The 144,179-nt window shown below is 38.3% G+C and overlaps 4 protein-coding genes across 4 annotated transcripts in view; all 4 read left to right on the forward strand.

Annotated features, from left to right (window-relative positions):
• Window positions 1–2,482: 2,482 nt before the first annotated feature.
• Window positions 2,483–3,605, forward strand: LOC140230966 (zinc transporter ZIP1-like). The gene has a single exon (XM_072311109.1). It carries the CDS (start codon window positions 2,523–2,525, stop codon window positions 3,603–3,605), a length of 1,083 nt encoding a protein of 360 aa, XP_072167210.1. The 5' UTR covers window positions 2,483–2,522.
• Window positions 3,606–29,953: 26,348 nt separating this feature from the next.
• LOC140231169 (NBAS subunit of NRZ tethering complex-like) lies at window positions 29,954–87,815 on the forward strand. The gene is made up of 57 exons (XM_072311317.1): window positions 29,954–30,064; window positions 31,848–31,911; window positions 32,432–32,474; window positions 33,200–33,280; window positions 34,157–34,248; window positions 35,071–35,204; window positions 36,445–36,533; window positions 37,172–37,228; window positions 37,755–38,001; window positions 38,753–38,824; window positions 39,288–39,416; window positions 40,038–40,098; window positions 40,787–40,836; window positions 41,291–41,434; window positions 42,021–42,182; window positions 42,501–42,556; window positions 43,108–43,177; window positions 43,675–43,800; window positions 46,016–46,167; window positions 46,856–46,999; window positions 47,438–47,516; window positions 48,796–48,900; window positions 49,167–49,303; window positions 49,766–49,921; window positions 50,415–50,493; window positions 51,463–51,513; window positions 52,197–52,331; window positions 53,155–53,280; window positions 54,221–54,268; window positions 55,118–55,251; window positions 55,815–56,000; window positions 58,019–58,121; window positions 58,724–58,947; window positions 59,566–59,678; window positions 60,190–60,269; window positions 61,301–61,396; window positions 62,208–62,329; window positions 62,838–62,979; window positions 63,939–64,061; window positions 65,249–65,552; window positions 67,709–67,785; window positions 68,559–68,862; window positions 69,692–69,758; window positions 70,336–70,446; window positions 71,226–71,473; window positions 71,757–71,875; window positions 72,932–73,030; window positions 73,932–74,045; window positions 74,532–74,729; window positions 75,181–75,380; window positions 77,356–77,451; window positions 78,248–78,356; window positions 80,224–80,310; window positions 82,620–82,759; window positions 83,774–83,897; window positions 85,517–85,645; window positions 87,435–87,815. Exons 1-57 carry the CDS (start codon window positions 29,954–29,956, stop codon window positions 87,708–87,710), a joined length of 7,125 nt encoding a protein of 2,374 aa, XP_072167418.1. The 3' UTR covers window positions 87,711–87,815.
• A 46,596-nt stretch (window positions 87,816–134,411) lies between these two features.
• LOC140231170 (beta-3 adrenergic receptor-like) lies at window positions 134,412–135,491 on the forward strand. Its single transcript, XM_072311318.1, has one exon. It carries the CDS (start codon window positions 134,412–134,414, stop codon window positions 135,489–135,491), a length of 1,080 nt encoding a protein of 359 aa, XP_072167419.1.
• A 5,412-nt stretch (window positions 135,492–140,903) lies between these two features.
• The window catches only part of LOC140230709 (snurportin-1-like), an 8,755-nt gene continuing 5,479 nt past the window's right edge, over window positions 140,904–144,179 (forward strand). Inside the window, exons 1-3 of the mRNA XM_072310848.1 lie at window positions 140,904–141,218; window positions 142,384–142,534; window positions 143,435–143,539. Coding sequence (XP_072166949.1) covers window positions 141,058–141,218; window positions 142,384–142,534; window positions 143,435–143,539 — 417 coding nt within the window. The 5' untranslated portion in view covers window positions 140,904–141,057. The remainder of the gene's footprint in view (window positions 141,219–142,383; window positions 142,535–143,434; window positions 143,540–144,179) is intronic.

Raw genomic sequence — 144,179 nt, forward strand, 5'->3', positions numbered from 1 at the left:
ATGGTTACCAGCACACAGCCTATTTATCACTAAACACACAAACACGCTTTGTGCAAAATATTCTATCACATGAGATATACAGAGCGAAATAAATTCTTGAATGTGTTTTACACACTTTCCGTTCTTTTCTTCTTTTTTTTCTCTCATCTCTATCGATACCGCCATCTACGTCGATCTTTGGGAATGAGGGACTGTGGACATCTTATCCTGTATAAATGATTTCCTCCATGCGGATGGCATGATGCATCTATAGTGTGTGAAACGTATTTCACAGCTAAATATCATAACATACATCATGTTTTGAAAATACACAAATGTAACATGAACTCTTTCCAAATTTGGACAAAATGTAGAACAAATGCAGGAAAAACTAAAATTAATCTCAATGAAGGCGATGACAGTGATGTTGACGATACAATGGTGTATCATTTACTGATAATAATGATACTGTAGAAATAATTATGATCCAATACTGATGATGATGATGATGATGATGATGATGATGAGGAGGAGGAGGAGGAGGATGATGATGATGAGGATGATGAGGATGATGATGATGAAGATGATGAAGATGATGATGATCATCATCATCTTCAAGGAAGAGATTTATGAGACAATAGGTTCAGATAAAGATGATAAGATAACCTGCGATAAAAATGTTACCAACGATATGATTATATTATTCAATAGATATGAATATTGTTATGTTGTCAAAGCACAAACATTTGCCGCATTTATACTTGCATAAGACGGTACCGTCTTTCTATATGATATTTTATTAACTTTACAGTGTAATATCACATTAAACTGGATTGGTCAATTCATCATTTGACACGGCTTGGTTTCAATTAAAGTATTTGCTGGAAATTAGACGCAACATGACCCAAGCAGATTCTGCTAGGTGAGTGTCAACTTTACATGTATTGTATATTCTTTTGATTTGTATACGTTTTAGATATATTTTAGTTGTATAATTAATTTTCGTGTTACGCCTTGTAATTATATATAGCAAGTCTAAGAATGCCGTTTTTATACATTATACTATTACGTGTGCCGCGTTGTGAAGTTATCGATCAATATATTATACCACAAGACACTGACCTTATTAATGGCGACCCAAATCAACTATGAAATTCACCTTGCAGTTCGAGGTTTCAGCGAAATAATTTCTTTACAAAGTGTATATAACATCAAATATAACATGATTGACATCACTGACAAGAAAGGTTAAAACCCTTATAGCTCTGACTCTAAGGTTCTTCCTCTGATATCATTACAAAGTGTAAATTCGAAATTAAAAGACGAAGAATTGATTTCTCATTTTAAGGCAAGGGAGGGGGCCTACTCAGCTAGTGCCCATGGCGTAAAGAAAAAAAAATGAAACGTGAAAATTGAGATTGTTTTATTGTTTTTGTCGTGGCATTTTCCTTCGTTTTTTTTTTTTTTTTTTTTTTTTTTTTTTTTTTTTTCATTCTCCAGTTTGTTGCTTTTCGGCTGGTCCATAAAATCACGAAACGTTGGTTGGGTTGGTACCCTCATAGAACAACTCCCCCCCTCCCCCCCCCCCCCCCCCCCCCCAACCATTTGATCGGCGACACAGCTGGTTTCAGTCACATGACGGTGAATCACCTGATAGAGCTTCCAATGATCTGAGTGAACGCATAAGACCCAATGTACGATCACGCGCTTCATTCACTGGCTACCCCATACCGGCACAAGCGAGCAGGGCTTCTCGTGCATCGCTGCCCTATAAGCGGCTTGCAAATTGCGGCTCACATCTAGAAATTCTAGCTCCGCGAATTAAGTGGAGTATTAAAGACGGGAAGTTGCTGTTACGTGACTGTCGTAAGATTTGGATCTTGCTGTCATGTTGACTGTAATTCATAGAGTATTGGCGACAATACTGGTTTCAGCTACCGACGATGAGAGAGAAATTCTAGCCATTCAAAGTTGACATCATCACCATCACGAGAGAGTGAGAGAAGATAATTGTTGAGAATGGTTAGCGGTACATCGTCAGAAACTACCCCTGTAGTTGCCCGCGCAGAATATACGGCGTTCGTTGTGTCTTGAGAAAATCTTCATCAAGAGATTGAAGGTGTGTAAAGTGGATGCGTTTTTATCTTTGAACACTTTCTCGTCATCAACAGCAAAAACTTTGATCGACTGAGTCCTGACGGGGATCTGTATTGTCATATGAATGACTGTGCGCTGCGAGGATATGGAAGGAACTATATTGTTCTACATGAATTGAAAGAGCCATTTAAGAGGTCTAAATTTAATAAGTACATGTAGATTTACTCTAGTCTCTAGTCTAGTTCTGTAGTATTTCCTCTGTCACTGAGACTGATGACTGATGATGTCTATGCCCATGAACCAGACAGATCAATGTGCTAGAACCCTACAGTCGTCAACGTAATTCTGAAGAAAATTAGTGACTTTTCCACCACATGTGAGAGTGTGCAAACGTGCATAAATTACAGCACTTTTCTTTGGATTGATGCAACCGCAGCATTGACATCATGGATTTGTTAGGGTTGAAGGTGTTGCTTGTTGTTGTCCTCTTTTTGACTTGCTTGTTCTTTGGACTTCTTCCTGTGAGAATACTCAAATGTGTCACTGCCAGCAGATCACAAAGCTTTCACGAGAGAGCAAAACAATGCATGAGCCTTCTCAGCTGTTACGGTGGAGGAGTCTTTTTAGCAACATGCTTACTAGATTTGTTGCCAACGGTTAGGGACAAGTTGAGTCTGGCGTTTGATAGCATGATGATCAACACCGCATATCCCATCGCAGAATTTGTTATAGCATGTGGATTCTTTATAATTGTGATTGTGGAACAAACTGCTTTGGATTGTAAAGAGAAGAGTGATATGGCGATTAAATCTAAAGAGCTTAGAATTCATACAGCCAGGCCCAGGGAATATGACGAGCCAAACCGCCCCCTCATAGAAGACGGCGACAGTCACATACGATTTCATGATGCAGAAAATGGTGATTATGGAAGCATTGCTCGAGAGTGTGACCGGAGACTTGCTTCGAACCAACACTCAATGAGTGGGGATCATACCGCCAATGAACATGATAGTCATGATATGCATTCACACTCGTCGCTCCGTTCACTGCTCCTCCTCCTTGCGCTGTCCCTTCACTCCGTCTTTGAGGGACTTGCCATTGGGCTTCAGACAGACAGAGATCAACTCCTGGCCATCTTTAGTTCCGTGGTCATCCACAAGAACATCCTGGCCTTCAGCCTCGGGATGACCCTCATCCAGAGCAGGTTGTCCCGATGCTCCATCCTCATGTCCTGCCTCTGCTTCGCCATCATGGCTCCTCTCGGAGCGATGCTCGGAATCATCCTCATCGACAGCATCTCAAACTTCTCCCACAGTGTGGTGAATGGCATCCTGCAAGGCTTTGCCACAGGCACCTTCCTCTACATTACCTTCTTCGAGGTCCTTCCTCACGAGATGAACTCGAGCAAGGACCGCCTCCTCAAGGTCCTCTTCCTGTTGCTGGGATTCTCAACCATTGCTGCCGTTCTCTTCCTTGAGCCAACAGTCATCAGACCGACCTGCTATCAAGGTGCTCAGCCCGTGGGATGAAGTTTTTTGTACTTACCATCATACATTTTTTTTTTTCCAAGTACAGGGATTGTTACAACAAACACCGTAATGGTTGTGGAGCTCCATCACTTAGATTTGATAATTATATTCTCCATGCATGATGGCTTTGCAAGGTATGCAACTTGGTAGGAATGAATATCATGTCAAGAAATCACTCTTTGGATGTGATCGTGGATAGCCCCAGGCCCAGGTTGTGATGTGAAGAAGGTAGTGTGCCAGTTTGCTTCATGTTGAGGGCATGGCTATGTTTTGGTGCACACAATGGTTATAATTTAAAAGCATTGCAATGGGAAGAAAGGAATGTGATTTGGTTCACATGCAGTTGTGTACTGTGGACCCTAACCACCAATTTGACTTCAATGAGCATTGTACATAATCACTTACTCTATATGCCATATCACTTTGCGAGTCTAAATTTTTGCAAATCGGGACTTCCCAACAATTTCGCGAGTGGTTAAGTTCGCGATCGTGAAGTCCTGTACTGAACGGAGAAATGTATTGGCCTACACGTAGGTCACATTTATATCGGCATTAGCGTCAATATTTTCGCGTGTTCTTAATTTTGCGAATAGCTGCTGACTCGCGAAATTCGCGAATATAAAAACCTCACAAAATATTCGTCATATACAGTACATTGTAATTTGTATGTGACAAATATCTCAAACTGACAACACTTTATTACACATGGTGCTTCCAAGTATTAGCCAACGTGCAAATTGTATCCTATAGATTAATATCTGGCCTGTTGTGTCAAACTACATTACTCAACTTTACATACAATAAGGCAGGTACATGTAAAAGAATGAAGAAGAGTCTCGAGTGATTATTGTGCTTTTATAGACTGTTGTTTACAGAGCACACATGGCACTTTTAAAGAACACCAGCTCATTTATAATGTGCAATGTTGGTCATATCTATAGGCTTGGACGTGTGACAGAAAATATACCAGTATCTATCAGGGCTTATTTCTTATCATGGGCCATTTTCATGCGAGAATGCACATAGCTAGCGTTCAGTGTTTTAGAATGTAACATTGAAGTATTTTAGAGTGCAATGAGAGATATACAGTAAATCTATCATAAGTTGTAATTCAGTGAAAATATTTTTTCAGTAGTTTGCTATTAATGCACTGGGAACAAGAGTCATTAGGTACAATGTACTAGTAAGCTTTATACTGAAGAGAGCAGTATGTTTGTACTGTTTAAATTTTAACTGAACTGCAAATGTTGAAATGAATTTGTAAATCTCAGTGTAATCAGAGTTTTGTGTGCTGCATATCGGGTAAAATTTCATGTGGACATTATGTCTTAAATTGGTTTTTTTTGTTCTCTCTCTCTCTCTATTTATGTTCCAATTTCATGAAATCATGAAGTTGCCCAACTCAAACACTTACATGTCTAAGGTCAGTGTCAAAATATAATCTCATATTTATTTGCAAGATAATGATTATGGACTTTTCCTGTAATGACTGGCATTTGGTGCCAAAGATGATGTGTACCTACGTAATCATGTATTGCTTCAAATCTAACCATGCATTGAGATCATGGCGTGTAAGGAAACTGAAATGCATAGGTGCAGAATCTTGATTGAACTAAACAGCATGTATGTGGAATGTGAATCTATCATTTGCATTTTACCTTATCATTTTGATGTTTTGGTCCTGCCATTGACTGTGGATTCCTCCTACAAAACAATCATTAAGAAAGCACAGGGAAACTTAGTATGAAGTCAATTGTTGTTGTTGCTGTTGTTATTAGCATTGTTGTTCTTGTTATCATTATCATCATTGAATTATTATTGATTGAATTGATGCACTGAATAATGTTAATTCATTCTGGATATCATTCTTCTACCATGCATCAAACTGGAGCACCTTTACAGCTTGTGTACAATGTAGGTGGCACTAGATGTAATTCTTGTTGATTCTAAACTTTTTTACAAAATGCTGCCCTAATAATTGATATCACACATACAAAACTATGATCAATTGCATGTTCCGTACCTGCCAACTGTTCCCATTTTAATGGGAACATTCCTATTTCTTAGGAAAGAAGGAGCTTCATTCAATCTTGTGTTCGTAGTCTTATCAACACCTACTACATTCAGTATAATGGGAAATGGGTGAAAATTCTTTTTTTACCTCTGCCAAGGGAGGAGGTTATGTTTTCATTACTGTTGGTTTGTTTATTAGTTAGTTTGTTTGTTTGTCTGTGTGCAAAAAAAGTTGTGGACAGATTTGGATGAAACTTGCAGGAAAGGTTAAGAATGACACAAGGAAGAGATGATTGAATTTTGGTAGTGATCCGGAAATTTTTATGGATTTTATGAGGGATTTTCAATATTTTGGCAGAAGGGTCAATGAACTTGGGAGTTCAAGCTGTGCATTTTTTAAGTTTTCATACGCGCACTAAAGTGCGTGCTCTAGTTTCTGCTAGGGCGAGGCGCGCCGCGCAGCTGAGGGTTTATGACATAACAAATGCCTCTATATTGGGAAATCGGACGATTTTTCAGCACGAATATGTATGGGTGGAAATCACTGATCTCTATGGAAGAGCAAGATCATCATTGGAAAGTAGGTGCTTGGCAGAGGTCTGCACTATCAGAGTGCTTTTCTAGTTTTTTCTTGTATTATTTTCTCCCAGTTATCCCTGTTAACTAAATTTTAGGGTACATGTGTACAAAATCTGTAAGCAAACCAAAGTGGAATTACTTTCATGTTCCTTGAATATTTCTGTAGTGCAAGTCAATAGAGGAAATTGTTAAGGCACCTACTGCACCATAAAAATTGTGGAGGCAGGAAACAATAAAAAATTCTGTGATCATCTCCGGGAATATTTGACAAAGTTAAAGCACTCCAACATTGTTGGGAGCCCAAATAATGTACAATTTGTACATCATTGTTTGTGCAGTATGTGTTGGCTGTTGTGGGTTTCGAGACTTATTCATTCAAAGCACCTCACTTAAACTGCGCCAAGATGTCTCAAGTGTTGATTTGTTAATGATCATGTAGGATAGAATACATGTTTTGGGGTACAGGTGTATGGGGATATTGTTTTGAAATGTCTTGTGGAGATTTATGACTTGAATATGCTTGTCTGCATGTAGTATTTCACCAAGTTGTGGTTTTCTTTTCTCTTAAAACAAAGTGCATGGTTTATTTCCATGCCATGAGATATCACAGGTGTACATACCCTGTGACAAAGTATGTGATTTTTGGAAAAACATGTCAGTGCCTTTATAGGCTACTGAAGGCTTATTACTTCAGACAAACCTATGGCTATAAAATGCTGTAACTCCTGTAAGATCATTACGGATGAGGTGAAATAAATCAATCAAGCCAGTGCACAGGTACCTTGAATTACTTCAACAGAAAAGAGTGTTTTAGAGGGGGAGTAGCTGCTCAATATATGAGAGTCTCAGTGTTTTCTTACCCAGGGAAGAGGGTTATCTCTGTTTCGTCAAATATATGAATAGCAATAACTGGTTTTGCTTGAATACACCAGTTGTATAAAGCTCAGTGGTGGTTACCATGTAGTACCAAAAACTGGATTTCTAACCAAGACTCTATGTGCTTTCCACATGGTCTGTAATGCCCACTTTTATTACAATTTCTCGTATATTGACAATGTCAACCCAAGGAGTTGATGACAATTGTACACTGCCATTTTGAACTGTATCTTTTTGACATTATATAGAGCCATAGGATGCCAAGGTCAGATAACGGCTAGTATGAGATTTTCAAGGGCTCAAGGGAGCAAGGTGGAAGGTGGGGGGGGGGGGGGGGGGGGGGGGGGGGGGGGCGGGAGGGAAAGGGGTGTCCCCACAGTATGGAGCTTTAGCATCATTTAAGCTGTATATCGTGCCATCCTATGTAGTGCATACTGAATATTTTGACTTATTCTGATACAGAAAAAATTGTCCCAAAATGTGATGCAGTTATCTCTTTGCTGGTTGGATATCTATGTCTTTTGTTTCTGTTTTGTTTTGTTTTGTTTTGGTGGTTTATGTGAGGTGTTAGGAAAAAGCTTGTCATGTGTGTGAGCATGAGAAAGACACCTGAGGTATGATAGTTGATAGGTCTGTAGAGCATACATGTAGGAGGGATACCGGTGCTTTTCATACTGTGTGGCTTTTGACAAACAAGTCATTCTTTGAAATTAATTGATGTAATCCACATTCTTGTCTCATTTATTATGCCCTATGATCATTGTACAGTACATTGTACTTGGCCACTTTCAATTTTCTAGAAATATGTCTTGCCATGTACATAGGCATACATGCATGAAACTACATTGTACTTAAAGGGAAATTTTTGTACGTTCAGGCTGTCAATCGCGGAAATGTCAAATGGTGAGGAAAGTTACTGGTCTCTAACGGTCAATGTTGTTGATGAGATGTACATTCCAAAACGAATTGCTGTATACTTTTACTGTAGAACAAAGTGCAATGAACCTGAAAACATCTCACCTGTGCTAACATTGCTTCTTCAGCTATCTGGAAAAGTTTTCAAATGATGGTATAAGCCCTGGGTATAAGTGTGTATCTAGTTTATCAAGTATTGTATAAGTTGTTATTTTTGCATACAGATATATATATATATATATATATATATATATATATTTTTTTTTTTTTTGCAAATGAGGAGGTCCTGGACATTTTTGCAAAATGTTGTTTTTGTGACTTGAATTTGAGGTTATCATAAATGCACTAGTTATTACCCGAGTGCATGGCGACATTTTTGTGCGTTGTTAGATTCGCGGTCCAACAGTTAGTCGCGAAATTTGCAAAAAATTAACCCTTGCAAAAGTAACAGCTTATACAGTATCAGTTTATGATAGACCACGGTACTGTATGAAGAGATTGTATTTCAAGTGCCACTCTTGGATGTGTTTGAATCAGTATGCAACAAGAGGCTCTCAGTATTATATGTTTGTTTGTTTTGTTTGTTGTGATTTTTTTTTTTCCATACCTGTACTTAGCATTTGGTCCTGTTTGTTATCTCACCAACGTTCATTGTTCAATGTCTGGAGAGGTTTGGGTAATTAAAGTCTTGGCATTACAGTAGGGGCATTACAACACAGGGATAAAACATCTTGAGGGGTAACTTACATTCCAAGTGTGCAGTGAAATGAAATCGGGTGCTCCTATGCGGTACTCCATATTACACATGTATAGCTTTTGCATGAAGCATCAGTGGTACGTACCACATTTTGTTTGCAAAACCCTATTCCTGTTATAAACTGCTGAAAACAAAAACAAATAATAAGTAAAAAAAAAAAAAAAAAGAATCTCCTTTAACTCTGTTAACAAAGATTTACCAATGGAAGATTTTCTGGTTACTTATTATCCTCCAAAGGATGGAGGGGCATTTCTTTCATGCTCTGCTTCCAAAACAGGTTTTTTTCATTCAAACGATAGGGGAGAATTTCTGTGCGGAGTCACGACTACCTATCTGTGACTTCTAAATCCGACCATAGGAGCAACTCTCTGGTACCTCTAACAGGATGCCATGTGTAATTGTTACAATACATGTAATTTATTTGAATTATTCATTAGATTTCATGCAAAATTTGTGGTAATTTGTTTACATCCATATTGCGTTTTTTAATTTCTGTTTTTATTTAGTTATCATAGTTATTATCATTATTATTATCATTTCATTTTCATTTTTTCAGATGTTTCTTCTTGAGAGTAAATATTCTTTAACATCTGAAATAAAGCCACATGATTATATCCTGACATGCAGACATTAAATTGGGCAAAGCCAGTTTGCTGCATTCTTATAGCTTATGCATGTACATGTATCCTATTTACAGTGTTGTAAAAAGATACTTTGGTCCTCACGAGGTCGTGAGTCTATTTTTTAATACCTCTACAGTGGGTACTGGAAGTGTTTGCCAGAGGGCTTCAGTGTAATGAGGGGTTAAAATGGCCAGGGATATCATTAACATTTTTTTGTGTGTCCACACAAACTCATGTGTACATGAATGCATGCATGTACAGTATGTCCCCCAAAAATATTACAATCAGATTTTCGCATTGATAACACCCAATATGATTAAACTGTCTAAATGCTACTTCAGGGTCTTTAAATGTAACATCTTACTGTAGCTCTATTTTGCAGAAAACACCATTCAGTTTGGTTAAGCAGTCACAGAGAAATGTGGATGGTTGTAAAGCATGTCATGAGTCTGATTCTTCCAAGTTTAGCACTTGGATGCTCTCGTGTGTGAACACAATAGACAAAACTTGGAGGGAAGAGATTCCTGACATGCTCTACAAAATTCCTCATTTCTCTTTGACCACTGAAGCAAATCGAATGGGGTTTTCTGTAAGATATGGGCAGTGAGTTATAGTTTCGTACCCTGAGATTGTATTTGGATTGATTCACTATTTTTAAAGGGTGTGTACAGTTCTGGGTGAGGTGAGGATTTAGCTTTTAATGTTTTGCGAGATACATTGTATTCAGAAACCACTCTAGGAGATGTTAAAGGAGCATGCAATTCAAAGGGGTATCAAAAGTTTATTTGATGAAAATCGGTTTTGAAATGGCTGAGATATCCAAAAACAAGGTGAAACAAAGAGATCCTAATGAAAGGCGTGGCCTGTCGCTATTATTATCACTTTTATGGATTCTCAGCCATTTGAAAACCTATTTTCATCAAATAAATGCTGAATCCTTCTTAGAATTACATGCTCTTTCATATTTCATAAGAGGTTTCTCATTTTCTCACTTAATGTTAAAACATGAATCCCCACCTCAACCAGTACTGTACAGTCCCTTTAAAGTTATCATTGGGGAGGGTCCCGTTGTAATTTTTATGGGGGACATATGGTACATGTACATAGCCATTCATGCTGTGACCTCAAATCCAAATCCCTGGCTTTCTCTCCCTTGCAAACAAGTGTGTGATCTCCAATGTATGTCATGTATGTCACATGACATCAGTGCTACCATTTTAACATTCAGTGATAATTTTCTTAACTTTGTACAAGTGCATGTAAGTGCATATACACTGTATTTGACCATCACCATACTTTGTACATTGAAAATTGATGTCATTAACAAATGTTATTTCAACTGATCATAACTCAATCAGGAAATGATGAATAAATTAATATGACTGTAATGATTTAAGCATGTCACTTTGAATCAAATTTTCATTAATGTATGTACAGTATATATACATGTATATATATATGTATATATATATATATATATATGTATATATTTCTTCTTTTGTTTATTGAGGAGGCTCCAGAGTGGATTTGCAATCAAGCAGTATACCTGAATTAAAGAGAAAAATGCATATGTGTGATGTTGTGGACAAACACTAATATTTGAAGGAGATTAATGGATTTAGTGATATCAAGCTAAAAAAAAAATAGGATAGCAAGAAAGAAGGAAAGAAGAAAAAGAGGAAAGGACCACCCCAAAGACAGCAGGAGATATAAGAGATTAGGTTGCACAATTCCCGAGACACAAGTATACATATAAGGCCCGTTCACAAACAACGAAAATCGAAATTTCAATCGCGATCCAAATTTCGATTTTTTTTTTTTTTCGACCGTTCATACACAGGGAAAAATCGCACTTCGCAGCAAGGAAAGAACGATCAGTGGCCAAACTGCGCATGCGCGAATCTTGCATGACCGAAGACTGACCCCGCAGTCCCAATAGAGTTTCGCACGCGCTACGAACGATGGGACTAAAAATACCGATTTCCGAATCTCGATCGCGCTCACACACACGACGCTTGGCAAAATAATTGTGATTATTCTGAAAAATCGCTCTAATAGTGCGAGTTGGATCGCGATAAGGATCGCGGTGATTAGTGAGATTTTTCTGTCCACACTGGAAAAAATTTCGAAATTTTGATCGCGATAAGAAAATCGATTTTTAAATCGCACTTTTTCCCTTGTGTGTGAACGGGCCTATACTTGCCTTTAAGGAGTTTCAGGGTGCTAAATCTCACTTGCCTCTGATGTGCCTGGGGCAACGGAAACTCTGACAAGTGGGAAGCCAGTAAAATGTACAGGGCAGATTCCCATTCAGTGTTTGCTGCCATTGAAGCAAAGGCCCATGTGGGCATGGTGGAAGGCTTAATACATCCGTGTTGCTTTCCTCTTCCATTTTTTCTTTTTCTTTTTTTGGTTTTAAATATTGTGTTGTTTCAGTTTCATGAAAGAAATCTTGGTCTCCTGTGTACTGCACTGTGTTCTGACTTCAAAAAACCAAAAGAAGAAAAAAAATGCATGTATACAGACACAGATGTCACAGGTGACTTTCTCACTGTCTCTAGCTGTGTTAGTAAGATAACACTTCCTTCCTGAATAGTGCATTCGGCTATTGTCAAACCTATCTCTCTCGGAAGCCGGATGATATGGATGGTTGTCAAGCAGAATGCCATTTATCTATCTCAGTCATGCACACACACAAAGAAAAAAATAGAAAAAAAGGTAGGAAATGCTGTACAGCAAACTGTCATGTGATGATCGTTGCTATTGCTTCAATGAGAGAAACTGCGGTATATCAGTTTGGCAGATTGCTCTAAATAGGTCAGGTCTGGAATTGTACGGTGCAATTCGGGTCGCAAGGTATTCTAATATCAGCTTTTGATAATGGGAAATCAAGCACTTCTTGTATTCATCCACAAACTTGTGTGTAAGTGGAGGGTTAATTATGGTGTTGAATAGTGTAGACAGAATCATTTTTTAAAGTGGAAAATCAAGTGGGTTTCTTATTTCATATTCATACAAGTCATTGGAGAGATGCTTTTCAGAAGGGATTATAATGCGGTAAAATAGCCTTTGAAAGTAGGAAAGCAAGTGCATTATATATTCCGTATCCGGGCAATTACCCCCAGAGGGCAATTACCCCCTGGTTAAATACTTGTTAGTGGTAAGGTTAGAGTAAAGATTAGGGTTAGGTGTAGGGTTAGGAGTTTGGGTTAGGGTTAGGATTAGGTTCAGGATTGGGATTAGGATTAGGGCCAGAGGAAGGGTCCGGGGTAATTGCCCAGGGGGTAATTGCCCTAGACTCGCATTCAGCAAATGGTAAATTTGATTTGATGATGGAGATTTACTCTGGCAGGAGTATTTCATCTGTTAACTATAAAATACCACATGAAATGCAACTCTCCAACTTACAGATCAGCTTGTGAATGAATGTGAAATATGCTTGAATTCCTCCTATAAAATAACTTTAAGTACTGCACCTTGGGTCATTCACAAGCTGATCTGTAAGTTGGAGAGTTGCATTTCATGTGGTATCTTATAGTTAACAGATGAAATACTCCTGCCAGAGTAAATCTCTGTCATCAAATCAAATTTACCATTTGCTGAATGCCTCCAGGCTGAATGAAAAACTGCTCACACACAGGGGACCTGTTTGTTCATTTCCATCTGAGAAGATGGCTGGATAGCCCATATTCATCTACGTTTTTAGCTGGTCTTCCATGGGGTCCAGTTGGATGTGAGGTGCGGGACCACTTCACCGGGTTAAACACCCTGCTCTTTGCGATGAATGAATGAAGCGGGATCTTTTACGTGCATGAGTTGTTACTCTCTCACACACGGGACCTCCATTTTATGTCCTATCCGAGGGACAAGGGTTTTGTTTCCAAGGGTTTTGATATTGTTTGTTTGTTTGTTGTGTTGTTGTTTTGGGTTTGTTTGTTTGTTGTTTTTTGTTGTGTTGTTTTGGTTTTTTTTTTTTTTTTGGGGGGGGTTGGGTTTTGGATTTGTTTGTTTGTTGTTGTTTTTTGAGGGGCAGAGCTTCAGAGAAAATACTGTAAGGCAGGACAGTACAGTCCCCAAAATTAATCCAGAATCTTCTCATAATGCAACATTGAATGGGTCACCATCATGACAAGGATGCTACACCACTACTTGTGAAATACGAATTGGGCTAAACCGTTTGCTCTTGCTCAATTTCAATTCAATTCAATCAACCTTGCCCAAGTCGATTCTACAGTATTTGGACTGAAGAAATAGCTTCGACTTAAGAGAAAATTTGACTTATGAGGGATTAAAATCAATAGAATATAAAGAGAAGAGGACTTAAAAAGACCTTCGACTTTAGAGTGTATGTGACTTATGCGTGGTTGACTTAAAGCAAGGTTGACTGTACCTTCCTTTCTCTTTGGAGTCAATGGCAAATATTCAGAATTTATTGAAGATAATGTGAATGCTGTCATCAGCACAATGTACTGTAGACTTGAACATGTGACACACAAAGGTGTTTCCTATGGAGCCAAGTGGGCAATCAAAATATTGGATATTGTGGTGATGTCACTACCTGTGATGGACACCACCAAAGATAATGACATCACACATAACCACTTCCAGTCAATGTCAGAGTTACAGTGCTTTTTTTTTTTTGGGGGGGGGGTTGTGTTCTTGTTTTTTCATTTATTTTTTCTAACTCACATGAGCTGAATCAGCTCCTAGACTGGGTCCTGCACAAGATTTTTATTTTGAGGAAGGATACAATGTACATGATTTTACCTTTATAATTATACTGGTGAGGTAGACATAGTATGAGAGGGGTAGGGGTGTACCCACACCATGGCTTACTCCAAAGGCAGTGCATGTTCTCTTGGGTTACTACAAGCTAGGTTCAAACTATGTTGTGCTATGTTGTGACTTGAGTGTATCCATCCAAACGAAAACATCTATTGTGACAGAGTCCTGCACCGGGGATAACAAAAACAGAACACATGACATAACCTCCCCCCCCCCCCCACCCCCCTCCCATGAACTAACATAGTCTGAGTGGTGACACTTAATGTACAGTATATTTCATTATCCCTCGGACATTTACATGTAGGTCAGCGAAATACCTACTTGAAATATTTAGAAAAAAAATCAGGCTGCAATGTCATCTGCTCTCTGTTTTTTTTTTTTTGTTGTTTCATTTTGACAAAAAATTTGATATAGTTATATAATGAAAGAAAACTGCTCAAGGACTTCATTGTAATGGGAGTTCCGTGTACATCTAGCTGTTTAGGAATTCAATTTCAGCAACCACACATACTGTAAAAGTGGAAATTTTCGCGGTGTTGAAATTTTCGCGCATTTCGCGCAACCAGAAACTAGTGCGAAAATAAAAGCACAAGAATATTTTTGCTTGCCATATGTTCCTGTGTGTGATGTCTTGATTCCACGGAATTAAAACCATCCGAAACTCTTCTTAACTGGCCAAGCGCGAAAAATTGGTCGCGTGAAAATATCCACTTTTGCAGTATTTCATATGTGCAGCTCTTACAAAGCTGTACATTCCTGAACCAAGATTGCAAAATGCAGCATTATTTCATACAGGTAAAAATCAGTGTGGAGATAAATAGATCCATAACAATTGTAACTCTTTTTCATCTAGTCTGGAAATGTTATATTGGGGTAGTTTTCACAAGTTTATACAAGTTTTAAACTTACACTGACCTAGTAAATCCAAACCTCTCATTAATGTGGGAACAATCAAAGATGCTTTTATCTGCCAAATTTAAGGTCTATTGAAGAAGTAGAACATAGGTACAGACTGAGATTGTTTTGATACATGATAAATATATATTATGTATTTCACCAAATTTTAGAAAGTTTACAATATAGAGAGAGAGGGAGTTGGGAAGAAGCACCAATACATGCACAACAACACAGAACATCAGTGATTTCACTGTTATAAAACAAAATATGTGTAGTCAACTTAATACATATGTAATACTCTTCTTATTAGACTTCCTTTTAAAGTCAGGTATGTATAAAACACAGCAATATCAAATGACAAGCAACAGCATGGATGAAAAGAGGTGGTTACATGGGGTGTAGTATACAATGTATAAGTATTTTTGAGTGTGAATATTTGCAGTGAAGTGTATACAATTGCACTTGAATGGACATGCCAGAAAATAACAAGCACTTGAAAGTGTATTCTATTGTTCAAAGACAAATTCTAAAACTTATGCCATCATGCATTTTTACCCTACTCAAAGACCAAATAACCTTGAATTGTTCCTCCAGTGTACAAATGTATCTGTGGAGGATTTCTATTATAACAAAGATGTAAAGTGTTCCTATAATCATTGATATCTAAAAACCTAACTTTAAAAGTCAGTTGTGACAAAAATAATGATATTTGCAAGTCATTGGAGCAGAAAGGGAAGAAACAAGCCTTTAATCATATGTGGACTTGTCAAATACTGGACTAGTAAGAAATTATTGCATTTAAAGAATAGTACATATAGTATATCACAGAAGTATATAGGTGTATTCAAAATACTGCACTTTGTACAAGTGTAACTCTAATTGATGTACGAAATTATGAGCATACATGACTACACAATGTATTTTTAAAATACACAATGATCTTGACCCAAAGTAGCATTAACTTAGCATTCGAGAGTTTGCATGATAAGTATCACAATATCAGAGATGCATTTCAAGTGCAGGAAAACTTTCAATGTTGTGATCAGTTTCAAGGAAAATTTTTTTGAATCCGACCCCTTAAATAAGCGGAGACATCCGAGGCAGTGGTGAATTGTGGAATGCGCAAACGATGTCGCCTTGTTGTTGATAAACTGTCAATGATGCAAAGACACTCAAAATTTCAGAAGAAACCGAGATTGTTCAAAATCAGTTACTAGGTACAGGAGGATGGATGGCAAGACAGTTTATGAGACAGCATAAACCCAGTGAGCAAAAGGAACTTGAGTTCACTGATGCAGTTGAAACTGGTGACAAGTTTATGAGTTCTTTTGCACCAGCACAGGGATAGCAAAAGAAATGGCTCTGAACAGATTATTGTCGCAGGAGAGACAAAACCTTGTATCTACAGTACAAAATGTCAAATGTTCAAGAAAGAAAAAAAAGGCAGCCAAAGCACTGTATCCAATAGGATAGACATTCCTTTGACATGCCGTGGTGGCTTCATTTCGGGGGTAAGACAGCAAGGATTTGGACAGGACATTTTTTTTTTTTGTCTTTTATTGAGTATCTAGTGTTATTATGTAACATTTTGTATTTTGTATTTTCATGCCAATCTGTTTTTTTTTTTTCATGTATTCCTGTATAGGGAATCACAATCTTCAAGCCACTGGCTTTTTTTTTTTTTTTGGTTTTCGTCGACATCTGATTACTGTACAAATATTGGCTGTATTGCTTTTATGAACTGAATTAAATTGACATCCCTTAACTGATTATCTGACCATTAATAATCCAAAAAGGTCATTTTCACCAAAATTTCACAGACAAGGTCTTGTCACCCCTGCGATTTTATGTTAGGCACCTGTGTAACTGCCCATATAAGTGGAAGTGTGGGTTACCTATCACTTTTACTATGATACCATAAATACTGTAAATTGTTATTACATAGTCTTACATTACAAGCAAGTAGAATACAACTATACCATTACTTTGAACACTGAAACTACAAATTACTAAGTATTGCATGCAGTAGAAGTAAGTAGTCCACATAGGAACAATAATGTGCCTTCAAAATGTTCTTCACTACTATACAGAGTGTTATGGAAATGTGTCATATCTTAACTGCCAATGCATGATCCCTTTGGAATTGACTGGAGCTACATGTACTGTAGGCCTACATTACGGTATTACCAGCTCATGTTACATCTACAGATACCGTACCACCCATCAATATGCATGATGTGAATTCTTGGGTAATTGTCGCTGTTATTCTATATTCTATACGTGTATTATTCAGCATCTCTATACACTGTATCTGGATTGTCATTGCTGCAATTTCTACCTGACCATTTGTGGCAGAATCCACCTCATTTAAAATTTTGGACTGATACTGCTAAACCTTTTACTTTCATTGCAAATAATTCCTCAAGCTGAATAAACATATGCGGGGAAAATTACCTGTATGACTCCAACGTACATTTGATCAGTTTACGTGGGAGCTACTGCATGCATGTATATCATTAAAGCCCCCCCTCCCCCCCCCCCCAAAAAAAAAGAAGCCAAACAAACAAACAAACAAACAAACATAAAAAGGCGAAAAGCTTTACAGAGCTTGAACAATTTAAAACAAAACAGACCACAATACAGTTGTCAATGAACAATGGGTGAAGTAGTTGGCTTCATAATACTTATGCAGCTGTACATCTACACATTGTTCTGTACATGTAGCGTGTGATTAATTGTACGCTAGTACTGTTTACCTAAAATGCAGTAAATTTATGTAAAATTTGTCTCAATGCTAAAGAAATTGTTATGTAGGGCCTGCTGTGCATTCTACTGTGTACCCCTCTTTTCAGACTTCTTTACTGTACAGCAATGGCGACACTGCACTAACAACCCTGCAACATCATGTACAGTACGTCTATGTCTCCATATGTGGGCATCGGAGGGGGGGGGGGGGTGGGGTTGCTAATTGCTTGGTAAAATCACTCAGAAAAAGAAGGGATATCATTTACAAGTTGCCAACACACTTGTCCGTTTATACATGGCTGGGGCCATGTGGGGGGGGGGGGCAGTTTATGCATTTCTGATGCCAATTTCGGGTTACATCAGCTAACAAGACAAAAAAAAAAAAAAAAAGACCCTCAGCCTCAGTGCAGAATGCAAAATACATGAATCTCCCTGAATCAACTTATCCCTTTGATTAAAAAAGTAACATACATTGTAGATTAATGTACGGCATGGAGACAGATTGATGGCACAGTAATTGTCCAGTCATGATGATACTTGTGTTCTTTTAATCAGTCAATGTTCTCATGTGGTCTTTGCTTGACAAAGCAAGGACCTATGCTAGTCCGTTTTCTTGTCCCCTCCTGCGGCCGCTGCTGCTCCATTTGGCTTGCAGGGGCATCCATTTCTTGTTTTTGATTGTTCCACTTGCTCACCATCCTGGGATAAGAAGAACAAAATTAGAACAAAGTTTGTTTGTTTTTTTTTTTCCATACAGTGTAATTTACAACTGAATTCTTACATGCTCAAGAGACTTTGGATAGGCACAGTTTAAAGGGATGGTACAGTATTGGTGGAGATGAGTACTGGGCTTCTAACTTTTTGTGAGATACCAAGAAAACACTTTATGTTATAGTACAGAGCATACCATTTTAAGAGGACTTCAAAGCTTATTTGATGAAAATCAGGTTTGGGATGACTGAAACATCCAAAAACAAAGTAAAACAAAGCGATTGTAATAAAATGGATATACAGCCATTTCAAAACCAATTTTCATCAAATAAACGTTGAATTCCTCATAGAATTACATGCTCTTTCATATTTCATAAGAAGTTTCTCATTATTTCACCAAAAAATGTTAGAAACCTGAAATTTTAGGTCTCAACCAAACTGTACGATCCCTTTAAGTTGGGAGTGCATTGTAACAAGTCCACATTTCTATTAGCCACACAAACCAATTGCTCTTTGCGACAAACAAGATCACTCCTACACAGAAATTACCTTCTTTCTGATGAACTTTGACTTCAAAAACATAATTTAAACTTATGTCTAGATTCTAGGGAAAGCAGGTGTAGGTAGTCACTAGTAATCAAAAAAAAAAAAAGAAAAAAAGAAGTAAATTCAGTTACATGGAAAGGACTATATCATCATCCTTGACCTTGGACCTTGGAGTTGGACTTTATTCAACACCTTTTGGACACTCACTTCAGTTGTAAGTCAAATTCCAAAGTCTTTGAATTCTATAGAGCATCCATCCTTTGTCTTTGAGGCACTGACCTTTGGGTGACTGGCACTAGACAGTGATGTAGAAATACTGCAGACGTCTACATAATTTTAGCCCCTAAACTGCTAAGGGCCAGTTTTATGGCCCTAAGCTATATTTTGTCTTATTTTGTTTTATCTTTTGTTATTGTATTTAACTTAGTGAAAACCCATGTAATTTCACTCAAGCACATTTAATTTATATAAAACTATTAAGGCACAAAAACATAAGTTTTATCATAACTAAATAAACTAACTTCAAAGCTACAAATGTCAAAATGTGTCTATACACATCCCCAAGAAAGTATGGTAATACAGAAAAATCATTATATGGGACTAAATGGACATTGCACTTAGGATGTGAAAAGATAGAACATTGTACCCGAAATGCTTGTTTTGGCGTCCTTGTACTTATCCATGAAATTAGGTTAGAAATTTGGAAACTCATCAGTGAAATTTAATTCGATGTTTTTTTCTTATTTCAACAAAAATTACTGTATTCCTGAAAGTGAAATTTTGTGTTTGGCATAGAATATTATGATATATGAAACTTATCAAAAGGAAATTTGTTGGTGAAAATTTTTCTGTCCATCCTCTTCAAAATGAGGTAGATAACATTAGACACTAGAAATGTCGCTATGGCAACTGGTATGCCTCCGCCATATTAATGCATGATGGTTCTCTGAATAGGTCTATGGTACGTCTTGACAATGTGTGAATGTGATGACAGTTTCACATAATTGGCAAAAAATGACATGTTGGACGAGGAGAGTACTAGTAGAGGTTACTCGTACGACGTACATGTATGTGTGGACCACAATTCAGGGAAAATATAAAGAAAATTTCACACAAATTCACTTTTCCAGCATGATCGATGAAAGAGCATTTGATTAGGAATAGCTTAAAGCAGGGGGAATAATTGCTACCCTTAACATAAGTCAGTATCAAGTTGATGGAATGTGTAATTTTCATGAAAAATGACTTTTTGTGGAATTCCGTTTATATCTAATTCTATATACATGTATTTTATAATCCTATTGTTGCCCACACACGACGCCATATGTATAGTGCCTCTACGAGTAGTCTCCTCATCCAGCGGTTCCAGGACCAAAAACTTAAAAAATTAATAACTTTGCCATTGATTGTCCGATTTTCCTCAAAATTTCACTGATGATATTATGTTCTACTTGTGCAGCTACTGTACAAATAGATGATCTACTAAAGTTGCTGCTATTTCACTCAATCCACATTTCTCTTTGACTTTGGGTTGGGTTTAAAGGGACTGTACAGTACTGGTTGAGGTGGGGATTCATGTTTTGAACATTCTTAAGTGAGATAATGAGAAACCTCTTATGAAATATGAAAGAGCATGAAATTTTAAGAAGGATTTAACGTTTATTTGATGAAAATTGGTTTTCAAATGGCTGAGATATCCAAAAAAGTGATAATAATAAAAGGCAACAGGCCACAACTTTATTAGGCTCTCTTTGTTTCCCCTTGTTTTTGGATATCTCAGCCATTACAAAACCGATTTTCGTCAAATAAACTCTTGATACCCCTTACAATTGCATGCTCTTTGACATCTCACAGAGTGGTTTCTGAATATCTCGCAAAACGTTAAAAGCTAAATCCTCACCTCGACCAGAACTGTACACACCCTTTTAACTACACGCAGCCGCTGTTGCGAAGCGACGCTGTCTCTACTACAGCGGCTGCGTGTAGCTAGGTTGGGTTATCAGTTTGTTTTAGAGGTTTCTCATCTCAATTTCATCATCATCCAAACTTTAGGTCACTAACTGTACCATCCCTTTCTGTCAATACATTGTATCAGCAATCCAACAAGACATACATCCATGTTACCTTTTCAGCTGCATTTCTTGAGCTTTCATCTTCTGGATTCGGTCCGCAGATTTTTCGCTTGATATTAAACCATGACTTGACTCTCTCTGGTAGAAATGGGTAGATCCATGGTTGAATGAACCGACTAAACACCCACAAGACGACTGGAAGTAGGAAACATGGGCAGCAAACCATAGTGGAAAAGGCGCAAAGCTTTCGAACAATTCCAAAATATGATTCAAGTATTTGAGTGACGTTGCATTGGAAGATGGTTAAACCCAATTTAACTAGCACATGTCACATAGAAATCTACAGCTGTTCACTGGGAATTCCCTAATCAATCACACACGTATTCACACGGCCGCTGAATGTTCAGTATGTACGTGTTGGCAGTGTACGTGGTCAACGTCCGTAAACACTGACGTGTGAATACCAAGTCTTGTGAGCTCATGCGATTACATTTTGTATATTGTATTCGATGTAAATATACAAAATCATTAAACGATCATATCTTCTTCTTAAAAAATATAAAATACTCTTAAAGTAATATAAATACATTTATACATCCTAATAAAATATAATCAAGAGATTAAAGATAGACACATTGACCACTTTGAATGACCACATGCGCCAATTCAGTGACAGAATCTGCTTTCAGATAGGTCCCACATACACATTTCCACGTGGTATACACACTGCATTATCGCTTTTATCCACTGCCTGAATCGCCAAAAGCTCAATAGGACCTTTCGTGCACAGCACAGTAGCTGCGTGTATGTTTGTGTGACAGTTTGTGTGCATCAGATACACCTGGGCCCTGTTTTATGAAGAGTTAAAATCGATTATATAGTTGATTTCAACTGTAAGTCTATGGCGGCCTGTGTGGTAAGGAAATTTAAAATCAATTTTATCTTTTGATAAAACGGGGCCCTGATCATTCCGCCATTGAGATACAAACGTTTAGAAGGTTGTTAGAAATGATCATGGGAGTTATAGGCCTATTGGAAATTTAGAATAGTTTAGGCCCTACGTTTTGATAGATTCAGGGTCCTGTTGAGGGATCAATGGATACCGGTAATGAAATAAAAAGGATTAAAGAAGAGACGTTGGGATTAGGCCTATATACCCCTATGAAAATGAAAATGAGACAGTAGGCCTATATTATAAAATATTCGAAGGGTAACGTAAGGAAAGGAAAAATGAAACTGAAAAATTGGAAAATGATATTTTTTCGTTTAGAAATGGAAATGTTGGGAAGTGGAGTTGATTCAGAAGAAATAGCTACAAAGAAAGTTCGTTTAAACCAGTTACGAGATCTTTAGAGGGAATTTAGATAAGGTCACGGGTGGTTTGGTATGAGAAGGTGAAGGAAAAAAATTTTCTGAGCAAATATTGTCATCTATAAACGGAAAACATTGATTAAGGCCCTATTAAAGAATTGTACAATAGTGGTGATATAACACGGAATGAAAAGGAAATGCGTGATATTAGGCCTAAGTCATGAGAAATTGTATTGAAAAAGATAAGTGAAGTGTCGGGAGGTTATAGGTCTATACAGAGAACTGTTTCTTTGCCAATATCCCAAAGTTAAGGGATGAAAGTCGAATTTCTTGTGAGTGTAAAAAAACGTAGGATGAGTGTTTTAATGCCTTGAAGACAACACTGGTAATGATGGCTTTTCTGTCGATACGTTATATTATTCGACTTTTTGGCCATACTATTGGGGTGTGATAGTCGTGGCTATCAATGAGGCGTATGATACAGGGAATCTTTATCTCAGAGACAATTAAGAATATAGGTTCCTAGGCCTAATTACTCGGCTAGGAAAAGATGGTAAAATTCTTTACATATTAAGAAATTTACCATCTTTACATACTTAGTAAGAACTACCGGTATAATAGACCGATTACTTTATTGAATGTTGATTATAAATTACTTTCTAAGGTGTTAGCTAACAGAGTGAAAGATGTATTAGAAGGATGAATTAGAGGATCAGGTTGGGTACATTATATGAAAAATAGGAATATTGGAGAAGCTATAGGTTAATAGATGATAAGGTTTTACTGTTTGAATAATAACACACGGAGTTTTCTTTTTTAACACCCGGAAATGGGAGGGGAGAGAATGAGCTGAGGTCCTTTTTTTTTTTTTTTTTTTTGTCAGCTGAAGAAACCCGGAAGTGGACGGGAAGAGATGAGCTGAGGACCTTTTTTTTTTATTATTTTTTTGCTTGTTAGCTCATGAAACCCGGAATTTGGCCCCACACTTTTGAAAACACTGCGCCGGCCCTGTATTAATTATTGTGGCAAATTATTGTTCAAAAACTGAATTTAGAAGAACTGGGAAATATGAATTGGGAAGTTGTTTATACAGATATATCGGGAAATTCATTAAAAATCAAAGGATGGAATACAATTATATTAATGATTATATTTAGCGAGATCAGAAGGGGAGTTACCAAAATTTCATGATGTTATGAAGTATCTTGGGATGTGTAAAGGAGAAGAAAATAAGATATAGCGATTAAAAGAGAAACAGTTGGAATGCATTTTTTAAAGTGGGAATATAATATGCATGCCGAGAATGAGATGTAATTTTCTTTTTCTGTCTTGATTTTATCGTATCTGCGAGTTATTGTCACATCGTGACAATATTCTTATATTATTGCTTCTACCACTTCCACATCACTTCCACATTGTGATTAGGATGTATTTTATTGTATAAAAAAAATGGCAATTTACACGTCAGCCAGTTATTCAAGTGTGAATAAAACCTGAAACATGAGGGCTGAAGGCATAGGGGCGGGAGGGGGGGGGTGCATGTTGGCATATGTGTGTGTGTGTGTGTGTGGTGTGTGTGCGTGTGCGTGTGTATTCTCGCAAATGGCCTCAATTGTTTTCTTTAGAGAAACAATTGTTAATGGAATATGCCCATAAAATTGCTTTGAGCGACTTTACAGTGTATGTCCCCGTTTGGCGGGCATTATGCGTGAATATGTGTGTGTTAAAAAAGAAAAAACGGATTTCGTTTCTTTGGTTTAAAAAAAAAAAGAAATAATGTAACTTTGTTATTTTGCACAATGTTTGTGCATTTTGTCTTTATAATGAAAGATTGACATTATTTTGGACAATGTTTGTGGATACTGCAGTTTGTCTTTGTATAATGTTTTGCTTTGTTTGGATGGGAGAGGGTGGAAACTCCGCGCGTTAGTTCCAGAAGTTTACAATATCACTCTACAGATATAGACTCTACTACATGATGTACAAGTAGTAAATTCAGGGCACTAGCAAATATTTTTGGTGGAAGCAGGGAACCGAGTTCTGTATTTTCATGTATTATGCAGCTCTTATCTATACAAAGCTTGCATTCCTCAACCGAGATTGTAAAATACAATGTACAGCATGCATGATTTACTATGAGTAGTACATGGAAAAATCAATATGAAGTTGTAGATACAGGTGACAACGCCATATTAACTCTTCCCCATCCCGTCTGAAAATGTTGTGTTATGGTAGTTTTTACAAGTCTTAACTTGCATTAAACTACACTGTTATAGTAAAACCAAGGAGGTTTAAGAGTTGGAGTTCCAACTGGCTGTAATCACTCAAACAGTTGTCAGATTTCTATTGATGTACAAAAGAATTCCACAGGTGCATTAATTATACTTGTGCCTTTGATGATTGATGTTCGATGCCGCCGTCTTGCTAAGCAATCTGAATATATCATTTTGAACGTTAAAATAATGTTGGCCATATTTTGCTTATCTATTTAATAAATGAAATGAAATTTCACTTAATGATAAAGCATGTAAAACAGAAGCCGATCCCGTCAAGAAATTTGTGCAAAAGGGTAAATCAGAGCTGTATCATGTGAAAATATTTAAAACTGTACCATCCTCGAAAGCCGGTTTTATAACTTTTCCACTTCATTTCCGCAAATAAAACTAATATGGAATAATCTTCAAGTACAATTCTTTATTGATCGACATGTCAGATTAGTGCCCGGGTAAGCCCAGTCGAGTAATTTTCATCTTTATTTCAGTATTTTTTTTGCCCAATTTCTATTCGCGCGTCCTGGTGTCAGTACAACCTACCTTTTATACGACGGGATAGCGAAAAGTAATTACCATCACAAAGAAATATCTTCTTAGAAAGTGGCTGGTGATTATGCAATGAGACACGAGTCCATTGTCTTCCTATCTGCGTGGCAGATCCTGTTTGACACATGCTTCAAGTTGTATTTTTGAGTGGCTGCATCGAACATCTAACAAAGGAAATAAGACAGTTGTGACTCCATTCTCTTGAACCTCCTTGGTAAAACTAAACCTCTCCTCATCACAGTGGGAATAATCAAACATGCTTTTATCTGCCAAAATCAAAGTCTATTGAAGAAGAACAACAAAGTAACAGCTTGAGGTTGTTGTGATATGATAAATATATTATGTATTTCACCAAACTTACAAAATTCACACTGTAGAGGGACAGGGAGGTGAAAATGCACCAATATGACAACACAGAACAATGTCAATTTCACTGTGTATGCAGTCAATCCGATCAAACTCTGATCCTATTAGATTTCCTTAAAAACAAAATCAAATGAACAAGGGACAGCATGAATGAAAACAGGTGATACATGGGACCTAGTATACAAGTATTTTCAGTGTGAAACATTTGCAGTAAAGTGTATAAAATTGCACTTGCAATATACAGTGTACTCCCGTTATAATGAACACGGTTATGCTAATGAAATTTTGGTTACACAGAAATAACAATTCAGGCCGCAGTTTTATCAGCTCTATGTTTTTTATTGTTAATTTGTTTACTTACGTGTATAACAAAATTTCAATATAAAAAAGGAAAACTGCCGGTCCCATCCCAACGGGAGTCCACTGTATGTACATACATGATGGCTCACCAGAAACCAGAATTAAAGCTATTTCAAATGAGCACTTGAAAGTGTATTCTATTGAAGTACAATGTACATGCAAGATGAATCCTAAAACTATTGCCATCACACATTTTTATGTCTATTGATGACCTTCAGTAATTCCTTTTTGCCTTCAAGGTATGTATGAATCTACCTGCATTGCTGATTTTTGCATTAAGATAGCTGGATAAAAAATAAAAAAAGAAGAAAGAAAGAAAATCAATTACCCAGGAAGGCACTTGACCATGTGTTACAAGCATTAGACGGGACAGGTAAATAATACATCTGGTTTGTCGAACAGATTCTGTAGCTGTCCTGTTTAAGTGGATATGTGGGTTATCTATCACTATTCAGTAAATACTGAATTCATATCAGTCTTACTGTACAGTACAAGTCCAAGTTGAATGCACATATCCTGTACCTTTACCTTGAACATGGTATTTAGGAATAAGTAGTCTACATAAAACAATGCCCCTTCAAAGTGTTCTTCACTATTGTACAGCAAGTATTGGAAATGTGTCATATACAATTGTACATGTCTACTTGCCAATGCATTATCTCTTTGGAACTGAATGGAACCATTACCAGTTCTTGTTACATCTACACATACCATGCTTCTGTATGCACCATGTGCATTAAATAATGCATTTGTCGATATCATTCTAAAATGAATATCATTCATCACCTGTGTGTACAGATTGTCAATGCTTTACTTTCCACCCCCCCCCCCCCCATCATACTGTACGTGTGTATATGGCAGAACCCACATCTTTTACAGTATTGGACTGACACTGCTGCACTTTTACTTTTACAGCAAATAATTCCTCATGTTGAATTTACTTTAGGGGAAAATTACCCATGTGACTCCGTGTGAACATATTGCAGGTGGGAGTTACTGAGTGCATATACATGTACAGTCAAGCTCGGAAAAAACATAAAAATATGAAAAAGCTTTACAGAAATTGAACAATTTCAAACAAAAAGCACCACAACAATAGATGGGTGAAAGCTTGAGAGTAAACCCTACAACAATTAACTTTGTACGCATCTACACAATTGTATGTGTGTGAATAACTGTAGAGTATTAATGTGAATTTGTCTTAATGTTACGATATATTGTACTTACAAATTGTAATCTATAAATGCTGCGCATTGACTCAATCCAGTCCTGTTTGATGCAAAAGAAATGAAGTTATACTTGTATTCTACATCTCATTTTTGGGCTCATTGCTGCACATCCATGACATCATCAACAATCCTGGAGCAGTCTTAAACAGTTTCATATGGATGTCTTCAAAGTGTGTACATTTTGGGCATTGCTATAGTTTGTTTGGTAAAATCACTTAAGAAAACAAATGGAAAAAATGTCATGGGATTGTCTGCTTAAAAAGTTTTACCATATCACATATCCAATGAAAATCCAGCATAATGTAAAATAGTATGAATCTCCCTGAATCAACTTATCCCTCTGACAATTTAAAACAATATAGTCTAGATTAATATGTATACAGCAAGAAGACAGCACAGTAATTGTCCAACCACGATGATTCGCATGTGCTCTATAATCAGTCAAGTCTCATGTGATCTCTGTTTCACAAAGCAAGGACTGATGCTAGTCCGTTTTCTTGTCCCCTCCTGCGGCCGCTGCTGCTCCATTTGGCTTGAAGGGGCATCCATTTCTTGTTTTTGACTGTTCCACTTGCTCACCATCCTGGGATAAGGAAAACAGAAGTAGAACAAAGCGTTTTTTTAATTTTCATAAAATGTAATTTACAACTAGATTCCTGCATGTTCAAGAGATGGATAGAAACAGTTGGGAGTTAGAAACGTGGACATGTATTGACTCCCGGGAGTCAACATGTGAGCGTTTCTAAAGCCACATAAACCACTTGCTCTTTGACAGAAACAAAATCAATCCAACATGAAACTCATCTTCTATTTGATGAAATTTGACTTAAAAACATGTCTAACATTTAAAAATAGAGAAAACGGGTCCAGGCTGTCACCAGACTAACCCCCGAGGCACTTCATTGTACAGTTGTCCCTTCTAGTGAGTTCTACAGTAAATTACTACACATTCGGGCTGGTCGCAGTTTTTAATACCAATATCGCAGTAATCAAGCTTTACCAAGCCAAGAAATTCAGTATTGTGAGGAAAGGACAATTTTGTAGCAAAAAAAAAAAAAAAAGCTGCTGATGCCTGAAGCTGCTTATCCAATAGTATAGAGGCAAGCCAATGGAGTAAAATAAAGTCAAAAGGGGCCTGAGCTTTGGATCCTCGCAGAATCTTCATCAAAGGCAAAATGAAAGGACAATAGTGTCTCGCCCTACTAGTACTATTAGTATTAAATTTATCCCGAAGTAATTGGTATTGTAGACCCAGTCATTGGGTGTCCGGACAGGTTGTGGGACCGGACGCGTACTGTAAAGTGCGTCTGGTTTGACAATGACGCGCCTACATAAACAGTTGTAACTTGTATGTCAGTGAGGAGCTGCGCGTAAATGCGTATTCAAAGTAGAAAATGTAAGCAAGTCAGTACGCGAGAGTCTTAAGTGTCCGGACACCCAACCCCCCATCCTACTTATAACTTAGCTCTCAGTCTTAACATTTTAGAGTTTCTGAATTCTATAAAACAGCTAGACGGTCTACATGTGGCTAGTGCGTGTCTAACACTAGAAACAGTGTTAGAGGTCTTGGAACTAGACCCTTTGTGACTTCTTGAAGCTTTTGCCCTAACGTTATTCCTCAACATGTAATTTGTTATCATGGTTATAGAAATAGAAGACTGGCACTATTGGCAGTCAGCTGGTGCGTGTACAGACTACCTAGTAGGCCTACAGTGTAAATTTAGATGTCTAACAAAGTTACAACTTTGAAGTCTCCTCAACATCACAATGAATGTAAATTATATCACTCTCAGATTGAGGTCTAGTTCAGAAAATCCAAGACACACTAACGTTACCTTTTCGGTTGCATTAGGTTTACTTGAGCTTTCATCTTCTGGATTCGGTCCGTAGATTTTTCGCTTGAAATCTAACCACGACTTGACTCTCTCTGGTAGGAATGGGTAGATCCATGGCTGAATAAACCGATTAAACACCCACAAGACAAGTGGAATAACGATACACGGGACGCAAACCATTATAGTGGAAAAAGGCGAGGAGCTTTCTCACAATGAATTGTAAAATAGGTGTCAAGTAGACTAGTGAGTAGACAGAAGTGTATTTGACGTTGGAAGGTTTCTCCAATATATCTGTTCACTGCTGAGAATTACTAAACACACGAACGTGTTTACGGCGGTTGAAAGTTTGATGTGTAATACTGTACTCCGACGGACGTGTGATCACTGTGATTACATAATACTTGGTAGGCCTACATCATGACATGGAGTTCTACACTCAGCCGATATTTGTAGTCGCGATGTAATTCTATCTAGGGCCTATATAAAATTATTTAGCCTTGGTAAAATTGTATTTTCTTCATAAAAATATAAAGTATGCACAAAATAATATATAAAAATTTATTCACTCTAAAACGTTTACATCGAGAGACTACAGAAAGACGCATAGACCATCTTGAATGACCACATGAGCTGCGCCAGGTCAGTGACGTGTTGACAGAATCTGCATTTAATTCAGATTGGTCCCATACACTTATTTTCACGCTGTACATCTAGCTCCGCTCGCACCGCAACTACACGGTCCTCTCACCTCCCTGCTAGCTAGCTCTGTGGTCAATACACGGTTCTCGATCGCGTCCATCACCTGTCGCCAAAAGTCTCCGATGCCACAGCACGGGACATTTCGTGCACAGCAGCTGATGACGTAGCCAATCAAGGGACGACCCTGCCAAAGTGGCAAACAACGAGGAGATGGCATCTGGCAGTGGGGAAGATGCTTCAAAGTCGAAGAATGATGACGATGACACAATTCTTTACGATCTGTTCTTTCCTTACGAATGGTCACAGGAGTCGGAGCCTTTGGTAAGAGCCTAGATCTTAATTTATCCCTGACTGATCTGAGTCTCTGGGTCGTGTCATCCAAATACGACTCTTTCCAGTCAAAAACTAAATTTAAATCTCGCCTAGGTACCAGAAAATTGGCATTGCCTACACTATATGCTACAGTAAACTTTATTAATTTAAACTTTAACTTAACTCTAACGGTGTCATAAACATGAAAGGTTTAGCCTACAAAGTTTGATGAGAAGCACCAAGGTAGCTGGTTGGTACAATGCAATCAATGGTAGGTAGGGGCCTAGATCTAGATTCTAAATTTACCTACAAACCAGCTAGATCTAATGTGTTACAGGATCAGGAGCTACCTTTGTTTTGGTGCTTCTTTAATCAAACTTTACAGGCTAAGTTTGAATCATAGGCAAAGCCTGCTCAGCAACTGATGAGGATAGAGTCTGTGCATTGCCAGAGGCAGGCAGATGCAACTTATTTTTGCAAGATGGTTAGGAATTTTTTTCAGTTCAGATTGAGGTGTTTGATGTTGTTGTTCAATTAACATCGTAGCTGACGCTGTAAGTTCACATTTTTAACGATGGTTTTTGTTGTGTAACACTAACACAGGCATTGCCACAGACCAGTTTGTTACACAATCACTTCATAATTGGTACCTTGCACTCGCAAGTTAGACCTTGTTCGTACAATGTTCACTACATGTACAATTATTTCATTCATAAATGTCTTAGTATGTCGCTAGGAGTAGGACATAGACCCTAGACCTATATGATTAAATTATGGAAGGATGTCAGCTCAGCTAGATCCTGCATTTAAATTTACTGTAATTTATCATTAGCGTTCAAATAGAACTTCTCATCAGTAGTTTGTTGTGTCTTCACCATGATTTCCTTCATGCCCCCCCCCCCCCGAGCCCCACTTATTTTGCCATACCACAACACTAGTTTACACTACCTTGCCCTTTACGTATGGATGCACGCTGTCCCCACTACTTGCCAAATGTGTGTGCGTGCATGCAATTGCAAGACCAACACCATGAAGGTAAAACAAAGCAAGAGTTCCATGTGTACACAGTTCAAGAGCATAAAAGTTGAAGACAGTTGTTGTCTATTGTAAAAGTCAAGGAACTGTGTTCTTTGTGTAAAATTAGATTTTGTCATATTTCCTTATATTTTTGCTTGAAATGATGTCAAAGTTCCATGTTGAAGCCTATCCATTAGTGATGGCATTAGTGATGGAAGGAGCAACAGCCTGCAGGCAGACTCACTAACATGCTGCCACTTACATCTCACCCCTCTGGCTGCGACCTCCCACGAAAGGACTGGTGTCGCCTCAACCGACTCCGCACTGGAGTCGGGCGCTTCCAAGCATGCCTGCACCAGTGGAAACTGTCAGAGACAGACAGATGCGACTGCGGGGAAATACAGACAGCAGATCACCTGGTAGAGGACTGCACCATCCATCGCCTGGCGGGAGGATGGACTGCCCTCCGTAGCCTCACCCCTGCTGCCAGGTCCTGGCTGAGGGACGCAGTCTTCACTGCATAAGACTCAAGACGACAGATCAGACAGACAGACCACAAGCAAGAAGAAGAAGTGATGGCACATGGATTTATCAAAACTTCAGAACCTTTGAACAAATTTTCTGAATTTCCTCAACTTTACTGATGTGTAGTTCTAATATTTCTGTACTCACTAAATCCACATGAATGATTGGGGTAAATCCCTATTTCATACTGATGTTTCTTATAAAATCAACCATTGTCATCTCTTTTGCATTCTTTTTTCTTGATTGTCAGACAAATGTTATCGCAGAGAAACCAAGGGGTTCTCTGATAGGCAAGGTGTCATCTGCTACTGCAAGTAAGTAATGACTTGTTTGTTTGTTCAGTGTGTTTTGATGGTGCGTGTTTTTTGTAATCAAATCATTTATTTAATATGTAATACCATGAAGTTTAGGTATCTACAGTGTTAAGTTTGTAAATTGATCTTGTTTGTTGATAGTTGATAGTATGGAGTAAAGTAAAATCTGAAGTGGATCGAAGAAGAAGAGAGGTGGAATTAACATACAATACCGTATATTTGCATATTTGCTTTTTAACATAAAGTTCTGCAGAGATTTGTCACTTCTCTCATCTCGGCTTTGGAAGTTGTTGCTCCCTCAGTTGCAGTGCATGCACTTTTTTTTCTGTGTGTTTTGTAATTTTACTTCTTACTGTCTTGGTAAAACAATATTTAATATCATGTCATTGTTACCAGTAATATTTAAACAGAGTGTGCCATAAAGTTTTAAATGCTGGAGTGTGTATCAATGTGTAAGAGTTGCATCAAATGAGTGAACTGTGTGACTTATTACTTCTTGTGTCTTCTTCCTTCAATGCAGGATCCCTATGGACATTTGTCCGCAGTACTGGTATTCCTGTAGGGTGAGTGTCAAAGTAGGGAAGAAGAAAAAAAAAAGCAAAGAAACAGCCATGAAAGAATAGGCAGAGAAATGGTGAAAAGGGGAGATGGCATGTGAAAAAACAGAGAGAGGGACACATCCAGTACAACGGGTTATTGCTTGTGACAAAAAAGATTAGTCAAAAGACTTCAAAGAATTTCTGATATTTGAATGTCATGTCTCTCTCATAAGATCACATTATATTTAAATCCAAAGCTGTCAAGCCTCACTAAGCCTGAAGGAGGCTCAAAGAAAGAAAGAAAGAAAGAAACACACACAAAAAACACAAACAAGCAAGCAAACACCTCCACCAAAAAAAAAAAAAGTCACAAACAAAAACATAGATACTGATATCTGGTCGTGTCTTAAAGAGAGAATATAAACATGTACCATGTGGTTTGTTTGTTTGTTTGTTATTTTGTTTTGTTTGTTTGTGTGGGGTTTTTTTCCTCCACTGGGATACGTGTAATGTGTCCCTTACACATTTATCTCTCGGATTACTCCTTGTAGCTTTATTGGTTTTCATGTGCGAATGTTAGCAGCTCCTGTAAATCACAAGCATATAATTGATTTATATATCCATATAATGTAACTCTAGATACAGTTGCAGATAAGCAGGAAGACTCACATTTAGTTTTACTCTATAGGAATGCAGCTAAGCCTATGGCTCCATTGCTGACCATAGTCTTCTCATTCTGTTCCCACCAGGTCGTCTTCAACATGCTCCCTACCAGCAGCTCTGATCAAACTGGTCAACTCCCAAATCAGCTGGCATATAGCCACTGCTAGGTGGGTGGATTATTTACACTCCTACATTGTATAGATGTGAATTTCTGAACAGGACTTGACAGGTGGACTAATATTTACACCAGCCTACCTTTTCAAAGAATGAGCTAACAGCTCACTAACTTTATGTGGTACATCAGTTCAAGTTAGTGCTCAGCTAGTCTGCCAGATGTATGAATTGAAAGAAAGAAAAAAAATAGAATGTACAAATCAGGGACTGTACAGTACTGGTTGAGGTAGGGATTCATGTTTTGAACATTTCTAAGTGAGATAATGAAAAGCCTCTAATGAAATATGAAAGAGCATGTAATTTTAAGAAGGATTCAACATTTATTTGATGAAAATTGGTTTTCAAAAGGCTGAGATATCCCAAAAAGTGCTAATAATAAAAGGCGACATGCCCCAACTTTATTAGTATCTCTTTGTTTCACTTTGTTTTTAGATATCTCAGCCATTTCAAAACCGATTTTCATCGAATAAACTTTTGATACCCCTTAGAACTGCATGCTCTTTGACATCTCATAGAGTGGTTTCTGAATATCTCACAAAACGTTAAAAGCCAAATCTTCACCTCGACCAGAACTGTACACACCCTTTAAGTGTTTATATCTTCTGTCTATTTTTGACACTGAATGGACAAGAAGAGAGAGATTCTTATTAGGGTATTCAGACATGGTACATATATACCAGCCAGTGATGGCAATATTATTTCATGATGTGATTGTGACAATATTGGAAATAATATGTGTAAAGCTAGAAAAATCTGGGCCAGCGCAGATTCCTTTTGTTTCTTTTGCAAATTGAACATTTAAAGTATTCTCATGTATAGATGACAAACAATAGCATAAAAAAGTATTGTCATGTTTTTCTTCTTTTCAGTGATGGCAATCTAGTGGCTGTCCTGCAAGACACGTGCATCGAGGTTCGGTCATCGAGAGATAACTTTCAGTCTTGTGTCTGCAAGTGCCAAGGTAAAAGAGAGAAAGTTTAAAAAATTTTGCCTAAAGTCTCTAACCTGGTTCCAATCAAGTAACTGATAGCCATTTCTGACATGTAAGCCTATAAGCCTCTCAGAAACATGTTCAAAATTATAAACTGTGTATATCAACATGATGTAAATGTAACATACACTTATACAGCCAAAAATAGTTTCAGTTCAATGTACAAGTACTCTTATGACTGACATGTTTTCATATTGACAACAAACAAACATGAATTTGGGATACACGGTGCCCTCTCTCTATGTTAACAGCATTTCAATTACTGTACGAGCTGAAATTTTCGCGGTGGTTTTATTTTCGCGAATTTCACGAATCACCTTTGATCCACGAAAATAGCAACACGCGAAAACAACAACGCGCAAATAGTACGTTCAGTTAGACCGTTGCAACCGCGAAATTAACAACACACGCAAATGTCCTCCAAGTAGCAATTCGCAAAAATATCTGTACGCGAAAATTTCAGCTCGTACAGTACACTGTTTTCCGCTTTGTTTAACTCTTCAATACCTGTTGTGGGCCTCTAAACAAAATGTGCTGGATGGATAGTTACAATTATGTACCACAAATACAGTAATCAGATGTTTCACATTCAGCATATTTGCTGCAAAATAATTGCTCATTGTCATCTTGACTTATCTTTGGCTTTGGAATGTTATGATGAATGTGTTTATCATTTCTAAGAGGTATTTTTGACTTGCCTTGCATTGATGAAACGAGTATCAACATTGTCAGTGAAAGTAAATGTTGAAGTTTGCCATTTGACTTGTTTCTTGGTTCTGTTGCTCTCCCTAGTTCCAAAGGACTCACACCCCCAGTGGAGAGGGCTGGCTTGGAGTCCCGACTGGGCCCTAATCGCCTGCTCGGACAGCAGGGGCAACATCAGGGCATTTGACCTGTATGGCACACTGCTCTTTACCATTGAAAGGGTAATACAATTATTGGGTCACCAGATATTGTATACAGGGGGAAAAAGTCCATGGTGTGTCATTTTAGCATTTAATGAAATAATGGTTCTTTATTCAAGGAATTATCTCTCAAAATGACTGCACATGTTTTTCTTATCCCTTTCTGTTTGTCTATGTTTGTCCCTCATTATGGGATTCAAAGTATTTTTTCTGTGCATTTTGATTTATATGTCTCACATACTGTAACCTGATTACTCTCTTGTTATAGTCTTAATATACATGAGTTTGATATTACTAGTACTATATTGTAACATGGAATTCACAAAACAAATAGATTACTGTAACAAACCACAGGGTTTTGATAGAACTATGCTAGGAAGATGTTTTAATCAATTGAGTCCGGAAACTACATTTCTGTGTTATGTTGCTGTATCATTTCATTGTCATTTTTACTTATTAATGTTAATGCATCATACAGCAGGGTCAACAAATTATATTTCATTGTTACAGCCTCTACTGTCCATCTATAACTGTTTGTTTTGGTTTGCAGGATAATAAAAAAATTGTGATTGCTAACTGTAGGACTGTTTATTACATTGGTGAAAAAATGTATAAAATGAGAGTTGTCATCTCTTCATGGATTCATCTATTTCCACATCATCTTTCTCCAATATGAGATATGCAGGAAAATTCAGATTGATAGATAAGATGTTAATGTGTTTTAAATTGGCAACACAATTTAAAAGATTATAGTTCCTGTTTCCCTCTCATATTCCCGTAAATTTCATCTGACTTTGTGTGCAGACTTGTTGGATTCATCTAGACCCATTTAATCTTTCTCCAATTCGAGATATGCAGGAAAATTCAGATTGATAGATAAGATGTTAATGTGTTTTAAATTGGCAACACAATTTAAAAGATTAGAGTTCCTGTTTCCCTCTCATATTCCCGTAAATTTCATCTGATTTTGTGTGCAGACTTGTTGGATTCATCTAGACCCACTTAATCTTTCTCCAATCGAGATATGCAGGAAAATTCAGAAGTGCCAATTTAATGATCACAAGATGAAAATTTGTGCAGCTAACTTCTCCTATGATTTGATGGCTTTAATGAGATGATCAGCAAAGTAAAAATTGGTTGCTTGGGAAATGTGATACTGTGTGTGCTCAGTCGCATCTTACTTTCGTGGCCATTTCTTTTGTCTGTCTTAGGATCAAATTGTTGCTACATTGTAATATTTTTATGTTTCTGTATCATTCAGGCTAAACAACTGCCTCCTGACAGTCCCGTGGATTTCAGCCAAGCCGTCGCAACTCTGCTCTTCACAGACTACAAACAGACCGCCCAATGGTAAAGAAACAGACAGACAGGCAAACAAACAGACAATACTTCTTTAGTGAGGAGAGATAGTGTATTTTATTCCATTACTTGTAACTTGAAGTAAAGGGACTCTGTGGTTTCACAGTATGCTATGTTGCTTCTCTTCTGATGCACTTAAATTTTCCTTTCTGTTTGCTGGCTCAGTTTTACACACATGCATTTGGTAAGCCCTGAAAGCTCATTGACTCATTATGCACACAACCGAATTAACCCATTCCTTATCAGATTTCTAAAGTAGACCTTGAACAGGGTCCAGATGTTTCTTACACTAGACAGGAAATGGGCTACAAACTCCCCCAAAATGCTATGGTAGTTCAGACAGACCACTCGGCCACAACAAGGCCGCAATCCTGCATGAAGGTCTCTATCTATGATATGACAGGGTGTGAGACTACCTAGCCTATTCAGTGAGAGTTTGTTTTAGGACACAGGCATGAATGAAGCATGCAGTGGATGAGTTTTGGGATGAATGAAGTAGATTAGGGTTTATAAACATTTTGTCATGAAAATTGCTTTGCATGGTGTCAGAACTACCCATAACACAAAATTGTTCATTTGTTATCTCTATCTTTGTACTTATCTATGTTTACACTGAATTTGATAAATAGGTCAGCTGAGCTGCTTGTGATTAACTACCATGGCAGTCTTGACTCCTATCTGGTCAGGTAAGACAGGTTTAACCTTCCTTCCAGACTGCTTATGTATGACAGTGCATACAGGTACCCTATTATATAATGTACACTATTGTAGTTAGAAGTGATTGGACTCCTCTTGTAATGAGAGCATTAGTTTGCACTCATTTTCATATTATTTTGTGTCATGGGAAAATAAATTGTGGTAATTAGATGTTTTTCAAATGTTTGTAACTTATGCTTTTTAGTGCTACTGAATGAGCTGATGCAGTCTATACAACCCACTCTGATGTATGTCCTTTTGATCATACTAAAGTCTACATTGGTGAAGGCACATACAATTGTAGATACAAGATGACCAGTAAGAGAAGGAAATAGCTGCTTATATTTCTCTTGAAAAGTATATGACACAATTGAAAGAGCAACAAAACTGATTTCTTTTGTAATTGTGATTCAAATTATGAGAGGGACTTTTTTTTTTTATAGTGGCTGTGCATTCAGTACTAGACCGACTGGTTGATTTTTGTGTCATGTATGAACAATGCATAATGTTCCCCAGCTCATCAGGGGAGTACCAGTACAACCACACTTTCCAGTTTGGCAGCCACTACCCCCAGGGCATCAGCTGCACGACGTACGATGCCGCTCACTCCCTCCTGTTTGTCGGGGGAGCTTCCCAGGATGACACGTCTGCATCCTGCGACAGTCCGACTGCGGCGACGCGGCTCGGACTGACAGCGTGGAGGGTGCTGTCGGTGCCGCCCTACTACAAGCTGGTGACGGACTACGATGCGGAGTATGGGAAGGTGAGCTCTGACCTGTGCTCTCTCTCTCGTGGTATATGTTGCTGTAGTGTCATTTACTCGGATGTGCAGCTGTATGTTTTAGTGTTTGTGTCTGTGTATGTATGTGGCTGTGTGTGTCATTGTGTATCTTTGTGCTTAAGTTTGAAGTGAAATGGGGACTGATATAAGAATATACTGACAGCTGTATTATTCTGGTGTCAAATAGACCTGTTGACCTCAGGTCTCACTACAAAGCATTCATTGTGATGTTTATCAGATAAAATAGCTGGATCCCAAGTATTTTAATGTATTCAATGGGAACAGATGAGGTAAAAAGTTTGTTACTAGGTCTAATGGGTAAAATATACATATAGAAATGTATGCTGTCCTATGCAGGTATAAAAATTCAGAAGCATGGTCACCATATGAAATTTTTGGTGTTAATAGCCATTTTCAAGGACGCAGAAAAAATAGTATACCTCATAAGGAAGACATCAACATTGCAAAAAATATTTGCTGTGAGTTCAGGATTCAGTATTTTGTGGTGTCATTCTTTTGTTGGTGAGGACCATAAGTACTTGATTTTTTAGAACATTGCTTTGTGATTGCTAATCATTGAGAGGACAATAAAAAGAAAAAGAAAAAGAAACGAAAACAACCCTGGAACTGCTTCTTGGTGTTTGAAATAACATTGTCTCAGTCTTTGTAGTGAGCTGTGTTTGGGTATTTCTAATGGTAATCACTTTGTGTGTTTCTTGTACTGCATTGAAAGGTTGGGACATCGAGAAAGCTCCTGCGCAGGATGACGACAGTGAATAACCTCTTCATGAGGTCACAGAATCAGGTAAGATGACGGAATATAGCTGCTACGAGTTTCATCAATGATAACATCTCACCAGTCTTTCCTCACCGTAGTAAGGGAATTTAATATTTGATCTTGGACTGTGGAATGATAGCATGTCTGCAATTAATACAGAACTTTCGTCTTTAAAACACTGTGGATGATGTGGCCAATTTCAGCTGTACTGAGTGTGGACAAATACTTTGTTGAAGTCCATAACAAGAATCTGTCATGTACTTTCGTTTTCCTGCATTTGCATTTGCTCTGATGTATCTGTCCATTTGTCTAATTTCAATGTACTAAAGTCAGTAAAGTGAGAGACATTTATGTTTCCTTGTTCCTGTGCAGGGTTTGTTTGCATATGTATGAGCAGGTCTAGAAAGAATGTGGGAGTGTGAAATAATTGTACACATTTTTAGCTGGGAGGATGGCACACCAGTCTTGATCTCATCTTCTTGTTTAACAGGATGGCATCTACAGGATGTGCCTATCACCCAAGGGAGGCCACTTAGTGACTGCACACCAGTCTGGTCTGCTGTGCCTGTGGGAGGTGCCCTCTCTGAGGAGAAAGCAGGCATGGCCATTGGAAGAACAGGTATAGTGGGGATCAACAATTTAATGACAGAAACTAATACCATGCAACCTCCCTCCCCCCCCCCCCCAGCAGTTCAGAGACCTGAACGTTTTTGTGTCAGTGATTGCATTGATATACTAGTACACGTAGTTCATTTCACTTCTGTTTTTTATGTCTCAGTGCTCCAAAATGTTGACTGAATAGGAACTGGTTTGCACAGCATTCCAAACCATAGTTTTGCAGAAAGGGTTTAATCAAAGCACGCAACTCCTTGACTAGACCTGTACTTTAAATCTTTGGCAGATATACAACTGCGCCCACTAGGTGGTATTTGCTTGATTTCAGTATCAAATGAAATATTTGCCAAAATGAACAGATATTTTGGATTATGGTAATGATGCCCATTATAGTTGATGTAAATGATGGGAAGAGAAAAAGAGTATTGTAATATGTGTTCCACAAAGAGAGTAAAATAAATTTTGTGAAATATTGTATCCAAGTTTACAAAACTTTTAAAGGGCAAAAAAGAAAATCTACCCATAAATTCTAATTTGATGTGAACAAGTAGATATTTGAAAGTTTGACTTGGGACATAAGCTTTAATATGTCTGTTGTGTTGTCTTTTTGTTTGTGATCGTATAGCCTGGATACAATGAGAGCAATCCTCAGATACTGGTTCCAATGAAGAAAAAAGCAAATGATGGTGAGTTTGTAGGGAATACGGAATATTCATCAAAATTTCATCACCTCTATAATGTTATTTGAGTTATTTCCATACCATGTATTTGTTGGAGCAAACCTTACTTTTGGCTTTTCTTAAATACCTGTAAAGCAGAAGTGATGAGAACTTCACACATTTTTCAGATTTTTTTTAAAGTGATGGCTTACCTTCTTGTTGCCTAGATAAAGTAGAGAATTCTAGGAATGTTTTGCTTTTTTTTTTCATCATATATAGACTAGAGCATTGCTACTCTGAACTCCTTTGTCATTATTACATTAGGGGCAGTGTGTAATACTTTTTTTGTGTGTGTGTGTGTTCATTTTCCATCTGAGAAGATGGCTGGATAGCCCATATTCAGCTACGTTAAGCTGGTCTTCCATGGGGTCCAGTTGGATGTGAGGTGGGACCACTTCACCGGGTTAAACACCCTGCTCTTTGCGATGAATGAATGAAGCGGGATCTTTTACTTGCATGAGTTGTTACTCTCTCATACACGGGACCTCCATTTTATGTCCTATCCGAGGGACAGAGTGTTTTGCCTCTTGCTTACACACAACATTGCTCAGTCCAGACTCGGGTTCGAACCCGGGCCGTGTGATCGTGAGGCAGACGTGCTACCGACTGAGCCAACTCACCGTGTGTGTGTGTTTTATCTTCTCATACCATGTAGGTTCATCTCATTCTAATCTCCTCATCGATATCAACTTCTGGTCCGAGGAGGTGAGTGACCTTTAAAGTGCAACATCAGTTTTGACATCTGAATGAAGAAAAACAAAATGGATGTGTTCAGGAAGGTGTCAGAAGATAGGTTGTGACTTAGCTGTTTTCTGTTTTCAAACCCAAAACACCCTAACTTGCGGTATATATGATGCGTCATCACAAGAACTGTATAATGGTGTAAAAGCATTTTTTTTTGGGGGGGGGTGGTAGATATGAATTTGTCAGATGCTAAACTTTAACTAAATTCTAACTTCCAAGGAAACCATTTTCTTTGGAAGCCATAATATGTCACTTTTTTATTCAGTGAATTGCGTAAGATCTGATTCAGCTGTGGAAGGGCATAAAGAAATTAAACTTTCGTGTATGTTCCTACCCTGTAATATGATCAATGGACAATATTTTCCATGTTTTGTTTTCCATTTGGTTGGGTGTGTCTGTCTGTTTGTCTGTGTAGGCGGTGATTCTTGCTCGCTGCTCAGGAGCTGTGGCAGTGTGCTCCGTGAAAAACTTGAACAATCTGCTGGGTACATCTTGCGAGTGGCTGGCCCCGGCACCGCGGCTCACCATGGCCTCGGAGAAAGGCTTCATGGCCCTTGATGTGAGTGGAAAAGAGAACAGAGAAACATCTAACACCTTAGAGCTGTTACCACTTCAAGCCTTATAATCTCATTGCCAAATACAAGTTCATTTCTCCTTCTAATTTCTGCACATATTGTATAATGCATGCCATGACTAAGTGAAGCATTGCAGCTCATATTCGATTTGACTCGGAAGGGGGGGGGGGGGTTCTAGCTCTAGATTATGTCATGTGCAATGCATTCATTATTGTTTCATTGTTTATGCTATATTAAAGTTATGTGAAATATTACTTTTGTTTCACAATTTGCACTTATGACCAATTTGATCTTATTCTGTAAGAGGCTTTAACAGGGAGAAGATGTTGCTGTTGGCATTCAAACCAATGCTCATTTGTCTGAAGCAAACCACCAGTGGTTAACAAAATGGTGAAACTGCCAGAAGGAAGAGGGTATGACCTTTACACACAATTGAAAGAAACAAAAATGGAATTGAAAAGATTGAAAAGACTGAAATTGAAAAGATTGGCGATGAGTTTTGTGTCACTGAAATGTGTTGTAGTGTCTGTTTTAGCAGCACATGTGACTTTCTTGAACTCCGCCATTTAGTGTGAGAGTCGCTCCCTGCCCATGAAGAGACCCAGGAGTCCCGACAGCGAGAGAGAGGGAGACACCAGCGGGCCGGTCGATAGGGAGGACGAGGAGGAAGACGATGATGATGATGACGAGGATGCGCCGTTCCTCACTAAGACTGCCAAGTACATGAAAGAGGTATTGATGTTGGGTTTATTTTCTTGAACAGATCAGTTTTTAGATACTGATAAATTTTTCTCACCGTGACAGTCTACCCAAGTCCTGAAAAGTGAATTATGTACAGTTATTAATGCATTGTATGATCTTACTTCCTGTTTTGCATGCTTATTTCTCTCTCTCTCTCTCTCTCTCTCTCTCTCTCTCTCTCTCTTGGAGCCTGAAGGAGTGTGCAAAACTTGCAATGAAATTACTAAGTTAAATGTTTGAATGTTTGTCTACACTTTGTCTACATGATGGAAATTTGTTTTCTCGGTTTTTGTATTTTTTTTTTTTAAGGTGATGTACTTTGTGACAGAGAGTGAGAGATTTCAACCACCAAGAAAAAAGCCCAGGTAAGGAAATCTCCCATTAGCTTTAAACTGAGAAGGAAGAAGAAGAAGAAATCAATACATGCTTGCAGCTTTATTTCATTTTGTAAACTGCCATGTTTCCAAGAATTTCCTCATAGAAATTTCTGCAGATTTTAAAGTTGAGGAGTACAGCTCCATATTTGTAATGTTATTGTCTGTTGACTTTTGCCATTTCATTTCTAGCAACTATTTCTATGATGTAGGATTTGTATAGGAGTGACTTCCACTCCAGCTTGAATTGATTGGTGGACTGAAATTTAGAACATATTTCTATTCATATGTTCTTTGTCGCAAATGTTCAGGCAATTTTCCATGCATATGGCTGTGATGATTGAAATGTATACATGAAAGCATGTTAAGAACATTTCTGCACAGTGAAATTTATCCATGCCAGAAGATCCTTGTTTGTGGAAAAACTTGTATTGGTCATTATTTTATTGATCATTATTTTATTACATTGCAGCACCCCAAAGACTGTTGTAGATGTAAGAGAAAGCATGTCACTGATCCTTGAATGCCTTGAATATTTTCAGGGTTACTCACAGAACATACTGCCTCCTGAGTATTCAAAAGACCACACCGGATGAACTCTTTCTCAGAAAGGTAAAATAAAAAGAGAGAAAATGTACTGTAGATTGTTAATATATGATAATATGACAATAACATCGTTTTGTTATTGCGTGATGTGCCAGTCAACAAAGAGATCAAATTTACACATGCTGTGTGCATCTTATGATTTTCAAATGTAAGCCTTCTCTGTTTACTCAGTAAGATCTTCAACCCTAATCTTTAACTTTAAATTTACTCCACACCTGTATGAGTAGGAATTGAAATCGTCATCTGTTACAATCAAGGGAACAGGCAAAGAGACCTCATTTCTTGCTTAGGAATTATTAGTATTTTTATGTGTGATTGTTTGTTTGGATAAGGTGGGAAAATTTATTACAAGGGTCTAATTAGTATGACTGCCATTTAGGGAATATAATCAACAAACATCATTATCAGGTTTTCAGTGTCAAAAAAATTGCATTCAGCTGATCATAGTTTTGTTTTGTTTTTTCCTCCCTGTTTCCTGTGTTATCTGACTCCCAACGTTACAGATCCAGATGGAGGAGTATGGTGAGGCACTAGCTCTTTCTCAGAGATTTGGTCTCGACTCTGACGTGGTATACCAGACACAGTGGCGCAAGACTAGAGTTTCCCTAGCCTCCATCCAAGACTATTTAGTAAGTAGTTTTCCCACTCTGTCACTTATTACCATGACAACACTGTCTTTTGAGGAAGAAAACTGTCTGTAAAATCGAGTAAAAGGGAGCTGTGAAAATTCTTTATTTCTTACAAGTCTAATTCCTGTCAAACTATCAATATTTCAAAGTTACAAATATTTGACTTTGGGTAACATCTTCCTTAATTAAATAATTCATTTTAACACGTTTCTTGTTCACATCCAGACAACTCTGCCCCCCCACGGAAGAAAGCAGTAACTGCATAACTGCTGAGCTGAGATAAATGCGATTTTGTGTTTTTTGCAGATTCTTTAAAAACACAGAAACATTCAAAAATAATTTTGTGGTATGATTATGCACCATACCTAGTTGTCTAACAATACCTAGGAAAAAAATATGTTTCCATTATTTTTTAAATGTTATTTAGGAAAATGCAGTTACTGCGGTGGCTCACCCTTGATTCTGGGTAGTTTCCCCACGGAAAAAAGCAGTAACTGCAGACGGCCAGGAGTCTGCTGTTTTCCCCATGGAAAAAAGCAGTAACTGCACATGTCACATGACCATAGGAGGAGAATTGTTACCACCACCAGGTTATAAAGTTCTTCTACTTTCTGGTTAGTCTAGATCTATAAGATCTAGGACCTAACGCTAGACCTAGACTAGGTCTTGTCAATTGAATGGCATTCTGTGTAAAAATAAGGTACATGTAGGCCTAGGACCTACCCTAATTGAACTTTGAAGTGCCCGGCCTTGCCCCTGAAACATGACCCTGGACTAGACAATAAAATATCAAGTCTCTTCGTCTTAGATCCTAGTCGAACTCTGACATTACACTTAAGCTAGACTACAGATCTATGCCCAATGTTAGTGCTAGACCTAACAACGTTAGATCTATTACGTTAGATTAGGCCTACTGACATTTTGTCTAACACTAAACAGTTAACAATAGATCTACTCTGTAACGTTAGATCTGGTACGCGGTAGACCTATAGGGCCTACATCTAACGTTAGTGTATTAATACTAGTGCTCATCTCCCTTCAATATATTTTCAGCTCACCTAGATTTTCTTGTTCTGGCCAAAGCCATGGCTACCATGACTTTTCCTCTGCAATTCATGATAGATTTACAGGCATGCCTGGACCGCAGAAACTGTGTGACAGCATGGTTAGCACTGGCAAGATCACTCAGACTGTACCAGACCTGCAATACTGTGCAAGTGATGACTGTGATGTGATGCAGTGTTTAGCTAGTTACTGTGCAGTATGCTGCAGAATTTACGCGCATGAAGCTAGCTGCACGCGTATTCTACACTCTGAGCGCGCTGAGTCTGCCAGGTTTGCTAGTCTCCAGAAAGAAGCTTTTTCTACAACTTGTCATATGATTCCCTGCGGGCAGAGTCAAGTTACTGGTGAAACACTCTTTTTTATATCTACTCCCCTAAATTATGGAAGAAACTGCTGTTTACATTGTTAAAAAAAAAATTGGTAGAAAAAATAAATGGTATTAGGGAAAAAAATATACAGGAAGGACTATACAGAGTCTGAATGATTAGACTAAATTGTTAGTTACTGCTTTCTTCCGTGGGCTTTGTTAGTTACTGCTTTCTTCCGTGGGGAAACTTGCAAAGTTGAATCAACTGGATGCAGTTACTGCTTTTTGCAAAAGTGAAAAATTGCATTTTTGGTCACTTTCATTTTTTTTTGTGCAAAACTGACCTGTTAACATTGGAGAGCATTGGGTAAACTATTCATTTTTGCAAAAAAGTAAACATCCATAAAAATGTCAGTTACTGCGTTTTTCCGTGGGGGGGCAGAACTACTCTGTCACCAATTAGTGTCAGATCTTTTCCGATAGCAATGTGAATAAACTTATGATTGAAAATTGCTTTCATGTTATTTTGTACGTGTCCATACCATGTTGCTTCATATTTAGAACTACTGCTTACATTATGTCTGAAAGTAACATCACAATTACTGCAAAGTTGTGATGCCTATGCAGAATTTTAGAAAATGTGTAGTATTATTGTGTGTCATGGTGACTTGTCTGTCAAAACTTTAGCTTCCAGGTCAAATGCAAAAGAATGTTTTTGTTCCAGTATTCTGCTTGTTTTTGACAACAGGATGAATTTTGAAAGTGACAACAGGATGAATTTTGAAAGTGACAACATGGCTATTTTCCAGCAATTAACATCCTCCGTTTCTTCTTTCCCGGTAGAGTAAGATCACCAAGCGTCCCTGGGTCCTCCACGAGTGCCTGGATCGCATCCCAGATGATATTGATGCTGCCCGAGAGCTCCTCCAGTATGGACTGCGAGGAACGGATCTCCAGGCTCTCATCGCTATCGGCAACGGGAAGGACGGAGGGAGGTAGGGATTCGATTCTGTGCACAGAATGCCTTGATATGAGATATGGTATGGTGTGGTGTGGTGTGGTGTGGTGTGGTGTGGTGTGGTGTGGTGTGGTGTGGTGTGGTGTGGTGTGGTGTGGTGTGGTGTGGTGTGGTGTGATGTGATGTGATGTGATGTGATGTGATGTGATGTGATGTGATGTGATGTGATAAGATACGATACGATACGATATATATGATATTATATATGATACAATACGATACGATACGAGACAATACGAGACTAGACGATACGAGACAATACAAGATGAGACAAAATGATATGATATGATAAGATATGATACAATACGATACGATATGATGGAACGATATGATGGAACTTTTGTGCAAGGGGGTGTTGATGATGTAACCACCTGTCAAAGATTGGATTAGTCTTTTCTGCAGGCCCTAACGCTGTTGTTAGCACAGAGAGTTATGAGAAAAATGAGCCAAAGATGAGAGGAATTTATGCCTATTAAAATCTATGAATGTGACTGTTTAGTGTGATTCTCCATTAGAGCTCGCATGAGAGACTCATTACACCATTTTGATATGCTTTTTCTCAATCCATTCTGTGGATATGTTCATAGCAGCTACACACCAAGACACATCATCCCCTTTCATTGACAGCCTCATAACTGTATTCTTTCCATTCTCCACATGGACAGATTCATACTGTGCTCGGATGATGACATCGAGAAGAGCCTTGAAGATTTCAATGAGATGGACGATGAGGAGGAGGAGGAGGAAAGATATGCCAGGCTGGTGAAGGAAAAGAGAGGGAAACTTCTCACCCTGGTAGACTTCTCAAAGTGAGTTGAGTCATGCTCTCACACTTGATCACATATTTTAGCCTGTTCATTTGCATTCACTCTTTCTTGCCCCTCAGAAAAGTTGTACAAAAACAAATGGTAAAGTTTTGTCACTCTAACAACTTGCTTTACATTTATAATTGGACAATGTCTTAATCTGTAAAAGTATTCTAGCCATTCCTGCTTCTTCGAACAAGCAAACATTGCAAGAAGTGCATTTGGGTCTTGTAACAAACTAAGAGGTAAGATCAAATGCTGTATGACTGTAACCCACTCTGTTCCAAAATGACCAATCATGAATCAATCTTGTAGGCGTTGTAGTTGATTTCTCTGCTCTCATCACTATCTATTACCACTCTGTATGGTATTTTTGAAAACATATAATCTTTTACTATGTGATTTAAAGTTGAGTATTTTTTATTGTTGTTACCTTTTCAGGCTGACACTTGAGCAGAGGGAGTTATGCCGTTGTCGTACCAAGCTTCTTGGCTACCTTGACAGACTCAAAACGTATGAGGTGAGGCTATTATGCAAGTCTAGTCTAAGACTTGTGTACAAGCAAGTTGCTTCCGGCATGTAATCCGTGAACTTATCATACAGACCGTCACAGCTAGAGATGAATTAAACACGTCTTGTTTTTGATAGTGGCATATATATCAAATATCAAGGACAAACAGTGAAAAATATGCTCATCGGCAGGGAATGAAATATCTTCACTACTATTCATTTTTATGCCTCCGCAACGAAGTGGCCGGAGGCATTATGTTTTTGGGTCGTCCGTCCGTCCGTCCCGTTTTGTTTTTGTCGATATCTCAAGAACCGTGTGGTGGTTTTACATCAAACTTGTTATGAGGGTATATCCTTGGGGGATAATACTTTGTGTGGATTTTAGGGTCAAAGGTAAAAGGTCACAGGTTATTTTGTGTTGAAATTTCATGTTTTTCTCCATATCTCGCAAATGGTTCAAGGTATCTTCATGGAACTTAGTATATATGCTTGTACCGATGGGCAGTGATTATCTAGAGAAGTTGGGGGTCATGGGTCAAAGGTCAGGGGGGTCAAAGGTCAAGGTCAACTTCTCAAAATATCACTACTTTCCTTATATTTATGCAATGAATGAAGGTTTTTTTTTTTTTACTTGATGTATACATGTATTACCCAATTTATATTCTGTGGGAGGTTTCTTGCCAAAAGGTCAAAGGTCAAAAGGTCAAAGGTCAAGTGAAAGTGCTGAATTGCACTTTTTCCTCCATATCTCAAAAGTAACTCAAGGTACAAGTTGTATCATCATGAAACTTACATATTTATGCATGTTCAACCTAACAGTGATTCTCTTTGGAACTGTGAGGTCAAAGGTCAAAGGCCAGGTTTAGATAATGCTATTTTCCCATTTGATACTGAAATTATACTTTTTCTCAATACCTTGAAAAATTACTCAATGCATAAACTTATAAAAGGGTCAAAAGTCAAGTAAAAATCATCAGTTCCCCAAATACCTGCACTCTGACATTTTAATCATTCATCCAATTGAATCTAGTTCTAGGAAAGTGAACATTCAGCACATTTGTGTCAAACCTGTCATTTTGATATTTTGCCAATTGTTTGAAACTGTCATCACACATTGTCAAGACATTGTACTATAGACCTATTAGGAGAACCATGCATTATGGCGGAGGCATATCAGTCGCCGTAGCGATATATCTAGTTTGTTTGTGTGTCTCTTCTGAATTGGCCATTATTAATGGTAGCTCGCAAATGCTTTCTGACACGTCTTTCGGCTTTTCATTTTATGGCAGGCGATCCTTGGAGGCGGGGAATCAGCGCTGAGGGCTTACAACGAGAAAAACTTTGAGAAGTTCCGGTCCCAGAACATCGTGGAAGCAGCTGTTGGCATGGCCAGGGTAGGATTTAAATGTAGTTACATTTACCTGCCCACTTTTAATCCTCCTACAAATTTCTGGTGACTGCTCGTCTATGAATGGAAGACATTTGATGTTAATCATTAATTCCCAGCCCATAGCTGATGTTTCAAATGATGTAACCTTTGAATGCACAAGTGATGTCGTATGGTACTTGTTTAGTATGCATGATATTTCTCACAGTATATGATTGGTTGGTGATGATAAGGCTACAAAGTCACTCATGAGCCTCAAATATCTTTATGCAGGATTCTGATTGGAAGGCCCTTGAGATCATGTTTACCTATCATGGCAAAGACCTGCTACCCCATTGGCTGATGATCTTGAACAACTTCCCCGAGACCACGCCCCCATTTGAGTACAGAAGTTTACTGCCTGAGGCAAGGTAAGTACCTTTCACACTGAAGCCAGTGCTTTGGTATTCTTATATTCATGCTCTCCATCGACAAACAGACCCTATTCCCCATTCACTCTCACTGTTAGTCTTATTTTTCTCTTTTGATCTCCTTGCATTCACTGACTGAGACTACAACTCTGTTAACGTCAGTTGATCCTTGCCATTGTCTGTTTTTTTCCACACCAATCATTGTGGTTAAATTGGCAATGAAGTGATGCTGCTTTGGACAGTTACCGGTATATTAATAAAATTTTAAAATATAAGAAGAAATGAGACGTGTGATCAGATTTTTTATAAAGTTAACTGGAAAGGCAGAATGAACAAAACTCAGGCAATCGTTCAAATGTATGATATGTAACAATGATAATATTGGCCAATGTGTTCTGTATGCTTTTTAACCTGATATGCCTTTGATGTGTGTGTGTTAATGTTTGTGCGTATGTTCGTCAGTTATGAATCTGAGCCAGAGGTGTACTCATGGGACCAGGACCAACATCGAGACCAGGACTGGTGTGAGGAGCCGGCATGCCAGAGGGTCATCAACCCAACTCGGATTGACTATGGGGCTTTCCTCTATGAAGAGAACCAGGAACTACTGAGATTCAGGTCAATAATAATGAAGACAATACTGTTGTTGTTACTGCTGCTGCTGCTGTGCGCTGCCCTCACATAATAATGTGTGCATGTTTGCGCGATCAGAGTTTCAAGTTTGCAGGAGAGTCCAGCCAGCCGGAGAATCTCCTGTTAGAGAGTGTTTGGGGTTGGAGTCTCTGACAATGTGAAATATATTTTGGAGAGTCGGAAAAGAAATGTATGGTAGTCTCCAAGTTGCCCTTTCATGTGCCAGGCAGTTGTTAGTAAATTCTTCAGTATTTATTGCTATGTTGGCCCTATGCTGTGGGAGTGAATCTTTTGTAGGCACCTATTAAATTCACACAAACCTATGTGTATTAAAGTTTTCCATTATATTGTTCATGTATGAGGTCTCCCTGATCTTTGTTTGGGAGGAAAGACAGCAAGATTTTTACACTCTTATGGTTGTTATATATTTTGTCATCTGTGATTCATAATTTCTGTTTGTGGAATTCATTTCATGTAGGTGTGAGACAATGAGCAAGAAGCTTCTGTCAGACTGGGTCACTTTCAGGACCAGAGCTATTGAGGATGAATCAAGACAGGTACCAATCAATTCTTTTCATTCACTCATATTTTGTTCATCTAAATAATAATATATACGAATACGGCTGTATGTTCATATTTCTAGAAATGCAGAGTTTCAGAATTGGTGCCCAGATACAGAAAGGGTCAGAATTTTCGTCTTGTAAAAAGGAAAGATCAGAGAAAATCATGTGAAGATATTCCACAAGTGAAAAGCAGTGATTATTAGTGCCATGATTAAGTAAATTGTTGCATGTGTGTGGTTCTATTTGCTCATTACAGTGCAAAATTTACTTGAGAAAGGCAAGAAATATGAAAAGTTAGAATCACTGAACTTTTGCACTAGATTGTCATGGATGTGATTTCTCTAAGATACATTATACATGCATGAAGACTGAAGAGAAAGTAGCACCTTGAGATATACTTGCTAGCCTGTGGGCTTCGTATTACTTTGTTTTTGTTTGGAGGAGTGTAAACTTATGAAAGTGATGTGCGATATTACCATGGGTACATCTGCGATCTCATGAATAGTAATTGTGAAATGACTTACATTTCAAGTAGTCTATTGAGAAATGAATTCAGTGTTATTAGGAGTGATACATGTGAGATATTACATTTATCTGTATAGACTGCAGTAACCACAGATCAGGTTGATAAAAAAATTCCTGAAATAATTTTCTCTTTCATAGAATAATTACTAGATCTAAGCAAAATGACAAATGTCACGGCTTCACTTCAAGCATGTGAGTGTGAAAGATGTACTAGTGTAAATTATTCACAATTTTATTTCCATAAATTTATTTTTGTATTTTTACCAGGCAAATGATGTCTATATAAATGCTGTTTGTCATCATCATCATCATCTTCATCTTTCTCATCAACAATATTACTATTTTCATTCTATGAAGGATATTAGTTTGACTGTACTGTTACAATTTATGTTTTGTGACAGGGTGATCATTTTTATATCGTTCAATTTTCTTGCACAGGTTGACAATGCGATCTCACTTGTGAAGCTGGCAATGGAGAGGAATGTTCCGGTATGTGTTTTTGTCATAGAGGATAACTTTTCATCGAAAAGTAACCTTTTTGAATTCTGGGTTATGATAAACACTTTATGTTTTGAATATTTTCTTTTATTTATATGGATTGAAGATAATGAACACTGAAAAGAAGTCTTTGATCTGAAACCCATCTCAAAGATACCCAAATGAAGAAAACATATAATATTTCAATTTGTGTTGCAGAATATGTGCACTACCTGTATTTGTATTTATCAAGATTTATGAAAGAATAAAGCATCATCAGTAAGAATAAGATATCACCTACTAGATACCTTCTCTGTCACCAAAAGGACAGTTCGCAACTTATCATGGAAATGTATGCTTCAACAAACTGTCTTGTCATAAAGTTCATCAATAATGTAAAGGTTTTTCAATACTTTCAAGGTAATCCTGATAATAAATATAACATGATGCCATGGACAGTTTAAAATGCAGCTCCCAGTAATCATGGTTCATCCCTCCATTGTTTCTCGACAGGACCTGGATAACCTGGACAAATTATCCAGTATTAAAGTTTACCAGTGATGCATACATGTTAAAGTTTCCAATACTGTCTACAGTGCGATCCGGATAATGAATATAATAGGATGCTATGGACATTTACCTGCACAGTACAGCTCCCGGTAAGCTTAATGCATTCCCCCATTGTTTCTCAACAGGACCTGGAGAATTTGCACCACGATCTCTTGACCCTGGAAGTTTTATCCTACGAGTGTCAGACTGACCCCAATCTGACTCTGGCATCGCTGAAGAAACTCTCCGACCTCCAGGTCATTCAACTGATGATGTCAAAGGTCAGTATGCCACAAGGTCATGACTCCATTCATCAGTCAGCTGAAAAGTGTTGTCCACTGCAAAAACAGCAAACATGAGAGATGTCAACCAGACACATGCCTCATTCTACAGTGTTCTTGCATTGACCTAATGGAAAAGACACATCTTTCTTTCTTTCTCTTTGTGTGGTATTTGTGATGACTGTGTAAACCGTGTCACACTCTTGCAATCGGAATGGCATATTTTTAAAGTGTCTGTTGGATGCTCTGTAGGATGATTTGCTAATGATGAAGGGGTCTTAATATGCACCATGGGCGGATTATCCTAAAATTGTAAATCATGTGTGATTCTGTATTGTTGGGTCACTTACTTTGCAGCAGAAAACAAGATTTTCAAATGCACAGGCCAGACAAACCACCCTCCTCCTTACTCCTGTTATGCATAGCTCTTCATAACTCGTGAGTGACCAACTGGTTAGAATATGGTAGCCCTCATTTGGTAGAACAATATGAGAGAATGATGGAGGGAGGGGGGACTCTTTCAAATAGACACATGGCAACTAAATATGATACCTCATTGGACAAAATTATCATGGTATTAAAGTTTGTAATCACAGTGGTGACATTTTTTCAGTGGAAGTTGGGGAAAGATGTAAAAAGCATTTACAGAAACTAAATAATACTCTCCCTGCCCCCAGCCATGTATAATTGTGTGTTACTGTAGCTTTATGTTAAGGTACCAGAGTGTAGTTATTTGGATATTGGATATTGGATATTGGGAAAAGGAAACAGAGAAGTTTTCTCGCAACCAAATATTGATTTCTTGCTCATCTGTCCATCTCAGTCGACAGCCGAGGTGTACGTGAAGGACATGAAACGTTGGGTGCTCCCATTTCTGGCACGGCGTGAGGAGCAGGTCCCCGGCAGCCGATCACGTCTCATAGAGGAGTTCATGCTGTCAATGGCAAAGGTGGGTGAGCTTCCCTTAACCCTTTGACAGCTATGTCAACTGGTATACACAGGGATTTGGTTCCTGGCTGATTAACTTTAAAATGGGGATCAGTCTGATATATCAGGATTTATGACTGGGGCATAATTGCGTTTGAAAAAGAAAAAAAATTATAGATTTCAAGATTTGTTCGCAAAGTATATGGTAAGTTGTGATATGGTGATCAATGATATCATCAACTCCAATATTTGCATATTCACATTGGCTGTTCAAAACTGTTTTGTGAAAATTTGCAAAACTTCACAATTTTACAACTTCCCTAATTGTTATCGATTTTGATCAAATTTTCCCTGTTTGTGCTTTTTAGATTTTCTTCTTCCATTTAAGACTAGCTTTTAATGAGTCTGGAATAGTGCTGTTATCTCTCATGGTACACAGTGACTTTCACTGTTGCCTCTCACATTGTTACATGCTGAGAGTTAAAACACATTACCTCACTTTTTTTTTCTTTTTTTTTTCTTAAAGTTTACATCTATGACTAGTCCATCAATGAAGTGATGTGTAGTCTTTGACTTGTTGATAATCAACCTTTCAAACAAATTATCAGCAGCTTCTGATCAAGTGCAATTCCAGGACTGGAATTATAAGTGAGGTAGATGTCCACCTTGATTTTCGTTGCAGTGTTGTGTTCCTGATGATGAATACATTAGCAATCAAGCACATTTGTAAGGGAAGGGAGAAATGTGTTTATTGTCATGTTACTTCCAAGAATCAGGCACTCTTTTGATTGATATATTTATCAGATTTTTTGTTGTTGCTGTTTATTTGCTTCCTCTGTTTTTATATTTTGATTATTTCTCTTTGGAACATCAGCTGATTAAATAGGGAACTGACAGCAGCATGTGAGTAGTAGAAATTCAAGTTTTGTGTTTTGGGTGTTTTTTTTTTTTTCTATTTGCAGGAGGATCTATCCAAGTGTCGCCTCATCTTTGACAGCTGTAAACATAATGTAGGTTGAGAATATTTTCAAAGTCAAAATTCATCATTGTATCTTGTCCATTTCCTCTTTGTTGTTGTTGTTGTTATTGTTATTTTTTTCTGAACATCAACTGCATAATCAAACCAGCTTTTAATAGCATGCACTATTTATTTACTTCCAGCTAGCTTCTGGTAAGATTTGACGTAAAGTTTGTGTAGAGGTGAAATCAATGAAATGATTTTGTACTACTGTTCTTTATACAGTCACTTGCATGTGATTACTCTTAGAAGTGTATGTTACAAAATTAAGCTGCACTAGCAGTAACTCGATTGAAGAAAGTGGTGTTCAGATTCACCTGATGGTGCAGATATTTTGAATACCTGGATGATTCAGATGATCAATTTTTTTGACATGGCGCTTTCAATGTGCTTCTTGTTGTCATAAACTGGCATGCTTTTGTGGTGTCATTGGAAGATATAACTGTCAACAAGCCCCATTTTCCCCTGTTGCATCTGAACTTTTCTAGTTTAATTTTCCATTCATTAATCATGATTAATTCTTCGATCTTTCCACATGTCATAATGACAAGGTGGTATTTCAAGTGATTGCAAGCTTAAAAATATACATTGTTGTTGCTCTTCAGTGCATCACAGAACCACCACCCTATTAAATAATGATAAGTTGTTTTTATGCTTTATTGCTCCACCATGAAAGTTCATTACAACATGTGTATTAATGAGTTTGCCACTGTGAGAAATTTATGTTGCTCCACAGTATAAAGATTTTAAGGTATCAGACTGCATTGTTGTGTCCTGCATAGTGATGATGTCTTTCTTTCTACTATCCCTGCCCCGCCATCCACCTCCTTCCCAAATCTAGACCCAGCAGCCCATCATTACCCCTACCAGCCAGGTCCTGTCCCTCTCCCTCCGGTGTGTCTATGCCTGTGAGAAGGAAGACCAGTTGGGCCTAGCCCAGGCCATTCTGCAGGCTCTTCCCAAACAGAGCTTTGGGTGAGTCTCCTTTCACTTGTCATCCATCAAAGATACAAGGATAGAAAGAAGGATAAAAGGGCTGGAAGGAAGAAAGAAAGAAAGTTAGACGCAGAAAAAAAGAGAAGAAAATAATGAAGTAAGAAAGACAAAACAGACATACAGGATGACAGACAGACGGAATCAAAACACTGAATTTGGGCATATTTTTTGGATGTTAGTAATCAGAGCAAGTAAGCTCGCCAAAACATTATTTCTGTCTGCATGTATTGCTGTCTTATTGAACAAAGATTGCAAACAAGCTTTATCCAAACCAAACTAAGTGAAGCACACCCATAAAATCAGTACACTATTGCCTGAGCAAATGTAAGTGTTTTTTTTCTTTGCGATACAAAATGCTGTGTAACAAAACTATATTCACTGAGATTACAAATACATCATATCAGTAGGAAATGCTTAATAATAGGTGTCATATCCTTAATCAACCCCAATGGCCTTATACCCACACCAAGTAATTATTGTTTTTAACGGTACATGACTCCAAAGTCTAGTCAGTCTCCCTTCTTATTTTTATGAACATTTAGTGTTGTGTCTGAGGATCTTTCAGCCTTGTACCATGATGTCGAACTGCTAGGGCACCACTTGCAGGCAGTGGAGATACTTGCCAGTCACGACGTTGCCATGGCGCCACATGCTGTCCGCGACATGCAGACAGACGCCGACGCGGCCGCAAAACTCATGGTACGACTCTCACGACAAGCAGCTAGGAGGTAAGGGAATGGCAAGATGAGGCAGGATGCTCTGTTACAGAATTATTTTTTTTTTTTGAATGCTGTAAATGCGGAAATATTTTCAGTACATTATTTTTTGCACATTTCATGATATTTTTGGCTGGTGCAATTTCTAGAACCCATAAAATATGTTCACAATTTTCTCTGCACATTTTGAACTTGCTGAATTATGTGCCTTGCCAGAAACGCCTCGCTGGTATGTGTGTGTGTATGCACGTGCCCTAGTAGTATGAGTAGTATTCATTTGAGTGTATGTGTGCAGCTGTACAATCTACATTGTAATGGATCAGGCAGCACATCTTGCTTTTTTGCAGGGAAATGTCAAATCAAATTCTGTCTTCTTTTTTTTTTTGTAAATTGGATGAAAACATATGGGCAAGAAATTATGCAGCGCGAATTCAAGAACCTGTGAATATATATATTTTTTTTTTAAGCAACTCAGTGCGAAAAATTAATCTGTGAAAATATCAGCATCTACAGTACCCTAATTTTGGTATCATGTGTGCGTGGCATCGATTGCTAAATGGTAACTTCACTTGTTCATAAGGTATCAATGGAATTGTGATATAAAGTTGGCTTTTTGTGACATGAGTATAGCAAGCAGTCATACCTAACAAATGTGTCTTCCTAGTGTGCAAGAGATTCCTGGTTTAAATCTCTCAATGCATGACGGGACAGCTGTTTGTTTGACTGTTGGATTGATCTTGGCCCTTAACCCTAAAGGGGCCGGGCTTTTTTGGCGATGCTCAGACCGGGGGGGGGGGGGGGAGGGGGGGGGGCGGATTCCGCCCCCCCCCCTGAGATCTCGGCCATCGGTGGTGCGATCGCGATGAAATTTTGCATGCGTGAGACCCGCGTCATAATCTACAAGATTGTGTTATAAGATTTTTTGAAACAATCAATTTCTAATTTTAATTAATTAATTATGCAAATTAAGCTCAAGGTGATATTTTAGCTTAATTAAAAGCATTGAGAGTTTAATTTTTGATCTGTAAATCTGTTTTAGCATTTTCAACAATTTGTACATCACAAAAACTTCCAAAACTCATTTCAATTCTTATGTATTTTATTGTTTTCAGAATTTCTTATGTATTTCTTTGTTTTTCAACTTTTATTTTTTCTTTGTTTTTTCATTGGAAATTGTCACTGACCACTTTTCTACCATAATTAGCACAAAATTAATCAATGAAAGTGATTAATTGTAAAAATAATCAGGTTTTTATGCCTTTCATGACAGAGCACTGTTTTCCATAGGAAATGTACACAAAATCACAAAATTGTGCCCGTTTTGGAGCGACATTCCATTACAAAAATGGGCGTGGCTTCGCAAAAGTATGCGCGGACGTTGCAAATTTGGTCTCAAAAGTTGCGCGAGACTTGAACGAAGAAAGTCAAGAAGCCTCGCGATGAGGCCTTCTCGCGTTACAGAATTATAGCGCGAAACGTCGAGGGGGGGGGCGGATTCCGCCCCCCCCCCCCCCCCCCCCCCCCGGCCCTTTTAGGGTTAACCCGTTGAGGACGGTTTGATTTTGCTACAACACGCATTTCCCATAGACACCTGCCCGAGTATACTCGGGACTTGTCCTCAACGGGTGAAAGGGCTCGTATAGTTTTGGTTGAGACCTAACTTCAGGTTTTTAACATTTTGGGGTGAGATAATGAGAAACCTTTTATGAAATATGAAAGAGCATGTAATTCCAAGAGGAATTCAACGTTTATTTGATGAAAATTGGTTATGAAATGGCTGAGATACCCAAAACAGAGCAATACTAATAAAATGTGGGACCCACATTTTATTACGATGGCTTTGTTTTACTTTGTTTTTGGATGTCTCAGCTATTCCAAAACCGATTTTAATAAAGTAAATTTTGAATTCCTCATAGAATGGCATGCTCTGTACCATTTCATAAGTTGTTTCTTGGTATCTCTCAAAAAGTTAAAAGCCAAATCCTCAGCTCCACCAGTACTGTACCATCCCTTTAAAATGCATCTTGCAGGAAACCTCCATTGAAGGAGTGGGAGTGGAACAAGCTGTACAAGGACATGCTGGAGTTGAGGAGGATCGTCTTCACGTGCCTCAGTGACAGTCAATGTCAGGAGGTAAGGCATTGCCTTTAGATGCTTTGTTTCTACAGCCATGTACATTCTTTCTCTTAGAGAACAAAATGTAAGACTTCCAATATTTTGGAGGAACCTTATGTGTTATGATAGGGCTCAACACTTGCCTCTTTCTCTGGCGACCCGTCAAGATTTAGGCCACAACAATGGGATTGTATCACTGTGATATTTTGCAAACTTGCACCCTGTAGGAGAGTTTAATCAAGATTGTTACTACTAGGTGTTGCCCCAATAGATACAATATTCAAATGCTTACTTGTGTGTGAGGCTGTGCCTGTCAGTTGAATCGTAGACATGGTCAAGGTATGGCCCGACTTTATTTCTTACAGTTGTACATGGCTTTGTCTTTGCAAATTTTAGTTACATAGTTTTACATTACCCCAGTAATCAGTGCTGTGTTGTCATATTCTCTAATTTGTAGCTTTTCAGCACAAACCTTATCCCATTTCTTTTTTTTTTTTTTATGCCTCCGCCCAAAGGGTGCCGGAGGCATTATTTCAGATAGTAATAACAATGTGTTGTTATGGTTTTCAAGGCAGCATGTGGCTTTTCATCTCTCTGTCCCATTCATTCTCTCTCTTCAGATTTTCACTGAGAGCCTCCTGGGTTCAAGCTCCATCAGCAACATCCGCCTGGCAGGAGAGAGACTGACGAGGTCAAGGTCAGAATCCTCCTCCTCATCATCCTCCTCCTCCAGAGCAGCAGCCCGCATCTCGTACGAGTCCTCCATCAAGCTCGTCCTCTCGGCCGCCAGGGAGTACTTTAACTCCTCTGCAGACCTCATGGACAGCACTATGGAGTTGGCCAGGTAAGGACACCTCCATCTTTTCCTTTTTCAAATGGATGCAAATTTCCTAGCTGTAAGCTCATCGCAATTTGAATGGAAAAAAAAAATGACTGAGATGTCACTGATATCTAGACTTGACTGTCATCAGTGATGCATTGTGTGAGAACTCTCGGAACAGTGATATATGATTGAGATCTTTGTTTGAATGAAATAATGATTGCATTGGTATCAAGATGTGGCCTTGCTCAATAAAGAAACTTCAGAGAAAGGGATGCACTGTGACTTGCAAAGCACTTGTTTCTTTTTCCTTTTTTTTTTTTTTTGGTAAAGATGGTAGATAGTCTGTAGGCATGTGTTATTTGTCTTATAAAATTATGCAAATTGCTGACATGGGCTACTCCACCAGGAAGTAGCCTGCCATAATCTCAAGTCCTATGCCAGCTGCTAAAAACTGAATCGGCAAGAAGAATTGCCTTTGACAAATTGTTTATCCGAAAGCTTCAGAGAGAACAACATAAGTGATAGAGAAAGGGAAGAGAAAGAGGGAAGATCAAAGAAAAAAAAAGAAGGTTTTAAGAAGCTGCTGTTTGATCTCAAGAGAAGATATTAGAACACATCCCATTCTCGTCCTGGTTCAAGATCGTGCCTCCAGCTCATCACAGACTGCCCGCCACAGATTCAGGAGGAGCTAGACCTCATCGCCTCTCTGGCCCTCCTGGACGACTTTTCAACCCCGATCCTGCCCCTACAAGGTATGTCTTAGTAGACAACACCACTTTAGGCCCTTTCAGTCTCGCCAAGGCTGGACTGCTGTATTCGCCTTATATTTTGCAAGGTTTATTATATTTTTGCAAATTTCATGGGTTGTGTTGTATGAGTGAAGATAACGATAGGCAAAAGTATTAACTTCTGATATCGACATGAATGAGATGGGCATGTGTATATATCTCTCTATTCATACTGCACTTCACATTTGTGAATGAAAATCCTCTCACGAAATTGTTGGGGAGTTCCAGTTGGCAAAAAGATTAGGCTCGCTAAGTATATGGCATATACAGTATTGTGTCCAGCAAAAACTCTAGAATTGAAACAAGAAGTGTATTCCTCTATGTTCAGTACGTCACATGAAGCTGATGTTCTTGAGACATTTCGCTCTGTTTTTTTAATGTGTATCTTTTAGTTTGTGGGGGTTTTTTTTGGCAAGTTGCAAATACCTTTTTGTGTCTATATGAGAGGTTTCTGTTGACTGTTTTCTCACAATAGTGCGGCTGTGTGAGGACAGACTCGAGCTGGTTGAGAAAGTCATCAATTCTTCAAAATCATCCTTCACCAATTCATCAATGGTAGGTCATCGGAGAATTAGACGTAGACATTGTGTTTTATGTGTCTCAGTTTGCACAATAGTATCTTTCTTTCGCCAGTGGTCGGATGACATGAATGTTCTCAGGTTTTTCATTTCTCAAGCATATATGTCTACAAGATTATGTAAACATTAATGTCTGACTGCCTATCACATAACCACTTACAAGTTTGAAATAGGAATACTCATTACCCTCAGATGATGAAATTAGTGTTGGAAATACTGATATTTTCCTGTTATGTGTGATTGCGATTTTTGTTCAGCTGTTGTAGGGGACTTTGATGCCTATATCAGAGTGATAAGTGTTCTTTTAAAATGCCATTTTTATTATAAGGACCATTTACTTCTCAGACACTTAGAAGGTTTGATGTCTAAAAAGAGAGGTAGTTCTTGCTGTTATAATTTGATCAGAGTTGCCCAGGAAGGAGCAAGCACGTACATGTACATATGAATGAGAAGACTTGTAGTAAAAAGGGATTTTCATGAGCAGCATGACAAGTGTCCAGATTCCAGTAGCCTCTGTACCCTTGGACATGATTTCACCGCACTTTGTTAATGTGTCACATTCATAAAACCCCAGTCTTAAACTTCTTCTCCTTTCCCCACTGTGCAATTATCGCAGTGGCATTGGAGACTACTAGAGTGTAGTACTTTTGAGAACTCTAAACAAGTCCACAAGTAAATGAGTTAAACAAGCAAGATGTCATTTTAAAGTTGGTAGTCTGCTCTCTCTTAAAAGGCACATCATAGATGACAAAATGAATTCTGTCAAACTCTGTGTTGGTTTTGTAGCAGTGGGCACAAGTGAAACAAATAATAAATTATAAAGGAAGTGTCGTGTCTAAACATGTGACTCCAGCACAGGAAAGAAGTGGACCTGTGGCAATGAAAAAGACTGTGTCATAGTATACAAGTGATAGACAGTGTTCTCCAGAGCATTGGTGAGAGGAAAATATTTGTATTTGCGACTTATGTTTGTCTTCTTTTTGTTTTACTGTGACTTGCCCTTTACAGTTGCTGCGACTGGGGAAACTTCTCAGAGTGTGTGGAGACAACGAGACGGAGAGGAAGGGCAAGATCCTAACCCTGGTGGCTGGAGCAGCACTGCAGGTATATTGAAACATACATGCATACATACAGACAGACAGACAGACAGACAGACAGACAGATGGATAGATTGAATGATAGAGTGACGTATAGACAGACTAACTGATAGATGGATAGATAGACATAGGGATAGGAAAACATATAGTTAGATAGACAGATAGATAGATAGATAGATAGATAGATAGATAGATGGAAAGACAGATCATGGAAATGAAAGAGAGATAGATCAGTGATTCACAGAAAGACCAATAGATCAGTGATTGACAGATTGACCAATGGGCCGTGATTGACAGATGGACTGATGGATAGACAGACAAACAGAGAGGCAGACAGATGGATGTACAGCTGGATAGATATAGTCTGCTTTACAAACAAGCGGAGATGAACAGACAGACTGTTGACAAACACACTATCGATAGCAGATAGATAGACAGAGCTGGTACAGAGGTTTATGTTCACTAAACCATTTGTGCTTTCATTGATTATCACTTGAAGAGGCACTTTACTTTCTTTGAATTACCGTAGTAACAAATCATTTGTGAAGGATATCTAATATGTCTATTATGCTTTACAACTCGAGCAAATATTTGATACTTTTACCTTCTTTATTTGCTCATTAGCCTTTGTGTAGCTCGCAGTGAATTATGACTATATTGTAATTTGTGGTTATAGAGATCTCAAAAGAAAAATTCAGACAGAATAGTTAGAGAATAATATGAAAATGATAATATGGTTGGTGAATGGAAAAGATCCTGCTACAAGCTTGTCAAAGTGTCATCATTGGCATTATTTCTTTAACATCCTCATCTGGCAGGCGCTGGATTACCCGACAGCTCTGGCCGTTAGCCGGGAACTGGTGGGGGACAGCTATGGGCCCGCTTGGCAAGTGTGCCGGGACCTTGGCCTCAGGGATGAGTTCATGGACCTCCAGGCCAGGTGCAGATTGATACACTGCTTTGTGAAATTCAGTAGAAGACATTCTATGAAGATGTTTGATTGCTATGAATCCCACAGGTGACATGTTATCTTTGTTCGGTTTTTAATATAGATACAGTACAAGTTTCCTATCTTCTGCATACCGCTTAAAAGTTTCTGTATAAAGACAAATTAAGAGGAGAACTTTAAGCAAAACCAAGACAGGAAGGGAAGTTATGAGGAGATTACAATTGAGTGGAAGAATGTGTTTCACTCATTCAAATGTATAAACAATTTGAAGTTGGCTTGAAATCCTGTATTTTGTGATTACACACACAAAATGGGTTCCAATATATGGGGCAAAACAGATTCATTGTGGAGGGAATCTTGCAAAGCATTTTGCATAAATGGTAGTACATGTACCTGTGGTGTGTAAGCAGAAATTGTTGGGGGGTTTTTGCCAGTAGAAATGTTCAGTTATTAGGAATGCTGTTTGTTGAAACCGTCAATGTTCTCTCCTGCACCTCAGGCGCGAGCTTCTGGCTTTTGCAGCCAGCTACTGTGACACAGAGGCCCTGGTCCCAATCCTCGAAGCAAGAAACCGACTCCTAGCACAGGTACTGACACTCTCTTTCTTTTTACTTCTCAACAGCAACCAAGAAACAAGCAAAGTGTATTGGTATAAACATATCTATTATTGACATTGAATATTTTGTAGGGAAGTCTGTATGTTCAAAATAGATGTGCACCTGCCAACTTTTCCCATTTAAAAGGAACATTCCTATAGGAAGGAGGAAGTCTCATTCAACCTTGTGTACCTTGTTTTGTCAGCACCTGCCAATATTAATATATGGGATTTGGGTGAAAATTCCTATTTTTGCAATATTTTCTCCCAGATATACCTTTATCCTGAATGTTAGGGTTGGCAGGTATGAAGATGTGAATCTCCTCATAACTTGTTGAGTATCAATTAACTGTGGTCATCTGTGTAGTGACAGAAGAGTCATAAATTTTCAGAAGGCATGTAATTGACCACTTCACAAAACATATTTGCTTCATTATCATATTTCAGTCTTCTGTGATATTTATGTACAGGGCTTGGCATTAGCAATGGTCTGGGGCCACTAGAAGCCGATGTCAAGCCACCAAATTTCTGACAGGGCTATCTTTTGGTGACCCGATCAGGGACTTAAGATTCAAAATGGATTATCATGCATTAGTTTATTTTGGGCCACTACATTCTTTTTTGGGCCACCAAAGTTTCAGATTAAAGATTGTATGGGCCCAAATGGGCCACCAGACAAAAAAGATAGTGTCGAGCCCTGTATATGTAGCGGATGATGTAATGTTACTGCACAAAAAACACATAGCTTGTTAGCCAGTAGATTCCTTTACAAAAGTGAATTTGTGTAGCCACAATAGAAGTAGACTCGGGAGCCTTCTCACTAGAGTAGAGAGCAGTCTCAAAAACTAGGAGAAGCAAAAGATGCGTTCAAGGGAAATAATTATAAACGGAGGACATTACGCAGCATTATACCAGCTGCAGACCAATCTGGGAAGAGTTGTGTGGAGAGTGCATGTGCAGCAACGTTCATGCATCTCATCTCATCTCATACTATTCCACCACTAGATCCTCTACAGCAAACTACCGGTGGAAGTCGAGGCAGATGACACCAAAGGTGAAGAGAGAGAGGAGGAAGAGGAGGAGAGCAACCTTGAGGAGGAAATGGAAGTGGAAGATGAAGGGATTGAGGTATTCTTATTTTTTTCTTGCAATTAAAGGATGATCCCTCAGTCATAACAATTGTTGTTCCTTATAAAGTGTTGACTTGTCAGGTAAAACTACAGATTTACACTATGTGACGATCAAATAGTTTCCCTGTTGGAAAAAGTCACAGAAATTATTTGTCTCAAAATTGAGAGAACGTAGGTTTGGAATCGGGGTGGTCTGTCATGATCAACTCTTTGAATATGACTTAAATGTTTGCATTTTTATTTCCCATGTGACTGTTTGAATATAATTTCCACTGGAACAGCAATGTTGTATTGCACAGGATTTCTTGGATAGTCCAGAAACTTCTACACCTTTCTACTCCCCTTTGTGTTAATTTGGGGCACTGCGGTGTAATATAGAGGATAAGACTCTTGATTGTTATGTTAAATGGATGCCCCGACTTTGAGTCTTGCCAAGTGCCTACATCCATGGACAAGATTTTTTTTTTTTCTCATGATGTCCCTTTCGACCCAGTTGTCAAAAATGGGTACCTGGTAATGCTGAGGTGGTAATGATACCAGGGTCCTCAGGAAGAGTAGTGTGTGTGTGTGCTAACACTGAAGAGACTAACCTGGGTAATTAACCCATTCCTTATGGGAACCTGATATCTGGAATATCAGGTTCCTGTGTCGTCATCAGATCAAGCCTAAATTCATGTCTATTTGTCTTATGCTGCCCACAAAAATGGCTTCGATCAAAAGATTACAGTTTCTTCTATCAATAGTAGTTCTTCTTTCTGTATGAAAACTGTGTGTATCGCAGTATTATTTGCTATTTTTTCCCCAGTGTAGTATGCGCTTATTTTGCTACAAAACTTGTATGAAGATGTACATAGCAATCAAATCAGTAGATTGTCACGCTCACTGACCCAATTCAGGTGCCTCTTTTGTGTAGAACAAAAGAGTTTGTGAGCCAATCAGCACACGCTCTATTTATACCTTGGGCCCGATCGATATTTCCGTTGTTTGATGGCACATTTAGTTGACCGTGGAAAGGGGATACATGCACCGCTTGTCTGCTTTTGCACAGGAGCATCACCAACCTGTGAGTTCTCTGTGGACCCGCAAAAAGAATCTCGTTTAGGGATATCAAAGGCTCTCCGAGAATTGTGGGAGGAACAGGTTAAGACCATATTATCATTATGTTGTTATGATTTTCATCTGTAGGAAGATGAAGTGAAAGAGAACACTGAAGGGAGGACGCAGAGTGTCAGGAGGAGAACCAGGCAGATTCTAGCCTCCACAGGGGCTGCCACGACGGCGGTCCTCGCCAGCACAGGGGCGGCGACATCCGCCGTTCTTGCCACGACGGGTGCGACCACCAAAGCGGTGCTGGCCTCCGTCAGCGATGCCCAGTGGTGGGCGGGCACCATCGGTTTCCTCCGCCCGCTGGGGAGGGGCGCGAGAGGGGAGGGGGAAGGAGAGGGCGCCACCGGGGACGTGGATAGAACAGGAATCGAGAGGCGCTCCTGCCCGGCTTTCTACGAATCTTGCTTCAAGGAACCAGAGCTGAGTAGGGTAAGGGCTTGAAAAAGAATTGCTGACTGAGTAAATGCAAATGCAACTTTGATATTGTTTTCACCTGCGTAAGGCTGGCCTTTGCTCACGCTGATGATGTTATGGGATAATCATACTTCCTATCATAATTTTAAGGAGCTTGTTGTGAGATATAATTGAGAGAAGTAGCATTCAAAGCAGTGCGTAACCACTCCTGTGAATCAGTGTATTATATGATGAAACAAAGCTGATGAGAAGAGACTAGGTTGGTGTGATTAAATAACAGAGACAGTGGCTGGGAGGATGGTCAAAAATGTAGTCTGTCCTGAGAACAGGTTTTAAATTTGCAACAACAGGTGCAAGGTCCTTTGGAGTAGGTCCATCTTGTAGTATTTACGTTGCTGTAGTTTTACAAGTCTGGAGCTTATGTAAGTGTGTACATTGACAGCTGCTGCTGTGTGTCTAGATGATATGAGGAAAAAATACTTGATCTATTATCTTTGACAGCTATGTTTTGCCTCAGTTTTTTTTCCTGCCCTTATGCAACAAGGAACGCCCTACAACTTCAAAATAAAACATGAGAAAGAAACAAACACAGTGAACTAATGTTCATTTTTTTTTGTAACTTTATAGATGCATGTCATTTTGCAGCAGTACAGGGACAGTGAAATGTGCTAACTTTTCTAACCCACCATGAGTCAATTTCCTATTGCGATTTCATGAGTTCTTTCAAAATGACAAGTTTCATGTGTTCCCTGAGAATTAATCCATTCATAAGCGCAGTTGTCTTTCTGTTACAGGGTGCACAGAATGAGTGCTTATAAATGTATTTCTATTGTGTAAGCACAGAATACTTTTTGACAGTACACCACTTTCCCATCTGTCTGCTTGTCCAGGATGATGCTGGCTATGTCCATTACCAGTGGTCAAGGAACGAGCACTCTCACCGCTGTCTCAACGAGACGCTCCTGAGAGCCATGCAGCTGAGGCAGCTGGCCAAAGATGACCAGTCCATGGCAGAGCATACCACTCAAGGTCAGTGATTTAAGGATGCGAGGTACTGTGGCAAGTACACTGCCCATCTTGTTTCTCTTGTCAACAGGCCAATTTCCTATACTTTATTTGAATGAGATCATCCAAAAATGTCCTTTTTGTAATACAGACCAGGGAATCTCCCTTCTCTTGTAGCTTGCCTTTCTCCATTTTCTGAGAACGTGGCCATCTGTTTTGCCAAAATTTGTAATTTTACAAAATTGTATGTGTTGAAGGCAATGACGGTATATTGTGTTTAATGACTTGTCAGATCAAACTGCCTTGTGGAATGTAATCTGTAGCACTTTAAATAGTTGTTAACCCTTTGTGTGCCAGGGACTTTGGACAGTGTGTACAAAGCTATGGGGTTTTCTGCCCCCAATCAGTAATCAAAACACACAAAGGGTTCAGATGCTCTGATTACAGCTAGGCAACAAGCAATGGGCAGTGAGCTGGTCAATTGCTCTCTCTGGAAGAGTAATTATCATGAGTCACAGTAATCACAAATTTGTCAAGGAAAGCACTCCCACACGTGTTAATCCAGAGAGAAAGTTTTCATCTCATGACTTTTCACTAACCCAGAAATCTTGATGAAACAATTTTGCTTCACTCTTAAGTTCTCTCATATTTGTAAGAAACTGTTGTAAGCATTGATGAAATGTTTTAGTAAGTCTATTGTAGGAGTTGTGTTGTAATTTACACAAATTATATGGTCCCATTTTTCATTCCCTGAACCTTATACAATATAAGCTTCAGGCTTATTGGCTATTTCTATTTCCAGAGGTTCTGGTGAGATCATATTAATAATTGCATGAATGCATAACAACTGCTGTGAAATAAAGGTTAGCAGGATAACTAATCAATAAAGATTGATAGAGGATTGTGGAGAGATTATTGTGTTTTCATGATAAAAAGAATGAATTTTATCAGACTCCTAGATTTGTCAAATATCCTCATACTCTCTTTTTCTAAGTATTATTATTTTTTTTTTGTTGTTTTGGGGGAGGGGAGTGGGTTGTACTATTTCTGCCATGAGTTATGTTTGCAGTTGTTAAAATGGTATTTTTGTTTTAATGTATTCTTCTTGTTCTGGTACAGTGCTCTTGCAACTCGCAATAAATGCTCTCAGCTCAGACCTGAGCCTCGGACTTGCCTACCTAATGGCTCTCCCAAATGTAAGTCTTTTTCTTGATTGTCCTGTTTAGTACTGTCTCCATTATTTTTGTCTTCAAGACTTCATTAACCCTCCCTCAAACATCAGAGCTTTAATTCTTTTCACTGGTGCTGATAATTGAGCTGACTTTTTATTCTTTGTAAACTTTTTCATATGCTGCACAATTTTGAGCTGATATATGGTATCATATTAACATGTTTATGAGCAAAGAGTTTGCACTAAGGAAGGTGTGATGTAAATGGGTGGATTTTTTGATGTTCTCATGTGGTGCATTGACTTCAACCATACTTTTGAAGTTGACCTTGTAGTATCTAGTGTATTAGCAGAGTGTCTGCCTCTTCCCCCGTTCTCATCACTTCCAAGAAAGACATCTACAGTTTGTATATTTGACCTTACAGGTTAAGTGAAATGCAGGAGCAAAACGTGTGCTAAAAATCTAAGAAATCCATGCTGAACTAGGTAACATAGGAGGGTAAAATTATCAACTCGTTTAATGACAAAGAAAGTAGTGTAGAAAGAAAAAATTCATTATACACCTGATGGTAATGTTCACATTCATCCATGATTGCACCATGTGTGTGTCATTAAAAAACCCCACCAAAAACATGACATTGATCATTATGCTTGTAAGCCTCTGCACCATAGAGCAATTATAACAAACAGTTGTAACTAAAAGAACCTAGAAGTTTCATTTACTACCTCGATAGGTGCCAGTGAGCAGTGGTTATATGACATCACAGTACACTCTTTATTTTCCTTCACATTCCCATATAGCCACTTGATGCTGACCAGTGTTTTGAGAGGATTCCTCGTTCGGCGCTGTCCCTTCAGCTGGCCGCTTACTTCTACGCCTCCCAGGTGGCGGTCAGACTCCAGCCCAGCAAGGTGCCAGACAGCAGCAGCCCCGTCTACGGCGCCTCCCCACCACGCCTCGTCCAGCAGGTACTGAAGCAGGCAGGGACCAAGAAAGCTGCAGGGTGGCCGGACCAGACGAGGGCGCTAGTGAGCCGCCTCCGGCACTACGACGACTTGCTGGCGGACCTCCTCCAAGCACAGAGCCTGCAAGCTCTCGGGCGAGGTGAGGGGGAGAAAGTAACCACCACCTGTACCACCTACAATAGGTTCTTGAAACCCTTCTAAAGCAATACTTCTTCTTTACCCATTGTGTGTGAGATTTTCAGATTCCTGTAGCCTTTGTACATCATCCACCAGGTCGTTGTAAGTAATCAATTAAATAGCTGTGGAAATATTATGCCAGAGGCTCTCCTCCTTATGCTGGAGCCACTACAAGTTTGTACTGAGCACTAACAACGCATACCTACATTTTCATTTGTTTGATCTCAGTACAGAATTTTTGCCACCATAGGCAATGTTCATCAATTCTTATGAAAGCATCTGTATATGTTAAATGTACACCAGCAGTGAAATGTTGTGTTCCATTCTTTCTGTTTTTGTTATTGTATAGATAGTAACCTGTATGTAACCCTATGTAACCAGTGGTACAGTTCTGTTTCTTTTAGGGGAGGGAAGGTGTTGTATTAGTCTCATATGTCTTGTTGATTGTACAACATTTAGTGCATTTGCATGATCAACCAAATCATTTCTTTTGGTTTCATTTTTACCATAAAACACTTTATCCTTTGACAAAATGTGGAACCTTCTTAGCAAAGGAGACTGTAGCATCACACACAATTAACTTGTAGATTCTCAGGATTTCTACAATGTTTGCCCCAACCAGAATATACTTTCTTGCTTTTACGGAAGTACTGTTGAAGAGATTAAGTGGTGTGATATCTACTTGTGCCCATATGCTTCTATAAACATCGCTTTTCATAACCATTCATTGCCATTCATTGAATGGTGTTACGTACTTGCAGCAAATGTCTGTCCGCTTTGATCCATTCCAGGTGTTGATGTGGTGAGATTTACCAAGGACAGCGAATACAAGCAGGAGACCATTCTTGGCCTAGCAATGTAAGTTCTAACTTTCTCTGGCTTTTTACAAAGTGAAAGTTCTGTTACTTGCCATTGATTGTATTTATTTCGTGCTTCTTTTTTCTTCTTTTTTTTGTAAGTTGTCATTCATGCATTCACTGCAACCACAGATGTGCTGTTAATGGGTGTAAATTTTGCACATATGGAAGCGATAATGTGTACTTGTAAAAATGAGCAAAGCAATGTTTTGTAAGTTCCAAAAAAAAAAAAAATTCCAGCTGATATGATGGTGGTGATAATGGTGAATGATGATGTTGGTAATTTTGGTGACTGTGATGATTATGATGATGATGGTGATGATGGTGATGATGATAGTAGTTGCAATGATGGTGATGGTGATGATTGTGGTGATTACGGTGATGTTGATAGTGATGATTGTGAGGATGGTGATGATATTGATGGTGGTCGTGATGATGATGACGGTGATGATGAAGATGATGACAACGATGATGATGATGATGATGATGATGACGATGATGACGATGATGACGATGATGATGATGATTTCAACTGTACCAGGATGGTTCAATGTTTGATTCTTTGTTGCCCCAACTAGGAGTCTGGAAGATGATGTGTACAACTTGTCAGTGTCCCTCGCCCAGCGATACCAGCTTCCCATGTGGGAGGTTCTGATGACCCACCTGGAGTTTCTCTTCTCTGACAGTGGGTAAGTCAGTTCAAGCTACCATTTTGTGTTACCATATTCTCATGTGCTTTCAAGTTACTTTGTGAGCATTTGCATGAACTGTGAAATACAAATATGGTATTGAGCTCTTTCAGATTTTGGGAACCACTGCCTGTAGATGTCATAGTCTAGTTAATTGCCTGTTGCATTTCATGGAAGGTTCATGGAACTTGTGCCCTTGAGAACTACACTGTCCTCGCACTGCTCTCATATGCTTTCATGTCCAAGTGTTTACCAGCGAGCATGCAATTGAATGTCACTTTGACAAGGTGAATAACAAGATGACTGGTTTAAATATTCCTCTGGGAGTGTAAAGCTGCAGGCACAGATGTGTTTCAATAAGCCTGGGTGATAATACATTGCAGTGTACTTCTTTGTGTACCATGAGGTGATAAAAAGGCATTGAGAGAACAGACTTGGAAAAAAACAAAAAAACAAACAAAAGATCAATAGATCAGCAAGAAGAAAAGTATAATTGTACCGTATTTGTTTTTCTTCCATAGAACTATTCATATTTCATGAATCAACTTGTTGAATGTTAAATAGAATTTGATATAATGTAGATGATAAACATGCAGTTGCATTGACATGGAAGTAACAATAGATATTGTTACATTTCTGTATTCTCCCATAAAGCTCATCATTTTTGTGAACCCATGCTTGGAGTGTCAAACCAACACAATGAAATGATCTTTGGATTTGAGAATAAAACTCTGCCCCCATGAGTAATCAAAATAACCAAAATATGAAATGCTGTGCAGGTTGTCTACTCCTGAGATTGAGCAGCGGAGCCAGAAGCTGGAACTACTCAACACCCTCCTGGAGAAACCGGCCGACTTCTGCCATCGGATGGAATCCTGCATCTACCCAACCATAGAGGGCGCTGATCACGCCCGGCTCATCTACTACTTCACTCTGCTGCAGAAGAGTGGGGAGGAGGTCAAGAGTCAACTGACCAGCCCTGATACACATGTCAAGCTTCTGAGGAAAATCAAGGCAGCTGCTGCAGGTTAGTCAAAGCGAAAAAGTCATGATTACCGTCTTTTAGGCATTTTGTGTGCAGATGCATCTAGACAGTGATGTTCAAGATGGGGTTCACTGTTCAATAGAAAAAGAGTATGTATTCATAGACAGTGCTAATATCATAATATGTCTTTCAATGACATCATGATTCATGTATGTGTTTGTTTGTATGCTTGATTGTGTATGATGATATCCTTGTGCACATGCTCCTGCTTAAAATATCTGATATGACCTCTTTCCCTACCATCACCATTCTCTGTTTGATGTAGGTCTGGACTACAAGCGTCTGATGGATGGTGTGTCAGATCCAATCAATGTCATCTCCCCAACACTTGTGTCATCAAATGTCCACGTTCTTGCCAAATTAGCTCCAAAGATCCCAACAAAGGTACATTTGTGTTTTTTTCAGATGATTGTTTGAAAGATTTTTGTCAGTAGAATGTTGATTCAGCACTGCGATGCAAAAGTAAGAGTAAAAAAAAATGGAACAAATGTTTTATATTATTTTCAGATATGACTGCCCATCTCTAATGTCAACAAAGTCAATGAAATAAACTTCACTGAATATCTTGTACATTGTAAATTGATTGCCCAAATAAAATTGTAATCAAGGTGAAATTCAAGTAGACACAAAATCAAATCTGCATGTGGCACAAAGTAGTGTAGCTACAGAGCAATCCATAAATGGTCTGCTAGATAAAATGGATAATGATAATGCTGCACATGTCTCGTCTAGCTCAAACACTACAGGAGTCCCTACCTGCTCCGATACCGCGTTTAGACGGGCAAGACAATAGGAGAAGAAGTAAAGTCAGTTGGATGTGTAAATTAAAGGTGCATGGTCCCGGTGTTTTAGTCAAATGTGTGCGCGGGCGCATGGCGCAAGTTTCCTATAGAGACCTACGCTATAGACTTCTCTTTGGCGCTTACGCTTTGGCCCACTTTCCCCGAGTCCGAAGAAGTCCGATTCACTGTAGTCAGTGGTCCGATCACAGTTCGGCTCATGATTTGGCTGAGGAGGATGACAGCTTAAGCAAACTTCTTTTGTGATGTCATAATAACAAGCACATATGCACGCACCCTGGCATTACTACAAACTGCGCGATGCGCAAAGAAGACAACAAAGGCAACGTTACTTAGCAACGCCTACGCACTTTACTCTTGATGACAGCTCAACTTCGGTAACCTTCGTATCAATGCTAACGGTGTTCGGCAGTATCATGAGCAGCGCCATCTATACTACCGGGACTATGCCCCTTTAAGCTATGCATTGTATGAGAGGCAAGGTTTAGATTAACTTGAGAAGTAAGTCGATGAATGATGTTACTTTGTATTGGAGTACGGTAAAGATGTCACAATGTTCCCTGTCATTTAGGTTGACCAGTTCACTGATGTCTTCTTTGTTTGTTTGTTTGTTTGTTTGTTTGTTTGTTTTTCCTCCTAGGATGGAGGCCATTTATCGCAGTCCCAAGTGTTTCTTGCCTTCACCGTCAAAATGTTCTGGGAAGGGGACCAGAACCTCAAGAAAGTCCCCCAGAATTCAGTAAGCTTCCAACCATCCTTAACAGCACTTTTTAGTATTCAAGACTCAAGGGCTTGGAATATTAGACTTGCTACATGATTATTTTAAGCCATTTTAAATCTCAACACTGCATAATTCCCTGTGGTCATGGTCAATGAAGAAACAAAAAATGAATTTCAGAAATCACATTCATACACTGTATCTGTCATGGATTGGGTTTTTGAAAATTGTCTGTCATGCTCCATTATAATGGGAAAACAAATTGTTTATTTGTTTGTTTGTTTGTTTGTTTTTGTTGGGGTTATAAAACTAGTTTCAAACCTTACTATGACATATGCACTGCTGTTTTGCTTCTTGGCTCATCCATGTGCAATTAGCACATAGCTTGAAGTACATTGTATTTTAACCTGTTTGTACAGAGCTGTAAAGAAAAAGAGTTCAAATGCAGTCAAAAAGGTTTTGATGCATTTCAAAAGTTCTTCAATCATTCTGTTGTTAGAACCCTTCAATGCGTGTCTCAGTATCTATCTTCTTCTTTTTGGCACAATGTGCCAAGTTGACACCGGTTGCCAACTATTGCTAGTACATCCTGCTCTTTGCAAGGAAGTGAAGTGGGATCTTTTATGTGCTCGAGTCGTGACTTGCTCCACATAGAGGTCCTCAATTTAATGCCCTATCCAAGGGACAGTGTTTTTGCCTATTACTAAAGGGAATGACATGATTACACATAACATTGCTCAGCTAAACTCTCAGGGACTTGAGTCCAAGCTGTCTTTGATTGCAAGGGAGATGAGTTACTGACTGAGCTGCCATGCTGCATGATCTGTGCCCTTAATACCTGTAGTCTGTAGTGCATGTACACTTGTACCATGTTCATGTTATTCCTGTTATCATTGTTACCTGTGTATCAATCACATTGCAGGCTGATTGGCAGCACCGATACGAGGCGTGCGGCGAGTTCTTCGGTCGCCTGACCCTCTCCGACTTTCTCGACCTCATCTCAAGGATTGTCTTCTCCCAAAAATCACTGGACAAGGTAAAATGCCAGGAGGTACTCTGTACTAAACATCTCTGTTCAACAGTGTCTGTAAAATGGCACATGGGACATGAATTTTATCACAATGAATGCAGTTAGAGTGCATGCTTCTGAATCCATAATTTTGAAGACTAAATGCATTCTTTAGCTTATGGAGAATTAATCTATGTGAATTTATGGTAAAATGTTTTCAAGAAGAGAGCAATAATAGTAAAGAGGAGTACTGATCTGTTGCCATAGCTACATTAAAAACTTGTTCCTAGATTGAGTCATTAATCCATTTGTTTATTTTTGTGCTTACATCTCAGAAGAAATTGAAGATGTTGTTAGCAAGCTTTCAGTGGTGCAATGATCACAGGGGTATTTCTCATATGAGAAAGAAGTATTTGTCCTTCTTCTATTATAGAAATACAAATAGTTATGTTCCAATAATGTATTTATCCTTCTTTGAATTCGACCGTAAAAATCATTCTCTCTGTGACATAGCTTCCTTTGGACTGTCGTCAAAACATCATTAGCCGAGCCCTGAAGTTCACCCGCCAGCAGGGCTCGGGCAAGCAGAAGTTTTCTGGCGAGAGCAGCGAAAATGACCTTGAGGCAGGCATCCAGCAGCTGCAGCAGTACCAGAAGCATCTACAGACACTGACCACAGAGGGCGCCCTGAAAATAAAGCAATTTGATGAGGTACAATATACGTTATTGTGTATCACTATTGCATACACTATTGTGGAAATGTCCCTACATGTGACTTAATGTGCCACTTTATTGTGTAATAATCTTCATGATTTTTTTTCTCACATCATGGGATGGGTTTATATTCTTACAGAATCACAGCATAACCTGTAGCGAAAAACATCAGTGAAATTTGTGTCAAGATTGCCTCATTCATTGTTCCAAAGCTTTATTGAGCTGATATAACTAGTATATTTTTGTGCCCTTTTCATGTTTTTCCCTCTTTGGGTTTAGTCATAAAATTACATGAAATTCTTGTCTTAGAGGGTTATAAGTTGATCATGCAAACATATCTATGTCCATCGAAAGGCAATTCATATTTTTCTCTCAGCAATGGATTCTTCAGTACAAGTACCTTTTCACTTTGAGATATCTTTTCTTCATTTGTCTGCATGACTGCCAGGAGAATGCTACCCAGTTTTTCGCCCAGTATGACTTGAGCCGCGGTGAGGCTGAAGCCGTCAAGTCTGTCTTTGTTGCACTTCTATGCCGCGGCGCCCCACTGCGTCTGCTGGAAGACTCCCTCGCGTGCTCCAAGGTGGGCAAGTGGTCGGTGCTGTCTGTGGTCCGCGAGGCACTGGGAAGGGTACAGACAGCTATCCAGTAAGTTCGATGGCGATACTGAATAGGGTTGATCAGTAATAAGGCGTGATGCCATTTGGGAAATCACATAATGCATGGATTGTGATTAATTTGTTTTAAAAAAAAATGCTTTACTGCATGTAGGTCTTTGTGTAAGTTATTCTACACAAGAATATGAGTAGAATGCAACTAATCGATGAAATATCTGCTATCTTTATATTTATCTATCTATCCATATATGTGTGTGTGTGCATATATTGTATGTGTATATACAGGGTATTATGTATGTGTGAATTATGTTTATTGTCCCCGCCGAACGAGTTCGAGCAGGGGACTATGAAACGGGCTCCGTACGTGTGTGTGTCCGTCCGTGTGTCCGTCCGTGTGTGCGTCCGTGTGTGATCAAAATCTTCAATTTGCTACTTCTCTGTCATTTATGAGCCAATTTTGATTCTGTTTGCTTTATATGATAGCACTACATGGGAGCTTTGAAACTTCTACACAGAATTTCAGTCGTGACTTTTGACCTTGACCTTTGACCTACATTGTACATTTTGCTACAAAATGCTACTCCTTCGCCATTTCTAACCCGATTTCGATTCCGTTTGCTTTATATGATGGCACTAGGTGAGGGCTTCAAAACTTCTACATAGAATTTTGACCTTTGACTTCTTTGACCTTTGACCTTGATTTTGACCTGTATTGTACATTTTGCTGCAAAATGCTACTCCTTCGCCATTTCTAACCCGATTTCGATTCCGTTTGCTTTATGTGACGGCACTAGGTGAGGGCTTCAACACTGCTACACAGAATTTTGACCTTTGACTTCTTTGACCTTTGACCTTGATTTTTTTTACCTATATTGTACATTTTGCTACAAAATGCTACTCCTTCGCCATTTCTAACCCGATTTCGATTCCGTTTGCTTTATGTGATGGCACTAGGTGAGGGCTTCAACACTTCTACACAGAATTTTGACCTTTGACCTTTGACCTTGATTTTTTGACCTATATTGTACATTTTGCTACAAAATGCTACTCCTTCGCCAATTCTAACCCGATTTCGATTCCGTTTGCTTTATGTGATGGCACTAGGTGAGGGCTTCAACACTTCTACACAGAATTTTGACCTTTGACTTCTTTGACCTTTGACCTTGATTTTTTGACCTGTATTGTACACTTTGCTACAAAATGCTACTGCTTCGCCATTTCTTACCTGATTTCAATTCTGTTTGATTTATGTGATGGCACTAGGTGAGGGCTTCAAAACTTCTACACAGAATTTTGACCTTTGACCTTTGACCTTAATTTTTGACCTACATTTTGTTGTACATTTTGCTACAAAATGCTACTCCTTCGCCATTTCTAACCCGATTTCGATTCCGTTTGCTTATGTGATGGCACTAGGTGAGCGCTTCAAAACTTCTACACAAAATTTTGACCTTTGACTTCTTTGACCTATATTGTACATTTTGCTACAAAATGCTACTTCCGGCGGGGACATATATTACGCACCGCGTAATTTCTACTTTTCCTTGTTTCCTCTACATGTATAGTTTGTATCAATAATAATAATGAAAATATAGGCATTTATAACGCGCAACATATCCACTCATAGGTGCTCAAGGTGCACACAATTAATGTTTATAACCAAATACACAATCCGGCCGTGTATTATATATTACTCTACACTTTCATCTGATAATATCACAAATAGTTCATGAACACTAAACAACCTTTCAAATTGATGAAATTCTTACGTCAAATTGTTTTTATTACAACTAATTGACAAATTGCCTTACATCTACCTACAAATATTTAGGTTGAAGTAGGGCAATTTGCCAATAAGTCGCAACTAAACAGCCTGTGTGGCATTATCAATCCTGTTTCTCAACTGACGATACAATGTTAACAGTAGGTCCAGTGGAAGTGCATTTGTAACAAAAAATTGTAATGTCCTTTTTTACTTCATTGTCTTCTTCTATGTCTGCATCCAGGACTGGGAGTACTGTAGAAGGGATTGACCTGGAAGGAGAACCATTGAGTTTCCTGAGGAGAATCGCATCAGCTGTGCAGAAGCATTCCACAGAGGGGTATGTATGCCATGGGGTGGGAATACCGACGGCAAATTATTTTCTAAACATACCTAGATGCATAGTCATACTCGCAAAACCGTAGACATCTGGACTTGGTGAATGGGTCTTTTTTTTTTTCTTTTGTGAGTACCTAACATGTTCATGTTGTAAAAGGAAAACAGAACAAACAAATTGATTGAGACTCGTCTGGAATTATTTCTTTCTGTCATGAAAGTGGTCCCAGATTGAATTCTTTCTGAGGATTTTCCAGCATGTACCATGCAAATTTTAACCTGCATCAGTATTTCTTCCTTTTTGACCAATATATTGTATGTATGTTTGTTTGTGTAATAAAGTAGGATATTGCATTACAATGTGACCAATCCCCTCCCCACCCCCCCCCCTAAAAAAAAGAATTACTCTAAAATTTGTGACATCCCAGTAAACTTCATTTTGACATACTCTGACAAAGCTACCCAAGTAAACAAAGGATCACGGTGTTATAATTATCTCTCCTTTTTTTTTCAGTTACAAAATGAGACAAACAAAATTAACAAAATGTTGAGATTTGTCAAAATTAATATAAGAGTTAAAAGTGGAGAAATATATTGGTCTGGGGTCCCAAAAGCTAAATTCAGAGCTGTTGCCTGGAAACATGAGAACCCTCAGTCTGAGATTTAGAAAAGAGAAAAGGAGTCGTCATTGTATATTATTATATATATTACTCTATTACTTCATTCTAGCTTTCACAGTTTATTTTTTGTTAATACATGCCTACATAAAAATGATTATACTCCTTATCATTTGCATGCAGTGGCATCCTAGTTACCGCAAATCACGTCCTGGACGAGTTGCGACCATTTTGCAGTGACACGTCAGTCGCAGTGCAACCGCGAATTGACGTCCTACAGCTCCTGGAAGAGGTATTAACGAATGTGACCCAGGGCGTTACTGATGAATAAAATTACAAGAAAATTCTCCCTTGAATGAAATTCATTTAAGAGAACATATTGTATGTGAAGAGAAATGCTACAAGCATGTAGATAAAGGAGTAAAAGAAAATAACTGTTGTAAATTGTGGATAAGATTTAGTGGAAATAATGAATAATGATTAGTGAAAGTAATGATTTAGTTATTATTGGATGTGATGGAAGCACTTCTAGATGACTGAAAAAAGATTATGCATTTCTGCCATTGCTATTTGCATTTTGACTTTCAGGGAGCATTTGGCTGTGAAGAAGTAAAGTGTGAAAAGAGAGAAATAAAACATTAAAACTGTTTGTATTATTCTCCTTTCTTTTTATATAATTGATTGATTTGTTTCTTAACTCTTTATGTGCCATGGTTGAAACCCCCTGTGTGCCACGTTATTCTGGGACACGAAGATAGACATGCTTTGAGAAAGACTTCTTTTTTGTTTCCAATTTGTATAACTTCTACACATTTCTGTTAAGCGGGACATAAAAGTGAGCAAAGTTCAAGAGGAATGCCAAACTTTGCTTCGATAAAAATTGTATGACAAATCTATTTTCAATTTCTCTTTTGAATGACCAGTTGCTACATTACTGTAAAGGCATAACTTTTGCACATAAAACCGTGACAGAAACTTAGAATTTACAAGCAAATCTAGTTGGGAACACTGCTTGATAGCCAAACACCACATAGAATGCAAGCCGTATGTGAGAGGAACAAAAGCGTGAGAAACGCTTTCATTGTACTACGGGATTAGCGATTTATCAATCGGTTTTTGGCGGCTTTGTGTGTTTGAGCAGAATATGCGAAGTTGGCACGCCGTCGACTGAGTCGGACATGCGAACGTGGCACATAAGGAGTTAAATTCTTTGATTTACCTGTTTATTTAAAGGTGAGACTGTTTATGTCAGTGCTACCACCTCGACCTTATAGCATCAATTCTTACCATATGCAAGTTACAGCTTTTGTACATGTAAATAAGATTAAATTCAAGTGAAGAGAACTGGAGATGAAATAACGTCATCTAAAATGAACTTTGAATAAGAAAATTACACATTTTGAAGTCTTGTATGTTTTCACCGAACAGTGATATTGGTCTCTTTGAGGTGATGTCGTAACCTCACTTATATACTGTTGGTTTTGTAGAAAAAGATCAAAGAAATCAGTCATATGTTTGGTCAGTAATATACCAACTACACCCAAAGTTATAAGTGCTAAGCTGTAGAACAGCAACAGTTCTCTTCATCTGATGTTGTACTATAGTCAGAGCCAATTCAAATATGGCTTGGAATCGCACTTTGAATGTTCTCAGTCAATTCAGTTCAATTTAGTTCAATTCAATCCATTTCAATTCGATCCAATTCAATTTACTTCAATTCAATCCAGTTGAAATCAATTCAATTTCTATTTATGAGAACCAATGATTTTGCAGTAACAGTTATGAACACTGTCAAATAACAATTTCATGTGGTAATTGAATTGTAATACATGCATGTTTACATGAAATGATAGTTAATGATGGTCATAGACTTGGAGAAGTACAGCTTTTGACTGGGGTCCATTGACATAATATCAATATACAAATTATAATGCAATTGCTCCCACACATTAAAGAAATGACTCACAACACAAACACCAGTGATTGCCATGCAGGCACTAGCTCTATTCTTTTTTGTAATTAAAGAAATTCTCTGCTAATTTGAAGCTCGATACCCCCTTTAATATGAGATTCCCACAAGTTAATAACAAACTGCAGTTGAATTGATGTTGCACATTAATGAGTCATCCATCCATTTCTTGCTGAATTGTCGCCGTCAGACCTTCCCTCTTGGGCAGGCTGACACACAGCTCCTACTGTTCTACAGGACTGAAGCCATTATCAGCTCCTGCTGGGCAGATGTTCAGGTGAGAAACATAATGTGTTATTTCCTTCAATTCATATTTCATTCATTTTCATGACTGAAGACAAAGGAGAGGAGTACATCAACATTTGGCAGGTGATGGGATGAATTTTGTGAAAATGCTTTTATTAATGTGATTCTTATCAATACAGATTACACAGTTGAGACAGATGAAAAGATAAAGATGAGAAAAAACAAGAACAAAAACAAAAACCAAACATACTAGGGAATCCTACACATTGCTTATGATACTGAACATAGCTAGAGGTGTAAAGTATTCAGAACAACAACATGACGAACTGACTTGAAATACATTATTTTTAGCCAGTATTGATGGGTTTTTTTCATGTGTGTGTGTGTGTGAGTGTTTTGTGTGTGTGTGTTGTGTGTACATGGGTGAGTGTGTCTTGAAGCCTGGCTATCCTAAACAATTTTGATCCTGTATTTTGCATAGTATGTTACATAGTCTAAACTATTAACATTATTTATTCTCTTGTTGGCTTGTTGGAGAGAGAATGATCCTCAAATGAGATCAGTGCACACTTGAACCTTTTTTTCCTCTCTCAGGTATTTTCAAACTCTTTTTATCTTCAGGACATACAGTACTTTTTATGCCTCCGCCACGAAGTGGTGCCAGAGGCATTATTAACAATAATTCTCATTCTAGAGCTACAATATGTGACCCGCGACAACGGTTTCAGGCAAAAGTCGCAAGAGGAAATTCCCTCCTAGGCGGGATACAAAGATTTTGACCATTATTTTTGTCGATTTGGGTTTTTTGCAGAAATTGAATCTTTGATATGTTTACTACATCTACACCAAATTTCGGAGCATAAGACAAAGTTTTTCCTATCGAAAATGGAATTTTAAACACCCTATATTGGATCGCACTCGTCAGCTTCGATGTTCTTTCGAACGCCGCGCCAATATGCCCAGTGTTGCTACGGAGCGGCGTCTCGCGTGCGATTGGCTAGTGCGTCGCATACATTTACATAGTTCGGCTTTCGGAGATACGTCTTGCAGCGTGTCGGAAATGTTTTGTCCACGCGTGCGTGCTCCATTGTTATTGCTGCAATAGACACCTGTACGTTCGCTCTAGTGTATGCTCTTCGTTTGGCTTTCTATCAGAGCGTTTATACCGCATTTTCGACAACGGAAATGAAACAAAAAGTGAACACAACACTAGACAGCACTGACTTCCAATGTGAAAACAAATACGATAAGGAACATTGTTTTAACGCATCAGAGTCGCAAATCGTGCAACATGTGATCTGAAACTCACTTGATTTTTATGCTTGTAGTACGACAACAGGTTGATTCAGAAAGACAAGAGAAGAGAGGAAAGGAGCGGTCATAACTGACCAATATTAAAATACACTGTAGGGCCTAATAAACATTAAAATGGAACCAAATTAAGTAGAGTCGTGTTTGTTTGTTTCTTTCTTCTTTATCGCACAATGCAACACATGCGAGACTCCAACAAAACAAAGGGTCCCAAATAATGAAATTTACAGGACAAATCAACCGCAATGATAATGTGATTTGTAAAGATGTGTATATCTGCGCCACCCGTTCCTGTGACGTAAACACACAGGTATAGCGTGTGGAGGCCATTGGGTAATACATGCACATTCACACATAACCAGCAAGCTTGCAATTATCGTATCCGCCATCTTGAAAGACGTTGTGTACGTACATGTACTGGTAAACCACAGAGAGTTCTGTGTGGTACATGGTAAACCAACCCGAGCGAAACGCATTGTGTATTCGGCTCCATACGCTGAGTTCCGAGGAAGGTGCCCGGGAAATTTGACTCTCTCAGTGAGCCAATCAGAAGCCGTTGTGGTTGCTAGAGGTGGAGCTTAATCTCGATTGGCACCATCGTACGGATGGGTGATTCTCAACTCGCATCGCCGGTCGGCATTGTCTTCGAGCAAGAGGTGAATCTTCAAAGCCCGTTTTCTCGCAATTTTGTCAGGCTAACAAATCAAAAAGTGCATTATATTTCGCTTTATTTGACCACTTACGGTGCCGGAGAATGCAAGTGTTTTATATCATTGTAAAGCTTAGGAAATGGGCAATGTGATTCAATTAAAAAATGCATTTTCAAAATTCCCGACTTTTGCCTGAAACCGTTGTCGCCGGTCACATATTGTAACTCAACATGATTCCAAGGCATGGGCAGTGATTCTTGTAAGACCTCATCAGAGTTGCACATTTTTAAAAACTGTCGCACCCTGAAGACATTATGGTGAATAGATTGCTATGCACATTTGATTCTTCACAAATGCTTGATCTCTTCTCCTTTCCCAGGTTACGCAAGACAGTGTAGTCTCTGAGGCCAGCCGTTTTGAGCTGTTTGAGACTCTGCTGAAGTTGAGTGAGAGCATGGCACAACTGTTGTCTCTCTCTGATCTGCTCAAGCAGTGGCCTTCATTTGAGACTACTCACAGGTGAGCCTGCAGGCAGATCCTTGTGTATTGTCTGCCGTAATGGCATTTTGTAATTTGCTTCTTTTTGTTTCCGTTGCCATAGAAACCGAAGCTCAGCCAAATGTTGCTGCTCGCCAGAAATTAGACTGCCTTGAACATACAATGTAATGAAAACCCAAACTGACATTAAGGCGATCATAATGGAGATTCATCAGTCTTGTATCTAGTTACATAGGCATGCTTTTTTGACACCTTGATCATATTGTGACATTTACCAAACAAAAGAAGCAACATGAGCAAACACAGAGGCACATACCTTCTTATATTATTCTACTGCATTGCATTGAAGCTGAAATTTAACCCGTTGAGGACGAGTCCCGAGTATACTCAGGCAAGTTTGTATGGGAAATGTGTGTTGTAGCAAAATCAGCCCATCCTCAATTGGTTAATGTACATTTACATATTGCAGAAAAGTGCTACAGATGTTACGTTTTGTGTATTATTTCTGTGAAGAATTTCTGTTTTTGCTTTCATGATCATTTGACTGTGGGCTAGTGCATGCTTTTCATATGTGTTTTTGTTAATTGTATAGGTGTTTTGATAATTCTATGATTATCATGAAAATATATCTTACATATGAGTGATAGAGCAGGGAAATCAGCTAAAAGAATTTTAACTAACATAGGACTATTCACACATAGGAAATATTGTACATTGCTCATACAAAATGGCACCAAAACTACTTTTATGAACATTAAGTATGATTTTTCTCTTTCATGATCACTGCAGGGGCATCGTAACATAGCCACTTTAAATGATAGTTTGGGATCATTAATACATATTGTAAGAAATATCAAGGTATTTAAGAAAAAAAAAGAAAAGACATATGATACTAATGTTTCTTCACATTGTCCCTGTAAAGCCTACTTCAGAACCTTAATTGATTCATTCTTATTCTGTGCAAGTTTGGGAGGCTAATTCTCTGTTCTGCTGTCTTTTTCTATCTTTCTACTTTAAATTCTCCCTGTAACATAGTACTCCTGTGGAGACTCCATGGATCATGCTTCTATCAAAGATGATAGCTCATGGAGAGTTCAAAGGTCAACTGGTCGTTGACCTCATCAGGGACATACAGGGTACCCATCCACTCTCTTCAGATGTAAGTCTCCTGCTATATCTTCCTCCCCTCTTGGGTGATATAAATATTTATTCGTTGTTTTTTTTCTTATTCACCAGAATCTTTCACTAATTTTAGAACAAATGTGTGAACAACTACCTATAGGTTCACAAAATCTTTAGAGGGGAAAATATGCCAAAGACAAGTTATTTTGGAATGGAAGTGATGATGTGAATGAAACTACAGGTTAGAGAAATGGACGCTGAAACCTAATAAATTGTGTGAAATTAAAGCCACTGCGTTTCCAAATGTCAATGTGCATGGTGATTTTCTGCTCACTTGCAGAGTACTCATATATTTGGTGTCAACAAAGAGATATGGCATACATTTTTATGTTTATGAATGTATTGGATATTGAAAAGAAAAATAGGCCTTTTGATTAAAACATATCAAAATGATGTAATATCCTTGATGCTCTAAGAACAATTCTTTCTTTCATTGTGTTTAAGGACATTTTATATTGCAAAGAAAAAAAAAGCCACAAAGTTTTCACAGACAAGATATATTTTCCAATGGCACTATTAAAGGGACTGTACAGTTCTGGTTGAGGTGGGGATTCATGTTTTGAACATTCCTAAGTGAGATAATGAAAAGCCTCTTATGAAATATGAAAGAGCATGTAATTTTAAGAAGGATTCAACATTTATTTGATGAAAATTGGTTTTCAAATGGCTGAGATATCCAAAAAAGTGCTAATAATAAAAGGCGACATGCCACAACTTTATTAGGATCTCTTTGTCTCACCTTGTTTTTGGATATCTCAGCCATTTCAAAACCGATTTTCATCGAATAAACTTTTTATACCCCTTAGAACTGCATGCTCTTTGACATCTCATAGTGGTTTCTGAATATCTCGCAAAACGTTAAAAGCTAAATCCTCACCTCGACCAGAACTGTACACACCCTTTAATAGCAGTCACATGTCAACAAAAACTATTTGTGATGCATCATCATGAAAGCCATATAATGTTGGGAGTTGGTTTTTGTGTGTTTGTGTTTGTGTTTGGTGTTTGCCAGATATGAATTCGTCAGATGCTAAGATTTAAATAAAAGGACAAGTTCACCTTTATATATACGTATGTGTGGATTGAGCGAATGCAGTAATATTAGTAGAACACATTGGTGGAAATTTGAAGAAAATCAGACAATGCATTCAAAAGTTATTAATTTTTGAAATTTGAATGCCACCATCACTGTATTAGAAAACTACTACAGTTTGTAATGTCACACGCGTAGAAAAATATAAAGAAAATACAAAGGAAAATCAACATATTTTCACTTTTCCTACTCAATGAAGGAGCACTTGACTTGCCTTTCAGAAGGCAGGGGGAATGATATTACCCTTGACAAATGTCAGTAAAAAGTTGAGGGAATGTGTACTTCCCCCCCCCCCCCCAAAAAAAAAAAAAAAAAAAAAAAAAAAAAAAATGAAATTTTAATGGAATTCTCTTTATATTTTCTTTGTATCAATGACATTTTGATGATATTGTCTTTATATTATCTTTGTATCAAATTGTGTTTCTGTTGAATCTGTGCTATGTAAATTTCGTGTAAATTCCTCTTACTTTTGCCCCCCCCCCCCACCCCCCACAAAATGGCAGTGCATAAGAGAGCTTCACTTGAGACTGGTCAAGACTGGTCACCATCTGGTGGCCATCAAGGCAGTCCTCATCACAGCCCAGTCCAGTCTCTATCCGGCCATCGTGGACTTTATGAAGGAACCCAAACACGTAATACTCGTATTACATCACATTTTGTGCCTTAGATATCCAGCTTTCTTGTCTTCCAAACACATACTGTAAGCAATTTAAAGGGATGGTACAGTTTCTGTTGAGATGGTGCTTCAGGTTTCTAACATTTTTTGATGATAATTTTTTTTTTTTTTTTAAAGATAATGAGAAATCTCTTATCAAATATGAAAGAGCATATAATTCTAAGGGAAATTCAATGTTTATTTGCTGAAAACTGGTTTTGAAATGGCTGAGATATTGAAAACAAAGCAATCCTGATAAAAGATGGTACCCACCTTTTATTATGATTGCTTTATTCTACTTTGTTTTTGGATATCTCAGCCATTTCAAACCCGTTTTTCGTAAACTAAACTTTGGATTCCTGTAAAAGAATTTCTAAGTATCTTACAAAAAGTTAAAAGCTGAATCCTCACCTTAGCCAATAATATACCATCCCTTTAAAGAAAAAAAATAATAAAAATAAATAAACAAAACAACCACAACAAAGTCTGTGAAAAAATACAAACAAGCGAACATTTCACTCGTAGGAGCTACCTACTTATGCTTGGCCATCCAAACCATGGACTCTGCGATCTTGATATCCCTGCTAGAGTCCATTAGCAGTGGGCACTTCATCTCTGTTGCGTAGACCTTGTGAAGGCGACCTGATGTCGTCAATTCAGTAGGTCCCTTGGTGATAAGCGTCTTTAATTGCCTTGCCATTAGTTGCTCGGTCTGGACGAAGGAGACTCATCTTCTCAAGTAGTTGAGGTGCCCTTGATTTAATTTTTAAAAGTGTGCGTGGTATTTTCGTGCCAAATTTTAGAAATAAGAATAGAAAATTGAAAGTCTTGTGATTATTGTAGATTGTTGATTATTGTAGATCACCCTTCTTCTGTCTTTAGTAAGTATTTCCAGTGAAGAGCAAAGGTGTTCTCAATTCTTAACTCTTTCAGTCTGTTATCAAGAGGCATTTTTATGAAACAACTTCAAAAACAAAAAACAAATGGTGGATGGATGACTTCAAAACTCGACTGCAGATGTTCCTGGTGTACAATTTTTCTTATATGTTCATTTCAAATACCTTGTCGCTTTGTTCTGATGCTTACTAAAAATTCATTAAATTAGGTGAAGTGACAGGTATGATACATATGTAGAAAAGTAGATTTATATTTTGATGTTAGTGATCCTTTCTGAGAAAGAAACCATTGTTTTCACTTGGAATTTAGAATTGATAGTGTGCAAAAACCTCTCTCTGCACCTCAACTCTTTTATCTATTCACTAAGCAGAGACCAACTTGTGAAGCATGTGTGTGTCAGCAACACAGTGTGAGTTGCAAGTGGCCTAAATCAAAGCTTTTACTCCAAGCCCAATTCACCAGACTCTTGTGGAGTTGACTCTATGTTTATGAATGTACAGGGAAAAGTCTTTTGATGACTGAGGATGGCATATTGCGTCAGAATCAAGCTATCATTTTTTGTATGTCGTGTCATGTTTGATATGTCTGCCTGGATTTCATGCATGTTGTAACTGTTATTGTTCTCCAAGCTGAAAGAAAAAGAGAAATAATGTGAATGCTTTTATACAGGTATATCCTCATGATATTATATATCAACTACATTGGCAGATCATGGAGTAAAGATTAAGTTTTCAAAAGTACCATTTTTTTTCTGAGTAAAAAAGAATCCAGATTGAAATTTGAGTATCATCAAATATGAGAAGTTGTCACAGGCATAAAAATCATATTTCTCTGTACTGTAATTTGTCGTGTTTTGTTTGCCCCCTCAGTTTGGCGAGGAGTCGTACGACGAGGAATTGCTCCAGCTGTTTGTCGGCCGTTCCTTCGCCAGCAAGGTTGTGGACACACCCTACTTTCCCCCTCTAGCAGACTTCCTGCTCACCTCCGGCCAGGATGTGGACACTGAGAAGGTTGCTAGGCAACTGATGGAATCCGGCCACGAGGCAGAGGCATCGTCTCTGTTGATACGGCAACGGATGACACATCCGATGCTCAGCACACTCGACACAGCGTTTGCTGCTGTGAGATCTTGGCTCAAGAAGTAGTATGGCCAAAACCAGTGTATAACCAATACACTTGTTTCATCTCATGTGCATCTTACATATATGATTCTGTCTTATCTTTTCTTTCTTTTTTTCATCAATGATTTTTCTGTACCCCCCCCCCCCCTTTTTTTACCTTACTCTGACGGTTCAGCTCTGGTCATGGAATGTAAGTGCATTGAATCACAAGGCTGTGAGGCAAGCTTGTTCACAGTGGCATAAAGATCTAAATATAGCTCAAAGCAGATGTCTTACACATTTCCCCTCCCTCCCCCTTTTATCTCATAATCAGGGGGGTATTGCCAGACCTTGAGTGCTTGAGTGCTCCTGGTTAATAGTGACTCGTAGCCAAATTTTGTCTTGAACAGTTACAAGATATATAACAGTTATTGTTCAAAGGGCTGTCTGCAGACCTATCACCTATCAGCAAATCATCCTGAATCAATAAATGATAATGTTTTCCCATACATTATTCCTTAGACTTTCTCCATTTGCACAAAACAAACAAATAAAACACACATAAATGAACAAACCCAGAAAGTATTCCTCTTGCAAGAGTCTATCATGACTGACTGTGCGTCATGCTGTGGAGCAAGGTCAACCGTCAATCTTCAGGCAAATCTTCACATGAGGATTTTCTCTTCTACATTTACTCACAGATGATATTATAATTTCCTCACACCAGTGTTGTAATCATTCAAAAATCATAACACTACCTACTCTTTGGAAGAAGAAAGTTAACGATGTATAATAGTTAATGAAATGTTTAAACCAAAATATGAATGTCGGCATTTCTTTGTTTTACGAAACCAAGGGAAACATTGTGAGGCAGTAGATAATTATGGCATTGCCACATTTAACCTTGTGTAAGGCATATGCTTCCCAATGGACAATCTTCTTCTTTTTTTTTTTAAGCCATGTCAATGTTGCTTATTTTGATTCAGAAACAAAGTTTAGACAGGCAAAACGTGGAATGCCTGCTTACTTTGTAAAGTTTTCTGTGGTTTTTTGTTTTTGTTTATTTGTACATGTATCTGTAAAAGTGGATATTTTTGTGTGACTAATTTTTCACGCTTGGCCGGGTAACAAGAGTTTTGCATTTTTTTAATTCCGCGGAATCAAATCACACACAGGAACATATGGCAAGGAAAAGTATTTGCGTGCTTCATTTTCGCCCTGGTTTCTGGTTGCGCGAAATGCACGAAAATTTCAACCAGTTAAAAATAAACCTAGTAGCCACACACAGAAAACTCTCTTCTGATTCTTTGAGAATTGATGAATATTTTCTGCCTATTTGTGTGACAGTCGATTAGTTATTCTAATAAAAATTAAGTACTTGCCAGACATAACAGTGTGACAAGTTTGATGCTTTGCTTGTGGAAATAGCACAAAGACTTTTCATGTGACTACTTATCAAGTTCCTCTTTAAAGAAAAGCAAGACTTAAAAGATTTACTGATAGTAAACAAAAAATGTAAGGTCTTTGTTTTAACAGAGCGCTTGTTTTGGTTGTTTGCTGGAAGTAATGAGAAATTCATGCCAGTAGTGCTTAGTAAGGTGTATACTTAGGTGACTTTTTTTTTTTTTTTTTTTTTTTGCTTATTAGTAGCTCTCTTATTTAAGTACCTCTTTTTCTGCAGCTCACCTCAAGTATAATTATTATTTATCACTGCATTTAGTGTTAATGATTTTTGCATTCCTCAAATCCATGTAAATTGTGTGGGTAGCTATGTGCCTGATCTGTTCAGGTGTTTGTAAAGACCTGACATTTTATGATTAGATGTTTGTTTTGTTTTTATCAAATAGTAAAAATGTAAGGAAATTCATACTAAGAAATAGGATAATATGCCTATCTGTTGGAAGCTAGAAAGATATTAATTTACTTTGTTTTTCTCGTAAGACAAACAGGTTGTGACTATTTAAATATGACATTGAACTCTTTTTGATGAACAAAAATCTGTGTTGAAGAGTGATGGACAGAAAAAAAAAAACTTTGAAATTACAGTCAGAGAAATTGTTTACAAAATTTTGATGACAAATTCATGTATCTATGTGTGTTTCTCCATAATTTATTCTGCTTTTTGACATACTTGCATATCAAAGGACTTCTATGATCGTAACTTGCTGTTAGTACCTGTACTCTGCTCAGTTGAAATTTGCAGTGTGTATACGGTCACCTAATCACAGGGCGGCAATTTGAATATAGTGTGTGATACAGTAACTGTAGTCAGTCTATGAAGCACTGAAAATATATCATCTCTACTGGATTTACCATGCAGCTTGAGATGAAATGCATTCATGGCAAGCTGTATGCACATGGTAATCAATGTGTAAGTGAATGGCTGATACTTTTCTTCAATCTTATTAATTTTTGTGATGTCCCTTTGTAGTGCACGCATCTATGTTACAGAATGTGTTGCTTCCTTGAACTTTTGAACTCTGCGACAAAATGAATAACATTGTTAAATCTCGCCGTATGTTTTCAAGCTGGATCAGAGGAAAAGAGGCATGTTTCTGTAGGTGGGTCCTTCTCCTCTTGTACGGGGGTTTGTAAAATGGGGTATGTTAAAAGTGTCGCCTAGTGCAAAGCTGCAACTCCATGTTCGTGTGTGTGCTGTATGCATAACAGCATCATGTTTGCATGGTGAGTGCGTATTTCATTTCCATGTGACACCGCACTCTGTCTCAGTGAATTCATCATTAATCATTAATTGTATCATTTGTTAACAACAGCAAAAAGAGCGATTCTGTGTGCAATACAACTGTACGTGTATTATACATCGTGTTGGCAATCAACATAGTTGTGCTAGCATGTCATCAGAGCATAGGGGATACGAGAGATACGGATGAAAAACAACAAAAGAATACAGCAAGCCTAAGAATCTGCTAATTCGTATACTATTACGCCGTAAAACTTTTGTGTCATCATCATGTGTACAGTAGTTATGTGACTGTTCAATTGGACTGTTGAATTCTTCGTATGATGTAAATAAATAACGTATAAATAAATAATACAATGCAATAAAAGTAAATATACACATGTTTCATGGTGAGTTTTATTTCATGCATGAGTGTGCTTGTGTGTGTGTGTGTGTGTGTGTGTGTGTGTGTGTGTGTGTGTGTGTGTGTGTGTGTGTGTGTGTGTGTGTGTGTGTGTGATGTATTCATATTGAATACATATTTTATTGAAAAGAACAAATCATGGACACATTTCTGGCAATGTCTGACATTGAAGCTTACCAAATGGTGCATTGTGACGATGGGCGGTGATGGTACTAACGATTCTGATTACTGTACTTTGGTTGATGATTATTGGGAGTGGTGATGGTAATGAGAGTGATGTGGAGTGTTGTGTGGATTATGATTTTGATGATGGTTGGGAGGAGGAAGTGGAGGAGGAGGAGGATAAAGATGAAGATGATTTGATGATTCTGTGAAATTGGGATGATAGCAGACCTCTTAACCATTTTGAATTTGGAGGGAAGAATCTGACTTTTGACCATTCCCAGCTATTGTTTCAATAGACATTTCCTGTTTTTCTTTATTAACTAAACACTCCTCTTGGAATTGCTCTTTCTTTCCTACATTGTGTACTTTTGAGCCAAATCATCTTTTTTTTTTTCCTTTTTTTTCAGCCAGAAAGGTTGGGAGGTCTGTGATAGCGACAGACACAGGCGAGTACCGTTATCATGGTTATAACGAAGTCCTCGGGACAGGCAGTTTTCTTTCGTTATACAGAAATTTTGCTACACTGTACACCCGAACAAAGATATCTAGATGATAATTTTTGGGCCCAGAATTTGACTTTGTTGTATCCGGCATTGCATTATAACGGGAATGCACATTACTGCGCAATAGTGATGGTGGTGGTAAAATTTCATGATTTTATGAAATTGTTTTATGATTCTATGAGTAGTTGAGGACGGGGATTTCAAGTGTTGATGGTGACGTGTAATGTTTCAAGAGGTTGTTATAGTGTTGATCCTGTTGGTGGTGGTGCTGTAGATGGTGGTGACAGTGATGATACATCTTACAGCAGACGTTGAGGAAAAAATCCGGGTAGTTTCCAAGACCGTCTCATAGATCAACGTACATTGTGTCTTATTGTACTCGTAGTTTAATATCACAAGTGTTGTAAAAAGTAAATCAAACAGTCTGGTAAATATTATTCACATTACATAGATACGTTCCTTACCTCGCCAAATTATTTACAGACTCCTTAAACACACAAATTAAGAGAAAATCGCCCTCAAGACACGAAATAGGGAGAGAGAGAGAGGGGGGTCGGGGACGAAGCAAAGTACGAAATTAGCAGGTCAACGATATTTTAAGCTTTTACGAACATTATGGCTACCGGAATAAAGAGCCATTTGCCAGATTCGTGAAAGCAATTTTCTCTAGGACCCATTATCGTCGACACTTGCCTGCTCTTTCCCTCCCGGTAATGATGATTGCCCAATCCAAAGTGAATTGCCAATGATAGCAGTTCATTCTACTGCCGTATGTCTGTGTTATCCCAATGTCTGCACAAATATACGCGGAGTTGTTTGAATCAGGCCGAGGCTCATTGTCAAGCCAGACGGGATTTGGGTCTGACAAAATATAGTTTTCTTTATTTTAGGATTTTGTCATTATCATTATTATTTTTCTTGCATTTTCATGTCGGTATTCTCAAGAACACCAACCCTGTTAATGATTCGCCATAATAGGAATATAATACAGATGAAATCTGCAGGTTGTTCTATCTTTCCAGCAAACTCATGCATTCATACCTACTCAAATCATAATCTTTATATAAATGACTGGTGACGCGGCATTTGCTCCTGCGACAATTGCTCCGTTTTTATTTTCTCCAAGGACTTATGGTTAGGGTTAGGGTTGTCATAGGGTTTTAGGTTTAGTTCGATGTGAGGATTAGAATTACGGTGAGAGTTATATTTGTGGTTAGAATGTATGTTTGGCTTCGCGTGCAGATATTTAATGGTATACCATAGGAGCAATGCCATGGAAGCAAATTACTGGGTAACTAAATATTTATATTTACATTTATATTTATATTTATATTTATATTTACATTTATATTTATATTTATATTCATATCTATATTTATGTTAAAAATATAGTGCTGCAAGATACATGTAGTACCTAAAGTTGTCCATTTTCTGTTACTTCTTGCCCAAGCCAGGCCAATGATTTGCATCATCACATTTCAAGTAGCAATATTTCGCTCATGGGCTGTTATCATGTTCATTGGGTATCTACGAAACGAAAGAAGTGAGGATGCGTTCTTGCTTAAACGCAAAGCCATAATGTCGTCTACGCTATCTGATAAGCGAGTCGCGTTCTGCTGTTCATCACAATGTATATCCCATTTGAAGCAATGTCATAAAAATAACATAACATAAAATAACATAACACTGATATCTACATCATGCCTTTTCTCTACCAGTTACAAAGCACCTCTGACCGAACTACCAAGGAGATGGGGGAGGGGAATGGGCAGAAGGAGAGAGAGGAAAACAAATCAGTTCGTCGTCTGCTCACAACTGATGAGTCTCTCTCTTTTTTTTTTCAAATTCATCATTGTTTACCTGTATAAAAGATAGACCAATAGACTCATTCGTACATTACAACGGATGGATATATATATATATATATATATATATATATATATATATATATATATATATACATATATATATATATCTATATCTATATCTATATATATATATATATATATATATATATATATATATATATATATATATATATATATATATATATATATATATATATATATGTATATATATATATAATATATATGTATATGTATATGTATATATATATATATAGATATAGATATAGATATATATATATATACATAGACCAGTGTGTCCCAGTTGCATTTAAAGAAAGAGATGTTTCGATGCAAAAGGGACATGGTATTACTTTCTATAAACCAAAGCAAGACAAGAAAATATAAGAAATTATATGCAGATTCGATCAATCCTCTTTGCCTCGATACGAAGATCATTCTACTCATTGTATTTATTATTCAGATTGAATTACAAAAGAAGTCTACAATTTTTCGGTTGGGATGGTTATAGGCCTACGCATGACATCAGACAAGTGTTCATGTTTGCTTTTTTTCAGGCTTCTCAATCATCGATATGGAGAGATTTAGAGACAGAGATGAACGGAGGAGAAGAGGGAGGAAGGTGGGGGGGGGGGGGAGAGCGAGAGCTAGGAGGGGAGATAAAGAGACAGACAGATAGAGAGTTAACGGAGGAGAAAGGGGAAGGAGACAGGAGAGCGAGACATTGAGAGAGAGAGATCAGAGGGGGGGTAGTCAACGCCGGGAGAGATGGAGATGGGGCGGGTATGATATTATGACGCCCGGCCTCAAACTGTTGATACGTAAGAAGATGCAGTTCGCATTAGGTAACTTTTTTTTTTATCTTCAAATTTCGAGCATCAATATAGAAGATTTCACTTTTACTATTGTCACTTACGGATGATTAATGCAGATTCACTTGTCAAAGTGGGGTAATCCGCGCGCACACAGGCATGCTTCAAAATTAAACTGTTTGATCTGAATGGCTTCATGTTATCTTGACAATTCATCTGTACAGACATGACAGAATATCTAAAAACAAAATGCAATGGATACATTTAGCTACCTACAGAAATGTCCCCTTGTTATCTTCATTATCATTAATAATCATTGAGATATTTTTGATACTTGATTCTTGTAGCACATGGACGCAAACTGAGTTAAATCACTTCTGGTGAAAAAAAAAAAAAAGATTGATGGCAATATATCCTATGAGATAAATCGATACCTGTTGCTGCATTGATGCTCAACGTTCCCGTTATAACGATAAGAAGTAGTCAATGCAAATCTGTTCTCCAGTCCGTTTGAAGATACTGTGTATTTCCATTACTGATGGATTCTCTGCTGGCAAATGTTTGCTAGGAATAAAAGCAGTTATTCAAAGCGTTCGTTTCGGGAAACATGTCACTCTTTCTCGTATCAAATAGACGTTTTTTTTTTTGTTTTTTTTTTTGTTTTTTTGAAAGGCGATGATGCCAAGAGCAGGTGTACGGTTTTGAAGGAGAAAAGACAGAAAAAAAAAAATAGGAAGGATGTCAGTCAAATGAAGACATCAGTTTGGACCGAAGAGAGAATATAATTCAGCGCCACGGTATGATTATAATGGATGATATTTGATTCAGAGCTCTCTCCTTTTTTTTTTTTTTTTTTTTCTATTTACACATGGTCTTCACCAGCGACAGCTCTGCAGCTTATTGCGGGGGTTGTCATGGAGTATAGGCCAAGTTTTTGAGTGCGCTACGGAAATTACAAAAGTCTCCGACAGTAATATTGCTCGGACAGACGCTTTCAAAACCAAACACAGCGTCTTTCACAATGAACAAAAAACGCTTATCAATTCCATGTAATTATACCCACTATCAACACTAACAATAAGGACATGATCGAGTCTACATAGATTACCGTCATGATATATCCAAGTAACAGAGATCTTCTGTCAAGATTCATATCTTTCCGAGAAACAAGCTATATTCAGACAAAGGACTACTTAAGTGGGTGCCATTATATAATCATTACGTAATCAAAGCCTGACCTCCCCCGTCATATCGCAATTTTATTGAAATAAGTGGAAAAATATCGGCGTGATCGTTCTGAGAAGAACAAAAATGGCAAGGCCATTTTTTTTTTCTTTTGGGGGGTCTTTTTTGATTCATGAACACGAATGACATAATGTCAAGCTCATGTTATCCAAGGTGCACACCATGTTGTTCATTCATTGTTTGTTTCCTTCTTCATCGTCTTCTTGTTAACTTCTAAATGAAAAAGCGCGTCTCCAAAACAAGTTAATGATGCAGTATACGCTGCACCCTGTCAGACCCCAACAATATTTTTCTCTTTATAATGAGAATGATAATAATAATAATAATAATAATAATAATAATAATAATAATAATAATAATAATAATAATAATAATAATAATGATAATAATAATAATAATAATAACAATAACAATAATAATAATAATAATAACAATAATAATAATAACAACAACAATAAGTACAGCATTTGTAATGCGCCATCAATCTTGTGGCCTATTCTGAGGCGCAGAGCGACATAATGTTATAAAGAGAATAACATACATTATAATCATAGTTGTACATGAGAAGGTTGAAGAAGAAGAAAGAGATAGAAATATATACCCGATGAGCAATTCAACGAATATTCAACCAAAACAAGATGCGAACATATATGACTTCAGAAGCTTTTTAAATGTTTCAATGCTTTCTGCTGTTAAAAGCCCATTTCTCATCTTCACTAATACTATACCATCCCTTTAAGTTATAAGTTTACAAATGTATTGTTCTTATTTTTCCTCTTTTTCTCTCAACGTATTGAAAGTCAGGGCTAAATACTTTATAATTCAGAAAATTGTGCTCTTAGACACGTTCCAGAAAAGCGCCATACAACCAAGGCAATTGCTATATCAATTATTCCATCTTCTTCTTCTCTTAATTATATCACAAAGGCCTGCCTGAAACAGAATCTCAAAGTTGTATATTTCTTTACCAATCAGGTGCTGGTGTTTCTTTTAATTCTTTGGCGGGAGCTCCGCCTTCAACTGACGCTCCCGTCTCATGCGAGAAATTTGCTTGTTACTGTAGTGTATCTTGTAGGATTAATGTCCATTATCAGATTATGTGTCTTTACAATATTTTTTTTCTCTTCTTTTCTGTCTGTTATCTCTTCATTTCCCTCTCCTTTCCCTTCTTGATAGTGTCCGGAGCAACCCTCAATATTTGAGTGCACATCTAGTTCTTAACCGATTTGAACTCAGAAAAGGACATTTGACCAATTATGCTATCATTTAAATAAGACAAAGCAATGGGGTCTTTTACCAAAATAGAACATTTCATTGCAATTATCATGGACCTGAGTAAGGCCTGCGATATTATTGATCACAATAATTTGTCATATGAAATGGTAAAATATGGTATTCGAGACCAGGCTATTACTGGTTTAAAGATTATCTACACAACAGAAAACACAACAGTAAGTATTTTACCAATCATTTGAATCCATTAATAAAACAAAACATCCTCTGTGGAGTCCCACATTGATCGATTTTAGGACCGCTTTTGTTTTTGATCTATCATTGTCTATAATGATCTTGTATATTCCTCGTCATTGCTCCATTCCATTTCATTTAAAGATGATACGAGCATTTACTTTTTCCATAAAGACCTATATATAAACATTGCTTATGATAATATGATTTAGAATTATCTAAAGTATCAACATGGTGTAAAGACAAAAACACTCTTTTAATATTGATAAAACAAATTATATTGTGTTTTGCAATAATCATACACCAATACCATATATTGCTATTTATTATTGTAGACGGACAAATACTGGAACATTACAACGGTCCTATCACATACTAAAAATCCACCCAACGAAATCAAGAAGTATCCGAATTTTCCGATAACTCAGAGAATTTTTTACTCAAAATACAATGTTAATTCTTTATAACTCATTAATATTAGGCCTATCTCACATGATTTAATATTGTTTGGGAAAGCTGTGGTTCTTCCTAACTTGCCCTTTTGCTCTAACAGAAACGTACAGTTGGAGTTATCACGGGTTCTCACTATTTAGCACACACTGGCCCTGAATCACCGTTCCATGATTAAAGACTCTCAAAATCCCTTAAATACGCATATGGTAATTTAACTGCAATATTTATGCATGAATATACCTATAATCACCTCCCTGCAAGGTGTGCAATGATGCATTTATCTCAAACCCAACATTAACCAATATCCCATCCATCATGCAGATGATTATCATTTGAAAAATACAAAACTCATTACAACACAACAATCCATAAGACATTTATGAACCAGAAGTATGGAACTCGTTGTCTGAGGATCTTAGGTACAGTGTTTCTCTTCGCAATCGTAAATAATTTTATAAAAAAAGGTTTTTTGTATCATTCAAATAATAATCTCAGTCGTTTATCTGTTGTATATTTCAGTAATATCTCCACTGCTGTTGCCAATGCACAAGCTCGAATGCTTATTATATAGAATTCCTACGTTACAATTCTTTTTGTCGTTGTCTACGATAATTAAAAGAAAGCCCCAATCCTTCAAGCACTGTTAATCTCTTTTCTCCCCTCTCTCTGTTTCAGGTACTAGCACCCCCTTCTCTGCCCTTTGTATTCGCCTCGTTATAGTCGTATTCATGTAAAATTATATGTTGAAGTGATTTTTTCCCCTGTTCCTCCTTCAGTTCCAACTGGAGCTTTGATGTTGCATAATATATTATCAAGTTACCCGAGGCCGCCGTCATCCCAGTTAGGCACACTGCTTATCGATGATGGTCTCCTGCACTTGTACCTCGAATTAGATAATTATGTGAAATTTCACACGTATGTCCTTTCGTTTTATGTACCTGTGTGTCTACATTATGTCACGAGTAAGATTAGAAATCTCTGATTTTATCATAATTCCTTGTGTATTTGTCTGTATTTCCGTATGTTTTTACAAGTGGTCAAACAAAATTCAACTGAAACTGAAAATGTATATACGTACTAAAAGCATCACTGTTATCTTCAATTTTATATGAAGGCATTAAATTAATGCAGGTACCAATTTCATCACTACTTGATTTTATTGATTGATTGATTGATTGATTTATTTATTTAAGCACAATACGTTCTTTTGCTTCACATTATCATTGCATGCATGCCATAATCACTTTATATTCAACCAATCAGTCGGTTGTGAGTGCATTAAGCGTGACATGTTATTTTTCATTACATTGATGTAATACTTGCATTTTATCTGCTGCTTTGTTCATATTGAATATACTTAAACATACACATACACGCACACCCACACACCGCACACCTATACAATATAATATATATATATATATATATATATATATATATATATATATATATATATATATATATATATATACATATATTATATTACATACATATATACATACATACATACATAATACATAAAAAATGAGGGAGAGAGATACACAACTCAATTGTACTTATATTGTGAGGTCAGGTGCATTCAATATAATTTGCTCAGTATACTCCATCCATTCAGTGGTACGTGTGATATGCACATAATTCATTATTTTCCAGCAGAGTGAATTAGAACGCGTCATTATTCATGCGGGCCAATTTCAATAATAACCAAACTGCGATTTCTCTGTCTTTTGATATCACAAAAATCCGCAGGAATCCCCCGTGGGCGGAAAACATGGCGGATTAATATTGACCATAAATATCGGTGGTTCACGCGAAGACGCATATTATATTGCATGCCTAAAAGGTTTCTAATTTGTAAACACCTTGAAGCTATCTGCCTGGCTCTAATACAGTATAGTAATGAAGGGGCTTTGCTACACCACGGGGGGTTGGGGCTGTCCTGGATCCCGGCCCATAATGCAACACGGATGACGTCAAGATTCTCGATTGCGCCCACGATGTGATACTCCTCGCATCTCGTAGACACGGAAGAAAAGGAAGATGCAATGATCGCGAAGAATACGCGATGAAGTTAGTGACGATTGCTATACTTATAACGTATAGGAGTAATAACTGCATGGTATTCATGGTCCTATAATTAGTGTCTCAACAATAAGTGCATCAACACCATGCTCAGTGAAGAAATGGACATCAAAGTAAGTGCATAATTTATGTATATAATGATGATTATGATGATGATTATGATGATGATAATGATAAGATGAACAAAAACACCTATATAGGGCTTTTTTTAACACATTAATGCGAAACAAAAAATACAACCTTGAACTGAAATACCGCCGATAATAATATTGTAATATAGACATTAAATTTTATGTACAAAAATAACATAAGAAATACTTATTTAAGCTTACACTTTAATTGTTTTGATTACACATATGTATAATATTTGTATATGATATATTTGTATATTCATTCATTCATTCATTTAAATAGCTAGCTACGTTTATACATGATTTTGCATTCAATTATATTCATTTATCTTATGTATTTGGTAAATCATGCATGAAATAAGCTTATTTCCATATACAAGCTGATCCTTTTAGCTGAAGTATGATTGAGGAAATAAAAATGAGATCGAACACACACACACAAGTATATATATATATATATATATATATATATATATATATATATGTGTGTGTGTGTGTGTGTAGGTCTGTTTCAAACATGATCACATGGTGAGTAAATTGTGCCAGAGAAAGAAAATGAAGGAACAATTATTCAAACAATGTTCCAAGGATATTGAAAGAACACTTTACTCCTCTGTAAGACATAATGATATCTCTTTTGTCTCATCTCGCCAATAAAAGAAGATTTTTTAAGCTCTTGTTTGTTTTCCTTAATTTTCTACTCTGATGACATCATTGTCACATAGATTTCACTTGTACAGATTAGTCACAGGAATTTATGACAAATTTGCCAAAAATAAGAAAAATCCTAGTTTTTGAATGAATCTCACCGAGTGTGTTACTAAACCTTTATTTCGCCGAATCCTACTTTTCAATGAGGTTTTCGAAATGTGTCCTTTAGGTCTTGTTACTAAATTGTCAAAGCTGACTCATTATTATCATTGGGTTACATCGTCGACGTCTGGTGAAATCACCAAATGACTAAAAACAGACCATACGAGATCAACATTAGCTGTAACCACAACCCAATTGAAACAAACGGACCACAACCCAATTGAAACAAACGGTTTCCGGTCAAAATGCATTCGTCCCTCCTACCCCCCCCCCCCCCCCCCTCCCTCACTCTGCCCAACCTTCAGATTAAAAAAAGAAAAAAGAATAACCCCTAAAAGGAGAACTACTGGCTCACTCGTTAACAAAAAATAATATATATATATATATTTTTTTATTCTGGACGGAGCTGCAGCTTTCCCTCCCCTTCTCTCTTTCTCTCTCTCTCTCTCTCTCTCTCTCTCTCTCTTCCTCTCCCTTTGATCATCTTTGCCTGAAAAAATAAAAACAAAGAAATCAAACTCAAACTACAGAAAAGTACCTGCCGTAACGGGGTGGTTTATTTGTTTGTTTTTATTCAGTTTTGTCACTCTCTTCCTCCTTTTCTCTACTGATATCTAGGAATGAGAAAAAAAAAAGACAACAGCAACAGCATTGAAGCCCCAAATATAGAGAAATGTTGGTTTTTCACTTCAACAATGATACAGTTCTTCAGAACTGCACTCGAATTCTTTCTCTTTCCTTCCTCTTGCTGAAAAGCGAACCCGAAATACAGATAACTACGGCCATAAAAGTATTGACTTAAATACCTGTTGTATACAGACCTGCACACACATTACGCACACATGGTACACACCATCTCTTTCCCCTCCCTCTCTCTCTCTCCAACTCTTTTCCTCTCTCCCCTCCCTTTGCCTAAACCTTCAGCATTTTTCTGTGTACGCACGGTGGTGGTATTTTCGCGGACGTTTTCGCTCACGCTCTAGTCGGATCCCAGCAGATTAATTGCTGGAGACGGCGTGGACTACAGCTGCATAGTTCCATGGATCCTACATGATTTGTTTTCATCCTGCCCAGCAAGGCCTGATTTCGGTAAGATTTAGTCAACAACTGTTCTTTTTGGCATCAATATCAGTTATTTGTTTCCACATCAATGTCAGTACTGATCAACTCGGCTGCCTCTATCGTAAGAATGATCATTGGCAATTATTAGAGCGAAGACTCCTTGACATGACGATATTGTATTGAAAGAGAGGAAAGTTAAATGCTGATCAAGTCTGTCTTTTTTGTTTTAAATATATCCAAAAGACTACATTATAAGATTGATTTGAACTGTGTTTTTGTCGAGAAATCACTGCCCTTCAGCCAAAAATTCCTATGCAAGATAAAAGACATCCTTTGGTTGTATAGTCGTTTTGTTTTCTCATATGTTCGTTTCCTCAGAAAAGCTTTTGATGGTAGCACAAGTGCAGATGGTACGAAATTTTGAATGAAAGTGCATTCATTTGGTATGATATTTAAATGGAAAAGGAACGTAAATCCGAATTTAATGATAGTTCACAGGGCAACATTGGTATATTGACTCCAATGGCAACCACGCAACACGCAATCAATGTTGCGATATATATCTATATATCTATATCTATCTATCTATATGATTATAATAAATTATATATATACAATGTACGTACATAGAGAGAGTGAGAGAAGGGGTCCCGACCGTGTTATAATAATCATGATTATAACACGGTTATAATCATATATAATATGTTTATAATGAGCATAATAATTATGCATGTGGGATTTATGGTTGTGTGGATGTAATGCAATACTCGCAAACATGAAATATTTACAGTGATGTTTTTATGTACCCTTATATGCGTGTATGTATTTTTTTTGTTTATCTATAAGTAGTGTAAGTCAACCATGTGCCGAACCAAATTGCAAATTTGTGATAAATAACGACTTATGACCTGAGAAGTTTGTTTATTGCCTTATTATATTCTCTATATAACATAAATAATATCATGTATATATGAATAACAGCAATTAGTTTCTGCTCGGAGTCCTAAGAAAGTATAGATTCACAACAGTAGTTCAATAAAGAAACTCCGTGAGAGACGTAGTTTTGACGAATTTTCGCCCATAGGGCTTTGTCAAGTCAATACATTTGACAGTTTATTTTGAAGCAGATATAAATTATTTATTTTGATTTATATCTGCTTCAAAATAAAATGTCAAATGTATTGACTTGACAAATCCCTATGGGCGAAAATTCGTCAAAACTACGTCTCTCACGGAGTTTCTATATTGAACTACTGTTGTGAATATATATATATATTATATATATATATATATATATATATATATATATATATATATATACATACATATCTTAAGCTTTATATTTCATGGTAAATTGTGACAGGTTATGTATGGAAGGAATTTGTCAGGAATTGCTCTCGACGAAATCGTTGATTCCGTGGATGAAATATCTGAAATGGTACTAGCTGGTAAACTTCAAGGAAATCTTAGAGTTTTAAGATTGATTTCCTTACTTAAGGGACCAATCACATCAGTCAGTGTATACATACTGATATAGATAGAGGGGTGCATTGTGTTATGATCAACTAAGACGGTAAGGAAAGAATGCCCAGTATCAAAATGTGTCGAAAGCAAAGCACTCTACATGTGTTTCCCCTAACTCTATAGTAAACAATGAATCAACGCTCAGGTTTCATTGGGCCTATTTCTCCACCACGTGTGTCCATAGAACTATCATCCTTCGTCTTCTTCTATTTATTTTCGTATTCTATAGTTTGATGAACAAATATCTTTTATGTAAACAATATAAACTCATTAAGGAAAAAACAAACAAACCTAATACAATAACACATCATATTCACACCACACACACATACACCAAAACGGAACAAAGATTATCATCTCGTTATCCTGTTGTGGCACATGGTATTTTCGTGGTATACTATTCTGTCACCACTCCATTTGCTGTTTATCGTGTTATTTGGCGGTGAATGCTATCCACCTTCATTATAAGCCCATAGTTCACAACGAAGACACACAAATGGAATATGAGTTGACAAATGACACAAGCTTTCTTTCTCTCTCTCTCTCTCACTCTCTCGTGTGTGCCCCCTCACCTGCGTGATCCCCTGAAAGATTGAACAGTCATATTTTTGCTCCTCTCCTTCCCCCGCTCCCAACCCCCCCCCCCCTCCCAAAGGGAAAAAAATCTTTTCAAAAGAACAATAAAAAGGTCGGGATTTGAGGTGAGTTCAGAGAGCAGTATAAAAGGAACGGACTTAAGGAAGACAAGAACATTCGAAGGACACTTAAGTAAGAGATGTCTTCTTTATACCATACCAGCTGCCGACATGGCTTATAGCTGATTTCAAAGAGGTTCATGTAGGGGACAAACTGACTTAAAGAGCATGTAAAAGGAAAATTCCATCCTCATATCATATTGCTTTGAAAGGAAGCAGAAAAATGAGAGAAGTATAGATGAGTGAAAATTTGGAAAGTGAAAGTCGGATACAAAACAAGTTGTTATTTGAAAAAAGTGTAGAGAATAAGACAAATTGGCAAATCTTCATGATGTAGATGTTGAGCAGCTCTCAATTTTTTCTTATACAAAATTTCACGAATTTACAATTTTCCCAAATATAGATGAACTTACAGCCAGACCTTCTCTGCTGCATGGGGAGAACACACCAAAGTGACAGAAAAAGTATTTTTCCCATCATTAACCAAGAACAAGATTGAAAAAAAAAATTGTTGACTTCAGAGCATTTGGGGCCCCTAGGGATTGCCGTAATGTTTGCATACATGTACTATATAATACATCTGTAGTATGGATGCATTTTTAAAATGTATGCATCGTTCTGGTGATATTATGTTCAAAGTATTTTTGAGTGTATTTCTTTTGACATTATAGCTGACTAAAAGAGCAGTCGTTAACGGAAAAAGTGCATGGTGTTCAAATTAATTGAAAAAAAAATAATTTGATGTGCGTGGGAGAAAAATATCACGGAGTATGAAAAGCTTCGTTCAATATTTCAACACAGTTGCAATTTGAATAGATGCGAATGCAAGCTGAGGCCCCATAACTTTGATTTCCTTCTCATTATCTACGTCCTTGATTAAAAGCATCCATTTGGAGTATCATCGCTCTGTGTGTGTGTGTGTGTGTGTGTGTGTGTGTGTGTGTGTGTGTGTGTGTGTGTGTGTGTGTGTGTGTGTGTGTGGATAGTTGTAAAGGTGGCCAATGTAAGGAAATGTAGTTAGGGAAAATTGTTTGGATGGTAGTTTTGTAAAATATACATTCACTTTTTTTATATCGATAATTTCATTGCGCAAATTTCATTTCATTATTTTTGTTTCAATGAAAATTTTCAGTCAATACATTGTTAACCTTTTATTTACAAGCGCGGAAGCGCTACATATACTAAAGTAAATTTTTCTTTGTTACTATGAACAGCAATACCAAATTGACTGCTGGGGTTATATTATATATGTGTGTGTGTATATATATATATATATATATATATATATATATATATATATATATATATATATATATATTGTTTGAATGGAAGTAAATAAATACTATCGGTGGAAAAAAAGTGATACACTGCGGACGCTCAATGCGGATCTTTAGAGCCTGTGCAATTTCCAAATTTTAGCAGTAAAGTATAGTACACATTAGGGTACTGAACGACAAATTTTTGAGGTGTCACACGCTACTTTACGAACACAATTTAGATTAAAGCGCCACACCAATGCGCTAAACGGACACCAGCCCGTAATGTACCGACTTTAACCTTCAATTATATGCTGTTTATCGAGAGAGGTCCGAATGTGGCACGTTAATTTGAGTTCTGTTATTTTTCACGTTGCTAAGTCGCTTTATCAATGATGGAAACGTCCATTAGGCCGGTGGTTGATGTGTTTGAGTTTGATTTCTTGTTAGTACGACACTCTCGGAGGAAATTGGCTCTACAGCGTGTGATGTTTTTGTCCTAGTTATCGACAGCGTGACCTCATATCCGAAGCAGTAATCGCACAAAGATACCGTTTAAAGAATACACTTAGCATGCTATTAGTGGTATATATCTATTCATCCATCGATCATGTCATTTACATGTCTTGCTAGCAACATCGACAACCGTTTGTAGCTCTCCTGGGTATAAGAACGCGTTGTTGTGCACGTAACTGACTTTGGTTTCTACATGAAACATCAGGTTCAGAAAAGATTATAATTAAGTTGATGCTATGTTTCTAACTTCTGTAATAATATACAAGATATGTGCCGTAACTTCGCACTCACACTAATGAATCCTGCCACGCACATACCTTGTTTTGCTTGCGTAAGAGGGCAGGCATTATTTGAGTAGGGTGATGGAAAGAGACCACACGTCTGATTTAAAGAGGTTCAGGCATATAGTTACGGCTGAGATGGGGATACTGTGACAGAGCAAGTGGATCAATCCTGTGTCATACATGCACCACAAATTGATGATATTGAATATCACCCATTTGAAAGGATGACATCTAATTTTACAGCATATAGTTAGTGCATCAATACTGCAGCCGCCATATTGGCTCTATGGTATAGAAGGTGATCATTCAGCAGAAAACTGTCTTCTCCTTTGCAAACCATAATATTAAGGGATACAAAGAAATTGTTGAGTTCGCAAACCATAATATAAAGAGATACAAAGAAGATGTTGAGTCTTTGGAAATTTGTGGAAAGTTTCGGCTGTTTCCCCAGTACAAACTGTTACAAATAAATATATAATAAATGTAGAGTCTGGGGAAACTTATGGAAAGTTTTGGGAAGGGTGCTAGTCCCGGGGAGGAGGGAGAAGCACCACACATACTCATACATGGGATCTTCCATCATGACCAGCCAGGTGGTAGTGGACAGTCGCTAAGACAAAGTAGAGTGTAGTCTAGTGGTCAGCCTGATGGTCACTTTGGAACAAGCATGATCATGGCCTACAGCCATGTAACCGACAACTGATTGGAGGATGGTTCGCATAAATTATTAAAGGACAAGTTCACCTTCATAAACATAAGGATTGAGAGAATGCAGCAATATTAGTATAACACATTAGTGAAAGTTTGAGGAAAATTGGACAATCGATGCAAAAGTTATGAATTTTTAAAATTTTTGTGTTGGAGCCGCTGGATGAGGAGACTACTAAGGCTCGTGATGTCATATGAGTACAACAGTATAAAGAAAATGTAAAGAAAATTCAACATATTTTCACTTTTTTCGCATAGTAAAAGAGTACTTGACTTGCCTCTTTCTAAAGGCAATGGGAATAATATTACCCATAACATATGTCAGTAACGAGTCAAGGGAATGTGTACTTTTTTCAAAAGATGAAATTTTGTGAAATTCTCTTTATATTTTCCTTATATTGTTGTACGCAGGTGAAATCATACACTGCAGTAGTCTTCTCATCCAGCGGTGACTGCACAAAAACTTCAAAAATTCATAACTTTTGAACGAATGGTCTGATTTTCCTCAAACTTTCAATGATGTGTTCTCCTAATATTGCTACATTTTCTCACTCCTTATGTTAATGAAGGTGAACTCGTCCTTTAAGGGGTGGAGCATGTAAATGCTATTATATTCATTGTGTTGTTGCTGGGTGGTGCTAGACAAAATTTTCCATAGCACCATGTGCTGCACCCTCAGAATCATTATAAATAGAATGATTTTGTTCTTTGAAGTTAGTTGATTCGAGCATTCATGTATTCATCGGTCACTCATTGAGTGGGAGATACCCACTCTCTTATACCGCACCGGAAGACTTGTGAACATCATCTACAAGACAATAAACGACCATCTTTGTACATATTGTACATCACTGTCTGCTTTGGAGTTCTTCAAAGTGTCATCGTGTGGTTGTTGAGCGTGAAAGGTACGCCAGTGTGCTGAGAATGCGGCATTGCTGAAACCCATCCAGTTACAGATACATATTTCCATTTTTTGTGTGTGAGATGATGAGAAACTTCTTATGAAATAAGCATTCAATTCTCAGAAGAATTCGAAGTCGATTTGATGAAAATTGGTTTTGAAATGGCTGAGATATCCAAAAACAAAGAGGGCCTACCAAAAGATAGGACCTATCTTTTATTAGGACCACTATGTTCTATTTAAATCTATGTTCACATTTTTTTTTTCGCGTGCCCCGAGTACCCCTCTGCAGGGAGGTGCTAGAGAAGGAGAGGCAACTAAAAGCTCTCCTTTGAAGTCATGCGCGGCACCGCCGAGAAGTTATGCGTTCAACTACAGGTGTTACCCATGTGCTTTGACAAAAGAGAGCATCAATAATCGGGACTAGCGCTCTCACATCTTGAAATATTTGCTCCTACTGCAATTCGCTCTCTCTTTCAATGTGATGGCAACAATGAATTTGTGTACCTTGAATTGGAGCAGCGAATCAAAATGCAGTGTAAAACTCACAATTTTAACAGCAAATAGTTTAAAAACACGCTGGAACACGCTTTAACGGAGTACTTTATTTGAAAGATCAAAATATCCCCTTATTAACAGATAGAAAATTAACATGCGGAAATGTGCGCATTATAGAAAAAATTAGGTTTTTAAGAGGGCCTAATTTTCATTTCCTTTCGATTTGCGAATTACGAAGAAACTAGAAATACATGTTAATAATATTGAATTCTTTCCTAAACTATTCTAAATCAATTCGAGTATTTCATTTAAAATTTTGCGGTGAAATAAAGTTTGTAATTCAACGAAAGGTGAAATGCGTTCTTGGTCTCCGAACTTCGTCTTGCAACTAGAGCGGTGCCGAGCATGACTTCAAAGCGTAATGGAATGCTAGACATCCCATTGTAACGCCTTGAACCCAAACATGTGTTTGCATGAATTACGAAGAGTTGCCACTCCATCTCTGTAACACCTCCCTGCCCTCTGCGTCGCTCGGCGTACGAAGACAGGCGTATATATTACAGGCACCACTTAGAGTTGCGTAAAATCGGCGTAGTCGCTACCCCGGGGTCGGTACGCAACACTAGTACTAAACGCAACTCTGCAAGCCCAGTGTGAAAGCCCCTCACACTGGGCTTGCATGAGTTGCGTAGTGTTGCGTACCGACTACGCCGAAATAAGTCCCGTACTCATGAAAAAAGAAATATCGCGAGAATGAGAAACAGACGTGTTTGGAGTTTGGGTAAACCACTGTATCCAGCCTCAAAAAAGTTTTTGTCGGACTTGCGTAGGGTAGAGTACCTAGGAGCTCTCACATCTGGCTTGGGCAAAGTTGCGTGGTTTTGCGTACAGACTACGCCGAGCTTACGCTACCCTATGCTGTGCTTACGCCGGCCTGCGTAACCATACTCTAAGCGACGCAAATCGGTACTATTAAAGAAATTAAACATGTTCATTTTTTCGCGTATAATGTTATTACATGTACGTAATTTCAACGAAGGTCACCAGACGCAAAATAGGCAGTTCTACGCAAGTCTACGCAACAATACGTTACTGGACGCCATGCCTGCGCAATAGTACACTTGCTTATCTATGCCAGTCCGACGAAAAATCCTTGGAGGGTCTATCCAAGGATAACACTTAAACACTTCTTTTTCATGAGTACGCAGCCAATTTCAGCGTAATCGGTATGTAGGTCCATGGTAGTACTCCGCAGGTCTGGTATGAAACCCTACAAAGTATTTTTATATTCTTTTATCTATCTATTTATTTATTTTTACTGAGGTAGGGTATTATACGATTACGTAGGCATTGGCGCACATGCATGCAGTGGGGTAATGTTGCCTACGATTATGCAGGGCCTACAGTAGCACAGTGTTGCGTGGACTTGTGTATTAACTAGATATATTTGCGTTCTGTCAGCTCCACGCCGAAAGAAATCTAAACATTTTTTTTTTTTTTTTTTTGTCCGGAGTCAATGTTTAAGGTTGCTGCGTCTCAGTAGTGACTGGAGATGTATTTTGCAGTGGTTAATTCTTTAAAATGTAACTAATGAAACGATTTGTATTGAGCAGTTGATGAAAAAGGGTCTGCTTCCTCTTCCAAATTGGAAACCTATGGCCTTCGGCTTTGCCCTCGACCTTATAGGCCCTGTAGGAAATGTCGGTATTCACCGGTTTATCGTCAGATGATGAGATGGTCGACTGTAGAATGGGATCCTTGCTCCCTTCTTAGACTCCTTGTATATTGTTGGCATACAGCTGAATTGAGTTTGGGGGTTAAATCATACACGTTATAACCTGTGTTGGACTATTCTGTGTCTTTACAGTAAAATGTCCGCAACGGCTTAGCGCACTCGCTTTAAAATGAACGCTCCGGTTGACTTCCGCTTGTCATTGCGAAGCTCTCCGCATCTCGGAGGCTTTCCGGAGAGTTTGAGCGGAAGAGGCGGAAGTGTTTCAGAAAGGCGGGAAATGGTGAATGCAGAGTTACTAAATTTGCCTTCCGCGCGTCTTGTCCGTGCCCTTATGGACGCAAGGTTTGATGGAGCCGTGAGCTGAATCCCACTCAGGCGTCAGATAAGTGTAAGATGGATTGTGTTAATAAAACATATTAATTTCATACGCTTGACGATAAGCAACGATCATTGCCGAATCGTGACTGTGGTCAATATCACGTCAATATCACTTAGGTCTTTTTTTTTCAAGAATACATTTAAAACTCCGAAATCGCCATTCTTTTTTTTTTTTTCAAATAATTATGTTCCCTTCGTGCTGATTTTTTTTTTGATTATTTTATACTACCTAGTGAGATCAACTATGAAAGCGATAGAGTAATATCGTAGTAAAAGCAGGTAGCGTTAGTGCATTTCTTGTTCTTGTCTTCTTCTTGCATACAATCAATCAAGCTCTTTATAATTTTATACTGACGTTAGTATGCAATAAAGGTCACGAGTACTTAATGAGCGCGGAAGTGCAAAACTTTTCATTTAGAAAATACACAGTGCTTTTTAATATGGAAAAACTGATACTCAGAATCTCTAATCGAATTTAGCGCGTGCTTAATGGTTGGCTATGAATTCTAAGACAAAGCAGTCTGGTTGAAGTTTATATTTCACGACGACACGCGTGTTTCGTGCTTTATCACTGGCCGTGTGGCTGGTTGAGTGTGGATGAGCGCGAGTATACTAATACTTAGAATGTGGAGAGTGTCATTCAACTCTAAGCAGTTTTCATTACAGAGTTGTTGTAGGATGATGATCCAGGCGAAGCCCCTGATAGCGATAACACACACACACACACACACGCACACACACACACACACATACACACACACACGCACACACACACTCACACACACACACACACACACACACACACACACACACACACACACACACACACACACACACACAAAATGTGTATCGAGATCACGGGTGAATGCCATAGAGATTTCTGCACGCATTGATAGTACGAACTGTAGGGAAGTAAAGAACAGAAACGGCTGGACATCAGACTAAAAAATCTCATCATTTCGTGCCCCGAGGGCAGTATGGTTACGAATCAGACAATCCTCGGGTTGCGGAGAGGTGCGCATTGAACTTTTTAAAGAGCCACGCGCTTCGGCCAGTGAAGGGAGGCACGATTGGTATCTTTATTGCTCCTTATAGCTTGTCTTGGTCAGCAGTAATCAGACAACCTTCTGACAGTGCAGACATGCGCATCGAACCTTTAAAATGAGCCACGCCCTTCGGCCATTGAAGGGAGGTACGATTGGCGTTTTTATTGCTCCCTGTGGCTTGTTTTCATCGTATATATAGCAACTGAGCTCCTCAAACTCTCCTCCATACACCCAAAATCATCCCCTGATTCTCCGTTGCCTTTAAAGGGTCCAAATGAGAATGATGCATCGATGTCCGAAACAGCATGTAACGGAAGTGAAGAAGCCGAAATACTAAAGGAGCACAATTAAAGTCTCTGTGTGATGATTATTTTCAAACGTCATTTCGTTGGCTTCATAACACAGACCGCATAAAAAAACACTGTACAGAAGGAAAGATTTTTGTTTGCTTTCCTTCATAAAGGCCTACTTTTATAGGATATAAACTTTTTTTAATAGGAGAGCACACACACACACATACACACACACACCTACACACGCACACACACACACACATTTGTGCGCCGCGAATTTGTGATGCTTTCTGTATGGGTAGGTTTACAGCTCTTCATACGGGCCCTGCCAGGTTTGTTAAACAGTCATTTTTCGCGAATTCTCTCGCACGTGTAAACATTTTGGAGTCATAGTGACGCTTGAAAAGCTGGGATATCGATTATAATATGTTCGTTTTGATACAGTGAACTTCCTTTTGTGAGATATTTATATAACGTTAATGACTATGTTCATCCTCATTAACCGGATAATTCATGAACCAACACATCTGATACCACAATGTATCTATAACAGCATGCAAGGTTGCCTTTCGAGCGGAAAGGAAACTGTCCTCGTTCACCCGTTGTTTTGTATTGATCACGATGGAAGCTTGATCTTTAACATTGAACAAGCCATTATTTTGACAACTCTAAGCAGGAAATGAGAGGGGATGTTGATGTTGGACTTTTTTTTACTGACTTGTTTATTCCATTGTCTTTCTTTTTTAAGGTATATCTACACTCTGCACCCGTTTAAAGAAATTTTGGCATTTATAGAAATGTTTTGAAAATTTGAAGGTAATGAGTGACGTCATAAATAATGCCTTTAGCATGTTCCTGCTTCATCTGACGCTGCTCAGACGCTGCTCATTAATAAGAGGTCACACCAAGATGCCGCGAGAAATTTTGAAATGAGGTACTATCAAAAATCTATAACACAACACACAAACACGCGATATATATGTATTAATGTGTGTGTGTGTGTGTGTGTGTGTGTGTGTGTGTGTGTGTGTGTGTGTGTGTGTGTGTGTGTGTGTGTGTGTGTGTGTGTGTGTGTGTGTGTGTTTGTTGTAGTTCAATCAAGGAGGTTCGAGAAATGGAGTCACAACAGTCTTATTCGCTTTGATCCCATGCTCGAAGCCGCCACTCAAAAATATTTGAAGTATGCGTCAAACTGGATCTGCCGCTCAGATGTCTTTGTGATGGTTATTACTTTTCGCTATCCCTACTTACAAACGAATTTATTATTATTATCATCATCATCATCATTATCGTGATTATGGTGACGGTCAAGCGGAAGGTGACACGACATGCTCCTGCGACAATTGCTCCGGTCTTATTTTCTCCAAGGACATAGGGTTAGAGTTAGGGTTGTGATACACAGGGTTTGATTTAGTTTGATGTGAGGATTAGGATTAGGATTAGGATTGTGGGTAGAATTCATGATTGGCTTGGCGAGCAGATATTTCATGGGAGCAATTGTCATGGAACCCTAGAGAGAATAGGTATATACTCCTCTGTGTCTTCCTTTGTGGAGTCGAACGTCCTGAGACTAACGTCATGACATCTTGTAAAGCGTCTTCAATACCACGAAAGGGATGAAAAGACCTTCAATAAACTATAATGATTCTGATTCGTATGTCATAAAATATGATGATGGTAATGATGATGGGGTAATATCTGACATTGAATATTATCATTGTTATTATTATTATTATTATTATTATTATTATTATTATTATTATCATTTTTTATCATCATTATCATTATTATGACTGTTTTTGTTGACATGATCATAAGGATCATTGCATTCAATCTGATGGTTTGCTTACGCGATCGAAGAGCAAAGGCGCAACAAAAACACAGAATAATGACAATCTGTTTCGTATGGTACTTTTGATTTATGCTTATCCATCACAGATCAGGAAGGCAGCGTGGCGAGTTCTTTTGAAACATGAATGGGCCTTGCCATCGCCACGTTCTTTAATTATCACTATGGGCAGCAGGAACTGAAATAGAATAGTATAATATGCGGAGAATATTTCTCCACCGATGCGTCCTTGATGAAAGTGTCATTGATCGATGCCGTGGATGATACACTTCAATTCTATGTCACCAGCTGTAACTCATTCAGGAGCCAGACCCGGTGTGGCTTCTGAAAAGCATTCGCCCCTCATGCGCCACCTCGTTCTGCCAGTAGTAATTCATTGCCAATGGCATATTGAATTCGTATATATTCAAATCCAAGGACACAGACGGGAGGACGAGACATGAATAGATAGCTATTAATAAATGTATATACTGAGTACTTATACACAGGGGGAAAATCAGGGGGAATGGGTCAAACCCGGTGTATCTGTCTGATATGGTACTTTTGATTTATGCTTATCCATCACAGATCAGGAAGGCAGCGTGGCGAGTTCTTTTGAAACATAAATGGGCCTTGCCATCGCCATGTTCTTTAATTATCACTATGGGCAGCAGGAACTGAAATAGAATAGTATAATATGCGGAGAATATATGTGGGTCTGACTCCTGAATGAGTTGTTTTATTAAGTGAGATCAAATTCTGGTACAAAAATGTGCAATAATATCATACAGTGTTGGTTATAGTGTCTATTTGCTGGTTAGATGTACGAGAGAGTGTGTGTATTAGTGGAATGAGAGTTAGGAGAGAGAGAGAGAGAGAGAGAGAGAGAGAGAGAGAGAGAGGGAGAGAGGGAGAGAGGGATGGAGAGGGAGATGGAAATAGATATGCAAATATCAGACTTTCTTAACCCTATAAAGCCCAAGCTATTTTGACCCCTTCCAGGCCCAAGGGGGGAACATTGTGCCCCCCTATATAACTTCTTTATTATATGATGTATGACCGTCATATTTGGCACATGGATAGAGCAACTCATACTCTACATGACCCAACATTTGAAATTTCTCAAGGTCATTCACTGAGGGCGCTATTTACCAAAATATAAAGAAATACATAGGAAATACGCTGAAATCATGTTTTTTCTTTGTATTTCTTTATCCTCAGCATATATGTTTTATTTCATATCAATCATTTTAATATTTACCACAAAGGAAAAGCAAGTCAACTTCACTATTTGTCATGGTTGAAATTTCTCAAGGTCAACATATGGGGGCGCTATTCACTACAATATAAAGAAATATATGAAACCTATGATGTATTGCTTGGAATAAATACATATATTGGTATCACATTTCATATTTCCAGAATATTGAAATTTTGAGTTTGCAGATTGATGATATGATAAACAAATGATATTACATGTAAAGCTTGTGTAAAGGTAACACAAAATAAAAGGGTAGTCTTCGGAAAATGGTGCATTTTCGATTATTTCTATTATATCCATTGTTTGATGCCTATGTCATATAAAAATAAAGGAAATAATAAGAAAACCATTTCAGAGTAATTCACAAACAATATTTACTTCACCATTTGGTCCTTTGGCAAATTACAGCCAAGAAAACTCCCATTTCATCAATTATTATATTGTTAACTGAAAATGGAACAGAAAATCATGCAAAATCTGACGAACATGGTTGTCAGTTTACGGTTGTAATCAGTCTACTTCAGTCAGTCTAATTATCGTATCAATTTGGAAATCTCGTATCAATTTGGAAATCTCCCGCCTAGTTCCCGCCGATCACAGTACTGAAGTATATGGTCAGCGGACATGAATAATCACAAACAGCGACGATGCGCAAATTCTGTTTCCATGGAATCGGGATTGACAGGATTATACCATGTCTCTCTTTCGTCGAGTGATGAAATTTCCATCATCTGCCATAATTGTATGGTACAGAATATAGATAGAGAAGATCACGACGCATAAGTAAAAAGGTCGATTCAAAGGCAAAGAAGAAGAAGGGATAGAGGGTGCGGAGAATACAGGTAAACATGTTCAGCTGCAATTTAATTTCGAGTATACTGCTTGACAGCTTATCGAGCGAAACTGATATCAGCTCACACAGCCAATTCTATACTATATATAGATATAACAATATCAGTTTATCCCCAGTTTCTCAGGAAAGAGACAGTTTTTCTCTGCATGTGGTCGATATCATTATCAAATACACAAAATTTACACAAAAAGATTACACAAAAAATTACAAAACTTACAAGCTATGCTTCTCTTGTGAATTCCTCTTTTCCATGTAGAGTTACAAAATAAAATTGCATTGCTTACTTGTTTATCTATCTAAAAACAAAGTTGATATTATTATTATAATAATTGTATCCATGTTTTGTCGAAACTTATGTTATTCAAAGTTCCTTGATATTATGTACTCATGTAAGCGTTGTTGCTTTGTATTACTTTATGTGGAAATAAAATCACTTGGATTGAATTGAATTGAGCTGAAATTACTGTTATCATTATCATTGTTATCAGCATTATTGACATTATCATTATCAATATCATGATACATGTTGACATTGGATGATTTTTCTGTAGCTTTTGATGGCGCTGTGATTTTTACTTTTCAGTTCTTATATTGTTGTTTTAAAAACCATCTCTTATATTATATTACGTCCAGTTGATAGTACCAGGAATCTGGGATTTTTTCAATGGCAATATTACGTCATTGGGAGTTCAGTTTAACAGAACTTGCCGTGTTGTATCTTTTTCTCGATCTCATTCTTTCTTCTTGTGATGAGCTAATTCAGGCTACCATTCGATGGCAGTTAACCCATGCTTTCATTAGCGCACAAACTCCACGTATAATTATCTATGAAATTTTCATGGGTAACCAGTGGTTTTGTTGTCAAATTCGCCGAAGACGTCCATCTGTTTGAAATATGTTAGAGAAAGCATTGTAAGATATAGGCCGTAGATTTCAAGTTAAACACCCAGCCAGTATCCTACCGAGATATTCAAAATGACGAGAAAGTTCTATTATCTAATTTTGATAATTCAGAATCAATTAAGTTTATTTCTTATTTTGTTTTTAAGAAAGCCCATCATAAACCTATATACAAGTTCAATTGCGACTCAATTACATCAACCTATCACATTCATTTTGTGATGACGTAGAAACGATATATAAGAGCACTGCATCATGTGCAAAAAGACGTATTCATATGGCGACCTAACAGCAGAGTCAAAAGAGGAAAATTAATCATCTTGAAAAGTGTATACAGTTCGGCTTCAAACACTCATCATTTTATGTAATTAAAATCCAAACGCCGCGTCACACTGTAAGAGCGTATCGAGTCAACGAATGCATAAATTCAACATTTGGAGATTATAGTTCGCATCCATTGCTAATACTTGGATAGTTCGTAACATGTTTGACGTTCTTGGCATTCATTAGCTACACGCTGGAGCAGATTTATGATGCTGAACATGTTACACAAAAAAATCGGCTCCAGTGTATCTCCGTGAATCCCTGTGAATAGCTAATGAATTCAAAGAACGTCAAATATGTTACGAACTATAGCAACGGATGCGAATATATATTCAATTTTCGAATTCATTGGGCTTTTGCTAGCTCGATACGTCTATCGTGTGACGCAGCCTAGGTGACAGTGTAACGTGTTTTTTTTGTTTTTTTTTCTAGTTAAACCTTGGAACAATGGTGATCGACAAAATATCATTTAACTATAAAAAATTACTGACAAATGTTTATGCAAGGGAATCAGCAGCGACAAGTTTTTCTAATATAACAGAAGTGCAATAACATTTATTGGTACATGGGGTGAAAAAGAATTAATGTATCACGTAGAAGTCAAGGAGACTAACAGGAATTCTATTCTTAGAATAGGAGGTACATGTATAACACTGAGTAGCGAATGTTTTGCGAACGCAGCAAATTAGGTTTGTCAGGATTCGTAAACAGTTGCAATTAAATTCGCCAACAGTTTTTCCTGTCGCAAAGAAACTTTGAACATGTTCAAAATTTCAATACGTCAAGACAAGACTGTTTGCGACAATGAAATTTGACTGCGCAATTGATAACAACTGTATACGAACTTGATTGCAACTATTTGACAAAATTCGCTAGGTTCGCAAAATTTCTCAAACCTTCGCCGCTCAGTGAGATACCTCCACCTAGGCAAAGGATGGTCATAAAGTGGCATTGATTGTCCGTCTTCCATCACAAATGCAAAATATATCGCGATGGTGTGCTTAGCAGCTGCGGCGTCATTGTCCTTTTATCGCTGGCTTCTCTCTGAATCTTACGGCTCCCGTTTCCTGTCGTGGAAACCATCGAAATAATATCATTTCCCCCTATGGTATCTGTTTCCTCTTTTTCACCATCTTCTTTCTTCTGTCCCCCCCCCCCCCAACTCTTTTCTCATTTTCCACACTCTTTGTAGTTGTGAGATCTTCATCTCACCTCTTCACCCCTTTTTTCCCCCTTCACTCTGAGGTATTTACATAATTATCATTTATATTCTTTGGAATCGGTATCATACCTCCATGTACAAATTTATGTCTGTGTATATATAATTATTATGCCTCTTATTGTACTGAATACAGACATGTATATGTTGTAATTCTTTGTAACATACCATAAGATGCATGTCAAATCTCTCATATTTCTTTGTATGCATTCTGTTGAAGAAAGTTTGAATTTGAATTTGATATGTCTTGAGGTTTTTTGTGTTTTTGTGTTTTTGTTTTTGTTCTGTTCTACTTAAAGAGGCGTTCTTCATCAGAACTATAAATATAATAATGTAAGATTTTATCTTTGATGATTTGGATTTGTTTATTTGTTGTAGCTTTTATAAATTTGGTCCTAACAAACAGTCCCACTTGATACTGTGTCCAGTATTTATAGGGTGCTGAATATAGAGACCATGATCTACGTTCCTATTCACATTGCACACATAGTATAATGAAGCGGCCGAAGTCTGGACATGTAAAGTCTTCTAAAATGTTCCATCCAACTTATAATGTATTTTCTAACCTGATAGGTGCAGTTCATCATGAAACTTTTCTGCAAGCCAAAAGTAATAAAACTTTGACCTCCTTTAGCAATGATAATCAGTGATAACTAATGAGTATTTGGGGGGAAATGATGGGGTAACTATACAACAACGGAAAATGAATGATGATCACATCGCATAGCTTGCGCAAGATGTTGTAACATATCGAACAGCTTAACACACAAAATTAGGCTCCACTGAGAGACGTCAATCCTACTAACAGCAAAATTCGTAAAGCCATCTATCGGTAACATCAAAGTTGTCCGTTGCCATGGTAAAGGCGTCCCTGGTGACACAGGCCCGTAATTGACCACCCTACGATGACGTTTACTGTAGTTGATAGTCTGAAAGCGTTTGTTTGATTGTAGACACTGCGGCCTACATATTGTTCCTTAACTGCATGATGAAATTTATCATACATAATCACAATTTATATAGTATTGCAGATAACATAATACTGTTTGTTTTGTTATTACCCTTACCTGTACACTGATTATTCAAAAATTCCTCAGACTTTTTGACATTAAGATGACAACTCAAATTCTTGATATGATTTATGATACCTTGCCACGTACAAAGATTATATTATTGCTGCCCCCCCCCCCCCCCCCCCCCGCCCCGGTCCAGTATCATGATCTGGACCCCGATCTATGAAGTGCATGGTACCAACGGCGTAAATCCGTACTGAGGAGTGGGGGGATGGTCACCATCACCACGATTACAAGCCCATAACCGGACCGGCGCAGCCCTGGGGGGGGGGGGGGGGGGGGGGGGGGGGAGAAGCTTGGTGCCCCCCCCCCCACACACACACACACACACACACACACGCACACACTTTACAGGGATCGGATGTCCCGCTCTTTTGCACGAAATATAAAGTGGGAGGAAAGTGGCAGCAAAAATATGAAGACTTTTTGTTCTTGTTGCTTTTTTTTTTTGCTTGTCAGATGACTTTCGGCGGAAAATCAGACCTTAAAAGTATGAAAACATTTTTTTTTTTAAATACCTGTGAGAGGGAGCGGAACGACCGAACGGGGGAGGGTATGGGGGGGGGGGGGGGTATCCCTCTCCCACACGTGGAAGATTTTGCATTTTCAGACCTGAAATTCAGCGATCTGGTGCACACTTTTGGTGAAAATTTTGTTTTCTTTTCTTAAAAAAACAATAAGAAAATGAAATATTCACAATATATTATTGAATGACTAATCGTGGGATTTCAGCTCTTGCTCCGCCTGTGCGACATCACTGTGAAGGCCTACTAAATAATGGGGCCTATCACCGGCGTAGACAGGATTTGTATAGGAGGAGCGGTTATGTGAGGGAGAGAAGCAAGCGGGGTGGGGGGGGGGGGAGAAGCTTGGTGCCCCCCCCCCCACACACACACGCACACACTTTACAGGGATTGGATGTCCGCTCTTTTGCACGAATATAAAGTGGGAGGAAAGTGGCAGCAAAAATATGAAGACTTTTTGTTCTTGTTGCTTTTTTTTTTTTGCTTGTCAGATGACTTTCGGCGGAAAATCAGACCTTAAAAGTATGAAAACATTTTTTTTTTTAAATACCTGTGAGAGGGAGCGGAACGACCGAACGGGGGAGGGTATGGGGGGGGGGTATCCCTCTCCCACACGTGGAAGATTTTGCATTTTCAGACCTGAAATTCAGCGATCTGGTGCACACTTTTGGTGAAAATTTTGTTTTCTTTTCTTAAAAAAAAAAAACAATAAGAAAATGAAATATTCACAATATATTATTGAATGACTAAATCGTGGGATTTCAGCTCTTGCTCCGCTGTGCGACATCACTGTGAAGGCCTACTAAATAATGGGGCCTATCACCGGCGTAGACAGGATTTGTATAGGAGGAGCGGTTATGTGAGGGAGCGAAGCAAGCGGGGGGGGGGGGGGGAGAGAGGGTATGGTAGGGGGATTTCCCCCTCCCACGGTGAAATCTTTTGCATTGAATATTTTGACATTTTACAGTCCCCAAACTGCCGTTTGTAACTATATTCTTCGCTTTGGAAATTAAGGGGGCGGATAAGCACCGGGCGAAAACTGCTGGCAATTACTGGCAGCAACATCAGGAGAATGGCATAGCGATAAATGCGAGCGAGCGAAGCGATCGAGCTTGAAAATTTGATATTTTACAGTCCCAAAACTGCCGATTGAAGCTATATTTTTCGCTTTGGAAACTAAGGGGGGGGGGGGGGGCGCACCGGGCGAAAACTGCTGGCAATTACTGGCAGCAACATCAGGAGAATGGAATAATGATTAAATGCCAGCAAGCGAAGAGAGCGAGTTTGAAAATTTTGATATTTTACAGTCCCAAAACTGCCGTTTGTAGATATTTTTTCGCTTTGGAATTAAGGGGGCGCATCTGGCGAAAACTGCTGGCAATTACTGGCAGCAACATCAGGAGAATGGAATAATGATTAAATGCGAGCGAGCGAAGCGAGTGAGCTTGAAAATTTTGACATTTTACAGTCCAAAAACTGCCGTTTGTAGCTATATTTTTCGCTTTGGAATTAAGGGGGGCGCACCGGGCGAAAACTGCTGGCAATTACTGGCAGCAACATCAGGAGAATGGAATAATGATTAAATGCGAGCGAGCGAGGAGAGCGAGCTTGAAAATTTTGACATTTTACAATCCCAAAACTGCCGTTTGTAGCTATATTTTCGCTTTGGAAATTAAGAGGGCGCATCGGGCGAAAACTGCTGGCAATTACTGGCAGCAACATCAGGAGAATGGAATAATGATTAAATGCGAGCGAGCGAGGAGAGCGAGCTTGAAAATTTTGACATTTTACAGTCCCAAAACTGCCGTTTGTAGCTATATTTTTCGCTTTGGATATTAAGGGGGCGCACCGGAAGAAAACTGCTGGCAATTACTGGCAGCAACATCAGGAGAATGGAATAATGATTAAATGCGAGCGAGCGAAGCGAGCAAGCTTGAAAATTTTGACATTTTACAGTCCCAAAACTGCCGTTTGTAGCTATATTTTCGCTTTGGATATTAAGGGGGCGCACCGGAAGAAAACTGCTGGCAATTACTGGCAGCAACATCAGGAGAATGGAATAATGATTAAATGCCAGCGAGCGAGGAGAGCGAGCTTGAAAATTTTGACATTTTACAATCCCAAAACTGCGTTTGTAGCTATATTTTCACTTTGGAAATTAAGGGGGCGCATCGGGCGAAAACTGCTGGCAATTACTGGCAGCAACATCAGGAGAATGGAATAATGATTAAATGCGAGCGAGCGAAGCGAGCGAGCTAGAAATTTTGACATTTTACAGTCCCCAAACTGCCGTTTGTAACTATATTTTCGCTTTGGAAATTAAGGGGGGCGCACGGGCTAAAACTGCTGGCAATTACTGGCAGCAACATCAGCAGAATGGAATAATGATTAAATGCGAGCGAGCGAAGAGAGGGAGCTTGAAAATTTTGACATTTTACAGATCCCAAACTGCCGTTTGTAGCTATATATTTTGCTTTGGAAATTAAGGGGGCGCATCGGGCGAAAACTGCTGGCAATTACTGGCAGCAACATCAGGAGAATGGAATAATGATTAAATGCGAGTGAGCGAAGCGAGCGAGCTTGAAAATTTTGACATTTTACAGTCCCAAAACTGCCGTTTGTAGCTATATTTTTCGCTTTGGATATTAAGGGGGGCGCACCGGAAGAAAACTGCTGGCAATTACTGGCAGCAACATCAGGAGAATGGAATAATGATTAAATGCGAGCGAGCGAGAAGAGCGAGCTTGAAAATTTTGACATTTTACAATCCCAAAACTGCCGTTTGTAGCTATATTTTCGCTTTGGAAATTAAGGGGGCGCATCGGGCGAAAACTGCTGGCAATTACTGGCAGCAACATCAGGAGAATGGAATAATGATTAAATGCGAGCGAGCGAAGCGAGCGAGCTAGAAAATTTTGACATTTTACAGTCCCCAAACTGCCGTTTGTAACTATATTTTCGCTTTGGAAATTAAGGGGGGCGCACGGGCTAAAACTGCTGGCAATTACTGGCAGCAACATCAGCAGAATGGAATAATGATTAAATGCGAGCGAGCGAAGAGAGGGAGCTTGAAAATTTTGACATTTACAGATCCCAAACTGCCGTTTGTAGCTATATATTTCGCTTTGGAAATTAAGGGGGCGCATCGGGCGAAAACTGCTGGCAATTACTGGCAGCAACATCAGGAGAATGGAATAATGATTAAATGCGAGTGAGCGAAGCGAGCGAGCTTGAAAATTTTGACATTTTACACTCCAAAAACTGCCGTTTGTAGCTATATTTTTCGCTTTTGAAAGAAAGATCTGCTGCACACTCTTTGATAAATTAGGGAAATATACGTCAATGTCAAAATTATACAAAGTTTATTGAAATGGATCCTGTATAGCGGAGCTTTTGCATGTTTATGATTGGAATACAACGATCTGGTGCAGAGTTCTGGCGATTTTTCGACAATTTTCCATTAAGAAAGTTCGAGATTTGTCCTCATCTCGGGAATTGCTTGGGGGATAAATTATTTGTCTGCCTAAACACTTCCGCAGGGGCGGGGCAAATGCCCCTTTGCGCCCCCCCCCCCCCCCCATAGATTCGACGCCCCTGATCTTCCCTGGGTATTGCCCATAGATGTATCCTGACTAAGTCATTAGTCACTGTCGTTTCTCAGGAATGATTCAGGAAATGGAGGGGGTTCAATTATGGCGATATAGTTTTTGTTAGTGTTTGTTTGTTTGTTTTCGTACATATTTTGCAGATGGTCCCCAGTTACTCGCGTCATAGCATGTTTAGGCCTACATGTAGGCCTATATTGACGTTGTCAACGTCTGAGCCATACCTTACAGTGTATGTCAATGTTACTTTCTTCGCGAGCGAGCGAAGCGAGCGAGCGCTTGAGAAAATGATGTATACATTTTCCTACAAGATAGAATACTGTTCAGCTCTGTTACCTGTCTGAAGGCCGGCGTACAAACGTCATGCAATATGCCAAAATTGATACAATCACATTTCTGCTTCCTCCATTTTTTCCCCTTAAAATTCAGGGGGGGGGGGATGATTGTACAGGCCATCCCCCCCCCCTCCTCCATTTCAGGGGGGGGGGGGGATATATCCCCCCCATCCCCCCCGGGATTTACGCCCATGCATGGTACAGTGAATATATAGGACCACAGCTCTTAAATCACGAGGTTCCTGATTTGAATCCCACTGCTTTGGTTGTGCCCCCTAGACAAGGCATTTTATCTTTTTATTGCCCAGTCTGTCGGTCCCGTAATTGCTTGCTTATACTAAGTATCCGTTGCTTCCTTAGTGGTCACGTTCAACGAATCAATTCAAATCAAATCAAGCAAACATGTATATAGTAGAACAGGGAGCTTCTACTAGCTTCTACTAACAACAGTGTTTCAACTGAAACAATAATTAAACGTCGTGAGATAACCAACTGTTTGGAATTAGCTATCACGAATGCACACCACAATATGTATGTATATATATATATATATATATATATATATATATATATATATGTACATACTCTACATAATTATGTGAGATTGTATGTGATATAAATATATGCCTACGTGATCATGAAGCAATATTACTCAGTAAATTAATGCTAGACTGTATATGTACGTCGAATGCATAATTAGCCCAAGTGCAGGTTAATGAAATGGAATTGAACGAGGGCTATTTACTTATTTAGTGTGTATGTTGGTTTAATAGTGCATGAAAAAGCTAGCATGCACGGCTTGTTATAGTATAAATAATTACAAACTGTATATAACATTAATTTGTTTACACAGGCTAGATAATTATCATGGCCTCTCGTACAAAAATCAAGTTTACGTCCGTGAACTGAATCAGTGGATGTCACATGGTGCTAATTCGACCAATCACAAACCTTGTTAGGCAGACATTATTCACAGTAACGTGCATATATTCACGCATAATGATGTACCATGTCAGAATAGATTTTAAAAAGATCGTTTAGCGTCTTGTGAGAATCATCTATGTTTCTCGTCATTGATGTCGTCCATAACTTCAATAGGAGAATTATGACAAGATACCATCTGACATAACACCCAGGAGAGTAGAGGGTGGAATTGACTTGAATTTGTTGTTTTGGTGGGAGGGGGGTTCTAACAAAACTCTCCGCCATTTACACGATCCTGATCACAAAAATACAGATGTCAGTCTTGATTACAACACCGCATGGTGTCAATCACCTGCATTTGGACTTCTCCAACTACTCTCAACACAAAGGTATATGGAATCAACGGTGTATGCACGCCATTGGCGTTGACTCGATGGCCTTTCATGCTGCTTTCATTCATTTATGATTATACATGTCAATCAACCGGTATTATATCAGCAGTATCAAATAGAATATCTCTCCAGGGCGTTACTGAATTTGTAAAAACAAAAATAGAAAGGTAAATGTACGGATAATGCAAGAGAACAGATACATGGAAAAATTTTGAAATAGATAAATGAAATGAACAAATTGAAGAAAATGATAGAATGGCGTTTACTTACAGGGGAAATAAAGAGATAATTATTCAACACAATCTCATTATTTCTAGTCCCTCTCTGCTTATTGAATCCCCCAGCAGCACTGGAAAGTGTGCTATTTTTAACCCAAAATAGAAATTTCTTACCCGACTGACGTACTTTCCACAATGAGGTTCTGGTAAAAGTCACGTGCGTGTGCAAAAAGAAAAAAAAATAAATAAATAAAAAAATCCCCTAGAATTTAATGGCCAGCAATATAAATTTGCACAGATGATCAAATCATCCATGTTGTTAGTGCTGGCTCCTGCCATTATGTTATGACGTATGGTGTTTACAGCACCCCCTGTGATCTTTACAGACATACAGCAGACCTGATGGAACAAGAAAAATGAATGAGGAATCGAGTGGGTTTAAATGAATAATACGATACCCCCCTCCCCGCCCCCACTGGTCGCCTTCAATTATTGAACATCTGCGATAAAATGCTTGACATAATTATGTTGTTATTATTTTCATCATAATTATCATTGTTATTATTATGATTATTATTATTATTGTCATCATCATCATCACCATCATCATTATTATCAATTTATAAAGAACTATACTTGAAGATTATATCATGTTAGTTTCATTTGTCGAAATCACTTGAAAAGTAATATAATCGGCTTTCCAGGAGGTTACAGTTTCAAACACTTTCAATAAAATATATCTCTGATTTACATTTAATTTTTTGCACATATTATTTCTGGACGGGAATGTTTTATCATTAATCGAAAGTCTATTTCATTGATTAAAACGAGCAAATTTATATGCCAAACATCATGTTGAGAATTTGAAATGAATCTTCAGATTGCTCAGTAAGATTGCGGCTTCAAACCCCATCATTAAAGCCACAAATGCACATGTGGAATTCTTTTGTGCATCCCAAGAAAAGCTGTTTGAATAATTATAGCCATTTAGAACTTCAGATCGTGAACTTCCTTGGTCATATTGATCATACCCCGGCTAAGAGTTCGTATACTGAATTAGAAATGAGACACTCTCCCCCACCCCCATACTCCACCTGCCAGTGATTTTGATAATTGAGTGTCTTCAGTGAAATGCTAAACATTTCGTTCATTCCGTGTCAGTGTAAGCGGTGGAAAGCATTCAATGAGATACATTTTTAAAGGAACTACGCAGTGCAAATGCATGTTGACTTGTATTGATTAATGATATCCTGATCGTCCTTTCTGAGGCAAAACTACAAAATATCTTGATATGTGCCATATGTTTAATATTAATATTTCTATTATTCTTTTCAGATTACTTGATGGTCCAGCAAAAAAAAAAAAAAAAAAAAATCAAACCAAGACTTTGCCAGTGAATGCATGTGTCAATCATAGCTTAAAGGGACTGCACAGTACTGGATGAGGTGGGGATTCTTATGAAATATGAAAGAGCATGTAATTTTAAGAAGGATTCAACGTTTATTTGCTGAAAATTGGTTTTGAAATGGCTGAGATATCCAAAAAAGTGATAATAATAAAAAGCGGCAGGCCACGCCTTTCATTAGGATCTCTCTGTTTCACCTTGGTTTTGGATATCTCAGCCATTTCAAAACTGATTTTCCTCAAATAAAATTTTGATACCCCTTAGAATTTCATGCTCTTTGACATCTCAAAGAGTGGTTTCTGAATATCTTGCAAAACGTTAAAAGCTAAATCCTCACCTCAACCAGAACTGTACTGTCCCTTTAAGTACTGATTAACAAAGGCCATTAGAGTGCACCTTTCTCCACAGAACGAGCATAGCTTGCGCGCTTCCCCGCAATGCATTTTGTTTATCATATTAGTAATATAGAAACATGCACGTATGCTCTTAGTCTAAAGGGAAAATTTAATAGCATGTCTTTTGTTATTCATATTAATACACTGTTGTATTAGAATGACTTTTGTTGTTCTTTTTAGTACAAAGATGATGTCACTGGTAGAACCTTGGTTTGGAAGCGAAGTTGGGTTTTTTTTTTCTTCTTCTTCTTGGCGTATCCAAGTAACCTGAAGAAAAATAGTAGACAATATAATAATGAACTATAACGCACATATTATTTAGGTATTCATTTGGCCACAATATAAGTGATGTTGAGGGTATCATTTTTATGAATCAACGCAAGTCAACATGCATTTGCATTACATTGGACTGAAAGCATAGTGATATCATGGGATGGAAAACACCCCTGAGGATTTATGAAAGGAAAAGAAGAGAGACAATCGTGTGAAAGCTGTATCACAGAAACATATTACAGTCCTAACGGATACAGGAGCCTCTTACAAACCCTTGTCAAGGTTCTCTTAGGTATAGTACATGTCTGATGCCCACGGGAGATTATCGAACACCGGGGGATCTGAAATCCATATTGATGTGGCTATTTTTACAAAAGCTAGATTATTACTATGAACACTTTCTCCCCTGTGAAATACACATCTCTAATTTGTGATTTTGATGACGGCAGTCTCCGTGTGTGTGTGTGTGTGTGGGGGGGGGGGGCAAAACGAGTTTTTGCCCCCCCCCCCCAGTGCCCCCTGTAACAAATAATTAATCAATAAACTATTTAAAGACCAAAATGAACAATAAAGGCATTTTTCTTGTCTAAAATTTGTCAATTTTATAACTGAAAATACAAAGTAGCCTCGCGTCCTCGAGTGTGCCCGCTGAAACATACCTCTAGTAAACCTTACATTCGTTATTCCGAAGGTTCATTTTCGGATTAACCGATCTTCGGAATAACGAACCTTCGGAATAAGGCCACAAATTTTCGGATTAACGAACCCCTTTTCATTTTCGGATTAACGAACCTCTAGGTATAGGGAATTTGCGTGTTTCGGATTAACGACCCTTCGGAACAACGAAAATTCCGAATAGCGAATCTTCGGAATAACGAACAGCACCGGGGGGGGGGGGGGGATTGCATAGTAGTTCCTACAATTCGCGGAATATCTATTGTACATGATCTACTATATAAATGGCACAGTAGAATCTCTTCGTAGATTTTCATGGTATTACAGAATATGTCCACATTCGTTTACTTCGACAAGTATACGTATAATATACAAATAGGCTACTTTTTATTTCATAATTTTCACTAAAAAATCTAAACAGTACAAGTACTTTCTTGTTTTGCTTAGGGATCTTGCTAATTGTACAAACTTTGCTCCTTTTTTGTGTAAGTTTTCTCCATATTCTTAATAATGTACTAGGCGTACTGTTTCAATTCGCATTGATTTCATCAAGATCAAAGTAATATTCGTATATCATGTGAATGGTTAACATGACTGTGTTTGTGCAGGTGTGTATACGTACATTTATTTTATTCATCGATGGATGTTCGATATTCATTAATGTACAATATGTGCTTATTTGTTCCACGTTATTGTACTATCTTGATAATATTATGCCTTTTTCACCTGTTGTACAAAATGATTATTGCTACCTCCCAATTCACTGCAAAAACTAATGATGATAATGAATAGAAAATAAATAAAATACCGAGTTGGTGTTAAATTTCCGGTGCTCATTTGTGGTGTTACATTAACACTTACGGGTGTCACTTCAAGACGTAAAAACCCCATGTTTTAATAGGTATTCAGTTCTTGTTCTTCCTGTTGAATTTGAACCTCAAACAAGACGAACAAGAACTTCCCAATAAAGAACTTGATTTTTGAAAAAAAAAATGACCACATTTGCACTATAATACAGTAACACTAGACGGTGTGGTCTCCTATTGACACTGGGCGGGTGTTAAACCGTTTGACATTAGCACCATGCAATATCAAATCAATACCATGTACCTTGTATCTTGTACCTTGTGTTCGTCACTTCCGAAGGGTTCTCTAGAGACTATGGCTGGAAGTATATTTTGTAACTTAGGGTACGACGAGAGTGGACGGGAGTAAAGTTACCGTAATTACACAATTTGAATTCTTTTTGAAGTGCAGATTTGAAGGTCATGCTGCGTTTGATGCTGGAGAGATCATTCCAGTCTTTCACGGCTTCAGGGAAAAAGGACTCTGCGAATGATGTTGAAGAGCGTTTGAACACAACTAACTGCTTGTTGTGTGTTCGCCTACTTTCTAGGCTCTTGTTGTGAAGATAGTCTCCTGGTGGTAGATAAAGTTCTGCGTTGAGTATCTTATGGAGTGTGGTTAGCCTTTGGATTAGGCGTCTTTTCTCTATGCTGTCCCATTTGAGTGTTGCGACCATTCTGGTTACACTGGACTGAGGAGTGAAATCTCAGAGGACGTACCTTGCTACCCTCTGCTGTACTTTCTGCAGGAGGTCCCTATTTTTCTTGGTTTCGGGGTTCCATCCTGGGCTGGCGTATTCCAGGTGGGGCTGAACTATGGACTTATAGAGGTTTTCTTTCACGGTTCTTGAGCAGGAAGAGAAGTTCCTTTTCAGGAAGTTGAGCATCTTGGTTGCTTTAGTAGCAGCACTGTTAGACTGTTTACCCCATTTCAGATTGTTTTGGATGATGATTCCCAAATATTAACTTCTTCCAGGGGGCTACTCATCATCTGGTAGTCAGTATTACCAGGATTTTTGTTTTCTTGAAACTCTCATTACTTTGCACTTTGAGGGGTTGAACTTCATGCCCCACTTGTTAGACTATTCTAAGAGATTGTTAAGGTCAGTCTGGAGAGAATTTTCATCTTCTGTATGGACTGATGACTGACCTGTAGATAATACCGTCATCAGCGAATAGCCTGGTTGTTGATGTGATCAGGGAGGTGACTCTCACCTCCCTGATGTGATGGACTGACAATGTCGTTTATGTAGAGGATGAACAGGTGCGGACCGAGGCCTTGGGGCACGCCGCTGAGTACGGGCTTCCATGGAGACGGTTTTCCATTCACCGCTACCCTCTGTACACGTCCGACCAAGAAGGCCTTGATCCATGCTAAAGTTTTACCCCGAATTCCGTAGAATCTTAACGTCTGTGGTAGACGTCTATGTGGGACTACATCAAATGCTTTACTAAAATCCAAAACAGCCATATCAGTTACTTGATGTTTATTATGATTTAGAGACAAATCTCATGAAACGTCGCTATTATAGCTGTGTCTCGTATGACCTGAATATCCTGAAAGCGTGTTGTGCATCAGTCAAAATACTTCTTTGGGTTACATGCTTCATAACGTGACTGTCCAATATGTGTTCGAGGTTTTTACAGTACACACATGAAATTGGTCGGTAGTTATTCGGGTCAGACTTGGAGCCTTTTTTTATATATATAAAGATGGGCGATGTAGTTGCCTGCTTCCACTTCCAGTCTTCAGGCAACTCGCTGTCCTCCATGCTCTGTTGGAAGATGAGTTGAAGTACACGATCATCTCTCGAGCTGCTAACTTCAATGCAGCATAGGGAATATTGTCGGATCCAGGTGCCTTGTTGATGTGGAGATTCTGTAGGAGTTTCTCCGCGCCTTCTGTTGTGATGTTTACATCTAGCTGTCTGGTATATCTTAATATAAATCCGGGCTGTTGGGAAGTGTTGGCAGTTGTGGATCTTCCTGGGTGAAGACGCTCTGGAATTGTTCTGCTAACACTTGGGCTGTAGCGTCGTTTGTTTGTTTGTTTGTTTGTTCATTTTCCATCTGACAAGATGGCTGGATAGCCCATATTCAGTTACGTTAAGCTGGTCTTCCATGGGGTCCAGTTGGATGTGAGGTAGGACCACTTCACCGGGTTAAACACCCTGCTCTTTGCGATGAATGAATGAAGCGGGATCTTTTACGTGCATGAGTTGTTGCTCTCTCATACACGGGACCTCCATTTTATGTCCTATCCGTCATCAGCTACAACTGTGTTGTCGATGTGTCGATGTGTGAATGCCGACATTTTCTGTCTTGCAGGATTTAATATACTTCCAAAACTTCCTGGTATCATAAGACATAGATAAATCTGATATATACTTCCTCCTATATATCTTTACGAAGTTCCCTGTCTCCTTCCTTCCGGACGGCCTTGAACTTGTCCCAGTATACTGTTGATTGGTGCTGTTTTGTCTTGCTTTGATGTAATAACATTTCTTTTTTTTTCTGCATAGGTGGGTTTATGTTTCTGGGTGAATCATGGGGGTTTATACTTTTTTTCCGATGTTTCTAGTAGGAACATGTTTGTTGATTAAGGCCGATATGGTATTATTGAAGAGGCACCAGTTCTCGACGGAATTTTCTTCGTGTTTGCTGTTGATGAATACTTTTGTCGAGAAAATTTGGATGTCATCTTTAAAAATTCACTGTTCTAGGGGCCTAGTTAGGATGAGGGGTGTGGCTTCAATTTCCATCATGCCTATGCAATGGTCTGCTAGAGGTGTAAGTGGGTAGACGTCGATGACATGTGCAGGGTGGGTTATAAAACCAAGGGTCGATCCAGGAATTGTGTAAGGGGGGGGGGGGGAGCGCAAAATATATTTTTGTTGCTGGTTCCGGGTTTTATCTCATTTTTTCTTTTTATTTCTTTTGTCTCAACAACAAATCTGGATCCGCCACGTACTGAAAGTAGAGTTCAAGAATACTCTGTGTGCCGCTGTTGTCCTGTCTAGTTGAGATGTTGACCTATTGCTCCAAGCTATGGTCATCTGCTAGAGACACGATCTGTTCTTGGAGACGACCTCTAGGATTAGTGTTGTTTTCGGACCAGGTCATGTTTGGAATGTTGAAATCACCGCCCAATATGATGCAGGGTGTTACTGTCTCCTGCTTGATCTTTTGCAGGGTCAGGTCTAAGTGTGAAAGATCGTTGATGTAGTATCATTGTTAACTTAACACCAACGCAGTGTCAAAATATCACCAGTTACAGTACCGAATTAACATCACGAAGTGCCAGGTGAACACTTTTCAACACCATCACAGCGTACTTTCTTCTACACATGTCGGTGTGGTCCTGTGTTGACATTGGTTTGCGTTACATTTTAACACTCGTGGTGTTAAATCTAACAGCGATCTTTTTGCAGTGTTTGTATTTATTTTGTATTATTCTGGATATGGAAAAGGAATGAAATAGGCACTTTAGAGCTCTTCTCCGAAAATCGTGAAAATCCTCAATCTATTTGTCAATTCATATTCATTAGGTTTCCGTTTACAGAGTTTAATAAGCCATACAGACTATAAATCTACCACTGGCCCGATGTAATGAATAAAGTGCAAATCAAACGCATAAAATACACCTACCATCACCCATCCCAGCTACACCGTACATAGCGGCATGTCTATTTTAATGACAGTTTGTAGGTACAGTACAGGAACGGCGCAGTGTTTTCAAAAGTGTGGGGGCCCACTTCCGGGTTTCATGAGCTAACAAAGTGATGACACCTTAGGTATTCCTTTGTATGTTGCACAAAAAGTGTGGGGGCCCGAGCCCCCACGGCCCCCACGGCTGCGCCGGCCCTGCTGAGTATATTGCATATAAATACAAATGGAGAGATATGAAATAGCTGTCGTGCAAATTACAGAAAGATCAGCAAAATCAGAATACACGTGATTCGCGGTCAAAGTAGTCAAAGACCTGTACGTGTATACATGTACTGCCAAAGGTATGTCCATGGAGGAGTGATACCTCCCTGGTATATCAAAAAGCACGAGCCGTTTTCCAACGACGGCACTCGCCTTGGAATAGATATAATCTTTTTGAAAAGAAACGGGAACTAAGACGTCCATTCTAGTGTATAAATACATGTATACATTAAGCTAAACTTAGTTTGCGTCTTTTGAAGTTTGAAAAAGCAATTAGCTGTTAATACAAGAAAATATAAACTGTCATCAAAACAGAATTCGAGCATTGTAACTCTCTCATGGTATTAAAAATAAATCAAGATTATACATACAAACAGCATTCTGAGAATATTTAAGCCAGTTTTCACCACCGCTTCATTCCAAAACAAAGATGGGCATGTATCACTTCTTCGCCGCCTAGAACCCTATGAAGATATAAACGAGATGATGTTCAGTTCAGTTTATTATATATTTGTCCACTTCTACAAATATACAGAAATACACACAAAATCGGGAACCTCTGATCTGACTCGTAACATAATATAGACAAACAGGTACAAAAAAGGAATATATATACATGTTACAATTATATAATACAATATAATATGATATTATACAATATAATATAATACACTATGATATAATATAATATAATATAATATAATATAATATAATATAATATAATATAATATAATATAATATAATATAATATAATATAATATAACATAATACAATAATTATATATTATGATAACAATCATGTATTTCGAGGTACAAGTGGAGGAGACCGTCATCAATAAGCAATGTGCCTGACTGGGATGATGTCCAGCTGGAATGACACTGTGTCTGCACAAGAATGTCAATGTCATATCTCTTTTGAAAGCATCAGATTGTTTGCTATTATCAAAACTAAGGTTAACGCTCATCAGAAAGCAAACTTTTTTTTGACAAGCTGTGAGCAGAATCTCACATCAACATCTGATGAGATGACACTGTTACCGCCCGAAATGACAATACATGTTTCAAATCGACCCTAACACTGCCTAACAATCGTTTGAAAGAGTGTGCCAGAAGGCATGCCATATGTTCTTGTATTCAAGGAATTGTTGTGTGTATGTTTTATAATGACAATAGATGCTGTCTTTTGATTGTGTATTTCTTGATCTGCTGATAACTTGTAAATAATGCCATGTATAATGCCATACGAATCAAATAACAAATTCATCTTTTATCTAAGTGTAATAGCTATTAGTGGTAAAAAAGACATCCACTATTATACAAATAATGACTGCTATGAGGGGCACAGTTAAAATTATGGGCCCAAGGTGGTGTGAAAACCATAACTATGCCCGAAGCGAAGCTGAGGGCATAGTTATGGTTTTCACATCACCGAGGGACTACATAATTTTAACTGTGCCCCGAATATCAAGCTGTCATTATTTGTTTTATATACCGAAAATATAGATTCCGAAATATAGATACCGAAAATACTCGTATCATTGGTTCAGTTCAGTTCAGTTCAGTTTTTATTTCTGCATTTCAAAATCAATACAAATCCACAAATCAACAAAATACTTACATAGTCATTTACACAGCTAATATTCGTAACGTTTGGATCTTACATACATTTTTTTTTTTCAAGAACGAATATCATATATGAAAGGAAGCAATAGGAAATGATAAAAATGAAATGCAGGGGACCATCATCATAAGCTAAGCTTGACGAGGAAGATGGCCCCAGGTAAAGAGATACATAAAGAAAATCTTGCCACTCACTGAGTGGGGGGTAATTGTGCAAAGGGCACAACGAAGAGATACATAAAGAAAATCTTGCCACTCACTGAGTGCAGGGAGCCTCCCTGCTGAGTGGGAAGTAATTGTGCGAAGGGCGTGCGGTGCAGTGCGGTGTGCGGTGCAGTGCGGTGCAGTGCGTACATAATCATGAGTGATCTATGTGTACGGGGTTGCGACTGTCTCCAAACCTATTTACAGGGCACAGTTGATTCTATGCCCCGGGCACAGTAAATCATGACGTCATTTTGATTAAAAAAAAATAGGGCACAGCTATTTTCATGACTCCATTTTTAACCAATCAGATGAGAGGAATTTATATATGAGGTATTTTATGATTAAAGATGTTTTCCCCTTTTTACACTTTTCACTTTAAACTACAGTAAAAAAAAACTAATCATCATGACCGATACGATCTCAACGTGGACGTCATTGACCACCATGAATGTGACGTCAAACCCGTCTACGACAGCCGTCACAGAAATCGTCTTCTCGGACATGGCCCAGCGCATCACGGTGGCCTGCCTCTTCTGCATCATTGGTGGTCTGGGTCTTGTCGGCAACACCGTCGTCATCGTAGCAGTGGCCATGTCCAGACGCCTCCAGACCCCGACAAATGTGTTCGTGATCAGCCTCAGCTTGTCCGACCTCCTCACCAGTCTTGGCCTGCCCTTTCAGGCCGTCGGGGTGCTCAGCGATCACGGATGGCCGCTGCCCGAGTCCGTATGCGCAACCGTAGCCGCCTCAGCCATGATGTCGCTGACGTGCAGCGTCACCTGTCTTACCATCATTGCCGTCAACCGTTTCGCCCTCATCACGCGTGCTAGGCGCACCTACCTGAGACTTTTCACGACTAGACGTAACATCATCTACTCGATTCTGTCGTGGCTGTTTCCGCTGCTCGTCTTCATCATCCCGCAGGCTGCGGGGTACGGCAGGCTAGGGTACGAGCCGACCTTCAAGCTTTGTGCTTGGGACACATCGCACCATCTGGCAGACATCTACGAAATCATGGCGGCACTCCTGTTCTTCGTCGCAACGCTGATCATTACCGTGACTTACACTACCATCTACGTTTTCATAAGGAGGCATACGACCGTCATGCAGCACCACGTCGCGAACAAACTCAACCAGGTCACGGACCAGAGCTGTAACCCGACCAGCCAGCCACCGGAAGTCCGAGAGGCATTTGCAGAGAGCAAGAAGGACTTAAGTCGACGCGACATCGACATCACCATCAACTTATTCTACATCGTCTGCATCTTTTATCTCTGCATCATTCCGTACGGATTCGCCCTTGCCCTTACCAACACGGGCTCGTACTCGGTCTATGCTGGTATGCTCTTTGTCCTGAATAGTGCCATCAATCCGTTCATCTACGCCAGGAAGCACCCAAATTTTAAGGTTGTTATGAAGTGTATTGCCACTTGCCAGTTTCATGCGATTCCTGAGCCGGCTTCATGGTTGCGTTCAATGTTGTAGAATCTCTTTCCACAATCTTATTACAATAGCTTTTCCAAACTGGAACAAGGTGGAAGCTCTGTATTTGTCATTAACTCTGAGCTCCTGTCACACTTTGCCGGTCAGGCCCACCGTAAAAGAAACGGGCGAGATTTTCCTCATTCGTTGTTCAAATCGTCAATCCGGTAGACAAAGTGTAAAGTTTCCGATTTAGAGGAGGGTACACACAAAGTCTAGCGGCCGAACAAAACGCACCTGGGGCGATTGTGTACAGGACAGTGGAACGTACACAAACAGATGGGAAACGATTATGAACCGCATGCCCACAGGACAAAACGCACGAGGAACAAATTGGTGACGCATGAGACGTACATCGAACGTCACAGAACCGTGCGTATGCGTGTGATGTGCTGTACATAGCCGTTCCATCCGTTCCGTTTCTTGCAGCAACGAACTCTACAGGAGGCCTAGCGGATGGAAATGCGTTGAAAACGACAAAGTACGGCACCGATGCAGGAGAAAACGTGCATGCAACTATCGGACAAGGGTCAGATCGCGCTATCCGTTTTTGGCGAGAGAAAAAAAATCCCTTTGTGCATGCACTTAGTTTTCTGCCCGCTCTGACGGAAGTCACCGAAAATAAACATCCTAAGTATAAAAGGACATGAAACGCATTTAAACGGATATCAACGGATGCCAAAATTGATATTCGTTTCTCTTGCGTTTGCCATATCCGGCAAAGTTTGATAGGGGTATATGGAGAAAAAAAAGAGAGGAAACGGACGTTTCGCATTGTTTAAAACATTCTTGCCATCCTTGTCACTCTATACTGCGCTATACTGTATATAACACCATCAGTCGTGATGCATTTCACTGAAATCACTCCGCTGCATGTGGAGAAATTATTAATTGAAATTGAATGAACAGCAAGGACGACTGGTATGTTAACTTTATATAGATTCGTCTGTTTAGATTATGAAAATGCAGTGTAACATTGGGTTTGTTTTCAGGGACAGAATTGACCTTTCCTGGTCCCCAGACTGGCTCTTTACCTTCAACTATTACTCAGTTTAACACATTTCCCATCGTATTTATCAAACTCTGTCTATTGAAATGGTACAAAGGCAATAGGCATATACTGCTGTATCAAAGTAACATACAACTGTACTTTTGGTATATCATGACTGCATCCTACCTGGGCACATTTTTCACAGAGGTAGAAATTATAACACACACAACCAAAGAAACGCACAAACATACATAAATTCAATACTTGATTCCAACCACTACCCTTAAAACATACCGAATGGGAATTGCTTGTGATTAAACACCTATGCAATTCCCTTGTTCATTAAAAAAGTTTGCCCTCATTAACAGTTTAATCAACATGTCATGAAACTCTTCAAATTATGATGCAGACTCTGAAGATTAAACACCGCCATTTTATTGAAATATTTTGTTTTAAGATGATGATCTGGTTGTGATGCCATAAAATTTGATAGACTGTCCCAGGATTTTTTTTTTAATCCATGTCATTGGGTATCTCTTTCCTTTCGTAATATCAACTAACTGTTATATGTCATTTCAGTTTACGCACAAAATAAATTTAATGTTGATTGTCTCCTCAAAATGCTATACAAGATTGAAAAGATGCTAAATTGATACATTATTAGAGCTGACTGACAATGTGGACTGTAAAAGGTGCTGACTTTTCTTATATGCGAAATTGAGCGTGTAAAGAACTGAAATGAACGTACAGGGTAAATGAAGATTGCTTATTGATTGAAATTATCAATGACTGTGAATCACCGTGTGTCTAAAACAACCATGTAGTGTTAGGGTATACGTCGAAAAGAAGGGGGAAATGACGTTGAAAAGCTTACAACTACACAGAGCGCAGACAAAATGAGGAGGAGGGAACATACCACTGCATCTCCTACTTTAATATTCCACCGCGTGCATATGAACTCATCCAATGTTGTCAGTACGTATTATGTAATCAATACATGAACTTCGTGTGCATGCTGTTCCTAGCACATTAATGATCGTAAATGATATGCATACGCAAAAGAATATAACATAACTTTGATGTTTTGTCATGAGTGATAACAGATGATAACAGTGATAACATCAATGAATAAAAAAGGGTCCATGAGTCATGAAGCCAACGAGTTATGTGCGGGGGTCATGTGTTAATCATGTATCGTATTGCATTGTATGCGTTTGTACTGGTATACTGCATTTTATTTTTTGTCGAATAAAAGTGCATTTAATAATTGTTATGATAACAACAATAATACAGCCCATGAGCTCGACACTAAATAAGGCCATGAGTCTGACAGTATGCAAACAAGGCTCACGAGCTGGACACCAGGTAAAAAAAAAAAAAAAAAAAAAAAAAAAAAAAAAAAAAAAACCGCAAGAGAGACATCACGGGGCTTTGTTTGTTGGTCTCTTGGGCCTTGTTTGCCTATAGTGTCGGACTCATGGGCCTTATGTGCGTAGTAGCGAGCTCATTCGCTGTATGACTCTGAGTGTAGAATTCGTGACGTACGCCCGGGTAGCGAAGGTACGGGAGAAGGCGAGTAGGCCTGGGATCCCTGATCGTTCCACGGCCGCTGCAACTTCAGTGGTATGCCATGTGCGTGTATCTTGTATGAATAAGTATTATGATTTTATAACATCATGCTCACTTGATCGTGTTGGGGTGATACAAATAAATGGTGCTCCTTATATCCCGTTACAATAATGGAAAGCAATGATATGCTCTGCTTTTTCGCGTACTATGTACTAATGTCTTTTCAGAAATAAACACTTGACTTTCTTTTGATTTGATCAAGCTTGAAAAAAGAAATCTTTATATTGGTTTTGCAGTTCCATTTGTCTATTCAGTTTTGTTTAGTTTTTAATAGGGCCACTAACACTATAATCATGAATATTCATTTTCATTATCTGGGTATTTAATGTGTGTCTCGTTGTCCACGTTACTTTTAGAACTATAGGCAGGTTAGGTATAGGCAACTTTGGTATTTCAGTGAAATGTACTTTGCGTAAATTAACCAGCAGTCCTAACAGCTTTATAAATTTGAATTGTATCAAAAATGTTTAGTGATACCCGGAAACTGTTGAATAAGATCTGTCTTCATAGTACCATTAAGTTTTTTGTTTGTTTGTTTGTTTGTTTGTTTTTTTAAGCGTAATTTTCAGGAATGAAAGAGCACTCGACTTGTCTCTTTCAGAAAGCGGGGGGGGGGGATATTATACCCCATCAGTATACAAGTCGATGGAATGTGTATTTTTCATTTTGAAAAATGAAATCGTATTGAATTATCTTCATAATAGTTTCCTTAAGTTGTCCTTGCAGTGACATCACAAACAGTACTCATCAAGCGATGGTGACAAGGAAACTATAAAGAATCAATAACTTTTTGACGGAATGTCTGATTTTCCTCGAACTTCACCGATGTGTATTCCTGCATTCACTCAATCCGTATTTAGGTAATATATAATTCCCCCTCAAAACATATTGACAAAATCGATTATCAATTCTGGATGTTTGAAAAGAAAAAAAAAACAATGGAAGTGCAAAGAAAGAAGATCTATGAGATGTTTACAAGAACCCGGTTCATGAATAGATATTACTTTAAAAATAGAAAGTTGGCAGATTATAATAGCCGAAGCAAAATACATGTAGCAGGAAAAAAAGAAGAAAGATAGAGGGAGAGAGGGAGATAGAGAGAGTGTGCGTGTGTGTATGTGTGTGTGTGTGCGCGCGCGCACGCGCGCGTGTGTGTGTTTAGATGGAGAGAGGAAAGTGGAAAGGGAGAGAGAGAGAGAGAGAGAGATATTTCTGACAACTAAGCTCTCATGAGTACAGGAAAAGTCGACAAGACGGGAAGGATTCATTCCTACAGAGGGCGCTAGTTTCAGTTAAGACATCAGAGTTGTTGATCTGCAAGAGTCACCTCCCTGCTATTAGTGTTCACTGAGCAGAGTTCAATACATCATCACGTCAAAAAACAAAACAAAAACAAATAAACAAAAATGAGTCATTTTCACTTAAATTACACAGGAGAACTTGAAGGAGAAATCCAATCCAAAATCTTATCATGTTCATAAGAGAGAGTAAAAATAAGATCTCTGCAGAACAGATAGCGGATAAGAAATAAGGAAGTTGTGACATATCACTTTTTTTTTTTTCGGAAAACACTTTTTGACCAGTATAGTAAGAATATTCAAATCACCAAGTTGATGTTGTCATGCTCTCCCGATTTCATTTTCATTTCACATACAGAAATGACAAAAAAAAAACAACAACAACTCATATTCCAGCTTAATAACGTGCCTTACACCTATATAAAATGAAAAACAACAAAATGTTACCTCTGATTATATTTTGTTATGGAAATAATATGCTTTTATCTGTATCAGTTAATAATAACAATTTTTCAGAATTTCATATAACATACATGAAAATTCTGAGGGAATGACATCATAAGGACTGGTCAAGAAAAGTTTTCCAAAGAAATGTGAAATATCAAAATGTCATATCTTATTTATTTTCTTACTCGATTTTCCGATTTTGTAATTTTTGTAACGTTCTGTCGGGATTTTTTCCCCCCTCTCTTTCTTTTAGATTTTATCTATTTTTAGGGTGGAATTTATCATTGGCCCGTAGTTATGAGTAGGCCTACACTGGTCTCTAGACACATAGAAACGTGCACACACACACACACATGCACACATTTTCAGCTAAAAAAATGTTGATAAGAAGAATTCTTGTCAAAAAAACAACGTAACATGTTATACAATGATTACAATTATAGAATATAAATATTTGTAAATTTGTAGAATATATTTTTGACAAGAATTCTTCGCATCAAATTCCTCTGAGCTGAAAAGATTAGGCAATTGTTGTCCTATTTGGGGATGAGATAGGGGATATAGGCACCTAAAGCGTTTTTATAAATGATGAATGATGATACGCAGTGTACTACATGTCATTCAGATCATGAAAATCTCTAAAAATGACATTGGTGAAAAAGATTTCCCGGTCGTTGTTGTTGTTGTTGTTTTTTTGTTTTTGTTTTTTCCCGTGCCCGGACTTTGATTGGCCTCTTCAACTTCAATTTTCTTATGAAATAAATTAAGTTAATTTCTGGATTCTCTTGACCCCCTATCGAGGAATAAGAAGTCATCATTAACAAGTCTTGATCTTTACACTCAGGTAGTTAAGAATCACGTTTTCTTTGCTCATTTTTCCACTAGGAAATCACAACTTGATCCCAACCCGCCCAATTCTGCCAGTAATCAGCCACAAAGTTATAACCGCCCAATCGGGCGAGTAATCCGCCAAAAGGTCAGAAGTTTTATTATTTCGTGTCCGCGCTGGTCGTTCTACGGTGTTCTGATTCTCGGCCTCGTGCTCCTCCCTGGAACTCTACCTGGATTTTTACCTGCTGTCAGGGTTGACAGGTGACTCATAGATGATTTTACACCCATGAGCTTTGCCATATTGATTGGTCAAAATCATTAAGTTGTATAGCAGTTCTTATTACACTGACACGACCTAATAGCACTTCCGACGATGGATGAGCTAGCCGCTGCATTCTCTGGGTCCGTAGGAGTATCTTTCTCCGCCGACAGCTCGGCGACGCAGCACCCAAGGATGTGCCTCTTCAAGTCGCGTGACAACAGCAAACGAAGTCAGGAGGAGCGGAGACGGGACGTGTTGCAACAGCAGAAAGAGTAAGATGTAGTAACGTTAGGCCTATTATTGAACCGCGGAAACTTTATAGAAACACTGGAAAAGACAGTGGTAGTGGACATTTGTTAATAAGACAATTCGAATTCGGAAAGCTGCATCGCCGCTGGCCGCTTCCTTCACTAAGCGAAACGGCCTCACAAACTTCTGCTATAGGAACCTAGATGCACGAGCATGGTTCCTTTCACACATTGTATTAAACAGTAACACCTTTTTTTTTTTTTTTTTTTTTTTTTTTTTTTTTTTTTTAAACTAAAGGAGCCTACAGTACTACACATTGGGCCCACGTTTTCAATGCATTATCTCTGATAATTCGTGGTGTTACTTGTTGATTTGAATGAGTTTGCATTGCTATCATTGTCACCAAGCTAAGATTATCATGAGCTGAGATGAGGCAAGCAAGCATACGGAACATAGACAAACTAGTGGCTATATACCAAGTACAATGTAACGTTAGAGCTCTACATGTAGTTATACTTATAGAGGCTACTCCTGTTATAAATGAACATGGTTATAATAAAACTCATTTACACCGAAGTGAAAATACAGGTACCAAAATTAGATTTTTTTATCTATGATTTTATATTCAAAACAGTCAATACTTGTACTGACAATCACGAGTGACAATAGGATAAGAAGTACTAGACGTCTGTTTCAGTTCTGAAGTTAAATCCAGTGTTCTGTATTTGATGCGTCACGCGTTACCCCGGGGTACCATGTTGTGTAGCGCCACCTTGCGTCCATTGAGAAATGCATGCACAGTGTGTGCGTGTACATAGTCATTCCCATGCCACAGCATGCTATACTATGCATGCATGGTACGCTGTGCTAGCAATAGCGTGTGCTTCAGTGCAGTGCAGTGCAGTGGCTAGCGCACGCTAGCTCCAGCACCAAAGTAATTTCCCGCTTTTTGGCACCCAGGGTACAACCTCAAAAAAAAAAAAAATAATAATAATAATTCAACAAAATGGCTGATTTTTATTTGGTACCCCGGGATAGCATTTGTGTCATCATTTACAACTAGAGACCTTTCAGGTGATACAGATACTATAGTTTATAGTCCCACACACACTCTTTTTTTTCATCCACATCTTCATCTGGTCTAGCAGCACACAGAGTTTTGTATACTGTATGATTTCTCCTGCTCAGACGGCGAAAGGACTACAGCAACATCGCTAGGAAGCTTGCTGAAGACGACTTGACTGGCATTGACCTGAGTGAGGATGAAGAGGAAATGGATCAAAGCGCTCTCCAGTCACACAGACCAAAGAAGAGGAGGGAACGTTACTACAAAAATCAGGTGAATCTTTTTACCCCATTTATAGACTGCTGCCAGAACTTGGAGTCTCCCTGAACCGCTTTAGCATGTGCACAAATGGGGCCATTGTGGTAGATGTTTATCATAACATTTAGACTTATGATGTACAATAGGTGCGCACATTGTGACTCTGTGCCAGCATGGGACTAATTATCACCTGAAGTTGCTTGCTACTTCATGCAAAACACCACATTTACCTTTAAAATTGAAAAAAAAAAAATAGATTTCTATTGTCACTTCCCTTGCTATCTTAAAGGCATGATTTACCATTAATTTGCAGATGGAACAAACACCCAGCATTTTTAGTGCTTCAAAATAGTTCTAAAATGTGACTAGTGAGTTACCTTAGGCATAGAAATAAACAATGTAAAAATTTGATTGAAGTATAATCAATTTTAGTTTTATGGTTGAATATACAGAATGTGAACAATAGTTATAATAATAAATATGTTTCCAGACTAAACCGTCTACAGTTATGGTTTATTGGGAAAAGTAGTGATATCTCCTTATATTTTAAGCTTTATTGCAAAATTTTTATATGGTAGGATGTTTTGTGATACAACTGACCTACACAGTCTTGGATGCTCACACCAACTGGGATGATAACTAGCGTTTAACACTACTTACCATCGGCAATCCATAAACAATCTTGTCAGTGGTGCTTTGAAGTGATGGACCCAACGGAGTGAAGTGAGCAAAAGCTTCTCAATAATACTCAAGTGTTATTTAATTCTCAGGTATCTGATGTATTTTGTTTTCTCTTTTACTGAATGGGTATATATATATTTTTTTTTTTCCCTCAGGCATCATCTCCCCTTTACTGTCATTTTACTGTTCTTATTTTTTTTCATAACGCATTTTTTTTTTTATTAATCACTGCAGCTGATGCTGTCTGAATGGTTAGTTGATGTTCCTGATGACCTTGTAGAAAACTGGCTGATGGTGCCGTGTCCGGTGGGAAGGCGAGCGTTCGTTATTGCAAGCAAAGTAAGAGCTTCTGTCCACAGATCGTTTGATTGCAGATGAGTTGTGCAAGGATAATTATCTTGTGTGATTGTTATTACATGTGGTATTAGCCTTTCCATTCTGTATCCCATCTATGGTTGATTTTTGTTTATTTGTTTCTTGTTTTACCCAGCTTATTCCTCATTGGTTGATTTTCATTCTCTTCTTGCACGATGAAATCTGAAGTCTAGACAAAGAATTAAAGACTCAGTAGACTAATACGACTATCATGGACATATTATTTCTGAGACCCAGTTCGGGTTATGAGTGGAAGAAATTATTTCCAACTAAATACATAACACATGTGTTAGATCGAACAGCTCCACTGTGAATGCAAGCCACTCAAAATGAAGTCTATGCTTTTGTGTTCCTTTCCCTGACTCACACATCACAAATGCAGCAGACATTGTTTTGTAAGAGATTGTGATGCCCTGCAGACAAGTATCAATTGTATCACTGATCCATGATTTCTTACACTGTGGGGTCTTTAAGTTCAAATCTATGCCAATGAATTAGACTGCTGGTAGGTAAGATTAAATTTGTGGATTAAAATGGCTTCATGTTATGTGGTATTGTTGGATGCTAGACAGCACAGTAGCATAGTTCTCACTTTGATGTTTTT

This window comes from Diadema setosum, chromosome 7, assembly GCF_964275005.1.
Source record: "Diadema setosum chromosome 7, eeDiaSeto1, whole genome shotgun sequence".
Classification (NCBI taxonomy): Eukaryota; Metazoa; Echinodermata; class Echinoidea; order Diadematoida; family Diadematidae; genus Diadema; species Diadema setosum.

Excerpts from the sequence above, each read along its gene's own strand:
- LOC140230966 (XM_072311109.1), top strand. The coding sequence starts at position 2,523 with ATGGATTTGTTAGGGTTGAAGGTGTTGCTTGTTGTTGTCCTCTTTTTG.
- LOC140231169 (XM_072311317.1), top strand. The coding sequence starts at position 29,954 with ATGGCATCTGGCAGTGGGGAAGATGCTTCAAAGTCGAAGAATGATGAC. Across the intron at positions 71,876-72,931 it reads CTCCAAAGATCCCAACAAAG|GATGGAGGCCATTTATCGCA; the intron begins GTACATTTGTGT and ends TTTTCCTCCTAG. Across the intron at positions 80,311-82,619 it reads CCTGCTGGGCAGATGTTCAG|GTTACGCAAGACAGTGTAGT; the intron begins GTGAGAAACATA and ends CTCCTTTCCCAG.
- LOC140231170 (XM_072311318.1), top strand. The coding sequence starts at position 134,412 with ATGACCGATACGATCTCAACGTGGACGTCATTGACCACCATGAATGTG.